At 52.2% G+C, this 110,484-nt stretch overlaps 5 protein-coding genes across 18 annotated transcripts; 2 read left to right on the forward strand and 3 right to left on the reverse strand.

Moving 5' to 3' along the window:
• Window positions 1–10,914: 10,914 nt before the first annotated feature.
• On the reverse strand, window positions 10,915–68,583 carry CAPN15 (calpain 15). Of its 7 annotated transcripts, none has more exons than XM_033074086.1 (16): window positions 68,494–68,583; window positions 62,558–62,946; window positions 62,304–62,466; window positions 59,670–59,710; window positions 52,152–52,471; window positions 24,378–25,872; window positions 20,868–21,076; window positions 19,822–20,005; window positions 16,926–17,149; window positions 15,905–16,030; window positions 15,139–15,291; window positions 14,813–14,974; window positions 13,945–14,171; window positions 13,595–13,755; window positions 13,148–13,326; window positions 10,915–12,795 (listed from the first exon to the last, which is right to left on the reverse strand). In XM_033074086.1, exons 5-16 carry the CDS (start codon window positions 52,325–52,327, stop codon window positions 12,618–12,620), a joined length of 3,474 nt encoding a protein of 1,157 aa, XP_032929977.1. In that variant the 5' UTR covers window positions 52,328–52,471; window positions 59,670–59,710; window positions 62,304–62,466; window positions 62,558–62,946; window positions 68,494–68,583; the 3' UTR covers window positions 10,915–12,617. The 7 variants fall into 7 exon arrangements, with proteins under 7 accessions (XP_032929977.1, XP_032929976.1, XP_032929978.1 ...); XM_033074085.1 differs by having other exon boundaries at window positions 62,304–62,469; XM_033074088.2 differs by having other exon boundaries at window positions 12,669–12,795; window positions 13,141–13,326; window positions 62,304–62,469.
• Window positions 68,584–69,048: 465 nt separating this feature from the next.
• EEF2KMT (eukaryotic elongation factor 2 lysine methyltransferase) lies at window positions 69,049–82,317 on the forward strand. 3 transcript variants are annotated; one of them, XM_033073932.2, is made up of 8 exons: window positions 69,050–69,493; window positions 77,209–77,271; window positions 77,850–77,930; window positions 78,114–78,215; window positions 78,388–78,521; window positions 79,680–79,987; window positions 80,911–81,060; window positions 81,730–82,317. In XM_033073932.2, exons 1-8 carry the CDS (start codon window positions 69,197–69,199, stop codon window positions 81,828–81,830), a joined length of 1,236 nt encoding a protein of 411 aa, XP_032929823.1. In that variant the 5' UTR covers window positions 69,050–69,196; the 3' UTR covers window positions 81,831–82,317. The 3 variants fall into 3 exon arrangements, with proteins under 3 accessions (XP_032929824.1, XP_032929823.1, XP_032929825.1); XM_033073934.1 differs by lacking the exon at window positions 69,050–69,493 and adding an exon at window positions 77,039–77,122; XM_033073933.2 differs by lacking the exon at window positions 77,850–77,930 and having other exon boundaries at window positions 69,049–69,493.
• On the reverse strand, window positions 71,458–76,148 carry NDUFB6 (NADH:ubiquinone oxidoreductase subunit B6). 2 transcript variants are annotated; one of them, XM_033073936.2, is made up of 5 exons: window positions 75,885–76,148; window positions 75,717–75,809; window positions 74,586–74,630; window positions 73,397–73,500; window positions 71,458–71,684 (listed from the first exon to the last, which is right to left on the reverse strand). In XM_033073936.2, exons 1-4 carry the CDS (start codon window positions 76,062–76,064, stop codon window positions 73,432–73,434), a joined length of 387 nt encoding a protein of 128 aa, XP_032929827.1. In that variant the 5' UTR covers window positions 76,065–76,148; the 3' UTR covers window positions 71,458–71,684; window positions 73,397–73,431. The 2 variants fall into 2 exon arrangements, with proteins under 2 accessions (XP_032929827.1, XP_032929826.1); XM_033073935.1 differs by lacking the exon at window positions 71,458–71,684 and having other exon boundaries at window positions 73,347–73,500; window positions 75,885–76,147.
• On the reverse strand, window positions 82,244–93,948 carry ALG1 (ALG1 chitobiosyldiphosphodolichol beta-mannosyltransferase). 5 transcript variants are annotated; one of them, XM_042779774.1, is made up of 15 exons: window positions 93,753–93,948; window positions 93,578–93,655; window positions 93,378–93,447; window positions 92,340–92,443; window positions 91,727–91,875; window positions 91,146–91,235; window positions 90,432–90,542; window positions 89,470–89,585; window positions 88,449–88,487; window positions 87,820–87,879; window positions 86,971–87,081; window positions 85,942–86,056; window positions 84,195–84,270; window positions 83,678–83,868; window positions 82,244–82,568 (listed from the first exon to the last, which is right to left on the reverse strand). In XM_042779774.1, the coding sequence occupies exons 1-14, from the start codon at window positions 93,930–93,932 to the stop codon at window positions 83,734–83,736; spliced, it is 1,434 nt and encodes a 477-aa protein (XP_042635708.1). In that variant the 5' UTR covers window positions 93,933–93,948; the 3' UTR covers window positions 82,244–82,568; window positions 83,678–83,733. The 5 variants fall into 5 exon arrangements, with proteins under 5 accessions (XP_042635708.1, XP_042635710.1, XP_042635709.1 ...); XM_042779776.1 differs by lacking the exon at window positions 93,753–93,948 and adding an exon at window positions 93,731–93,738; XM_042779775.1 differs by lacking the exon at window positions 93,378–93,447 and having other exon boundaries at window positions 93,731–93,948.
• Window positions 93,949–99,395: 5,447 nt separating this feature from the next.
• NAGPA (N-acetylglucosamine-1-phosphodiester alpha-N-acetylglucosaminidase) lies at window positions 99,396–109,506 on the forward strand. Its single transcript, XM_033074313.1, has 11 exons — window positions 99,396–99,550; window positions 99,780–100,265; window positions 102,505–102,644; window positions 103,219–103,327; window positions 103,547–103,675; window positions 104,464–104,672; window positions 105,355–105,402; window positions 105,725–105,853; window positions 107,216–107,347; window positions 107,503–107,557; window positions 108,091–109,506. The coding sequence occupies exons 1-11, from the start codon at window positions 99,396–99,398 to the stop codon at window positions 108,341–108,343; spliced, it is 1,845 nt and encodes a 614-aa protein (XP_032930204.1). The 3' UTR covers window positions 108,344–109,506.
• The last annotated feature ends 978 nt before the right edge of the window (window positions 109,507–110,484 follow it).

Below are 110,484 nucleotides of genomic sequence, written 5' to 3' on the forward strand. Positions count from 1 at the left end.
CGTGCTCAGGAAGTCTAAGGAGGCTCCTTAGGGAGTCTAAGGAGGCACATTCATGCCCTTCATAGACACATGAATTCCTCTGCAGGCTGTGACTGAGGGGTGCCACCACAAGCACCCCCTCACTACTCCAACGAGCTCATACTCAACAGGATCCACCAGGAGAAGCCACCCCGAGATGTCACTTAGAGGCAGTGGCTTGGGGACTTCACAGAGAACCTCCACTGGCATGGCACTGACCTGAGTTACCTTGAAACCAAAAGGAGGCCAATGGAGTGAGGATGTGAATCACAGAACCACACAAAGGTTTGGGTTGGAAAGGATCTATAAAGCCCATCCAGTTCCACCCCTCCCCACACCTTCTACTAGACCAGGCTCCTTCAAGCCCTCTCCAACCTGGTCTTGAACACTTCCAGGAATGGGGCAGCCACAAGTTCTCTGGGCAACCTGTGCCAGGGCTTCCCCACCCTCATTGTAAAACACTTATTTACATCCTACCTAAATCCCCCTCTTTCAGTTTAAAACCATCACCCTTCATCCTATCACAACAGGCCCTGCTGAAAGGCCCATCTCTGTACCATGAGTGTTATAGGATGTTTTCTGAGATGTGCTTGTTTTTAACATCTGCACACAGCTGTTTGCAAAGCCCTCATGGGGAATTCTGCATTCCAGTCAACCATGAACATCTCCAGCCAAACACAAACACACTCAGACTGCCAGAGTCTTCCTGCACAAGGTGAGTTCATCCCTTCTCCCTGCCCATATCCTGGCTCTGACAGGTCACCTCTGGCACCTGCCTTTCCCCCGGGGAGGTCCCTTGGTGTCCCCATCCTCCCCTCCTGCCCCAAGCCTTGCTGCTGCTCCAGGTAACTGCACCCACGGCCATCCCTTCAGCCTCCACCTCGGCTCCCTCAGCCTCTTCAGCAGGAGGTAGCTGGTTAATCTGCTTCCCGGGGCTCAAAAATGATGAAATCAATTAAACATTCATGGAATTGGGGTTCCCATCTCATCCCCAGTCCCGCATGTGGTGCTGTGGCTCTGCTGTGGCCCTGCTGCGGCCGGGCTCAGTGGCAGCAGCTGCCCAGCTCTGCCCTCTCAAAGAGTTAACGCCGAGCAGCACCATTAATATTCTCACTGATAACCCCAAATACCAGCCCTGCACGGCTGTCGCTTTCATTAGCGCCGGGAAAATGAGCCCTTCAAAATAGGACAGGCGGCTGGGGGGGCGTGGGGAGGAGGGCTCTGGGACCAAACATGCGATTTTCCGTGCGATTGACGGATATTAGACCTCCTTGCAGTGACGTCAGGGGTCGCTCGGGTGATGGCGAAGGATTCCCCAGCCCCCCTCGGCCCCGAGCCCCCAGCCCAGGGCGGGCGGGTGCCCCCGCCCCGCACCGGGTGCCGCGCTGCCCGTGGCCCCGAGCGCCGCGTTCGGGAGGTGTGCGGGCGGCTGTCACATCGCATCAGCTCCCAGCCCCGGCGCGGTGACTCGGTTAAGGTCCTTTGCCGCAGAACCGGTTAAAGAGTCAGCGATTCACTCAACCGGCTGGGCAGTGCCAGGGGTGGCCGGGCACTGCCGGGCACGGGCACCTCCCAGGGACGGGCAGGGCGGGGAGATGGGGTTTGAGGGTTTTTCCTTCTCAGATGAGGAAGGGGAGCGAGGACCCTGCTCTGTGTGTGGGAAAGTTAATCTTCCATGTAACCTGTCCAGGAGGTGCAGAACCCGCAGCACCTCAGATCTCCTAAATTTTGCTTTACCGCGTGTATTCCCGGCAAAGCTGAGCCCTAGGGACATTGGGAAAGCACGGCTCAGCCAGGGCCAGATTCATTCCACTCTCCATCGCAGCCTCCTAGGGGATCCCGAGGAAGCTGCCAGAGCATTAATTGGTTTCTCCAGTTGTTCCATCTCCCGGTGTTTGGTTGCAGTTGTCCAGCTCTTCTGGGATGCTGCTGCGGCAAGGGAGAGGGATCAGATGAGATGGGGAAACTGAGGCAGGGGCCAGGTGCTGAGTACACGTGCTGTCAAAGACATGATGGATGGGGCTCAGGACTGGGGCTGTGGTGCTCTTGGCACCAGAGGAGCCGCAGAAGGAGCTGCTGCAGCGACAGGAAGCACAGCCTGTGTCTGGGCAGAGGCTGCTGTGGTATCCCCTCAAAGAATCTTGGAACGGTTTGGAAGGGACCTCAAAGCTCATCTCATTCCACCCCCTGCCACAGGCAGGGACACCTTCCACTTGATCAAGTTGCTCCAAGCCCTGTCCAAGCTGGCCTTGAACAGTACAGGGATCAGAGAACCAGGTACAGTCACAGCTTCATCCTTTTTTTCCTAAATGAGGACACTGAAGCAATTTATGTTAAAGCCAGGCATTAACTGGGAAACGAAGATCCACTTTGACCCATGCCCAGGGAGGCTGATGACCAAGACAAACTTGTCTCTCACCCAGAGAAACATCTCTGAGGATACCAGGAACCAGCCATGATTCAAGGTTTCTGGTCTACACAGTCCTGGAGGACACAGCCTGGGTGTTTGTCCAGGGACTGTAGCAGAGCTCCATCCCATTTTTATGGACCTTGTGGTCCAGGCACAGAGCTGCCCCCCTGCCAGCCCCAGCCTGCTCCTGCTGGGTGTCCTGGAGGAGGGTCCCTGTTTGGTGCCCTGCCCATGCCAGGGCGACAGCACATCCCTCGGCCAGTGGTGCTCCCCCTGCACGACCTCAGCTGCATCCCCACAGAGCCCCAGCACACGTGGGATTTGGAAGGGCCTCTGGAGATATTCAATCCCCAACTCACAGCCTGTCCCCTCCCTGACCTTTGGAGTATCCCACAGAGCTTGTCTTCTAATCTGCCCAAGCAATGGCTGTTCCTCGAGGTCTCCTGGCATCCAGTCATGGGATCTTGCACAGGACAACCCCAGCAGCATCCTGTGAAGAGGGGCAGAGGTGTCCTCACCTGGCCACAGCGCAGCTGGGGGTCACTAGTGGAGAAGAGGAACTAACACCAAAGTCAACAGCAAGGTGACACAACTGAGAGGAAAGGGGCTGCCTCTCTCTCCTCACCTCTGCCGCTTTTAAACGGCTGTCCCTGGTGCCGGGAAGAACCAACCCTGCGGCCGAGGAAGCCAAATCCCAGCGTGTCACACACGTGGGGCCGCCGGGGAGGCGGTGCCGGGCTCAGCCCCCGCCGCGGAGCAGGCGGCAGCCTGTGTGACAAGCCAGACCAGCATGGTGGATGGCAGTAATTATCCTGCCGCCCACAGCTGAAGGGGAGCATATGGTAAGGAAAAGGAAACTAACTTGTATTTTTCCGCACCCCCCGGGCTCAGCCTTTCTGGGGCTGTCACAGTCGATTTGTGCTGCCTGAGCTGTTTCGCCCCGGCCGCCTCTGCATGCGGCAGCTCCCTCGCAGGCAGCGGCGGGGCTGGTGCTCGGCGCTCCCCGCTCCAGCATCCCCTGGTGCCGGGCTGGACAGACACGGTCCCGCTCCTGTCCTCGCTGGGACACGGCCAGAGGGGCGCTGGGGCGGCGGTGGGAGCTGGGTGTGCCAGAGCTGCCGCGATGGATGCGTTTGGAGCACCGTGGGATGCAGAAGCCCTGAGGAACCCTGGACAGACCCGGACACCCACCCTGGCAGGGGCTGGCTTTGGGGAGGTCTCTGCAGCAGCCCTGGGTTATCCATCAGCTCTGAGCTGTCTCTGCTTTCCAACCACTCCAAGCTTTCCTAAAGGTGGGTTATTCCCCACTGGAGCTCCCAGGCAGCTCCTAAAAGCCACCACAAGTCCTATACAGAGCCCTCCCTGAGCCACTGCATGTGCCATGGGTTCTGGAATGATTTGGGTTGGAAAGGACCTCAAAGATCAGCTTGTTCCACCCCCTGCCAAGAGTAGGGACACCTTCCACTGGCCCAGGCTACTCCAAGCCCTGTCCAACCTGACATGGGACACTTCTAGGGACCCAGGGGCAGCCACAGCTTCTCTGGGCACCCTGTGCCAGGGCTTCACCACCCCCGTAGGGATGAATTTTTCTCTACTAATTTTTTCTCTATTTAATAATCCAACCCTGTTCTCAGAGCCTCTCCATTGCACTGACACTCTGGGTTGATGTGGCCTCTCAGGTGGCCCCAAGGTGGCCAGGATCTGGCCGAGAGGGAAAGCTTCTGCCTCACTCCAAAGCTCTCTCGCAGTCAGTCCTCTGTCCAAATCCCCTAGCCAAAAGTAAATCAGGATGTGGTAGAGGCAGCAGGCAGCTGTCCCTGTTGGAAGCATGGGGGTTTCCATGCCAGTTCACGGCCAGTGGAGATTTCTCAGGTATGGGAGGAAGTGGGATATCTTCATGGCACCAGCAGGCGTTGGGGTGGGTGAATCCTGCTGAGAATCCTGCTGATATTGGCCTTGTTGTGACAAGGAGGGTCCAACGCTGGAGCTGAACTCCTTCAGATTTCATGATTCCCTTCATGTTGTGGTACCGGGCTGTGTAGGAATCACCTGGGCACCCTTGCCAGCATCACCACAGACTGGTTCATCTGCCAGCTGGGCATGGACTCACCACTGGAAAGAAAACTTCCATTTTTCATTGAGAAAGGGGAAGCAGAAGTTTCCAGTTCCTTTCTAGATCTGCTGCTGCCTAGGGGCTCCTGGAAGATGCTGGATGTTTCTATGCAGTGGGATATAAAACTGGTTTTCTCACTATTGCTGATGTCTCGCTGCTACAGGGCAGCATTTTGGCAGTGTGGTTTGGGTACAGAATCTCTGAAAACAGAGCTGAGTCTTGTGGGAGGTGTGGAGCATGGTCAGGCTGGTTTGAGACATCAGCTCAGAACACTTCAGGTTAAAACACCAAATCTGGTCATCCAGGCACCCTGCTTTGCACAAAGAGGGAGGATTTTGCAGGGTTCTGCTTGACACAGGTGTCTGCTGGTCACAGGATGGGGGAAGTTATTTCTCTAGAAATAAACTCAATGATCAGGAGACCTCAACCTCACAAACCCCTCAGCAAACACCAGTAGAAAGAGAGGACATGAGGAGAAGAGACCTGCACCCATGTACCCTGAAGCTGTCCTTCCCACAGCCAGGGTCACCGTCCTGGGCTCTTGGCAGCCGTACAACAGGGACAGCAGGGCTGGGGACAGCAGGGCTGGGGCAGCAGCCACCGATGGAGCTCCTTCCCCTGCTCCAGGAGGTGCCCAGCTCCACCCAGCTCCATCCTGTTCCAACTGGCTGCAGTGCCTGGATGCCAGAGGAGGGTGGCACGGGCAGAGGCTGCTGGTTTTCAGCACAGGGCCCGGGAAGCCGCTGACCTCGGGGCACGGCGCGGGGCCCATCTGTCGCACCAGCCTCTGGCCCAGGGACAGCTTGCACGCCATGGTCCAGAGCATTGCTCAGCGCCGGGGCTGCGTCCCTCGGGCACAGCCAGCTCTGGGTGCTCCCTCCACAGCCGCTGCCCCCAGCCCCTCCAGCAGCGCTGCCCCCCCTGTCTGACCAATATCCCAGGGATACAGATGGAGAAGTAACAGGGAGCTGTGCAGCCTTTTGGCTCATCAGTAACCTGGAGTGGAGAGATTATGATGTGCACAGAGAATAGGAACTTCAGTTAGTTTCTCTTTGATGGCAGAAGGAGGATGGGGGCTCTTGAGGGGGTGAGGGGCGTCCTGAAACTCAGAGCTGAATTCCCAGGCTGGAGGAGCTGAAGGATGTGGCCGTGGTACAAGGAATCCGTTCCATTTCTGTGTTCCCTCCTCATGCTGGATCCCTTGGATTTGCCTGTAGGACACCAAAAGCATAATCTCCCACCCTTAGACTCCCCACCTACCCCAAGAGCCCTTCCCGCCCCCTCCTTTTTTGGGGGGGAAATTTTGTTTGAGGGGGAAAAAAATACCAAACCCGAGCTTAACTGCTCCAGCCAGGGCTGAGTGAACGGGAGCAGTGGGGTGGGCTCAGAAGACCCCCGGGAAGCTGCGGCTCGGTGCCTCCTCCCCCTGCGGGTCCCTGACCTCCCGTTTGCCTGTCAAGAGCGAGCTCCGCCACCGAAACACCCCCTGTCAAATTAGTGAGTCAGAAGACGTAAGAGAGACCACCGCTGCTAATTTGTACATTAACTGGTTCTGACAGAAATATTTCACAAGTGAAAAAACAGAAAATGTGCCTCAAGACAATGTGCAACTTCCGTACCAGCAAACTTCTGCTTAACTGTGCGGTGCCCAAGGAGGGGGGACCCCCCGGCCCGCCGCGCCCCGCCGGGAGCCCCGGCATGGCTTTAGCCCCGGGAGATGCTCCTGGAAGGCTGGATCAGGCCCTGAGCCGTGGGAGAAGGGCAGGCGGCCGCAGATTCCCCAAAATGGTGATTGAGGGGGAACGGGGACGGGGGGGGAGGAGGGAGGGGATCCTGGCACCGCTCCCCGTCGGGAAAAGGAATGACAGGGTGGAAGGGGCTGGGTGAGAGCCCCTCCTCACCCCACGATAGAGAGGTACTGCCCCTCCACAGCACCCCTCTGCCACCCACCCTGCTTCCAGCAGCTGCCAAGATCAGCGCCTGCTGCTTTTTGCCCGCAGCCCAGAATACGACCCGCTGGGGCTGTCCCCATTGTCACCGTGTGGGACAAGCCGTGGGTCACGATCTATGGGCACTCTGCCGGGAAAATCCACGGGTGCAGGCAGCTGCCAGCTGTGCCCACTCCAGCCCCACAGCAGGACCCTCCCCGGGACCCACGGGAACTCCCTGAGCCACCGCAGCACCGCCAGCTCCTCGTCACCACAGGCGGCCATGGCCGAAGCTGCTGGCCGAGCCCGTCTGCCGAGACCCCGGGCAGTAGAACCCATGGAGGGGAAGCAGGAGCGAGGTGGCTGTCTGGGCTACCTTGTGGCTCCTCACGGTGGCCTCACGCCCTGCTCGGGCTCCCCCGCGCGGGGCTGGCACCGGTGCGTGTCGGGGCGCGGGTGGGAGCAGGTCCTCGGGCCAGCAGCACCGAGCACATGATCTGTTGTGGCAGGTTCCCTGCAGCCTGGAGCCAGCCCCGAGCGAGCGCTGGTGATGGCTTTAATTGCTTTCAGATTCGATAGCCCAGTCCGTGACAGCCCGGCCGGGCGGCCCCAGCTGTGCCGGCCCGGACCCTGCGCGGCCCCGCGCCCGCTGCTCTCGGATGGAACCTGCGAGGAGCAGGAGGAGGAAGTGGAGGAGAGGAGCCGTCCTGGGATGGGATCTTCCTCTTCATCCCGGCAAAGTCTTCTCCTTCCTCATGTCTGTCTGGGTGACCCCCTGAGCCTCGTCCCTGGGGAAACTCGGCCAAGGGACAGCGTGGACGCCGTGGCAGCCCTGCTGTGAGGCCCCCCAGCCATGTGCCACCGTGATCCCCCAGGTGAGCACCCCAGAGCAGCTCCACCCCTGCCCTCTGCAGCTCTGCTGTACCCCCATTCGGAAGTGGGGGGATGTTGAAGGGCTCTGCTCACCCATCAGAGCTGGGGGTGTGGGAGATGGAGGGTCCATGATGCCACTGAGGCACAAGCTGGTCTTCTCTGGTGGCTGCTTGTGCCCTCCCAACTTGAACGGCCGTGTCGGGGGACTGGGCACTGCTCTCCATGTAGCTAGGCCTGACCCAGATCTCGGAGGCTTTCTCCCTCATCTGAAGGAGGAAGAAACTGACCCCAAGCATCAGGTCCTCATCCCACTGGGTGGTGGCTGGGGGATGCTGGGGGTCTCCGGGATGGGAGGATAAAGGGCCACTTACCACCTACAGCGGCACGCATGGGCTGGCCCTGACCCACTGGTGCCTGTATCATCCTCCTCCTCCTCTTTCCCGCTGTTGCCGTGGTCCGAGGTCCCTCCCCCCGCTCCAGCCCAGCCCGGGTGGGTGCAGGCAGCTGCAGGATCAGCGATGTTTCTCTGCCTGACACTGGAACGTGCCAGGGGAGCAGGATGAGCACCCTGGCACTCAGAGCTCACCCGGTGGGGACGCACGCACGGCCCTTCAGCAAGGCTGAGGGTCCCTCCCTGGCACACGGTGGCAGTGATGGCCGTGCCCTGTGTCCCTCCTGAGTGCGGCCAGCCGGGAGCTCTGGCCCGGGGCAGCGGCACCCGCTCCCTGCGGGTGTGCCGGGGTGGGGATTGGGCTGCTGCAAGGAACCCCGGCCCTGTGCCTGCCGCCTGGCGCCGGTGAAGGTGGAGGCTCCTCCGTGGCTCGCCAGCTCCTGGCAGAGCACGGGACCCAGCGGAGGATGAGGAGGGGGCCTCTCGCATCCCGATCCATTATTGCGGGCAGCGCCGGCGGGCGCCCGGGGCAGGGGCTGCATTATTGACGAAGGGGAAGGCAGGCCGGGGCGCAGGCAGGGACCCTCCTGCAGGGCTCAGCCCCGGGCAAAGCACTTCGCCTGCGCCGCAGAGCCGCAGAGCTGCCAGGCCTGGCCCGGGGCAGCGGCCGCAGCCGCCGCAGCCACCCACCGCAGCCTGCTCTTGCAGCCGCTGAGCGTCCCCTGCGCCCGGGCCGGCGCCGGGCTCAGGGCACCCACCGGCACCCCGGGGAGGGGACAGGTTGACAGAGGTGGGCCACAACACCCTCGCGATGCTCACGCTGGCACCGGCGCTGCAGCTCTGCCCCCCTCAACCCATTGCAGCTCTGGTGCTGCTCTTTTTAAAGCTTCCCTCTGTCTCCAGGCGGAGATTTGTGGCGTAAAATGCACAATATGTTCTATCTGCCCTGTGGGAACCATAAAATATTCACCAGCAGCTCCCATTATAGTCAGAGTGAATCACAGAGAGCGCTCGAGCCCTCGCTCCCTGACATGCCCCCTCCGCGAGCAGCCGCGGGGTCCCGGCGGTGCCAGGGCCTGACGAGCGGCCAGAGCCCGGCTGGATACCTCAGCAAGGACCCACATCCCCACCTCTGCCCCCGGGAGATATTCCCCTCAGCAGGTCAAGGGGTGGTGACCGTGCCGATGAGACTGCCTCAGAGAATCCCGGGGTGGTTTGGGTTGGAAGGGACATTAAAGCCCATCCCGTTCCAACCCCTGCCATTGGCAGGGACACCTCCTACTATCCCAGGCTGCTTCAAGCCCTGTCCAGCCTGGCCTTGGACACTTCCAGGGATTCAGGGGCAGCCACAGCTTCTCTGGACATCCTGTTCCAGCTCCTCATCACCCTTCGCCTTCATCTGCCCGAGCATCATCGTGTGTGCCCGGGGTGGAGCAGCACCAGCCCTGCGGATGGAGGGGACCAGTGGGACAGCAGCAGCAGTGGAGTGGCTCTGGCAGCCTGCCCTGCTCACACTGTCCCACCAGATGAGCTGATGTGTGGACACCCCTGGGTGACTTGTCCTGTCATTTTTGCAGCCACAGCTCCTTGGGTGAGGTGTCTCAGCAGTGCCAGGGCAGTGGTACAGCCCCTGGCTGCTCCCTGCCTCCCCTGTCTCAGCTGCGCCTCTGCTCTTCACAAGGCTCGGTACCACAGCGCTTCTCCTTCATATCCCCTCCGTAGTGTCCTGTTGTCCATCCTTCCCTTGACCCTCTGCTACCTCTGCCCATCCCCATCTCCTCCTTCAGACCTCGGGCATAAGACTGACAGCCAAGGGATGACAAATTTCCTGATGAAGCAATACCCTCCTCCAGAGCTGATGTGTCAAGCACAATTTTATCTTTTGCTACACAATTATTCGTAATTATAAAGCAGTTAACGCTGCCTCACAGCCCTTGGGAATCGGGCACAATTAGGGTTTGATTTCACCTCCACCCCTTCCATGGCTACACCGCAGCCCGGTCCATGATGTTGGGGGTATTCTGAGGACTCCCAAAGCGTTCAGGCAGAATCATTGCCCTCCACTGCCACACACGTGCCTTCTCCTGGGAGATGGTGTCCCCTCCACCAGCAGCCCACCCGAGCGTCCCCGGCTGCACCGGGCACTGCCGTGCCAAGCTGCTGGCATGGCAGGATTTGCTCCCAGTGCGTTGGCAGGCACGGGGCTCACCAGGACGTGGGAAGGCAGGACACGATCACCCACCTGGGCTGGTCATCACGGCAAGAGCCAGCACCAGGTCACCGCGCTGAGATGTCCCGGCGTGTCCCTGGCACAGACCGGGGCGGGGGACCCGGGGTGGCCCCACAACCCCCCCGGGATCGCCAGGATGCAGCAGCGAGGGGCGGCACGGCCGCGAGGGTTAAAACCGGTTCCTCTCCCTGAACAGACTGAGGGAGAGGAGGGAGCGTGCCAGCGCCCTCCCCGCCAAAATTAACTCTCCATCTGTTTCTCCCTGGCTGAGGCTGATGGCTTGTGACAGGGCCTCCTGAATGCAAAGATGTTTCGCCCGGAAAAATCTATTACAAGTTGCTGTAAGAAAGACCGAAATCCTCTCCTTCTGTCTCTCCCTACTGGTCTCAAGGTGCCCACCCCGGGCGAGAGTGGGCTGGCAGCCGGCCGCCTCCACTCAGCCGGAAAGTTCTCCCCGCGCCAGGCGGCCCCGCCGCCGGACAAAGGCACGGCGGGGAGCAGGGGTGCTGCCCTGGCTGCTGCGGGGAGGGAGCTGCTCCTGCAGCCCCAGCCTGGGCACGGTGCCGGCCATGCAGCGGGCACGGCCATGGCGCTGCCCGGCATTGAAAGGGTGGGGAAACTGAGGCAGGAGCGGGAGAGCAGCCAGGCGGACGGTGGGTGCCCTCTCCCGGCCACGGCACAGCCCTGCTCGGCCCTGCGAGAGAACAACGCTCATTCTGTGGGAATTTCCCGATTGTGCTTTTGCTTTGCTTTCTTTCCGCCCCGTTCTGCGCTCTCGCACCCCGAAGTGCAGCTAAACAACAACTTCGAATTGCCTTTTCTCTAGCGCTCAGCTCTCCCCCCAGCACCGACTGTCACTGCTCCACGGAAGTGCCTTCAAGACACATTGCTTTGACCCCCAAACCAGCTCACCCCTCCTTTTTCGTCTCTTCCACAGCAAAACCAGACAACTTCAGTATAAAACAAAACTTTATTTGGTCCGTCAGAACCTGAGTTTGAAAACCACCCATGGATAATTCGTATCATACAGGGATTACTGATCTGATTTACAATTGATAAAATATCCTATGATTCTGAAGAGCTGGACAGTATTTACAGGGTTAAAAATATTCACAGCTCAGAAAGACAGAAAGAGAGAGGAGAAAAAAAGTGAAGGACAAATCATCCCAAGGAGGAAGGAGCTGGAAAGAGAGGAAACAGATCAACAAACAGAAATACAGACAGAGCTTGGCTCAGCAGCCCCGGCTGGGGGGGGTTGGGAGGGTGCTATGGCAAGCCCACACCCCCACCATCCCCAATCCCCAGGGGACACAGAGGGACAGGTCAGGCAGAGCCCCCTGCACCCCCTGCCCAGCCCAGCTGCTGGTGCAGGGTTGGAGTGCAGGATTTGGGGTGCAAAACCCCACAGCACAGTCCCTGCAAGAACAGGGTCCAGCACTGCCCATCGCCCCGCCTCAGCTGTAAGTCCATACAGCTCAGGAAGGAGACAGTACACAGGGGGACCCCCAAAACACACACACACACACACACACACACACGCACACACACGCGTCAAGTCAGAGAGCCACAATGCCCTGAAAACGTGGGGTGTAGCTCCCTCCAGGATCAGTCCCCATCTTGGGGCCAGCAGCACTTGCCTTGTGCTCACTGCCTCCCACAGCCCTCGGGCTCTGGAGGGGTCTCTCTACTTCCCCCCCAAAACCACCCTCTCCCCACCACCTGGACTCGTGCTAACTCCAGGGATCTGCTTCCTGACCCCAGGTCTGTACCTGCTGCCCACCCTCCCTCCATGGGGCACGGGGGTGGGGCCACAGGGCAGTACCGGGGGCTGACCCCAGCTCGGGCCATGGCTTCTCTGCAGGCACTGCTCCCACCTTTGCATAGTAACACTTGTGTGACAGGGAGAGGGGCCCCGGCACCACAGCCCCCGCCAGCCCCGAGGTCTCGCTCCCCACCCTGAGCTGAGGAGGAGGTGGTGAAATCTCTGAGTTTCACCTCACTTACAGCAAAACCCCCTCAGCAGCAGCTTTCTGCAAAAAACCCTCTTCCCCCCAGCACCAGCACCCAGGATGGGTGGAGGGTCCCTGGCAAGGGTGGCACCACGGCAGCGTGACCCTGGCATCCCCCAGCCCAGTCTCAGCACCATGCTGGTCCTGGCAGCAGACAAAGAGGGCAACAAGACAGTGGGAAGGGCCCGGGGACAGACGGAAGGTCACACAGACGGACAGACATCAGAGGTATATTCTTCTTTTTGCAGCGCCAGTGCCCTGGTGCCACAGGAAGGGGCAGAGTCCTGAGCGTGGTGCCTGGGAAGGGTCTTGACAGCAACCTCTAGCCACTCCCTCAGTCCCTGGGGTGGGCAGAGGGCACCGGGTCCAGCGCAGGTACGGGGCAGGTGGGATCCTGAGATGGCCCCGTGCCCCCAGCTGCTCCTTGTAAAGTGCGTGGGGGGCAGCGGTGCCAGGGCGGGGGGCAGTGGGCAGGGCTGGTGCTGGCCCTGAGAACTCGCCCCGACCCTGCAGCGTGGGGCAAAGTGCTGGGGGTGCCACTCTGGCTCTGACCCACAGCTCAGCGCTGGTGGCTCGAGGGGGCACCCCGGGCCAGCGGCTCGGTGACAGGAACGGGGTGGTGGGGTGGGGAGGGGGAGCTCTTTGTCATAGGGGCCGGGGGCCGTGCAGCCCAGCCACCTCGGGCGTGAGTAGAGGGTTGTGGGTGCCCTTTGTCAGCATCCAGTCATTGAGGAAGGCCTGGGTGGCTTTGCGGTGCGCCAGGCGGTGCGTGATGGAGAAACCAGCGTTACCCTCCAGCTGGGACAGGATCACCAACACCTGCCTGTGGAGAGCCATGGGTTCAGGGCAGCAGCCTCCGACATAGCAATCCCACCTCTGCCCCGGCAATCCCACCTCCGTCCTGGCAATCCCACCTCCGTCCCGGCAATCCCACCTCTGTCCTGGCAATTCCACCTCTGCCTTGGCAATCCCACCTCTGTCCCGGCAAGCCCACCTCTGCCCCGGCAATCCCACCTCTGCCTTGGCAATCCCACCTCTGCCCCGGCAATCCCACCTCTGCCCCGGCGACGCCACCACCCTGTCCACGTCTCCCTGCCAGGCCTGGCTCTGCCTTTTTCCCAGTCTCCTGCCAGCCCCATCGCAGCCCCTGTGACCCACCCCTGCCTACCCCGGACCTGTGCAGGGGGGGGACGCTGTCCTGTGTCTTGAGGCTGCCACGTGTGGACACCACGTTGAAGCTGTCGGTGCAGTCACACTGCACGTGCAGGTAGGACTTGGGGTGCCGGTTCTCCACCACCACGATGAGCCCTGCCCAGCCATGGGTCAAGTAGTAGCAGGTCATCCCCTCACGGCCCTGGGACAGACAACAAGAAAGGGGATGAAGCCTCTGGGCACCCCGAATCAAAATCCCTGCACTGGTATCTTCCACTCTAGCCAAGGGCTGCCCATCTGCTGGGGTGCCACATGCTGCTCCAGGGAATAAAGGGGGTGGGCATCCAGTGGGGCAGCCAGAGCTGGCACAGCCCTGCCCAACCCCTGCCCAAGGACCCCACAGGTCCAGGCTCCCTGGCAGCATCATCCCCCTCCCCACTGCAGCCTCCTCTCCCTGTGCCCCCACCCACCTCATGGCGCTCGCCCTTGTTCTCGGTCAGCAGGATGATGGCATCTGCCAGCGTGGTGGGCTGTGCATCCACCTGCTCCACCATCACCAGGCGGGAGCTGTAGATGGCCAGGATGTAGCTGGAACAATCCGTGGCTGGTCGGCTGCTGGTGGGACTGGAAGCTGCAGAGACAACCGAGGAAGGGGGATCAGGGAACTGTCACCAGGCCCACAATCCCCAGGAGCATGGTGTTCTTGGGTTGATGCATGTGTAACATGCAACAGGAAACCTCCACACTCAAGAAGGTCTCCATGATGAGGACCAAGAGCTCTGGCACTTCTCCCTCCCCCAGGGCCCCTCCATCCTCTCACCCTGGGCAGCAGGGCCGGCCAGGGCAGTGTTCCAGTGGTTGAAGGCACAGCACACCACGGCGTACTCGCCCGGCTCCAGCATCACATCACAGTTGACGAACTTCTTGACAGCTCGTTTGCTGTGGGCCATCAGCCGGCCCAGGCTCAGCTTGTTGCCACTGGTGAAGGTGGCCCGGAAAACCATGATGCACAGGTCCAGCAAGTGGCTGTCCACCATGTCTGACCTCCTGTGTCAGGAAAGAAGGTTCACACGTCACTCAGGACACAGGCAGCAGATCCAGGGAAGAGCTATCCCACTGCCCTAAATATCCAGCCCCAGGAACCAGCCCTGCATTCAGGAGTTGGGTTCCAGCTAAACATGAGCAGTTCCCAAGATTTGGAGAGATGGTGTTGGGGGTCCATCCTGATCTCTGTGATCCTGGGGGATGCCGTGTGGTGAGGTGTCAATGTGTCTAGTTATCTTCTGGGCCCACAGAACTGTGGCATCATTAATGTTGGGAAAGTCCTCTAGGATCAAGTCCAACCATTAACCCAGCACTGCCAAGGTCACCACTAATCCATGTCCCCAAGTGCTGTATCTGTAAGGCTTTTAAATCCTTCCAGGGAGGGTGACTCCATCACTGCCCTGGGCAGCATGTCCCAGGGCCTCACCACCCTTTCAGTGAAGAATTTTTCCCCAATATCCCATCTAAACCTCTCTTGGTGCAACTTGAGGCCATTTACCCTTGTCCTGTTTGAAAGCAGAGCCTGACCCCCACCTGACTGCACCCTCTTGTCAGGGAGCTGTGAAGAGCTCCAGGGCAGAGGGCCCCTGAGCCTCTTTTTCTGCAGGCTGAACCCCCCAGTTTCACTGCCCTGCCCAGCTCACCTGCTGCCCTCCTGGAAGAGGGCAAATTCCAGAGCTGCGCGCTCCAACACCGTCAGCGATGTCACCGTCACTGGCCCGTTGGCCTTGTTGGGGAACATGCCCTGCACACGCACCTCGTGCCAGTCTGAATGGAGCTTGCAGATATCCACGGAGTCAAAATACCTGTGGGGAAGGCAGGTTTAGTCTCAATGGGCACCCTGCATGCTGCAGGTCACCCACATTCCCTAGAGATGACTGCTCTTGCTTGCCCCATCATGACCCCATGTCCCATTTTCCATCCCTGCCCTGTTCCCTGCCCCACAGCTCTGCCTCTGGCAGTGCCATACTTGATGAAGTCGCTGTACTCCATCCAGAAGACGCCCTCGCTGCTGCCATGGGGCATCAGCTCGTGGCGCAGGGGGAGTGGCCAGTGCGGCCAATCATCGGACCAGCTGCCGTTCCAGGAGAAGCGGCCCCAGGGATTCCGGAGCCGCAGTAACCTGGGGGAAGGGGAAAAGTGTCAGAGACCCAGGAGGGAGGTAAGACCCAGCTTGCCCCCCACAAAGGACACCCCATCACTCCTGCCTTCCAAATCCCTCCCAGCATCCCAGAACTAATGTGTCAACCACATGGTGGCCCTGTCCTGTAGCTCTGGACCTGCTGCTGCTCCCTCTGCCCTTCCCTGCCCAAAGGGGCTCAGCCAGGTGCTGTGGGGAAGGAGCTCAGTGGGGAAGAGGCTGCTGAGAGTGACATAGTTGAAAATACAGCTTCCTACAGCGACCCACCTGTCAGGGTGGCACCCATTTCTATTCCCCCCTCCATTCAAAGGTGAGCAATATGCTCTGAGCACCTCACTGAAGTGAGTGCTCAACTCAGTCCTCTGTGTCTTGTGAGACCAGGTGAAACACTCTACCACTGGACATGGCGCCAGCACCAGGTAAGGACATGTTTATATGACAACGACACTTATGTGACACCCTAGGATGCTGGCCATGAGGATGGGACACCAAAGACTCCCCACGGTCCTGTTCACCATGCCCTCAGTTGTACGTCCCCAGGTTTCCTGCTGGCAGGAGCAGTGCAGTGCTATGGCAGGCTCCAGCCTAAACTCACCTGTAGCCCTGGACATCCCTCACATCCAGGATGGAGTAGGCGTGCCGGGGCCGGAGCCCCATGCTCTCGTAGGCCACATCATCCACCTTCATGTTGCCTCCGCCACAGGACGCACCCATGAGGAACCTGCACAGGGACAGCAAACCCTCAGGGTCCTGCCAGGCCTGGCGTGGGGGGAAGCTCATCCCCATCACTCCAGGCATGGGACAGCTTCCTTCCAGGAGGCTCCTGGATGTTCCCTCTCTGCAACAACACTGTTGGGAACAACAACACGCCCAAGGCAGTGCCCAGCCCCGCTGGTCAGAGCTCACTCCCCTTGCCCACGTGCACGCTGAGCCCAGGCTCCAAGGAGAGCTGCTTTGCACTGAAGAGCTTTGCCCCAGATCTCCTCCAATTTCTGCCAGACCCCAGCACCCTGCCCACTTCTGCTGGCTGGCAGAAAGCCACTAAGAAAGGCAGGTGGTCCATCAGCTAGACAAGCTGGCAGGGGTGAGGACACTATTTGGGGCAGGAGGTCTGCACCAGTCACATTTAGGGGGACCATGTGCTGGAAGCTATCCATCCATGTGGTCCCACACCCCAGCCTTCAGCCAACCCAGCTGCCCTCCTGCCCAAGTGATAAGCAGGAGGTCTCTGCTTTGGCTGTGCCCCCACTAGACCAGCGCTAGCCAGGCGTCATTAGCAAAGATGTCACATACAGGTGGGAAACATGGGAAGGATCAAGCACTCACACAACAAAAAAGCCCAAAGCAAAGCAAGCTCAGTGCCACTTCCTAACTCCTGCAAGATGGCCGTGACATGCAGGGGAAGTTCACCAGGCTCTTAATTTCATATGAGAATTACTCACAGGAGAAATAATTTCTTAGAGCTTTGAGTGGGAGTTCCACCAATGCTCCAGATGAGTGGCAAGGGTGGTGGATTCTGCCCCAGCTAGTGCAGTAACCCCTTTCCTGAGTCTCTAAAGACAAGAACGTTCCCCCTCACCCCCCTCTCCAGTGTCCCTGCTTCTGCCTCATCTTACCCAGCCTCCTTAGAACTCAGCATTTTGGCCCAGATGAGGTCAGTGTCAATAGGCTCCTCGCGAGGGTTAGTGGAGCTGACCTGCAGCATCAGGCTCTCGCAGGGGGCCCCTGTGAGTGTGGCCAGGCCTTCGATGGCACGCCCGGCCTGGAGGGCAAAGTACGAACCGTGCAGCTTGGCCAGTGCCTTCTCAATGAGGGCCACCCACAGCTGCTTCCTCTGGGCCTGCAGAGACAGGGAGGGACAGGTCACCACCCTTGGGTAGGAGGTGGGAAAGCCCCTCACAGCCATCCCCACCAGCCCTCCTGCGCTCCAGAGGCAGGAGCAGCAAGGCCATGCCAGGAGCTCATCCCCTTGGCCATGGGTGACCTGCTCCTTGCTCAGTGTTTTGTTTGCAGAGTTCAATTCCTCTTGGGAAGAAGTCCTAGAATAAACACCCAAGAGGCCTGGATGCTGACAGAGCTCCACCCTGGGGTGCCCAGCAATCAGGTTGGGAGGGTGGGTGCCCATCCTGAGCCCCTTCTGTACACTTCAATGTGAACTCAGAACCATTTAATAATGCAAGAGGATACCAAGCTCCCAGAGCCCAAGGAGTATTTGGACAAGGCTCTCAGGCACAAGGTGGGATTGTTGGGGTATCATGTGCAGGACTAGGAATTGGACTCATGATCCTTCTGGGTCCCTTCCCACTCAAGGAATTGTAGGGTTCTGTGATGTGGAGCACATCTGGAACAGCTGCCTTTAACTCACACACCTCTGCAAACCCAAACCAACAGCCCTTTGGCAGAGCACAGCCATGAAACTGATTGGATTCCACCCAGAGATCACAGACACTGCTCCAAGGACAAGCTCCAAAAACCTGAGCTGGCAAAGTCCTCTATTTCAGCACAGGGAGTAACTACAAGGCCTAATTACAAGATGCGAGTTTTTTCCCAGCAAATGGGGTTTGGTATCCGGTGCTTGGAGAGCAGCAGGGAAAATCACTGGTACATTGTGCCTGTGTGACTCACAGGTGGCAGCCAAGAGCTGGCAGAGGAAAGGAGGGCAGTGAAGATTTCTTTCTGATGGATAAAGAGAGCTTAAAAATGCTTTTTGCTGGTTTTTGGGTCCCTCACTCAACAAAATCCATGTTGTTTATTTGTGCCTGAACCACAGCCAGGGAGCTCAGATAAGAGCCTGATTTCCTTTTATTTTTAAAACTCCAATTTTCCTTTTTTATCCCCCACATCCAACTCCCACAGCTGAACACTCAGCAGAAAAATCTAATCATGATTCAGATACCCCTGCAAACAGAGGCAAGTCCAGCCCATGTGAAAACCTCCAATCTTAAAAAAAACCCAAAAGCAGACTTGAAATTAATGAAAGATGGAAGGAAAAGGTAAAAAACCAAGACAGGTAAATCTTATACTGAAATAAAGAAATGCATCTGTATCCTCTGCCTACTGAGAGGTAGAATGTAGAGATTAATTCCTTCTTGTTTCCTTCTCTGAAGTTTGAGTCCTGTCCTGACATGGCTGCGTGTCAAAACCCAAAGGACTGGATTTGGAGAACGAAATCCAAACCAGCAGTCCCAGTCCCTGTCTCCTCATAAGAGTGGTACTGTTTTCTTTGGCAGATTTTGCCTCCTGAGTTTCAATAGAGACGTTCTCAGTCTCCTTCATGGACATGATCTCAGCAAGAGCTCCTGGGCCTGGCAGGCAGGGCAGGGCAGGGCAGGGCAGAGTGATGTCCTGGAGGGGCGGAGGGAGTTCACTGGAGCCGAGCAGCTGCCACCTCAGCGTGCTCAGAGCAACTGGGCACTGGCTTGGAACAGGTTGCTCCATGTGCTATCCCCTCCTTCTCCACAGTCCCTCCCTGGCACAGCCAAGCTGCCAGACCTCCCCTCAGAGGAAAGAAACCACTTTCCCTCAGTCCCTCACAGTGCAAAACACAGGTTAAAATGTTTTCCTTTTATATGAAGAGTAAAGGTGGTTTTCCCTGCAAGTGAAGTGGCTGTGGTGCAAGGAGGAGTGAGGGAAAAGCAACTGTAAATGAAACTTCTTCAATGCAGCCTGGGAAATGCCAAAAGAGTTCTAAATAGATGGATATTATAGCCTCAAAGAGTTCAGCTGTCTTGACACAGCAAAGCTGAGCTGCAAACAAGGTGCAACCAGTGCTGGATCTTCCATTTGTGTCACAGCATCCCCCGGCAGCTCCAGGCTTGGGGAAGGCGGGAAGTACCTGCTGGGAAAGGACCTGGGAGTGTTTGGCAGCAGCTGAACATGAGTCAGATGTGCCCAGGTGGGCAAGAAGGTCAATGGCACCTCGCATGACAGGAAGGACACTGAGAGGTTGGAGCATGTCCAGGGAAGGGAACAGAGCTGGGGAAGGGGTTGGAGCACCGGGAGAGGCTGAGGGAGCTGGGAAAGGGGCTCAGCCTAGAGAGAAGGAGGCTCAGGGGAAACCTTCTGGTTCTGCACAACTCCCTGACAGAAGGGGGCAGCCACGGGGTTTCAGACTCTGCTCCAAGGGAACAAAGGACAGGGAACAAGAGGAAACAGCCTCAAGTTGCACTAGGGGAGGTTTAGATTGGATATCAGGACAATTCCGTAATGAAAGGTGGTCAGGCATTGGAATGGGCTGTCCAGGGTACTGGTAGAGTCACCATCCCTGAAGTTCAAAAAACAAGTCAAAAACAAGTGGTGCTTTGTGGAATGGTTTAGTGGGCAGGGGGTATTTCATCAGTGATTTGACTTGATGGTCTTTGGGGTCTGACCTTACTCTATGACTCTAAATGCAGCACAAAGCAGAGGCCTCACACCCAGCAGTGCCTCTTTCCACTGTGTCTCCTGGGAGAGCCTGGGATGAACCTCCCTGAGCCCTGGAGCACTGCCCACCCCGTCCCCCCTGGCACTGACCTGGGAGAAGAGTAGGTAGCCACACTCATCGCAGGGCAGCATGTCATCCACCAGCACTGTGGTCCACGTGCCATCCTTGCACAGCCGCACCTGGTAGGCGCCCTCGGGGCACAGCGTCCTGGTGATCATCACCCTCTCCACCAGCTCAGGCCGCTCAGCAAGCACGGCCAGGGCGCTCAGGAACCTGCCGGGCAGGCGGGGCGGCCTCAGCGGGGCACGGACGGGCAGCGCCAGCTGCTCAGCCACGCAGCGCTGGGAGGGGGTGAGGCACAGCATGGGGGCTCAAATGGGTTGGAGGATTGTTGGGATATGAAAGTTCGACAAGAAGGTCTCACAGATGTGAATGTATAGCAGAAAGATATTTGAATGTAAAATCTGAAGGAGGAATAGAAATTATAGCAAGTTTTGATATAGAAGAAAGGAATTGTTGAGCCAGTCTTACTGGATAACTAGAAGGCAAAGGGTAAAATGAGTTGAAAGGAGTTTTTATGCCTCAGAGCAAAGGATAAATCCACCTCAAATAAAACGTGTTTTTACTAAGCAAAAAGATTTTCACAAGCAAACAAAAATGCCATGTTGCAAATAGGAAAAAAGGCCTCAAAAATTTCCACTACAAGAAAACTGAAAGAAAAACCTTCTAGCTTAAACCACAACATACTAACTTTTCGTAACTGAAAATAGTAACATAAATTATGATAATGTTAGTAGTCGTGATAGGCTATAGGTAATAGTAAAAGTATTGATTGGTTGTCATGTTTTAAGATGCTCTGCAATGAAAAGTATACAATACATTGTAACCAGAACCAGAATTGGCATCAGATGAGCCTATAGCAAACGCTGACCGCTGTGGGCTTGGCTCTTGTCACCCACGACCCGTGAATTGCTGTGTCATCTAGATACAATAAACAGCATTTAAAAAAGCCACCTGGAGCCCCGCATCCCTGGTTTCGGTTCTTACAGAGTAGGGCTGAGGGGGCCGAGCTGGAGAAAGAGGAGGGAAACAAGGAAGGGGTGGGAAGGTGTGAGCCCGGCTCACTCGCCCTCACCAGCAGTTGCCCAGCAGTCCCTGCAGGATGTCCGAGGGCCGGGGGGTGCGGAACACCGACCACTTCACTGAGCGCTCCTTGAAGATGCTGCAGTTGATCTCGTGGGGCCGCAGCCACTGCTTCACCCGCTGCTGCACGCTGTCACCTTCGGGGAACCCCACGGACCTGGGCCCTGGGGGGAAACTGTCGTCTACAAAATTGACTTTGTTCTGTGAGGGCAAAAGGCAAGGAGAGCATCAGTTGGGGCCACTTGGGACTGGGGTCCCAAGAGAGTCCCACTGCTCCCCTGAGTGACAGCAGAGCCCCCAGCCCTCTGCCTGGCCCAGGCAGTCCCCATGCAGCCCTGCAGGGGGGCAGGACCAGGCTGGTGTCTGCTGGCAGGGATACTTCTCGTGCTTCCAGTCCAGCATTCAGCCTCGCCTCAGGCTCACCTCTCCAGCCCCAAGCTCCAGGCTGTGACTCCAATCTGCCTTTTTCTGTTTCATAGGAGCCTCCCCGGGCAGGAACTGTCTCACACTTTGTGCTGGTGCTAAAAGCTGGGCTGTGGGGGGCCTTGGCTGCCTCCAGAAGCAGCAAAGCCTGCAAACAGCAAGGCTGCGAGGAGCCACCTGGCACACAACGCACCTCGTCCCTGGCCCGGAGGGGACACGCTGGGCTTGGCAGCCCTGCCACCCCCAGGTACATCCACGGGAGATGGGAGGGGCAGCTTTTGCAATTGCATTCAGCCAGACCACAACCAGGCAAATAATTCCAGAGTGAGGGTATCCCACGTCCCAGCCCTCCTGCAATACCTGCTGCATAATAAATAAATAGGATGGGTGGAAGGGCAGGTCAGGTAATCCCACAAGCATTAATCATGTGGATGGAAGCACAGAATTTCACCAAGTGGAGAAGGGTGGCTTTTTCAGTCTAACACAGGGTGAAATGAGAACAGGTGTTTCTTTGTTATTGTTAATTAAATTAAATTAAATTAAATTCTTTCCGCAAAAGCTGGCTCTGATTTAAATTAGCTTCATGCACACCGAGCTAGTAGTTGACCTCCTCTTCTGTGGCAATCCTACCTGAATGCTTCCTTTGTGGTGCCTCAATTAGCACCTCCACCTCCTCTTTTGCAAAGAGGGTGTTTTTCAGCTAATAGCTGTCCTGCTCTCTCAGGGGATCATCTGCAGTGAAGCTGAAAAGCAGCCACCGTTCCAGCATTCCTCACATCCTGGCTGGAACCTGTATGCGACCCATCCCTGCACATGGATCTCTGGGCTCAGGAACTTGCTATGCAGAGTCATGAGGACACGAGGGAGGGGATCCTCCCCCTCTGCCCTTGTGAGACTCCAGTTTTGTCCATCTCTGAAGGACTCAGCACAAGAAAGACCGGGATCTGTTACAACAGGTCCAGAGGAGGCTGTGGAGATGTTCCATGGGCAGGATCCCCTCTGCTCTGGAGCCAGGATGGGAGAGCTGGGGGTGTTCACCTGGAGAAGGCTCCATGGAGACCTCAGAAACCCTTCCAGTGCTTAAAGGGGGCTTACAAATAAGAGGGAAAGCAATTTTTCACATGGACAAACAGTGATAAGACAAGGGGAAAGTTTTAAACTAAAAAGGGAGAAATTTAGGATGGATACTGGGGGAAAATTCTTCCCTGTGAGGGTGGGGAGGTCCTGGCACAGGCTGCCCAGGGAAGTTGTGGCTGCCCCATCTGTGGAAGTGTCCAGGGCCAGGCCTGGTCAGGCCAGGACTTGGAGTAACCTGGTCTGGTGGAAGGTGAGGTGGGTTGGCAGGGTTGGAACGAGATGAGCTTTAAGGTTCCCTCCGACCCAAATTCTGATTCCATTATTCCAGTGGAAGAGGTCAGCTCTGCACTGCTCCCCAAGAGAAGAGAAAGGGTAAAGCTAAAACAGTGACCAAACACTGAGAAGAGTTGGAAAAGGCATCCCTGGAATAGCAGAGGAAGGAAAATCCACAGCAGGAGCTCAAGCAGAAATCCTGGCAGGGAGCAGCAAGAGGGGCTGCTCCACATGACATGGGGCAGGGGGACAATAGACAGAGGAGAACTTGGCCAGCCTGACTCCTCCAGGGGTAGGCTGAACAGCCTGGGAAAGGCTCAGGTAGCAGGGAGCTTGGAGGCTGCCTCACACACCAAGCCTGAGCAGGAGCACTGGGAGGGATACCGAGAACAGAGGAGCACAAGGACAGGAGCAGCATCATCCCTCCACTGCTGCCAGGCCTAACCTCGGACCCGAACAGCGCCAGAGCACAGCTGAGGTTTGGGTGCAGGGGGATTTTTGGGATGTGGCCCACATTGATCTAACAGCCCATTACTGGTGGGTTAAGGAGCACAACAGGCTCAGCCAAGGCTCTGAACAAGCACTGCAGGACGGGGCAAGGCAGGCTCCCCTTCCTGGCAGTGCCACACTGCTAATTCAGCCTGGCCATCATCGTGATTCATCCTTCAGGCCTGATTCCTGATGTAACAGATGTTCCCTGCCTACAAAAGAGGCTATTCACTTGCTTAAAGGACGGGGATAAGCAGAATCTGGGTCTCTGCTATAAAGACACCCACGCCTTGTTAGGAAGGACACGCAGCAATTTTAAAAAACCACAATCCCAAACAAGATCATTCTCGAGCTTCCCCTCCAAGCCAAACACCTCTGTTCCCTGGACTGTGCAGTGGAGGCACAGGAATGGACACAATCCTCAGACCAGGCAGGAAAAGCCTTGTCTGTATGTCAAAATGGGACTGCAACTCCCTTTCCATCTGGTCCAGAAGAGCTGGAGGCTTCCCCCAGAAGAAGGCCAGAGAAGGCAGCATTCACAGAAGCTTTCAATGCCATACAGGGAAAAAATGAGGCCATCGGAGTGGTGTTTGAAGCTGAAGCCAAACTGACTGGATCAGATACCTCACAGTAAGAAGGTGATTGCTAGCACAGATTCCTGAAACCTTCAACTAGAGCCAGGCTGCAGCTACAGCTCAGCTGTAGCCCAGAACAGGGGGAGCCATTTTGCTGCACCTCTGCATTTGCAACACCTAGCCCAAGAATGCCAAGGCCCAGTCTGTGGTTCTGAAACACCTGCACTTGCTGGCAGCAGCAGCAGTTCCTCTGCCTGCACTCTCATCCTGAGCTTCTGCATGTTGCATCCCCAATATCCTGCATCCACAGACAGCAGCACCACCAGCAACCAGGACACACTCCCCACCTTTCCCACCACCAGACACTGGAAGGAGATGGACTGACCACCTAAGGATGTCCCCTTCATCTCAGAAGTTCTCTTTCTCTATTCAAAATACCACTGGGTTTCATAGTTAACAGGTTTAACACTAGGTTTTATACTTCCTCACCCTTGCACCAGGAGTGGGCTGTATGGGCTGTCTTAGACCATTCTGCACCAAAGATGACATTTCAGTGCTAACAACCAGCATTCCAGCTGTGGCAAGGGAAGATCTCTGGAACCCAAGGCATGGAAGGTGCTGCCCCAGACCTATGGGGGAGGCAGACAGAGAAGCCAGGAACTCACCTCCCGGCAGAAGGTCACGATGTTTTCCCACAGGGCTTTGGCCTCGCCCTCATCTGTTTGCCTCCTCTTCTCCACGTGCATGCTCTCCCTCCTCTTGAGGGGCTTGAGGCCCTTGTGCTGGGCCACGTACTGCTGGGGGGTGTGGCAGGCAGCGCAGTGCTTGGCCTTCACCTCATTCAGCAGGGTGCAGGCGGGACAGGCCCACTGGCCTGGCCTGTCCTGCCCGCTGGGCAGCGGGGCAGGGAAGAGCCGAGCGACTTTGCGCGCGGATGGGGCCTTGGCGCCGCAGGAGCAGCTGGCCCTGTCGCAGGCGCCGCAGTCGGGGCAGCGCGGGGCTGCCTCGCCCGGAGCCCCGTGCTCCTGGAAGCCGTGCAGCTTGGAGGAGCCGCACACCTTGCACTTCTGGGCCTGTGTGGGATTCTTGAGGGTGCACTTGGAACACGACCAGGTAGTGAAGTCGGGGCTGGAGGGGCTGCACGGGGTGAACCTCACAGAGTCCCCCACCAGGTTGATGGTGTCGCTGCCTTTTTGGGTGTTGCAAACCTCGCACTTGCTGGCCCCGGCGGAGTTGAGCAGGGAGCAGGAGCTGCACTTCCAGTGGGATGGACTGACCTCCATCTCCTCCTCCAGCACGCTCAGCCGCTTGTTGGACAGCAGGTCTGGGAAGCGTGTGGCAGGGGCAGCCCTGGCCTGGCCTTGGGGAGAGCCCTTCTGCCCCACGGCGCCCGTAGCTGTGGGCTGGGAGCCTTCAGAGCCCGGAATCTGCAGCTGTGGGGGCACTTCCCGCCGGCTTCGGGGCACAGGGTTGTTCTGGAGCCCCGGGGAGAAGGAGCTGAAGGCTGGTATCTTCTGGGGCTCTTGTTCCATTGCTACCAGACCCGGGGTGGCCACAGCATCACCATCAGAGATATCTGCGGACACTGAAGGCTGCGGGGTGGAGGGAGCCATGTGGAATCCGGCTGGAGTGATGACTTCAGGGACAACCAGCGCCTCTGGTGGGATCTTGGGCAGGGAGAGCTTGCGTGGGCCACCACAGGCAGAGCAGGAGTTGGCCACGGGTGTGTTGTGCAGGGTGCAGCGCTGGCAAGCCCAGCCGCTCTCCAGCTCTGCTTCATCGGGGCTCTTCCCCTCTGAGTCCTCACTGCTGCTTTCTGCCTTGGCAGCCTCCTCCTTAGACGTGCCCTTGGGCTCCACCAGCACGGCAGGCTTGGGCAAGATGCCGTTGATGACGGGCAAAGGGGAGCCACTGGGTCCCGGCTCCGGGGTGAAGCCACACACCTCACAGGTTTCCTTGCCCAGAAAGTTCCTGAAGGTGCAGCGGGCACAGGCCCATTTCTGTTCCTCCACACTGAGCCGCAGGATGTGGTTGAGGTCGGGCTTCTGGCGAGGGGCCTCGCAGATGGAGCACTGCCGCTGGCCCACAGGGTTCAGGAAGGTGCAGCGCGTGCAGGACCACTCGCGGACAGCAGCCATGGAGCCGGGAGAGTGGGAGTGGCTGCAAGAAAGAAGACACAGTGCGAGGCTGAGGCCAAGGCTACCCAATATGTAGTGATACCATGCATTTCCTGGGCTGCCATGGTCAGGACCTTGCTTCTATGAAGTGAACAACATCAAACCAGTCACTGCTCTACAGGCACTTGCTCTTCTGGCACTGACAAATTCTCCAAGTGCATGGCAACGCATTGGCTTCCATCCAAAATGCTCCAGGAAGTGCAAAAGAAACAGCCCAGCACCCACTGATCCCATCCTCACAGTGGTTGTGCCCTGGTGAACAAACACACCATCTCTGTGCCCAACCCTGGCAACTCCTGTGTGTCTGCAGGTCGTTTGAAACTCTTCGGAGGAGTGACACCCTGCTCTGCCTCCTTGCTGCTCCAGAATCAGTTCTTTCCTCCTCTACTCCACCTCACCTTCCTGTTCCTGTCTCCCTCCTCTCCTTTCAGCTCCACACCACTTATCCACACTGGGATAGCTGTGTTATCCCACACCAGACACCACCAAGCCAAGGAAGGCAGGTTTTGGTGTGCAGAGGTGCTTCTACCTGCCTGTCGGTTTTGGAGCCAGAAGCCTGGCCCAGCCAGCCTGGGAGCAGCAGCTCCATGGTGCACCAGAGCCAGGAGAGCTCACCAGCAGCTTCCAAGCTCAGCAAAGAGGCACCATGTCCCATTTCCAGCTGCCTCCCCACTTATCTGTGAAGTAGAGAGGCTATAATGCCCTTCTGGCTGCACCAGCCCTTGGCACCAACCTCCAGTGTTGCCTGGGAATGCCTGAAACCCTGACGGGGGAGTGGGTCCAACACGCAACAGAACAACCTCGTCCCAGGGCAGGAGTCACAATGACGTTTTCTAGGCAGGTTCAGTTTTCAGAATTGCAGCTCCATGGACCATGGCAATTCCTGGGTTGCAGGGAGCAGTCTTCCCCCCACGCAGCCCTCCCGGTGCTTTCAGGATGTCATGTGTGCACTCACACTGAGAACAAACCCAGCCCTGCACGGTGCCCTTTGTCCCCTGCTTGGGGTCACTTCCTGCAGCTTGGAGCAAAGGTGGGGCTAAAGCTGTTTTCTCCTCCTTCACAGAAGGACAAACCAGCTCTCCCTCAGTTAAACACGAGCCTGGAGCCCTCCCTTCACACACTCCTGCCCCCAGATAAGATGGCCAAGTCTTAAACCCAACCCTGAACCCCAGCTCCAGGTCAGCTGTGCCTCTCACCAGCAGAGCCGGCTCCTCACATGCCCTTCCACCCTGCTCTGCTTGCATGAAACCACAGACAGGGTCAGCTATGCAGAAGAAGCCTCCAAGTCCATCCCATGCCCTCAGCTCTTCCCAGGAACAGCAAAGTCAGACCTCCAGAGACCAAGAGCAGCCTAAGTGATGGGAGCTGCACCTCAGTGGGCTCACCACTGGCTCCCTCTCCAGCGTCCCTTCAAGAGCCAAGTTCAACTACCACACTGGTTGGAACAAAGGGAAGGAGGGTGTTCAATCCCATAAAGAGCAGGCACAGACAGCTCCGAGATGCCGGTGCAGCCCGTGGAAGGAACTGAGTCCTGGCTGGCCTCCAGAATCCCAAGCAGCAGCACCTGTACACGCAGTTTCCCAGGGCTCTGAGCACACTGCAATGCAGCAGTGAGGTCTGGAGGGGCAGAGGATGCAGGCAGAACCCCTCTGGGGAGGTGGGAAGTGACCCTCCCTTTGGCTGGTACATGAGAAACTCTCCTGGGAACACTCCAGCAGCAGCAGCAATCCAACCACATTCACACACCATGCTCCACAGCCACTTGAAGAGCAGCTCCACCTCAGAGAGATCAGATATAACCTTCAACTCCCTTCTTAAATCAAATGTTTCTCTAAATAAAGCCTGAAATCAAGAAATCCATTTCATTGCAAGAGAGAGCTTGAAAATTCATTCTGGTTCATATACGGTGCCTGCATCGTTTGAACTGTGCAAGGTGTTTATTTACTGGAGTTATTCCCAGCTAAGAGAAATATAAACATTGATTTTTCTGCCTCAAGTCCTACAGCTGGGAGCCACTATACATCCCTCTCCCTTGTGGCAGCATCATGTCCACAACATCTGAAAGGGAGATCATTCCTTAAGCAGAGGAGGGGAAGGAGCTGCTGCCCGGCTCTGGCAGCAAATGGGGCCATGAAGGGCACCGTGATCCTGTCACATCCATTTGTCTTACTGGGTGAGGTTCATCAAACCACAGGCATCAGCAAAAGGCAAGGGAAGGCTGTCAGCAACCTGTGCCATCCACCTCCATCCTCCTGCAGCGTTCCATGCTGTTACCCAGTGTACAAGTGCAGGAGATCATTGGCTCCAAAAAATCCACCCCAAAACATGGATGCTGCAGTGCTTTCTGTGGATTGGGACATACAGCCACCAGTCTTCTTCCTGCACATCCCTCACACACCCATGGTCCCACCCAGCAGGCAAAGGCTTCTAGCAATGCCACCACGGGACCATGGAAGGAACCACCCTGTCCCTTCCCATAGAGAGAAGAAAATCCAAGATAACCTACAAGACAGAAGTACCACATGAGGGGACACTGGGGTGAGCTGCATCACCAGACCTGCTTGATGTGGCATCAGCAACAAGCTGCAGGCTCAGGGAAGGCAGCACCATTTCACTTGGCTGGGCAGGAGATCCACGCTCCAGAGAGCTGGAAGGGAGGTGGAAGCCAGGATACTAAAGTGTCCTGGAATGGCTCTGGGGAGCTCTGACATTCTCATCCTCCTAGTCCCATCTTCTCACCACATGCAACAGGAGTCAGCCCCTAAAACTGTCCAACTGCTGCTGGCATTTCTACGTCCTTGACTTTCTTGGGAAAATAAAAAAGCCTTCCAGAAGGGCCATCAGTTCTTCCCTCAAAGGTTCTGCAGTGGCTGGGCCATCAGTGTGACAAGCTTTGGCTGGAGACTTCCCTGCCTTCTGTTGCACATCGTGGTTCCCAGCAGGCACACGAAAGTGAGTGGGAGACACAGAGAACAGCAGAGTACAGTAATTTCACCATTATAAGCCACACCTGATTATAAGCCACACGTTACAATACAGAGTGTGATAAAAGGTATCTATTTAATCACCATCTGTTGAGGGTGGGGGTAGTGATCCTTATCTCCGTGGGAGATACTCTGCTAATGGGCCATCCATTGAAACCAGGCAGGGCATTGTTCTTTATCTTCTCACACCCCATCCTTCCTTCAACAAGTCATTTTCTGCTAATGGCCCATTGAGTCCCACTGTGGGACTGATAAAATTACTGCATCACATTGGAAGTTGCTCCAGCCAGGGGGAAGAGCCCAACATTTCTTACCAAAATAAAAACAGAGGTTTTGGGACACTAAGGGAGCCCCTTTCTCCACTGGACTCCAGAGGAAAACCGGATTTCTCCACATCACCACTGGACCTTTAGAGGGAAACTGCACCTTCAACAGGACAACTGCTTCAACTGAGCCACATCTGTCACTGCAGGAGGATGCAGCCACCATTCAATGGGACTGCTGCCAACACCCTGCTTGACGGGGTGTCAGGTTGTACTCTGACTTTGTCGGGGTTTGGAGTTTGTTTCTTTGTAGTACTGTATATCTATTTATTTATTTCCCTAGTAAAGAACTGTTATTCCCATTCCCATATCTTTGCCTGAGAGCCCCTTGATTTCAAAACTATAATAATTTGGTGGGAGGGGGTTTACATTCTCCATTTCAAAGAGAAGTTCCTGCCTTTCTCAGCAGACACCTGTCCTCCAAACTAAAACAGCAACTTTTCATTCTTTGTCCGTATATAAGCCGCACCTGATTATAAGCCGCACTTTGGGTTCGGACCTAAATTTTAGTCAAAATGGTGCGGCTTATAATCGTGAAATTACTGTATATGGGACACAAACCTTCAGCTGTGCCCCACAATTCTGGGTTCCCAACCACCAATCCCCCAGCCTTGGCGACTGGCAGGACATCAGCCTGCAGCCTGCTTTCCCTAGAACTGACAGACAGTTCCAGTCCCTGCCTGGAACACAATTAAATTCAGGGTTCAAAGAACACAGCAGGCACCAGGCTGGAACCTGCCTTTACATGGTCCAACCCATACCAGAACGTGGTGGGTTGTGGCAGCAGCCTCTGCCTCACAGCAACAACCTCCTCCCAAAACTGAACCAGCTGAAGGAGAAATCCATCCTCAGCGTGTCCAAGCTCCACACTTCTCCTTAAAAAGCCTGGTTGGCTCCTTTCCCAGCAGGCAGCAAGGCTGTGTGAGGAAATAGGGTTATCTCCAGCACCTATTCACCAGGCCCATCTGCTCCATGTTAACACAGTCACTCTCCAGCCCCAGCAAACACAACTGAGATAAACATTGCCTGCCACCTTCCTGTGGGAGAGGAGCTCCTCCAAAACCAGTGACCTGGCAGCACCCACCCACGGGAGGGCTTTCCTGGGGGACACTTCACAGGGAGTACAGTGACGCAGGGCTCCGCTCCGCAGCCTGGCACCAGGGAGCTGCCTCTTCTGGGGTACACACAACAAGGGCAGCTTGGGGTGCAAGGAAAGGGTAACAGGCTACAACTCCATACCTCCAGCAGCATGGATGGGGCTGGATCCACATGGCTGTGCTTCCCACCACAGCAGCTCTCCCCAACCAAGGCAGGAGATACCAGCTGGCAGGAGGCACCACCACATTGGCAGGAGTGCCCCTACCCTTGGCAATCACAGCAGTGTAATTATCATGCTTAAAAAATAATATAGAAAGTACTCAACCAAGCAGGCAGCTTTCAGCACACTGATCAGGTCCCAGGGAATCTCACTGCTCCAGGGATTATGAAGGTTCCAGCTGGTCACCTTCCAAAACCACTTCAGGACAGTGATATCCCCGCCCCAGGCTCTCCTGAGCGAGGAGTTTGCTAAGCCCTATGGGTCCAGCTGCTGCAGAGCCCTGGCTCCTACACAGCTACCAAACTATCCAGGGATAGCCATCACCTTTGGGCACCATCTGGGACCCAAGACTTCTCTGAAGCAGAACAATAAAACAAGAAGGAACAAGGCAAGGTAGGAAATCGGGAAGTGCCCAAAAACCTGCAGTTTGTGTCTTTCCTGCTGGCAGGTAGCTGGTGGTGTACCAGGGCTGTGTGATGTGCAGCTGAGCTCCAGGGCAGGAGATGGCACCCAGCCCTGGGTAGAAGCACCCTGGACTGCCAGAGAACGGCTCGAGGTGACCTGGGCACCGGAGTGAGAGATGCCAGGGCTCTGCTGCAGAGCCCAGGCTGGCAACAGGATTAGACGAGCTTGTGTCAATCACACACAGCAACACAATCAGGCTGTTTCTCTAAATAAAACTCCTCCAGAGCAGCTAAAGTCTTAAAAAACTTACAGCTTCATTTCTCTCCCGCAGTAAATAAACAAATAAATAAAAATCAATTGTTCTAGTCAGCAACACAAACCCCGAGCTCTCTGACACACAATGCATCCCAGCAAAATCCTCACTGACAAAACCAAGAAAAAGCACTCGAATTTTGCGGAAGAAAATAAAAATTACCAAAAAAACCCTAAACAAATCCTGCCTCAATGTCTGTGAGCTGTGAATCCCTTCCCCTCAACCCCATGCTTTCTATTTAATATTTCCCATTTAATTTTCTTTCAGTAGCACTGCAGACCCTGACCTAAGAGAGGACTGCTGAACCTTCTCCCACACGGACCTACCACATCTCCAGAGCCAGCAGGAGCAGAAGGCACCTGTGCCCACCAGTAAGGGGTGCAGGAGGTCAGGAACCACTCAGAATCCCTGTGGCAGTGCACTGTTAGGAGCACACATGGGTTGGGATCATGAAGCCCGTGCGAGGAGATGCTGTTGGCTGAGCTGACTCACTCTTGCAGAGCCAGGCAAGGGCTGGGAGGCTGGACCTGGAAGGTTGCAGCAGATGTACTGGCAGAGCAACACAGAAACACGGGGAGCTGGGACTTTCCACTTGGTACAAGTTTCTATAGGAGCATCAGTGGAGACAAACAGTCTCTGATTCAGGTTTCTGAACCCCCGAGGCTATAAAGGAAAGTGTCACCAGCTCCTTGCTGGCACCATCCAAACAGGGCAGGTTGCATAAGTACTTCCAAATCCTGCCTCCAATGTGAAACAAGAAAATAAAACAGATTTTAATACCAGTGACCTTCACCCCATCCTTCCAGGACTCTTCCAACTCAGGATATTCTGTCTTCTGGACAAAAATAAAGCACCAGAAGGTACTTGTCTCTTTGCCCTTTTCTCCCAGATTTGCTGAGCAAGGGCAGAGACAGCAAAAAGACCCTCCCTTAACTCAGCCCTGCTTTCCTGGAGCATTTTATCAAAGTATCCACGTCAGGCAGTGCCAGGCGGTCCCACTGCAACAGCACAAACATTCCCAAAAACTAGAGGCTGTACCTCTCCAGGTGTGTGCAAAAGCTGCACCCCACTTCCACAAGAGCAAGCATGGAGGGTCCCAGAGTAACTCAGATCAGAAGAGACCTCAGAGTGGTCTCCAGCCCAAACTCCTGCTTCAAGCTGAATCTCTTCAATGGATTGCAGCAGGTTTAGACAGACTGGTCTTGAAAACCTCCAAGGATGGAGACTTCACAATCTCTCTGAGCAGCAACCTCAACTAACTGATTGTCCTTGGGCAGAAATGCTTCTCCTTACATCCAGTCTGATACTCTCCTGTTTCATCCTGTTTTTATTGTTTCTTGCCCTCCCAGCATGTGCTGCTGTGAAGAGCCTGGTCCTGACCTCTGGATGATGTGTCTGTAGGTATGGGTAGAGCTCCTTCAGTGTTTTCTCTCCAGCTGTGACTAATCATGGAATCATGGAATAGATTGAGTTGGAAGGGACCTTAAAGATCATCCCATTCCAACCCCTGCCATGGGCAGGTTGCTGCAGGGAACAATTCCTTCCCAATATCCCATCAATCCCTGCCCTCCAGCAGTGGAAATCATTCCTCCTTATCCTGTCCCTCCATCCCTTGTCCCAACTCCCACCCCAGCTCTCCTGGAGCCCCTTTAGGCCCTGGCAGGGGCTCTGAGGTGTCCCTGGAGCCTTCTCTTCTCCAGGTGAGCACCCCCAGCTCTCCCAGCCTGGCTCCAGAGCAGAGGGGCTCCAGCTCTAAGTAATCAACTCAGTGGGCTCCTCTGGACTCACTCCAGCATCTTTCTTGTGTTGAACTCCTGACTCAGCCCAGCTCTCTCACCCTTTCTTTGCATGACTCACACTCACACTCCAGCACTCTGACCACCTTAGAGCTCCAACACCAAAAACAGCTCCAAAAAGGTCCCCACTTTCTTCTTGCAACCTCTGACACCAGGCACCCCCTTCATCCAGGACCAGAGTCGGGGCCTGGCTCTGAGCTCCTTTTGTTCCTTCAGGTGGTGGAAGGGAACCACAACAACTACAACTACAAAAATTCCTCCTTTATTTGAAGGATTTGAGGAAATAAAGATTTCTTAATCCTGAAATATTAATTCTTGAGCACTCTAGAGCTTTATCATATATTTATATCTGCTCTCACTCTGTTCTCACTGAGTTCCCAGAAACACAGCTTAAATTGGGGATGGAAAATCAGCCAAGGGACCAGTGTGATTCCCTTACAGACAAACTCTTCTGTGGCCAGGACATCCCTTCTTTCTGGAGTTCCCTCCTCCTCACCCTGTATCAGCGCTCCTGACCATTCACTGGAGCAGGACAATCACATTTATACAGAAAATGGCATTTTCTACTGGTGATAACCTGAAATGAATTGAAACAGGACAACTGGATTTGTCCCTGTTCAATAAAGAATTGTGGCAGGCAAAAATCCCTCATCAAAGCAAAATGGAGGGGGGAAAAGGTCTAATTTTGCAGCAGGAAACCATGCAAGGGTGAGCACTTGATGGTGAATGGAGCCATAAAAGACCCAGCAACATCACACAACCCTCCCTAGAGGTGCCAAGAGGCTCAGACGGACACAAGGAGTTTCCCAAGCTGACGACGCACTCCAGTTCCAGGGAATTTCTTGGTCACATTGCACCAAATCTCCAGACAGTTTTTACACAGTTTCTATTTAGTTTCTTCTTTTCCCACACTGGACACAGCTCCAGCAGCTCAAATGTGCTCCAACAGCCAGGGAGAGAAGAGGCAGGGAGTTTTAATGAGAAGTTCCCAGGGGAAACCTGAACTCTGCTAATGAGGTCTGAGAGAAAAAAAACACTGGCCCATCTGTACAGAGTGCACTCAGCACAGGAATTTTCTGGTAGCCAACAAAGCCACAGAACACACTCTCAAACTACAGCTGTCCCTGCACTTTACTCTCTTGTCACCTCCCCAAAACCAGGGATTGCCTGTCAGATGTGAGGGTGAGAGGGGACATCTTGCTGTGGGACAGGCAAGAAAGGACTTCATAGAATGTCCTGAAATGGAAGGGACTCACAAGGATCACAAATCCAACTCCTGGCCCTGCCCAGGACACTCCAACACCTGTGCATCCCTGAGAGCACCAGGCAATTTCAAGGCAATGCTCTGTAAATACAAGTGCTTGCAAGGGGTGCAAGTGAGACAGAGAACACACTCCTCTGTCCTCCTCCAGCCATGAGGAGACACCAAGGAATGTGTTCAGAGTGTGCTGGGACACAGGAGGAGGGCAGAAGCACAGCTGGGACAGGAGCATCCTGAAAGCTCCTGTGACACACACCAAAGTCTGGCTTTGATGAAGAAGGGAAGCTGAGGAGACTGCAAGCCACGACAGAGTTCTTCTCTTCATGGCTGAAATCCCTGGGTTTTGTTCAGGAAAAGGGAGGGAAGGGGCAGAGTATTTGGAGGGATCTGCCCACCTGAAGTTACTGGAGTTGCAGCAGGAATGTCAAGTGACATGTGGAAGGAGCGTGCCTCACGCTGCCTTCTCTCTGAGCCTCAGGGACACAGAGGGAGCGTTACACTAAAGTGATGGACAGGAGACAAGAGACTTTCATCATTCTTCATCAAAGCAGAATCAGAATCTGGAAGGCTTGTCTTGTGAGAAAAACAGGCTGGGCATGAGTAACCTTAATTGCTGCAGTGTTGTAAGAAATGAGCTCTCAGAAGAAAACCAGTTTGGCTGGCAGAGCACAGGCACGCTGGGACAAGACCATTCCCAAAGGCTCCTTGGCTAATGGGCAGCTTTCCCATATGCCTGCCAGGGCAACAATTACAATCCCTGGGGATACAAAAGGAGGAGGCAGACTGAGTATTCCAAGGAAGTCAGCAAAGTCCAAGTTCTAGCTTTGCTCCAAAGTTTTTCACAAGCTTTTGATGAGGTCTCTCACCCTAAAGCAACACCTCCTGCACCTGTCCAAGGCTGTTGAGATGCAGGGCCTGGATGAGATGGCCAATGGCAATGTGACTTCTTCAAAACCAGCATGGAGCCACTCAGTAGCACAGGATCATCATGGGGCAGGCTTTGAAACAGCAAGGCTGGCAGGAGAACTGCCCAGGAAGGTCCTTCTGGAGCCCCAGACCTGGAGACAGCCACCAGCACAGCCTCAGCTCCTCCCAAGCTGCACTATTTCTCACTAAGATCAATTCCAGCCTGTTGTTATAATTAATAACCTCATCTTGCCTCCCTGCATGCAAGCAGGGGAAAATTCTGCAGTTGCAATCACACTTCACTTCAAAGAAACCAATTTAGCACAGCGCTACTGCTGCCATCATTCCTCTTACTCAATGACTTTATTTACCTTTTTTTGTACCTAATTTCCCCAGTCCTTTGTGTGTCTGGGGAAATTAAAAGCAAAAAATACCAAGCTCCATTTGCACCCAAATACTACAGCAGGGGGAGGAAATTTGTGTCCTTAACCCAGGCCAGTACCATACTATGGCCATTAACACATTGATTTGACTTGAGGAGGTGATGAACTGAACAGCCTTGCTTTGACTACACAACACTGACTTTGACCAAAATCTAATGGATATTTGAACCCTCTCAAGAGCAAATACAGAAAATAGGTACAGCAGCTTATAAGAGTTTGTCACAGTGGCATGAAATTGGTGTAACTTGGGTGTAGAAAGCACAGAGGACCTTTGGTTCTGCCAAAAGATCAGCGAGTGCTTCAGCGTGCCTGCAACTCCTCAAAAAAGCTGCTTTTTCAGGGGAAAAAACCCATAGTCCTCCAGCAAATGCAACATAAGAATTCAAGAATTTTATCTCTTTTCATTGATAAAAGGTCCAAATCCTAGAAAACTGATAGCCCCAAGTTCTGTTGGATACTTGTAGCTTCGGCTTCTTGCACACTTTGAACAAGAAAACAATTTGAGAAATGTAGTTTTGTTTTTTAGAAAGCCTGGTAAAAATTGGACCAGCTACCCTGTATGGGTTTTGTAACTACACTCCATCTGTGGTGTGAGCAGAAAGTTTCCCATGTAAAATAAACTTGTCCAGCAAAATTTGTGACCACCTAAAACAGAGGAAGCACTGAATATGTGAGCAGGTCACATCACATAGGGATGGAAACACAGATCTCCAAGCCTCCTCTGGTGTTAGGACAACGTAAGATGTGCAGAAATCAGGGAATATTCAGAACAGCAGGGAGAGGATTTATGACCATTGCACCAGATCTGGGTCTAGCAAGATGCTGGGGAAAAACAGCTGGGAAGATGATGTTCTTTAATACTACTGCTACACTAATTCATTTCAAATCATGGCAGGTTTTAATTTAAAAATGCAACAGAATCTTGAGTAGGAAAAGTGGGAGGGATGACCAAAAGAGTTCAAAATGGAAGGATTTCAGATGAAAAGCAGGAGGGATTGGAGAGAGGACATCTCTTTGGGTGTCTCATGTCTGGAGAGCAAGGCATGGCACAGGTTTGAGGAGTTGCAGGTGATGCTCTGTGAGCAGTTCCACAGCCCCACCTCACTCACAGCCAGCACCACCAGCTCAGCTCCAAAACACCACCCTGTACCTTCAGAGAATACATTAAATCCCTTCTTCCCAGCATGAGGAGGAAATTCAAAGCCACTCGTTGCCTTTGAGGCCTGTACAGCTGGGGGTTGCTTGCCCCTCCTGCAGCCCCAGGGGGCTGGGGGGTGCTGGAGCTATCCTGGCACAGGCACAGCCACAGGAAGGAGCTGGGAGGGCTCCAAGCCCCTCTCTCCTTTTGTCCCACCAGTTCCCAGCCCTAGGTCAGGCAGGCTGCTATTTGCTTCAGAAACAACCATCCTTTCCCCTAAATTCTCCCTGATAAAATAAATTAAAGCATAGCTCCAAGGTGCAATTAAGACAAAAATCAACAGTAATAAGAGCTTGGTACCATTTGGGATGGAAGGAGAGAGAAAGACTCATGTTTCCATGAGGTGTGAGACTAAGGAGAGTGGGGCTGCAGCCTGGCACGTGGAAGCAGAGTCCCCAGCCTCCTTTTCCTCCTCTCCTAGGGCTTTAACTTGGCCACCATCCCAGCTCCTGGCAGAGCTGCCGCTGGGAACTCTTCCTGCAAATGAGGAAAGCTCTCAAGCCAAGCTCTGCAGTTGCACTGTCCCATGCCAGAGCAGCCAGTGCCCTTCCCATGGCTGTCAGTGCCACTGGGGCACCTCAGGCAGGACCATCCTGGAGAGCTGGAAGGCAGCAGGGCACTGTGCTCCATGGCCAGCAGCTGTCAGGCTCCTCAGCATGATTAACAGGCCTTGATGAAGAGCTAAGCCAGTCCTGGACCTCAGGAAAGCAGCTCATGCTTAATATCTCAGCCAACAAGCTTTGCACTGATCTGCAGAGAGAAAGAAAGACTGCCAGGGGCCAGAGGAAGAGAGAGGAGCGCTCTGGAAGCTCTTGGCGTGCCTGGAGTTCAGTGTGTGCCTGCTCAGGGCACAGTAATGAAGCCACTGCACCTACACTACAAAGGTCACCCAGCAGCGAGGGACAGGTGAGGATGGAGGCTCCCCACAGCCACTGCCACCACCAGCACACCCTGCCAGCTCCCCACCTGCCTGAGCACAGCCCCAGCTCCTTTGGTGTGACAGGTCAGAAGGCAAACCTGAATGTCCCCTCTCCTACATCAGGAACCCTGTCCAAAGCTGCACAAAGCAGAGTCCCAGTTGAACTGGGCACTGCAGTTTGTACACACACACTCCACCGAGTCCTTGGCTCCACACACAATTTCCAAGTGCACTCACACTCCCTGCCAGCTGCTGCAAAAGACACACCAAGGCCTGGTGCAGCAGCTGAGCTGGAGCCAGGCCCTGCTGCTGTACTGACCTGGGCTGGAGAGCGACCACCACAGACTGCAGCACACCCCACCAGCCTCACAGATGGCTCCTGCCCTTCCTGCTCCTGGAGCAGCAGCACCTTCTCCAGCTCTGTTCCCTTTCCCAGGTCATGTCAGGTCAGGCAGCTGAATACAAGAGCACACAAAATTCGTTGCTGCATCAGGGTAGCTTTGGGGAGCCTGTTGCCAGCTGCAGCAGGCTCTGCTCTCCTTGCAGGCTTGTGGGGAGGAAGAGCAAGGAGGGGGAGAAGCTGCCTCAGGTGCTGTTGAGACTCAGGGCAAACAAACCAGCATCTCCCCCACGCAGCAGGAGGAAGAAGGAATTTATTGTGACAAATGGTGAAAGCCTGCAGCAGGGTTGGCCCTTCCTGTCAAAGCTGGTGAACCACACCAGGAGAGGGGAGGGCCTGGCAGTCAAGTGAGATATGCATCACTCCCGGGGCGGGGGGGGGAATCCATCAGCAACTCAGGAGCACCAGGCTGCAAGAGATCCCTGCCTGCCCACCTGGGATGCTGGAGAGCACTGTGTGAGCCAGCCAGCCACCACTGCTCATCCCCCACTCTCAGGGTTGCTAGCTGCCATCTCTCAGTGTCCCCTGCTCTACTGGGTCATGCCTTGGCCCTTCAGCCTCAAAAAGGGGTTGAAGGTTTGGGCAGAAGTGAGCAGATAGGACACGGGGTGAGGGAGCATCCAGCAATGCAGCACAAGTGGGATGTTCATAGCTCCATCTCGAGCTCATAAGTGACTTTCTTGTTAACTGTGGAGAGTTCACCAGTCCAGAAGGACAGGAAGCAAAATTCTTAACTTTTAAGGAAGCTGAAATAAGGAGAATCTGGGATGCCAGTTGTCTGAATTAGCCAGGAGAGAACAGGGAGAAGCCCCTCCTGAAGCAAAGGAATTCTAAGGTCCATTTGGTCTCTAGTGAATATAGAGAGATGGCTGTGTCCTCCTCAGCTTGCAACACCTGCCTGGCTGCCACATTCCCTTTTCCCACAAAGTATCTGGTGGGGGTCCAGACAGACCTGGGACTGCAACCTAAGAAACACCATCAGCACCCAAAAAAGAATACAGCTTCACACCTGTACAGACTTCTCTCTGTGTACCTGTGCAGCTCTCTGCCGGCATCAAATATTTTTTGTTTTGGATTCTCCTTCCATGGAGACCAGACAGCAACCAACGCACTGACAGACCACTAAGTCTAAGACAAATTCAGAAATGAAATGTGAATCTCTCAAGTCCTGGCACTGTACCTTCACCATCCTTACTGTAGAGCAGAATGATTTCCCAACCTTTGGGTCAATCCAGAGCTGCTCTTTCCATGCTGCAAGCGCCCCATGTGGGAGCACACACTTCCCTGCATCCCAGAATAGAAAGCAGCTGGAGTCGCATCTGAACACTGCAATGAGAAGATGAAAGACTTCCAGACATTCCTCTTTTTCCACTGAGCCCTTTATGGGCTCCTCTCCTCGCTCTCACTTCACATACAGCTCCCTTCAGCTGCTGATTTGCCACATGCCCCTGGAGGCTCTTCATCTTTAAATTTATTCTATTTAAAACAGGGGCATATGGTTTATTACAGCTATTAAAGGGTGTGTGTATGCGTGTGGGGGGATTCTGATCCTGAGATTCAGAAGGCTCCCAGAACCTCTGAGCACCCAGGCAGCACTGCCTGGCCCCAGAGGAGCAGAGCCAGCTCTGCCTGAAAACATCACCTGAGGGTTGTGATCAAGTTTCCAGCTCACCTACATCACACCAGGTCCTCCAGTGCTAGTGAGGAGATTTATATCAGCTCAGGAGATAGTCAGGACTGCTGTGTCCTTTCTAGGACAGCTACCATCCCCTGAACAGGATGAAGGCCAAATCTTCAGAACAAGACCAGTGCCAGGATCTAACCAGGAGCTTAGGGGGCGTCTATCACCCCAGCACCACTAACAAAAAAGGTCTGGGCATGAGCTGGGTTAGCACAGCTGAATAAAGATCCCACAACACAGGAGCCCAGCTTCTTATGGGAGAGAAAAGGATCCCAAGGGAAACCTGCTGATGTGTCCCTCACCCAGTATCAGGAGGAGCTCACAGATCTGAACATAGGGATCCTTGGAATAAGTTCTGATCAACTCTCTCCAGGTTCCATTTGAAAGAGAGCTCAAGAGTAGCACAAGCTACAAGCTGCTCTTGGAAGGAAGCACAGGGATGCAGGATGTAGACAGAGAGGACTTTCAGCTGAGAATGTGGGAAGGAAGGGAAATACTGATGGGGCTGATATCCACAGTTGTTTCACAATACAGCCTTACCTGCTCTCAGCAGGGAGGGGAGGAGGCAAGGAAAGGAGCAAGAAGCTCAATTCATTAAGCTTCTCTCTCACCTGAGGAGCTGGGACAGTTTCAGCAAGGAGGGTGGACTCGTGGGACCCAAAGGACACTTGTTCCATCCATTTAGCTCCCCACACATGAGGTTATGTTTGAACAGCCACTGTCAAAAGCAACCCTGAGGAAAGCAGGTTGGATGAAGAGGAAACCTCTACTTGTTTTTTACATTTCTCTGTCCTTTAAGCCAATTAAGAATTTCTTTTTAAGTGAGGGTCTGTAGTCTGCCTCAAAGAGCCTGTGGCTCCCAGAGAACGGTGAGGTGGCCATCTGGAGCTGACACTGCAGGGATTTGTGCATCTCTAAAAAAAAAAAAAGAAACCCTGCTCCAAAGCCCCAGATCTCTCTGTTTTCCTGACACACTTCTGCAGCAGGTGCCTCTCCCCTTTGCATCTCGATTTTCTCACTGATACATCACACAAAAGCAAGTGGTGTTGACATCAGGCAGAGTTTCTCCTTGTATATTTCAACACTGGCCCAGTGTTTGAAGAATCCAGCGTGGGAAATGCCTTTGAAGCTTTGGCCAAGAAGAGGCCAAGAAGGTGGCATGGTCTGCACTTTATCCTGGTCTCGTATTCACAGAACCACAGAATGGGTTGGAAGAGACCTCAAAGTCCATCTCATTCCATGGGACACTTTCCACTATCCCAAGTTGCTCCAAGCCTCATCCAACCTGGTCTTGGACACTTCCAGGGATGGGGCACTCACAGCTTCTCAGGGCAACCTAGGCCAGGGGTTCACCATCCTCCCAGGGAAGAATTCCTTCCTGACATCAGGATGATCAAGCTCAAACGTGATGGAAGCGGGCTACAAACACAGGCAGAACACACCCAAGGACACAGAACTTGCAGCTGGAAAACGTTTGCTGGGACAAACAGCTCCTGGTGTGGGACTGTGCAGACAGATCCTTGCATGGACTAAATGGCCAAATTTTTTCTTTCACACACCACTCAGAGCTATTTTCCATCACACCTCCTATGAAGGACACACACAGTCTGCATCAGGTAACAGAAGCATCTGCATGTGCAGGGTAGCTTGGAGGGACATTTGCTGAGATAAAGACAACCTCGTATTGTCTTCAAGAACAGCAAACAACTTTAGGGTCACACACCTGAACAAGAGCATTTGGAACTTATGCTGGTACCCCTCCTATTCCATGTTTCAGGCTGTTTCACACCACTTCCCACCACACCTGATGGCTGAACTGAAGGCTGGAGTGGGAGAATAATTTTCCTGTTTCCCAGGACTAGAGAGATGTGGGACTAAGGCCATGGGACAACATCTGGAAAGAGCCAGGAAAACCTGATGGGACTGTAAACTCAGGACACACCCACAACCCCTTACTGCCACTGCAACTTCGCTCACATGGAGAGGCTGCAAGAGGAGATTTACTGGTGGCTGCCAAGCCAAATTGCTGCTCAGCTGAAGATTTATGCTGCAATTTGTAGTGCTGTTAAAATAGAATTGGAAGAGTGGTGGGGGAAGAGAAAGAGCGAATGAAAGAGAGGGGAGGGGAAATGGATCAGGAGCAACACCATGGCTCCAAAGCTATTTGCTCCATCTCTCACATCTCCATTGAACCAATCACTCTGCACTTCCAGCTGCTGTGCTCCAGCCTTCAGACCCTGCAACGCCAATGCCTGGGCTCACTCTGCAGCGGGACACACGCAGGGTACAGTTAATAGAAATCCGTCCATCTCCCGGCTGAACTGTCAGGCTAAATAAATACAGCTGGCAGAAAATGGCACAAAAGGGACAGGGTAGCTGCAGGCTGGTAGCTGCTCATGTGACTTCCACACTGCAGCCACCAAGGACAGGAACAGGGACACCCCCATCCAAAACATCACCCACTGCCTTCCCATTCTGGCACTGGTTAAACACCATTCTTACCTGCTGAGGTCAGAGGTGAGCTAAATTATCCCCTGCACCTCCAGGAACTTGCCAGCTCTGCACATTGGAACTGGAGGAAAAAGGCTGTCAAGTCATGGACCAATATTCCTGCATGTGCAAAGAGCCATGGGCTTCCCCTGCCAAGGCTCCCATTACCCCCTCCCCTGAGAAGCCAAGGAAAGGTCAGGGTGCCCTGCAGCTGCAAAGGAATCCTGGCTCTGCTCTGCACAACTGCGTGGACACACAATCTCCAAAAAAATAGAAAGCAAAACCTCTTTAGTGAACTTCAACAGAGCAGCTTTCCTTTGACATCAGGGAAACTCCCCATGCCCTGAGCCAGCCCTCTGTCCTGTACTGCCAAAACCATGGAGGAATTTCAGAATTACATCCAAGGAGACTTGGGCCTTTCAGCCCCTGGGCATCCCTGAAGAAAAAGCCAGGCCAGGCTCATTCCTCATTTCAGAAACCACCCTAGGGCTGGGGGTTTCAGTTGACTGAGAGCTCAGACTCCCCCAGGCACTGGGGAGCTCTCTAGCCCTGCCACTGAATACCTCCCTGAGGTGCCCAGCCAGCAGCTGACTGCAGTTCCTTCTTGTAAGTGAGATGGAAGAGGATGGGATCCTGTGCACAGGCTGAGTCCCACCAACAGTAATGGATCTGTTTGTGTGTGTGCTCCTGACTCCTCTTTCTCATGTGCTTGAACTTTAGAGGGGACAATTAGCCACAGTTCCCTAGAGGCTCAATGGGATAAAACACACTGACTTTCCTGTGGTTTGGCTGGGAATGCTTCATCATGCACAGCCTACTCGGCATTTCATTTCCTGGCACTGGTAGTTTCTAGGACAGTCCTGGACCAACAACCAGTGCCAGTGTACAGGTAAAATAGCTCTGGGTGTGCAGAGTGGACCCTGGCCTGTATCCTCTGGCACAGCATCCTGTGTAGACAGTGACAGAGGTTCCCTCAGCATAAAACCCTTCCACGCACCTCCTGCTCCATCAGCACCAAGCCTACAGTGCCTCGAGGCTATCCCAGGCAGTTGCCAGTCACAGATCATCCTCCAGGATCCCATCAGCAAACACCAGGCTCCAGGAGGACACAAGAGCACTACAGCACACCAGAAGCCCACCACAGTCCCAATGCCCCATCAAACACAGGTTCCACACAGGAATCCACACTTGGCCTCAGATTCAGTTTGGCATCACTGTGCCCTTTCAAAATGGGGGCTGTTTGGTTTCTCCAAGCCTCTTGGAGACAGAGAGGAAGATTTGGTGGGATATATGGAAGGGCCAGGAATAGAGCACAACAATGCTGTGCTGGGGCAGACTGAGCCACATGATCATCCAGCACCCCAAGCTGCTCCTTCTGCTCATACCCCAAGCTCTAGAGCTATTACCACCTTAACTGAGCCAGCAACACATCTGGCTGACTCCTGGAGCAGGCAGAGAGGCTGAAATTACCAGAGAAGCCCCTACAAGCTGTACTGCACCTGGAGCCTCCAGGCTGGGTAATTCAGACTATAAGCACTTCTTACTGCCTTGTAAAAGATGACACACACTTTACTTAGTGTTTTCACAGCTGGAATTGAGAGGATGCTCCTGGCTTGAACATGTGCCATTAACTCTCCTGAATCCATGTTCCAGAAGGAAGCATCCTGCCAGCACAGCAACCCCAGAAAGGCCAGGCTGGGGCTGCTCCAACTGCTCAGTGTCCCTTCCCTGCAGCACAACACTCAGTTTTTTTACCAAGGAGAGCAGCTCCTGCTGTAGTTTAAAGCTCCTGAACCTCCTTAAGTCACACACACGCTCACCAGACAGCCCTGGGTAAGCTCAGCACATGTACGCCTCAAGGACACCTTGAAGGACATCACTGCTGACCTGCACAGGACAGAGGCAGGAAGAAGCACATGTGCCCTGGAGACTGAAATACTGCACCAGACACAGGGCCCTGTCAGCTGCTGTGCCCTCCCCAGCACACTGCACCAACAGCAGTCCCCAACAGCAAACAGGGGTGCAGTGCCCACACCAGGGTGCCCAGCAGACACATTTACTGTAGGAAAAACATAACCCAGGGAAAACTGGTCACGGAGTGAAGCTTTGCTGGAGATTCTCTAGGGCACGTGTGAAGTGCTCAATGCCAGTCACTGCACATGCCACAGGGGCTGTTGGGCAAGACAGCAGCAATGTCACTGGTCAGTCCATTCTGTGCATGAGCTACAGCCTGAAGCTCCTGCAGAACTAAAGTCTTCTACATTCCAGAAGCACCAAGTGTTTCCATGTTTATCCCTCCCCACAGACAGACACAGCAGCTGTGGGTAAGGCAGCAGGAGAAGCCTCAGCTCCTGGGCAGGGAAGGTACAGCTGGTGGCATGAGTCTGTTGGAATGTTCCAGTGCTGCATGGGGCAAGTCCCAGCCAACACCAGGGCTCTGAATGAAAGGTGTCCTCTCCTTGGTGTCCCAAGGAAGCAGGGGAAAAAGATACAGGTGTATATACACACACATCTATCCATCTACCTACCTATAGTTTTCCAAGGCAGGGAGATTAAAATCAGATTTTAAGGAAGACAAAAGATCTTGCCTTCTCCCCACTCCACAGCCGGAGAATGCTGCTGAAGGCAAAGGAGTCCTCTCCCACCAAAAGCTGGCATGACCCAGCTTCTCAAAATCCCTTGTGCTGTAGCCAAACTGCATGCTCCAAACACCAGAGCCCAGCTCTGTGTAACCACAAGCCCCAGTGTGTGATGCACAGGGAGCACTGGGGGCAGCAGGGCTGGAACCTGAGCATTTGCAGAGCCAGCTGAGCTCTGCACAGCTCTGGGCAAGGCAGGCGAGGCCCCTCCAGCTCCCTGCAAGCTGTTGACTTGGCAGCCTCCAAGCAGCCCCAGCTCTCCTGCTGCCGGTCCTGCCACCATCCAGAAGGGCTCCAGGCTGCCTTCACACTTCACTTCCAATTCCTTCTGGTTTGGATGTCCTGCTGCAGTCTCAGAAATGCCATCTGTAACACAGGAGTAGCTTCCTTCTCCTCGGATCAATTCTTTACAGACCCACACGGTGACCCACAGCACCTGCCCCTCACACGGACTCAGTGATGCCTGGGGCTGCTGTGAGCTGCACTGCCTGCCAAGGGGTGCTGGATGAGATGCTGGTGCCCTGCCAGACAGAGTGGGAATGCTGGCAGGGTGAGAAGCACAGGAAGGTACCCAAGTCAAAGAAAAGCCCAGGGCAGTTTGTTTGAAGAGAGTGGTTGAAAAGGCACAGGCACTTGGGTGGGTTGTGGGTCCCCAGGCAGGAATACAGAGATGCAGCACAGCTTGGCAAATGAAACAGCACCCAAGCAGGGCTCACCTTTCCTCTCTGTGCCCTTCTGTTGACAGCAGACCCATGCTGAGGGCTGTTCCATCCCAGAGAACAAAGGCCTGCAGAGGGTTCATTGAGCACAGCCTCCATCCACAGCACCAGGCTCCGGCCGCGCTGTGATCCAGGCAGCCTTTCAGGGACATGGGGGGAAGAGGTTGCAGGGAGCTGGGTGCAGCTCTGAGCACCCCCTCATTGTTTCTGACTCATGTTAGTCACACTCCAGCCCAGAGCCACCAGTGTAAAACTGGATTAAGTTACTGGTTGGAGAAATCCAGCACGTGCCCTTCACAGCAACCAGTACCTGGTAATGTGAGAGGGAAGCAATGGGCTCTGGAATGATGCCAGGGAATGCTGGGCAAAGAGAGGGAAGGGAGCTCCCTGCCCACCCAGGGAGCAGGAGGATATTCCTGCCTTCACCCCTCCTCTCACAAGCCCACAACACATGAGGTCACTGCAGGCCCATCTCCCTCCAGGACAGATGCTGTAGTTTCCATCCTGGTCCCAATAGAAGAAATAACCCTCCAAACATACACCTTCCTACATTTCCTCCTTCCTTGCAGCAGCTCAGCCAGGTTCCTGAGCTTCCCACTCTCATCACATCCATTCACCAGCTCCTGCCAGAGGACTGAGACCATTTCACAAGTCCAGGCTACATGTGTGACACCTCTCAGGGGGACAAGTGATTTGCCATGAGACACTAGACCATGTTTCTCCCTATGCAGCCAAAGAAGCAATGCAGAAGGGTTACTCTGAGGGAAAAAAAAAAAAAAAAACAACCCTGCTCTGGCTCCTCTTACTGCTACCTGCTCTTAAAAATTTTTAAAAAACACAAAAAAGTCACAAGCTACCAATTCCTCCCCAGCCCAAACACACCTGGAAAAATACCAAGTACCAAAGGGCTTTCCCAGGCCCTCAACCACATATTCCCACAGCATCACTTACAAGAGACCAGCTTCCTTCACAGCAAAACTGCATCTGCAGGACCTCTTCCCAAAAGAGATAAAGACTGGATCTATGCATAGCCAAAGCTGGATGCCAAAATCCTTCATGCAATGCAGTATTTGAAGTAAAACTCCCCAACACCTGCACTTCGAGAAGGACCTGAACCCATGGTCCTGCAGACAGGAGCATCCCCAAACCAGGTAAAGGTATTGGTTTTTCCCTTCTCCAGGTTGACACTGTCAAAGGAACAGCTCTGCTGTGCTCTCTATGCTGTGACAGCAATATCCAGGCAAGAAGGCCAGGCATTTCTGCTCAGATTTGGCCAAGCCTGCTGTGTAAGATGAGGACATGCTCCAGCTGCCTCTGCCCTGGATTTGACCTCCTTTGAGGCAGGATGACTCTTGTGGGACATGGAAATGAGGAAGGTTGGAGGGCACACAGGGAGCAAAGGGAGGGTTTGTTTGGGGATCTATTGAGAACTCCAGTCTCCACTGCTCTGTACCACCCTCCAGTTATCCATGGCTCCAGAGCTATAAATAGCCCTAATTTAAACAACTAATAGGCTTTGTGACCTCTGGAGCAGGCAGCATGGAAAGGGATGGGCCGAGCTGGGAGCCTCAGGCAGATGAAACAGCATTCCATGCTGCCAGCTCCTTGGCACTGCAACAGCTCCTTGAGCAAGACACTGCTCCAGATACCACAAGCTCTGCTGAGAACTGGTGAGCAAATAGTTACAAGCCAGAATTCCCATCAAACAAGTATCCACAACAACCTGCAGCATCTTTACTCCACCAAATCCCAGCTGAACTGCACAGCAACTTCCAAAGGGAGCACAACCTGCACAGGGATGCATCCACCTCGCTGCAGCACCTGGGAGCCCAGGTTTCAGTCCCTCTGTGATGAGCAGGCATGTCCTGAATACAAGAGCTGATGGTAGTGCCCTCGTGGTTTGGATGAGTGGCTCCTTTTTCCTTCCTCATCCCTCTGTGGATACACAGAGCACGTGCTGGTGATCCCCATCTGTTCCACAGCCACATTGTCCTTTGCATGGAGGCTTAGGAAGGGAGACGGACCAGCTGCACCCCAGGGACCCTTTCCAACCCCAACCAGTCAGTGATTCTTGAAAGGTGCAAAATAAACTCTGAGCACACCCAAATCCATGCAGGTTGCTGATAAAACCCAGGGATCTGTGCCTGGCCACCCCAGGGTTGTTGGGGTACCTGTACTGCTGAGGCTGCCAGATCTCCCAAGGCTGATGCCCAACCTGAAATCTCATGACAGAAAAAAGAAGCAGGCAATTACCAGGTGATTCCCTGCAGTCACCTGATGCTTTACCAGGAGCTTTTTTCCCCAGGAATCTCATTTCTCTGGGCCCTGGTTTCCTCAACAAGAACCACACAGAATCATTTAGGTGGGAAAAGCCCTCTAAGTACATAGAGTCCAACCATTCCCCCAGCACTGCCAAGACCACCAGTGATCCATGTCCCCAAGTGCCACATCCACATGCTTTCTGAACATTTCCAGTGATGGTGACTCCACCACTGCCCTGGGCAGCCTGTTCCAATGTCTGACCAACTTTTATGCGAAGAATTTTTTCCCCAGCATCCAACCTGAACCTCCCCTGGCACAACTTGAGGCTGTTTCCCTCTTGTCCTTGTCCCTTGTTCCCTGGGAGTAGAGCCTGACCTTCACCCAGCTGCACCCTCCATCAGGGAGTTGTGCAGAGCCAGAAGATGCCCCCTGAGCCTCCTTTTCTCCAGACTAAACACTGTCCTGGTGTCCTCCAGACAATTCTGCTTGTGATGCACTTAGAACTGAAGTGCCACAGGAGAGGGGGAAGGAGCCACATTCCTGCTCCACACAGCTTCCTCCACACTTCCATATGCCAGAGTTCAGTTATTAAAATCTCCACCAGCCTCAAAACAACTCAGAGCCTGCAGAAGAGACCTCTGTGATGCTGCCTAACAGTTCTGACCAGCTGCTGTTCATGTATTTAAGCCAAGGGCTCACAAGCACCCAGGACAGTCAGGCTTGCCCAGAGATTTTCCCCAGAAGTAAGTGGTACTTCTGGGGAGCAAGGGGTGGAACAACAAGTGCCCTCCCACCACCTGCCAACAACACAAGCAAGTCCCCTCACTTCCCTCTAAAAATAGGGAGATTTACATATTTTAATGCAATTTTTTATTTTTAGCACATCATAATAATAAAATTAAAGAATAATAAAAGAGTGTGTTACTCCCTCCACAGTCATTGAGACCTAGGAGTTATTTCATTCTGCAAAGGCTTTTATAGAAAAAAAAAAATCCTTTGCACAGTGCTGCAAAAAAAGCAGCAGAAAAGCCCAGAAAATGAATATCCTCTGGAAGAGGAAGGCATTCAGAGAGCTTCAGCCAAAGCAAGTAGTGGGCAGAGACACTTAGGTCATCTGCACAGACCTTGCAACCCTTTCCCCAAAGGCCTCTCCTAAGAGTGAAATCCAGAAGTTCTTGGGACTCAACAGGACCCTATTCATGAGTGCTGGGATTGAGGAATAGGTGAACAGGAACATTGCTTTAAATCTCATCAGGAAACAGTTCACAGCCCAAATTCCCTCCTAACCCCTTACAGAGCTGAAGAATTCACCCTGGAGAGGTGCCACCACTCCCTTCCAGCAGCAGCAGGAGTGATCCCACCACTCCCAAACCATTCGACAGCGGCAGCCACAACCATGGAGCCATGTTCTGCTGCCAGCACCAAGCCTGTGGCACTGTCCCTTCCTGCTCCCACCTCCAGGAAGGGTTTGGCCCATCAGGAAGTTTGGCCACGATGGATGCCCAGGCTCAGCTGAACGCTCCCACCCAACAACAGACCAGGTAAAGCACCTTCAAGCTTGAGCACGACAGAGCCCCAAGGGAACTTGTAGCTGAGTCAGAATTTGTCTGGCTGCACACAGCTACCAGGAGTGAATTTAAACCCAACATCTTTGCCCTAAGCAGAGGTTTCTGCAATCAGATCCCTCCAACATGAACCTAATACCTGGTACCTCCAGTCTTTCAGTAGCTGTGTCCTCCTGGCACACTGGAAAGGGACAGGTTCCTGTTTCAATGCTGACACTCAGAAAGAGACTGCACAGCCTGTCTACTCCCTCTTGTCTCCCGGTCTTCAGCAGACAGGGACTTCCACACCATCAGCCTCACTCAGGCAACAGAAGACAGTGAAGCCTCCTCCCAGGTTCTAAAATCTTGAAAGCCAACCAGCACTGATTTCTCCCCTTACTCCCATCCCACCATGAGGGATGACTCCCCCAGCCCATAAAGTACAGACCAAGGTCACTCGTTAAGCATTTGTGTCCTTGTTTTTCTGCCAAGGCAGGTTTGTATTCATCCCTGAGACAGCCCAGAGCAGCTTGGCTCTGTGCTGCTCCAGCCAAAGCATTATCAGCTTTGAAGGCAGCTGCAGGCAGGGACAGACAATCAGCAGGAAAAGCAAAATCTATCCCACAACTCCTGCCCAGCCTCAAATTGACTCCCTAGTACTCCACTTCCTTCCTACACTACATGACTCCAGGGATGAGGACATGCACAGGCAGGACACCTACCCTGACTTGTTCTATTGACTTACTTAATTTTTCTGGAAACCAATCATCCGCTGCTCCTTGGCCCTGCTGCTCCCTGGGAGTGGCCCTTTGATGCCTGGCAGCCTGGCTGATCTCAGCAGGTCTTTTGAACCCACTTCCATAATCAGTGCCTGGAGCGAGTTCTTCCCACGCAACTCACTGCTCAGTGAATCACAGCCAGTGATTTTCCTGTCTCCAGGAACCACGCAGCACTGAGCTGGGATGAGTTCTGTCCTCCCTTGAGCAGGGGAAATAAGGAATTATCACAAAAGCCACCCCTGTCCCCACAGGACACCGACGTTATCTGCGCCAAGACCAGAAGTTCCTGTTCTTGCCCCAACATCCGCTCCACCACCAAGGCTGGTTCTTCAGGAAATCTATTTCCACACGTCAAGATATCACTTAGTTCCTCAAACTACAGACTCGGAGTCATGAGCAGCCTCAGCTGCCACACACGAGACTGCAGAGACATGGCATTTTTTAGTGCCCAGGGCCAGGAGTACATTGGAAGTTCTTAAATTTCAGTTCTGGCAGTGCACAGCCATACCAGGGAGTTCATCTGTGAGCTGAGACACCTTCCCAACTCCTCAAGGCAACAGAGGAAAAACCAGCAGTCCAGAAGGGATAACCCTGCAGGAAGAACTCAGCTCTAAACCAGAGGGGACAAATCCACACAGCACAGATCACCCACCAGAGCTGTTGACCAGCCACACAGGTTAGCACACAGCAACAGAACTTGGAAACTACACGAAGTAATTTTTTTAAAGGTACTAGAGTCTATGCTAGAGAGTAAGACAACAACTTATTGGTTTCACACTGTTCCCAGCTCAACAAGAAGACCCAAGCCAGAGCCAGAAAGGAGCAAAGTCTGACATTGCTGGGAGGTTCTGGAGTCATGCATCAGAGCCCAGGAAGCACATCCCAGCCTTGCAGCAGCAGGAAAGCAGGAAAATGAGGACTGCATCACTGATACTGCACCAACATCACAGTAAACACCTCCAGGGGAAAGCCAGGACAAGTCAGGGACACTCAGAGCAAGCAGCTATTCCTAAATGACCAGAAGCTCCAAACAGACTCGAGCAGGTATGGACACCCATCCAGGCTGGAGTCCACACAAAGCAGGCATTAGGCAAAGGCTCAAACATTATCAGCACAAAACACGGCAGCCTCTGTAGCCAAGCCCCCAGGCAGAGGGGTTTGGGATGCTTTTTGATAAATCTCTCAACCTGTCAGAGACTGAATGCAGGACACCAGCCCCCCAAAAACAAGAGAAACACCTCACTGCAAGTGGCTGATGTGGAAGGGGCAGAGGCAACAGCTCAGAGACACATCTGAGGTGCTGATTTCATTGAGGTGGGATAGGAATTGAGGGCTGGAAACACTCATCTGTTTTTAAGAGTAATTCTGTTTTGGTGTACTTCATTCCTGTGGATCTGTTATTCAAAAGTATTTCACTGTTTTAGCATGAAAACAGCTCCTCTGGCTCTTCCAAGTACAGAAACTCCTGCAACTTATTGCCACCCAACCCGGAGACACAATCTTCCACCTGTGACGCTACAATGCGGTTGGGAGGCCAGAAAGAAAAGGAGCCACAAGAACATGGCAAACAAGGAACTGAGATCCCATTCCCAGGCAGCCACCTTGACAAATTAGGTGAGTGAGGAAGAGTTAGGATGAGTCCTGCAGTCCATTCTGCAGGAGACATCAGCCACCCTGTGTAAAGCCAGGGTTTGGCATCACTCAAATTGGTGGAAATTTGGCTCTGGCTTCCCAAGGAACTAAACAGGGCCTCTGAATGAAGAGACCTAACACTCAGCAGGATGAAAGCAACTGGTGTCCAAAAGGCAGCGCTGGGTTGAAGCTGAGAGGTGAGCAGGTGAGCGAGTGAGCAGGTGAGCAGGCTCCTTCCCCTCCTCCTTACCTTCGCAGCCGGTGCTGTAAGGGCTGGTGCTGCCGCGTTATAAGGGCACTTTCCCACACGGGGCCACCAGGACTGCTCCTATACCAGCCCACGGCCGGGTGCCCCGGGTAGGGCGAGCTACTGAAGCCATGGTCCGACTCCGTCTCTGCGGCCAGCGATGAGGCAGAGCTCCCCATGGTTCCCCCCTGCCCAGGCCACGCTGAGATTGAGCCTAGGTTAGGTCCAAGCCAGTGGCATGGGCAGCTTGGGTGGAACGGGCGAGGCGCTGCGGCATGGGCTGCTGCAAAGATCCCAGCACACTGGACAAAGGAAGGTCGGTTCTGATCAGAGTTGGGAAAAAAAAAACAACAAACAAACACAGAGAAAGGGAAAAAAAAAAAAAAAAGGAAAGAAAAAGAGAGAAAGATAAGGAACCATTTCAGCAACAACCCTGCAGTTTTAAAGCCTACCAATGCATGCTGTGCTCAGGGTCCCCATCCCAGAGCTCACTGGGATGGGAAGGGCTGTGTCACTGAAGAGATGGGGAGCACGGGGTAGAAGAGGTTGCCCCTAAGGTAAGCACCAGGAGCTCCTAGGCACAGCGAAGCACCGACTGATGGAGGGAAGCACAGCAGAGCCCAGCACAAAGCCCTTCACACATGGGAAAGAAGCAGAAAATGGGACAAGCCAGGCCCACCTGGAGCCCAAGCAGCAGCCCTGAGGACCACACACATCAGGTTCTCTGACTGGCACACCAGTTTCAGGTACTCAGCTATGAGGACTGAATGGCTTATGTGCTTACATATAAAATAAAATATCCTTTTTTCCTGTTTCCCAGTAACACCCCAGTAGGACTGGAACTGGACAAACTGGGCATCTGCACAAGTATTTTCTGAGACTACTTACTTTCAGCTCAAGGCAAGTTTTAGACAATCCTGAGCACGCCCCTACCCACAGAAGCAGGTCTGGGGCTTTGCTCCTCCTTTTCTCCCTCTCTCTTTCCTACTTTTCAGAATTTATTCTTCAAGCACCCTCACAATTAAATTCCAGAAACACTTCATGTCCTCTGTATTAAAAGAAGTTTAAACACACACACATCTCTCCTTCAAGTGAAAAGGCAGGACAATCTGAAGGCACGTCAGAAGCAATGGATCAAGGTAACATTTAACAGAGCAAGAAAGAAGAAACAAGGAAGATGGAAAAATTAGCACAGCTGAGCTTATTCAATTACCCACCAGGATTTAAGGAGATGAATGAACCACGGAAAGACCTTTGCGAAGAAACTACTTTTGCCATAAAAGGGCTGAGGAGTCCTAAAATACAGCTTTTCAATACCAGGATTGATCTAAGGGATCAAGAAAGGCCTTGATAGATAATAGACTCTCAACAGCAGCAGCTCAAGAAGCAGGTGCAATTTTGCTACAAGCTCAATACCAGAATGCGCCTGCATTAGGTCATTAACTGGAGAATGTTAACTGCTCTGTCACAGTCTCTGTAGCCTGCAAAGCCTGGATGAACCAAAGAAATCTGAAAAAAGCCCAAGAACACAGTTTTCCCTGCTTCCTCCTTGTTTTAATTGGGCTGCCTCGCTGCTGTACATCAGCCCCACATCCCCACTACCCAAGAGCAAGGTTTCCCTTTTTTCAAGCAGTTTCAAGCAGTTAATTTGTAACAAATCTGATTTTCTGACTAAATTAAAGGAACAGGATGTGAGGGGATGAGCACTTCCCAGTATCATCAACTCAGTCTATCTGGAGCTAAGTCATGCCGCACCTGTGGTATCTCTGGCTCTTTCCTACGTGCTCCAGCAGCAAAGGGCACAGGGGATGCAGCTTTGACACCTACTGGAAGAACAAACTGTCTCTTACCTCAGAACTCAGGTTCTGTCATGATAAAGTAGATAAGCAAAGGCAAGTTGGGCAGAACAGCCCCTCATTGCAGGCTGAGCCAAACAGAGGAAGGATGCCCAGGCATCAGTAGCCTTTTTCCCCCTTGAGCTGGGTTAAACCGCCATATAAAGCAATTCCACAGCCTGGTTCAAGACCAATTCCTCAAGCTGGTACAGCAGAACCCTTTGCTTCCTCCTGCTGCCCATGGAAAGGTCAGTTTTGGCTCATCCCCAGATGAGCATGCCTGCTGCCCACATCGCTGCCGCTCCCAACGTGGCGCTGCTCCCCCAGCCCGTCTCCTCCGCCACCTCCACACCAGGGAGCCACAACAGGCAGCTCCACGCTGGGAGAGGAAAGGCTGGAAGCCCTGCTTTAATACCTGCAGTAAAACCCCACGGTGGGTGGAGTTGGGAGAGGAAGGGAGCTATAAATAGGTGGAGGATAACCTAGCTAAGTCGGAGTGATCTCCGAGACTGTCTGGTCTAACTGGGCTGCTTGGCTGTGAGCGCTGCATGAAATCGGATTTCTCCAGGCAAAGCAGTAAATCCTTCTCCTCAGGGTCACCCTCATGCCAGGTGAGAGGAGCCAATGAATTCTATTGAAGGGGGAGCGTAGACCAAAGGTGGGGAGAGGGAGAACCAGTTTGAGAACAGGAGCGGGCAGCAGCGTTACAGCCCAATGCAAAGTGCGGACGTGCTCACCATGCTGAGCCCCAAAACGCCTTTGGCCAACAATAGGCAAATGAGGAGCCTCCAAGAAGTCAAGGTGAGAATGGAAACTGCACCCCAACAAGGGAAGGGGTAAATTAAAGAAGAAGAAAGCCTCTCTGGAAGCACTCAGCCTTATTTTTGAGGAATTTCTGCCACTGGGCAGGGAGATGTCCCAGGAGATGACCTGCAGGCACCTGGTTGAACAGGGGAGTTCACTTTAGTCACTAAAAGGGAGCACTACTTCCACCTACCTAATCTGGAGAGGAAGCAACAATGTGAACAGACTGAAGTGTCTTGAGAAGGGTGGATCTCACTCATGAAAATTAACAGTTAAGCACGTTAGCAAAATGCTGAGCTTGGATTTTGGTTTTGTGCCCCTCACAGCTGCAATAATTACCAGGTTTGAACTGATGATGTGCAACTGCTCCCAAAATATCATTTCCAAAATAAAACCAGGTTTGATCTCACCCTTCCCAAGCTACTCACAGCCACCTACCCTGATCTGTGGTACGTGATGCAGACCCTTCCTCAAATTCTCCACCAGACCCTGGGCAGGAGGCATGCACAGAGTGTGTAGGACAGCAAAGCTGTCCCATGGAGCTCCTCCTGCTGCCAGGACAGCAAAGCAGCTGCCTGAATGCTTCCATATAACCTTACTCCTCCACGTCAGTGAGCAGTGCTGACCCTTTGGGACCCAGCTCTCATGTCACAGGAAGGGTGGGGATCTACCCAACCCCCTTTCCTTCCCTCCAGTTTCAAAGTAGGTTTTGGCTCTGAAGAAGCAAAAAAAAAGGGGAAAAAAAAAAAAAAGAGAACTAGCCCACGTGTTTCAATGCATCTAGGAAGTTGCAGGATCAACTTCTCCTAAAATCAGCCCCAAGCTCTTCCCTTTGGCACACAGAAGGAAGGACAGAGGTCCCTGGAGCTGCTGCAGCCACTGAAGAAACCAGTGAGGCAGACTGACCCCAGCTGGTCCCACGTGCAGCAGCTCCTCTTTGTGCTGGATACCCCCACACTCATTTTCCTAGTAATTTACTGATCCATGTGGCACAAAACAGCTTTGCTCCTGCTTGAATTTTCCAGCCCCTCTTGGCTTTCAGTTCTGGAAACTCAGGGACAAGACTTTGCCACTTCATTAATTCCTCTACTCCTCCTCCAGCCTATAAATCAAGTCAATTCTGAGCTAAACCCTTGCTCCAGGGAAGATCCAGAAATGAAAATACCATCAGACATACTGAACTCCAGACAGCTCTGGTCTGAGGTGGGGGCCAGCAGCTGGCCCAGGAGAAGGCTCACCATGTACCTGAGAGAAATACATCCCTCAAAGTTGTGCCCAGATGAAGCTGCAAGAGACTTTCTTCTAAGATTGGAGCTGAAGTACCAGCACTTCTTCTCTTTCTGCTGTGTGAGCTCCTCTGGAGGCTGACTAAGATCCACAGGATGTCCTGAGTTAGAAGGGACCCATAAGGATCATGAGTCCAACTCCTGGCCCTGCACCAGGACTCCTCAACTATCCCACCCCATGCCTGAGAGCATTGTCCAAAAACCTCTGGAGCTCTGGCAGCCTCAGGGCCATGACCATTCCCTGGGGAGTCAGATGTGCTGGGACCTGAAACCACCATGACCAGCAAAGGAGGAGCTCTCTGCCTTCAGTCCCATGTAAGCTCTGCTGGCAGGGAGAAAGCCGGGCTCCTGAAGAGCTCTCATTGTCCAGTGTCCACACACAGCCCTGGAGGAGCAGCCTCCTCTCTGGAGACTGCAGAATGTGACTCACACCCTTAAACACCAAGGAGCTAAGGGGCAGCTGTAGGAGCTGGGGTTGTGTGAGGGCATCGAGCTGGAGGAGGTCACTTCAGACATCCTGAAAGAATGAGCAACCCTTGGCCCCCCACCAATCCTGCCTTTATGCACAGATCTCCTCAGAAGGAGGCACATGTTCAGGGAGGCCAGGATAAGCAGGGAATGGTGTGCAGGGCTGGGAAGGTGCATAGCACCTGGCACGTGCCAGCTTAATGTTATAAAGTCCCAGAGCAGGTTGGGATAGCTAAGAATGAAGAGGGGAGTGTCTGATGGTGTTATGCTAGCCAAGAAAGGGAAAGGAGCTCAAGCATTTGTGTGATCTAGCCAACCCCCAGCTCCAGGCAGGGTGGCAGGACCCGAGGATGTGCAAAACCAGGCACCAAGAGTATGGCTGGAACTCACCAGGCTGAGATGACCCTGAGAAAATAATCCCAGGAGAGGAAGAGAAAAATCCTCTCTTTTTCCACAAGGCAGCAGGGGAAAAGCAGGCAAGCAACAAGACATCCACCTCAGGCAGACACTGCACTGAAATCCAAGCTGCAAACACCGACCCAACAAGAGCTCCACTGCTCAAGTGCAGCAAGAGCAAGCGACCTGGAACACTCTGTGCTGAGCACACAGAATGTCCCGAGCAGGTGTCCTGCACACAGCTGGGGACAAGACAAAGTTTTGCTGCTCTTTCTGCCTGCCCTCACCTGCTAAACCAGCCCAAGTGCTGCAGTCTTGGCAGGAAATGAAGGTGTCAGCAAGTTCCAATTTCTTGCAAAGCTTCTAGCAGGGAGGGCTGGGAAGGCACCTCCAAGGACAGACTGAGGCAGGGCTATAACTGGAGGGATGGGACAGTGGTTGGCACATTCAGCTGGGATGGCGGAAGCTTTTCCAGCCCTCATGCTCCACCACAGAGCTCCTGGGGTTCTATGACTCAGAAAGCTCTGCCTTACCTGCCAGGGCCAAGAAGTCTTCAGGTGTGCAAGGCACAAGGATGACAGGAAGTGTGCAAGCACTGCACATGGGAGGACAGAAAAAGGAGTGAAGGGTGAAACTCACCCACCCAAATGTTTGTTGTGGGGCAGAGGGCTGAGAGCCAGATATTCTGGTCTTGCAGGAAACTGAGGGGACAGGAAGCTTTAAGTGAGCTGTTTTCCAGGTCTTGGTGAGAAACAGACCAGTACACCACTTGCAGAGATAGCACTAGCTGAAGTGAACTGTCTGGAAGCAAATTTCCAGATGGGCTATTAACGAGGTAACAAGATAATGGAACCTGGAGTCCTAGACCAGTACAGAACAGGATCTCATGCTCCATGCTACGAAGTCTAGAACAGCAGCACATGTCTCTGGCCACCAGCATGCAATGACAAGCTTGAGGGTCTTTACCTTCTTTCAGCCGCCTTGAAACTAGTTCTGGCTCAACTTTAGTCCAGAAGAAACTCATACACAGCAGCTGAATTGGGCTAAGCTGCATTTAATGCCCAGCACTGACTTTGTAAACATGTAGGCAGAGGAAGAGATGGCTGAAGCCTGAAGTGAAAAATAGATAGGAAAAGTAGATGCATTGCAGAGCCAGCTTAGCCTCAGAACAACTACCATCAAAGTCTGAACAAAGTTTCCTCTTCTCCCTTGCACTGGACACTGGAAACCAGTGACAGATAATCCAGGGAGCTACTGGAAATCTATCCTGGTCACTTTGAAAGAGGGGATTACACAGATCTGAAAGGGCAACCAGCATCTTAATCACAAGCTGGAGGGAGAAAAAGAGGAGAAGTAGGAAGGTCTTTTTCAAAATAAGGGTTAACTTCAAAGCTCATCTTCACTGACAACTGCAAAGCAGCATCTGAAGGAGCATGAAAATGGCAACAAGGGCACTGCTGCAGAAGGGCCTGAGTAAACACACATTTAAGAAAACCCACACAACGAAATCCCTGCCATCCCAGTGCTCTATTAAGTTAATTAACACTGCTCCAGTGAAGTGCAATGAGCCTGTGTATCTCGCAGTTCCTGGCCAATTGTGGAAGACTCTGGAGTGTCACCACGGCGTGGGTGGGCTGGCAGGGTCCTCTGAGCACCAGCATCAAGGAAATGCCACAGAGGGACTCACAGGGGAAGGAGCGAAACAACACAAGCCACAGCATCCAATTCTGAGAAGCTTTACCAGCAGATCTCATTTCCAGATCTTTTCCTCTCTGTGTCTATAATCCTTGCAGCAGAGTTCTGTCATCCTACTCAGCTCACAGGCTGCCCCAGCTACAAAAGATGTCAGGCTGAAAAATCACCCTGACAGACTGCCTGCTGAGACCAGTTGCATTATAAAAACAGGAAGCTCTTGCCTGCCTGCTCCCAATATGCTATGGATTTAATGGGAAGGAGCATACGCAGGGATGCTTTGCAAGAAGAGCACACACATGGGACTCTTGCCAGGAAAAATGCATCTTGAGTAACACATGTGCTCTTAGTTTCCTCTTTTTTCAGAAAGGTTTAACTACACTCCGAGCAACCCAGCAGCAATAAACCACTTTTTTCCCCTCTTTCTCACTTATAGCAGAGTGTTGCTTGGTAAACAGCAGATCTTCCTGTCTGAGGCTGTGCCAGCCTGTGCTGAACAGAACTGTTGTTATTGCACATTCACAGCTAGAGATAAACATGAATAAGAGCCATGAGTAAGAGCCAGGCACTGGCTCTTCAATACACTGCTTTATCAGGTTCACCTTGATTCAAATGTTTCTGACATCGCTCCCTCCTGAAGGGGCAAGATGGCACAAGTAGCAAGGACAAACATTTAAAAAAATAGACAGAAATGACAGTAGGACAAAAAGCACTCTTCTGTATTCGCTAACATTCACAAATTGTGCAGCTCACAGCTCCACCTGCACTTGAAACACTCAAAAGCACAAAAAGGAAACAAATGGGCCCAGCCAAACCAAGCTGCTCAAATGGGAAAACGAAACAGCCTTCAGCACATTTCTCAGGACAAATCTCCATCCAGAGCCACAACTGCTATAGGACATAAAGGTTACAGAGAACCAGGGAAGGAAAAAAATGTGCAAGTCATCATCTCATCTGCAAGCTGACACTCTGCAATGACACAGGCACAACAAACCAACTCGGGAAAAGTGGACACTGGAAGTGTGAGGAGGGTTTCTAACCTTTCCAAGAGCAGATCTCTGGACCAGCTGCTCCAGAAGCACTGGGGAAGAAAGCACAGTGTGAGTTCCAACAATTGGTTCCAGGACAAGTTCATGACCTGCATGAGATAACTGCCCATCTTCAGCAGCACGGAACTGGACTTGATGACCCATGAAGCTCCTTCCTCCCAATCACTCAGCAACCCAAATTCACAGAGGCCCAGACACAGCACAAACACGAGGTCATTCCCAAAAGGACAGCAGGGATTGTATCTTCAGATCATGCTAAGCTGACAGATAAGCAGAGAAAGGGCTGGCCGCTGCAGAAGGGAGGGGAAGAGAATTGCAGCAAGAAACAGTCTCACAGCCAGTGAAAACTCAGGGCACAGACTTGGAAAGCAAAGTCTGAGAGACAGGAGGTGGTGATGTTCCCTGAGCACACTGTCCTCAGACACTCCAGTCACAGCTTTCATTCTAACACAGATTAGACAGACAGTAAATATATCATTTGCCCAAGACACATCCAGTTGCATCCCTTCCTAGAGACAGCTCCAGTCCTCATTGCAGTGCCCTGCCCAAGCCACACAGGCAGCAGCACCTGGCTGTCTCCTGCCATTTTAATGCAATTTGGCTTTCCTAGCTTTCATCAGGCACCACGTCCCAATTTCCAACCAACTGGCCCAGATTTAAGCCAGCACATCTCAGGCAAGCTCAGAGATGGGAGAAGCCTGTCAGACAATGGTGCCATTTGGCATTTTCATCACAAAAAACCGAGAGATAAAACATAAGAATTGCTGAGAGCTGCACAAGAGGCTCCCGCCTTCTCCGGGAGCATAGGAAACCGGGAAACAGGGAGGTGGGACAGACTCAGGGGGCAGACAGGAAGTTCCTTTTCTAGAATCACACAATGGTTTGGAATGGAGGGAACCTTAAAGCCCATCTCCTACCACCCCCGACACCTTCCACAAAACCAAGCTGCTCCAAGTTACATCCAACCTGGCCTTGAACACATCCAGGGATTGGGCAGCCACAGCTTCTCTGAGCAACAGGGAAGCACAGCTCACCACAATCATTTAATACAAAAGCACTGCATTACTGTTTACCTCTCTCCACCTCCAGATGACACCTGAAAAACACATCAATCCTTCTGCACACTGATGTGGCAGCCATGCCATTGCTTCTGTTAGGAGATTATACTGTATTGAAATTGTAGGTGTGGAATAACACTTGGTACAAGGAAGTGATGCAAACAAAACAGTGCCTGACACCACCACAACCCTCCCCTCTCCTCACCAGAGTAGTTCTACTAGCTCACTGTCTCCATCACAAGCAGCTCCTGTTCAGCTACACCAGTACAGCTGGAATTGTAGGATGTGCTCAATTACACACACCTTAAGCAATATTTTCTGGTAACAGAACACAATGAACAAACACAATGGTCATATGAGGAAAAGGCTATACTCTGAGAGGGCTGAAACACAACACAGCTGGTTTGAGTAATGGTGGAGCGAAGCCAGCCAGCTACACAAGGTACCTCCAGCACAGGGAGGGAGCTGAGCTTTAACCAAGGGCTGCTGGCTGCATCCTGAACCAAAAGTGCAGATGGAGAGGAGATCATGTTACCATGTGCCTTGCAAGACACATCCAGCTGCCTGAGCTTTGTGTGGTGCTGCAGACCCCCAGGCTTCCCTCCAGCAGGCTCTGCTTGCTAAGACATAGCAAGGTCAGGCAACAGGAACAAGGGCAGTAGCTTTTGGAAGACATTCCAAGGCTGCATCAAAGCAGATCCAAGAGCAGGAATGCCACCTCATCCTTCTCACCCATGAGAACAAGCTGTGGTGGAGATCTGACCAACACCTGCCTGGTGACAGTCACCACTCAAACTCCAGAGTGCTCATGGCCCAGCTTCACTGACCAAAGCTATGAGAGGTTCCTGCAGACCTTCTGCTGTGGCTGGACACCAACAACACAAACACATCCAGCCAGACCAGATGGGCCAACACACAGCAAGCACTAGTGTTCATCTGATTAATCCAAAGCGCCAACCTGGATGAGGCCACGTCAGCCTGGATCATTTGAATCCAAGGACAGCACCATCACAAGCTGCAAACATATCCTGATGGTCCAAGCTCAGCCTGGCCTCCCACCACCTTGTCCTGCCTCCAGAGCACAGGCCCTGAACGTCCAGGCTGAGAGCAGCCCAGCCACATAAGGCACAACACAGTCACCCCTCTATCCCAGGGGGCTGCGAACTGCCACAGCTCTGTGGTTACTGCAGGCAAAGGTATACAGAGTTTCTTCATTTATTGCCCTGCCTTTGCACTGCCTCAAACACACCCTGGAACAGTCACGCAGTTTCCACTGCTTAAGATTGCGAGGTGCTGGAAGACCCTACAATTTCTCTTCCTCTCTCACAGTTTCTTCTTCACTGTGAGAAAACCAGAAAACTGGTATCCCCACCCATTTAAGTACGTAGCCTTCACACAGACAGCATGGAAACATGCAAAGAAGGAATTCAAACAAGGAAGGAAGACAAGAAAGAGAGGCACAAGAGACACAAAGCAGGGTAACTGTGCTCACAAACCAGAAGAGAGAAGTCTCCTTCCTTCCAGCCCCTCCCACCCCAGCGCCAGCTGAGTCAGGAAAGTCTCTCACCCAACACAATTCCTGCTCAGCGGGTCCAGTGCCAGCCAGTGGAGGTCAGCCTGGTGTCCCTGGTCCCGAGTGGCCGCTGCTGGCACCCACTGAGTGGAGCATGCTAGAAGGTCCCTGCACTGAGCACTGGGAGCACACCAAGCCTGGAAGGAGCGGTCCCAAGCTGCTGGACAGAGAGCGAAAAAAGGCACATAAGAATAAATGACTGCTGAGACTCCAGGCCCATCAGCATAGCACCAGCAGAGACAACCAACCTCACATTTTTGGTCCCTCAATCAGCATCCCCTTGAACTCCAGCACACAGAGGGCTCTGTACTTCCCACGACATCCAGCTGGAGCTTGGTCCCTCCTGGAGATAGCTTTTGGGTCAGCTCAGACTCTTCACTCGTGCTCTCAGAACCTTTGGCTGTGACTTTATAGTTCTGTGCCCACCACTGGCTCTAGTCCCTGCCAGTAGCCACTGCGCAGCATCCTGGTGTGAGCTGTCATCAGAGCAGGAAATGGCACACCTCAGGAGCACAGCAGGATGGAGCACAGCAGGATTGTGTGAGGAGGACTCTGGACAGCTCTTGACAATTAGCAACAGGGCAGGATCTCCCAAAGGGCGGACGGGAACGCAGCGATGTCTGGCGGGGCACACTGCCTGAATGTTCAAATACAGAAACAGATATTAATTACTCTGCATAGCCAGGACATCATTAGCAGTTACATCTCCTGGAGATTCTGAAGTACAAGCTCCTCTGATTATGCCAAACATACCCATCCCACCCCCAGAAGCCATGATGTTTGAGTTGTTGCCCCAGCAAACCTCCCTCCTCTGAGATATTTGCCCTTTCTCCTTCATACTCTCTGCTCTCAAAACAACCCGTTTTAATGAAATTCCTGCTTTGGGAAAGTGCTGCCTCCTTTGGGACAGGATTTTAGCAGATGGAGGCAACAAGAACCCTTGTCCATAAGTGTCTGGTTCTCCAGCACACTCTTACCTCCTCTATTTTAGGCTGGGGAGGGAGGACAAAAATAAGGATTCAGCTGGCACCATGTGATCAGTGAGCCTCTTTAGCAGCATGGCAGAGCAAGAGACCCCATTCTGCCCCCTCATCTGGCTCACAATCTCCACAGCCACACCATCAGATGCAGTGTGATACCTCTGGGGTAGGTGATGGTGAACTCACAAAGAGGTTTTCTCTTCCAGCCCTCCCCACTACTGATAATTCCAGGCAGTGGGAAAAAGACACCCTGTGGTGAACAGGTGCTGCTAACAGAACCAGAGCAGCAGAGGGAGGGTGTACAGAATGGGCAAGGGACACCAAGGGAGCCAGTAATGAGTAAACAAGGGACTGATTCAGGAACCCTTCAGGTTCAAAAATACCATCCTAATTCTTTTAGCCCAAGGGCAGCTACACTGCAGACAGCACCTCCAAGGCTCTCACTGAGCTGCTCCCACACCGGAAAGGAGGGAGATTCAGGAGCATGAATGAGGGAGTGAGACCAACACCAGCAGACAGAGCACCCCCCAAGTGCCACATCACATCATTATCCTTGCACATACTATGGGACAGGAAGGGAAAGCAACCAGCACCTCAGCACAGACCTACTGGGCTGGGCTGGAATTCCACAGACTTCCTGAGCTCTGCTTGCTGGCCAGAGTCTGCAGGATGCAGACTGACAAGGGCCAAGCTGGAGAGCAAGACCTTGATCACATCAGTGCTGTAGACTCTGTGGATTGTGGATGGCCAAAGGAGAGGACAGAGTTCAGCACACAAGGGCCCTGGTGCTGTGCTCCCACTTCCACAGACCAGCACAAACACAGGGGATTTGCTAACAGCAAAGCTGTCCATGAGTAACTTTCTCAACAAACATTTTTGTTACAGGAGCAGAAGGAAGCAAGTTGGGAAGCTGCCTGTGATATCCTCAGTAAACTGAAATCACCTGGGCTTGGAATGGGAACAAGATGCTGAAGGGGAAACTCTGGCGCAGATGCCTGGAAAGGCTGACCTGGAACAGAGATCTGGCAGAGTAAAAGGAATGAAATAAGAATTTATTGAAAGGATACACCTTGGGCAGTGCAAGAGCCTGGCCAGGACTACACCCAAGTCAAGTCCAAGATGGATTCAGGTCACGAGTTTTACACTTTTATAAGTTTTGGTTCATCTACATCTTGGGGTCAATTGTCCAACCACAGCCCTAGGTTATGAAGTCTCAGCCCCCTGGCTTGCCCCTTTCTTTTGACTTAGCTTCTGCTTGTTGCGTACTGGTTATCCTTGATTCTCTAGCCAGGAAGGAGTAGTTGTTTGTAACTACCCTGTGAAGAGAACTTACTAACACCTTACATGAAGTTTCAGAGTTACACATTAAGCAGCAGAGAATCTGAGAAATATAAAAGCTAAAACCCAAGGCACCACTGCCACTGGAAGCATCACATTAGAAATGTAGCTGGGCAGCATCACTGGAGGAGACAACAGCTTTTTCTATTTCACCAAATTGAGAATGCACCAATAACCCTGAGGTTTGGTAAGGGCTGCTCACACCAGGGCTGGGGCAGGACACCAGCTCAGTGCCCTGACACAGTGTCATTGTCACTGTCCCTGATGCTGAGCCTACTCAAGCCCACAGTATTTCCTGCAAAAGGGGCTGCACTGCAGGAACAGAAAAGCTTTCTTTTTTTATGAACACTCATTAGAGTTTACACCATTGGCAAAGTGTGGAGGCATGCATTTGTGGAGGAACAGAGATATGGTTCCAATACTGGTTTTAATGTGCAAGCCTAAAGACTCGGCTTCAGTTTTTAGAAATCAAACTTGATCATCTCAAGCTGGTAAAAATAGCCCCATGTTCCCTTGAGTTATTTTCTTTTCAAATAGGCAGGGTACAGCACAATAGGAAATATCAGCAGTTATGTATTCAATCTCCAGAAACCCAACGGGCCAATTCCAGCAACCCACGGCAGCTTTCCAATCCTCCCTGATCTATTTGCTGGAGTTAGTCTGAAAAGCAGGCTGCCCCCGAGCCATTCAGCAAACTCCACGTCCTGCTAATTACATCAATATAAATGTATTATCTTGGCTGTCAAACACGGGCTGCCTGAACAGGACAAGGCTCTGCCATGGAAATGCAGGAAAACAATTGCTCTTTCTGCTGGTGACACATTTCTCTGGATCCTATTTCCTTGCCAGGGCTCCCCCTTCTCCTTTCTGCCCAGGCACCAGGGCACCAGCGTTGTTTTCTTCCAGAGCAAGAGGAAATGGCATACAAAAACCCTCCTCATCTTTTAAGTAACTGAACACTAATTAATTTTGGGAACACCACCGGCATTTCCTATAAGCCAACCTGAGAGCTGCCAGCACATGGGGAAGGGAGCTGTGAGGGTAAGAGTTAAATGCTTCTTGTGAGCAGGCAGCAGCTCTTCTGCCTCTCTGGCTTCCTCAGCTGCCATTGCTAAATGCAAGGCAAGTGTCAACACTCCAAACAGCAAATGTGACAGAAATTCGGAGCAGCCTGCTCCTCCCTGCCCAGCTCGGTGACTGTGGTCTGGAGAGGAGAGAGCCTCTCAGGAGCAACCTGCAAGGCTGAGGCAAACACAGGCAGATGCAGAGGCTTCCAGAGAGCAGGGAGACAGCTCCAGAGAGTGGGATTATGACAGAAAATGAGGAGGAAGCCACTGACTCACCTGTCCCACCCGCGTAAGCAGCTTTCCCACTGAAGGCTGCACAAGTATGACCTTGCTCAGAGCCCTGAGTTCCAGCAAATCGGGGGCTCACAAGGCTCCCCCCAGCTCTGGGCATGGGGAGAAAGCCATGGTGGCAGGACACAGGGCTGACACGCGCTTTCTAAATCTGCATCCACTGACTGCAGGCAGCCACAGTCTCCCACTCCAGCTTCCCTCTGCTTCCTAAAATGGAGAAATGCCACAGGGTTTGGTCCTTCCCAGACCCCCCTGCTCACAGGAAGGGTCAGAACAAAGCCAGAAAAAACCAAGCCTGGATTCAGATGAAGCAGGAAGATGGGAAGAAAATAGCACCTAGGAGCAGATGATGTTTCCACCAGCGGGGATCAACATGGCCATGGACACATGGCATAGGCTGAGCCTCTCCTAGATCTCACATCAACCACGGCAAACTTGGAAAGCTCCCACAAAACCTCCAGGACAGAGGAGAGCAGTGTGTTTTCCACGAATTAAAGTCAACTGCACTCAGCTGGCTGAGGGAACACCAGGGTCGTGGCCACTTCCCTCTGCAAAGCCAGCAGAATTCCAAGCAAAGATAAAGGGTGCCCAGAGCAAATAGAAGGAGGGAGCAAGCCAGGAGAGTGAGGGGTAATTAGTGCATCTGCTGAGGGTATCCAGGCTCCTCTATGGGGTCACCCAGCCCTTCTGCCACCATGAGACAGCTCTGAGTCTGGGCACAATGCCCAACTGCTCTACGTGCAACTTTAGCACTTTTGGGTTGTTTTCCAAGATTTATTCCCATTCAGGAGACACCATGCCTGGCCCATGCCTCCTGTTCCCTTATGCACCAAGTCATCAGCTTGGAGTAGGCTGCTCTCCCTCCTGCTAAAGCAAACCCAGCCAGTCACTTCGAACCTTCAGATGGCTCTCCAGCCATCCAACCCACGCCAGGGAAGGAAGCAATGGTGGGCTCTGCCTTCTGCCTTCAACTGTTAAAGCCTTGAACACAAGCAGAAGCTGATGCAACTTGAAACAAGTTCATATCCCCAGATACATAAAGTCAGGGTAATTTGAATCATGCCTTGGACAGGTTATGCTCAGGCAGAGCTCAGCCCTGCTCTGGGGTACTCAGGAGCATGACCCAGACTGTTCATCAGGATATCAAAAACTGGCCAGACAAAAACCACCAGCAGACTCTCAGAATCACAGGCAACCAGTGTGTCACCGCAGCTCTGCTCCAGTTTAGGGAAGAGCACAGCCCTGAAGCACAAGTCCCAGGTGACAATGTGCAAAGCATAGCAAGATCTCTACACTCAGAGCCACAGTCTGGGATATGCACCCCTCACCTCCACCTTGGTTCCCTCCAAACACATCTCCCAGTCTCCATCAGCTCTTGACGAACCCACAGCAGTGCAGCACTGTCCTGCACCAGAGCCCCAGGCCACGTGCACTGAGCAATCCCCAGATAACCTTCTGTCCGACCATGAGAAGCCAGCCAGGCGCATCCCGGGCCTGCAGGCCGAGCTTCAGCGAGATTCCCAGCTGAAAAAACTCTTGGAGGAAACAGTATGACATTTCAAACACAATATTCACATTATTCCATCTCCTCTATCAGGCCCACGGATGATCAACCTTGAACTGTTGTTGCCTGGTGCTTGGGGGGATGTACTCCAGAAGCAGGGAAAGGAGAGAACTCAGTAAATGAAATGGAGAGGCTGGCAGAGCTTTTTCCATCCTCTAAGACTCCTACATCCAAGACCTGGAGGCTGAGATACTTCAACTGCAGCTGAGCTGACATGCAGCAAAATCCACGGGTCTTGATGAGACAGTGGGACCCAACAGCCTTAGGATGTTCAAGACTCAGCTGATTCTAAAGGGCAAACTCACAGAGGCTTGAGAAACTCCGCAATAAAAACCTGCTCAGCCCCAGCACGGGTGTCTAAGCTGGAGGTGAGAGCGAAGACCTGAAGGACCGGCAGCCCGGGGTGCTGGGGGCTCTGCCGTGCTCCGGAGCCGGCATTCGGCGGTGCCCCGAGCGGGGCTCCCCTGGTCGCGGGAGGAACTGCGAGCTGCGATCTCCCGCACCGGGCGCGGGGCGAAGGCAGGTCAGGCATTGCAGCCTAACGCGGGCAATCACGGAGCCTCCCCGTGCCCCCAACTGCTGCACGACCCTCAAGCCCGTTAAAACCCCTCCGGCTGTGCGGCCGGGCTGCGTCGCGAGCGGGGCCCCCGCAGTCGCCGGGTCGCTGAAAAGCCCCGGTCAAGGCACCCTGGCCGCCGCACAGCCCCGGCACCGCCCGCCCTCCCCGGGCCGCCCCGGCCTGCAGCCTCCGCTCGGGCTCACGGGCAACAGGTGGTGCGGGGCGGCCCGGGGGCGGCCGGGCCCAGCCGGCGCCTCGGCCCGGGAGAGCCCCAGGCGACCCCCGGCGCGGGCGGGAGCCGCGGTCCGCGGGGCTGCGGCGAGAGGCCCCGGGCGGGCGACCCGTCCGTCCCCGTTCCCTCCCCCGCGCCCCCGTCGCCGCTCACCTGGGGGTGGAGGCGCCGCGCTGCCGTTCTGTGCCCCTGGCCCCGCGCCTTCCCCCAGGCGGAGCAGCTCGCACCCGCACCGGCCGCCCCGCCGGCCCTTCCTCCCGCCCGCCCGAGCCCCGCGCCCGCTCTACGCCGCCGCCGTGGCGCAGCGCCCCGTCCCGGCCGCGGGCGTGCGGCGCGGAGACAGCGCAGGGACCGTCGTGAATAGCGCGGCGGGACTACGAGCCCCGAGGGGCGCCGCGCGCAGGAAGCGGAAAGCGGAGGCCGAGCAGGGCACCGAGAGCGGCGGTTGGGGGCCCGGCAGTGCGCCAGGCAGCGACGGTGGTTCGGGACCGAGGGACCAGCGAGCTCCGAGCGCGCGGAGGGCGGGGGCCGGAGCGGCCGGTGAGGGGCGGGAGGCGCTGTGCGGCGGGCGAGGACTACAACTCCCAGCGTGCCTTGCGACCCGTGGAAGAGCGCCGCCCCCCGGCCAGGGGTCGCGACGTAGGCGGCGCTGCGCTCGGGGGCGGCGGGACCGGGCCGGGGTGAGGGTCCCGGAGGGTACTGCGGGGTCTTGTTGTGTTCCGGGGTTCCCGTGGCTCCGTTCGTCCGGAGCCGCGGTTTGGGAAAGGCGGGTGCGTGGCTCCGAGCCCTCACGCGGAGGCTCCGTGCGCCCCTGAGCGTCCCTGCCCGCTCCCCTGGCAGGCGCCGCCGTGAGGGGATGGAGGATCTGGGCGTTCCCTCTGAGGATCGGAGCCCGCGGCTGAGCCAACCTGGGCAGAAGCCGCTGGTAATTACAGCTCTTAATGACCTGGCGGCACATGAAGCGAAGGTGGAGCCGGCAGGGATGTGCTCGGCGCTGCGGGCGATGTGCAGCCGTGGTTCGGCGTGGGACGGGCAGCGGCAGCTGGAGCCTGCACCCCCAGCCGGCCTCGGAGCTGAGAGCCACAGCCCGGCCCAGCCTAAGGCCAGACTCGCCGGGTTAAAAGGCACCTTCAAACCCTCCCAGCCCACGGAGGTGAGAGCTGGGAGCAGTTCGTGCAGCACCTGCTGCACTCGCCATGCCGTGCCCAGAGCCACGAGTAAAAATGGGGAGGGGGTCCCAGATGGGACCCAGCCCATCTGGTCCAGCACACCCTGATGGGAAGTCAGTAGTCGTCGTTGCAGCAAAAGCAGCATCATTTAAACCACTAATCTTGGAGGGGGATTACTAGCTGCTAAGTGAAACATGACAATTGCTAAATAGGGGAAATGTTCTCTTTAGGCTGTTAGACCCTCCCCAAAGGGCATCCCAGGCTTTCTCTGTAGGCAGTTGAGGAGTGCTGAAATGGCAAATATTCATGAGACCTTCTGTAGGACAATGCAGGGATCAAAAGCCGATGAAGAACTTGGGCTTCCCTTCATCTGTCTCTAAGATGTGACTGCCAGTTGTATCAACACATTTATGTGCAGACAGATCTTTTCTAGAGGTTGCAGACACAGCTCTGCCAGTGCTCTTTGGGGTGGGCCAGGGGAGGAGCAGTCCCATGCTGCCCTTGCTCACAGATGGGATTCCTGGACTGGGGAAATGGAGGGCTGGGTGGTCCAGCAGTGCCTGAGGAAAGCATAGAGCAGGTATCCCCAAAATCACAGGATCATGGAATATCCCAGGGTGGAAGGGACCCACAAGGATCATCAAGTCCAACCACTGGCCCTGTACAGGACATTCCCCAGGAATCCTGCCATGACCAGTAGGGCAGAACCTCTCAGGACCCACTGGGGAAAGGGAGAATTTGGGCTTAAAAGAATCCACTGGCTCCACCATGGTGGGCATTTCCAGTAAGATCTGTCACTAGCTATGGAGCATTAGCTGGACTGGGAGCTTGGGCACTTGGCAACATTCAGTAGCTGCACCCTGGTGTCACATGAGGTACCCTCAGGTGTCCAGGTCCTGGCCCCACAGCTCAGGCTTTTTTTTACCATACAAACCTTGCTTTCCTCCAGCTGGAAAGGTTCTCCCCCCCCCACCACCACTTCCCAAATGTGACAGAGGAGAGCGTCAGCCAGCTCTCCCCACACCATGGACTTGCACAACTGACATCCAGCCAGCCCTGGGTCAATGTGTGTCAGCCCAGACACAGCTCCAGATCTCTCTGAGAGCTCCCCTGGCACTGATCCTGAGCTGCTGTGCCCTGAGATACCCTGGAGGATGGGCGGTGGCCTGGAGCAGATCCAGCTGGCCAAGCACAGGGGTACACACCCAGGGCTGGCAGGGACTGGAGGATGCACAAGGAGAATTCCCGTTGTGTTCTGGCAGTGCTGGAACCAACAGCTCCTGCCTGAGGCACATCAGGTGAGAGAGAGAAAGGGCTGCATGTTCCACATCCCAGGATCTTACAGCCCTCGTTTCCCAGGACACCAAGATTCCCTCCACTCTCATCTCCACACTGGCAAGTGGCTCTTTCCTGGTACCTGCCCTCAACACTCCCAGCTGCAGCCTGAGCAACGGGGAGGGCCTGACAGCTGTCAAAGGACACGACAGAAAGTCACACAATCCATCATTGATTTGGGAGATCTTCCTTGAGCTGTTGCAGTGGAAGACTTTTTGCAGCAAGGCAGGTGTAAGGAAATGCAACCCTTGACTAAATATATAATGTACATATATTGTGTAAGGGTGGGGAGGCCGTGGCACAGGGTGCCCAGACAACCTGTGGCTGCCCCTCCCTTGGAAATCTCCAACACCAGGTTGGACAGGGCTTGGAGCAAACTGGCATAGTGGGAGGTGTCCCTGCCCATGGCAGGGGTGGAACAGGATGAATGTTAAAATTCCTTCAATCCAAACCATTCCATGACTCTGTGATTATCTATGTGTGCATCTATCACTGATCAGTGATATGTTTTTAGCTGGTAGGGATCAAAGTTATGCAGAAGATGTAGTCCTGTGTGTAGTATCTGTGTGTGCAACACTGAGGGCATTTGAGGGAACAATATGGTACAAACCCAGAAGAGTTTTGCTTTTGTTGTCAAGAGCATGCATCACGTTTTTGGTACAAGGAAAATTGGACTCAATGACTTTGAAAGGTCCAGGAATGCTCCAGGGAAGATGCAAATTGTATTTGTGGAGGCATATGGTGGTTGCAGAGGTCCAGCAGCTGTCAGCAGTGTACTGGTCTGGCTCGTGGTTCCTCCTGCTCGCCCTGCACCACGTGCTGTCACCTGCAGTGGGACAGCTGAGGGGATGGAGATGAATGGTCCTGCTGCAGCTGTGCCAGGACATGTTCAGTGGGCTCTGCTGTCTTTTTTGGTTGTGACACTCAAACCTCTCCCTGCTTGAGGGAAACTTATCCATTCTTTCTGCTCAGGGAGTATTATCTGTTCCAAAACACCCAGGTGATCCCAGGGCCCCACACCTGTCCCTGGGACTGAGACTGTGGCCTAGAATGGCCTCTGGCCCCCACATCATGGGGACATGGAGGACTGGGGTGTCTCTTGGCGTGCTGGAGCTGTGGGAATGTTCGTGGCACTCGGGGATACTAGGAATTCCCTGTAGTTCTGGGGAATTCTCACTAGAAGAGGGCTGTCAGCATTTCCTTAGGGGAATTTGAGAGTCCTGGGAATATCAGGGCTTTCTTGGGGGAATTTGGGAGCTCTGGGAGTATCAGGCATCCCCCTGGGTGTGTGGTGTCCCTAGATGTCACAGTCCCCAGTTCCTCACAAGTACTGCCCAAGTGCATGGGGACCTCGGAGATTTGGGGTACCCCAGCTGTCACCAGTGGGGTGGAAGTGTCAGGGGACCCCAGGGAGGGGAGGCCTCCCCAGGTCACTGGCCACAGGGATGGGCTCATTGGGGCTCACTACTCCCTTGGGGCAGGGGTAGTGACAGGGACCCCCAGGGCCTTGGGAAGGACTCATGCCCCTGCAGGCCCTCAACACCCAGTCTCACCCTTGACTCTGCCAAGAGACCCTGCTCACTCTCCACCCCTCCAGATGACCCAGAGGATCCTACTGCCCCACCACTTCACTCCCCACTTGCTGTCCCACCCTGAGCCACTGTTTACCCAAGGAAAGAAAGGGACATTGGTGTGGCAAGGGCCTGGGCATGGAGTCCACGGCCTCCCTGATCTCCTTTGACTGCTGGACACTTTCCCCCGTGTTTGCTATGGCCCTGATGGTTCAAGTCCCTAGCAGAGCCATTCTGAGGGGTCTGGCTGTCCCCAAATACTGTCCCCTGCTCCTCAGACACATGGGCTGGGCTGGGCCCTCACAGCTCCATGAGGGGTTTCTGTCACAGCTCCCCAGGTTACCCTTTGAATTGCTGGTTTAACCATTCCTATCCCCAAGGTAACTACTAAAATAATTCAAATCATAAAATATGTCGAGTTGGAAGGGATCCACAGGGATCACTACCTCCTCTGGCTCCTTGCTCTTTAAGAGACCAGTCTCTCCAGTACTAAGTGCCCCAGGTATGTGGGGGCTGGAAGGCTCCTCCTCAGAAAGGGCTGAAGGCAAAGAAAGAGTGGTAAAAATGATTTTTGGCAGCAGTGCCTCTTCTGCCACCCTCCCTAGGCAGAGAGCTGGGATGACATCAGTGAAGCTATGGGAGTCTGTCAGAATGGGTTGTAGAAAGGATTTGGAGAGTGGGAGAGGTGAACCAAGTGTGTGTGAGGAGCTCAGCGTGACTCTGCTCCTGGGAGCAGCCTGCTCCAAAATCCCTGGGATCCAGAGTGTCTTCCTCATCACCCCAAGGCCCACACTGTCCTGCTGCTAGGTATCATTGAAAGGTAAGGGGGTTGGAGATCCCCAGGATCCAGCTATGATGAATTCACATATGAGAAGCACCTGGAATGACATGGACTAAAGAGACAGAAAATGACAGAGAAGCTGAGACAATGCAGAAGTAAAGACTCTTTTATGGAAGAGGCAAAGCAGGTGCAGCTCTCACCATGTCCTCCCAAGGAGGAAATCAGCTGCTGGCCATCAGTGGTGCTTGTGGTGCTCATCTCTCAGGGGTGGCATGATCTCTCCAGTCTCTAAAATCCTGTCCCCCTGTGGGATGAGAGCATGGTGAGCATTCCCTGTGGCACCCAGACTCCCCCTGCACAGCCCAGTCCTTCAGGGAACCTGTAAGAGTCCCCACTTCCAGGCAAGAATCTCACAACTCACTCAGAACACTCTCATTCCCTCAACATTCCCAGACCACTGGAATATAACATCACAGCAAAATTACCTTGACTTTGTACTTGCTTTACCCCTTGTTTTCCTTACAGAACAGCAGCCACACATTTTGAGCCTGTTTTGTTTCAAAAATTACTTATAGCACTGCATAATACCCTCCAGTAGTGATCAGTGAGTCCAAACCCACAGCCCAGAGCCCATGGAGAGCCATAGAATCCCTCAAAAATCAGCCTGCTGCCCCAGCACCATTTGTTCCAGCTCCAGGCACAGTCTTGGCCTGCTGAGCTGACCTAACTCAACTGAAAAATTAGGCTGAAGACAGAGGCCAACAGCTTGACCTTCGTGTTGCTTTGTGGAGTTTAGGACAGAATATTTCATGATTTTATTTTAGAGCATGAATAGGAGGTGCCAAAAATGGGCAGCACTCAGAAGGGGCAGAGCTGATCTATAGGAATATTTGTCCTCTGACTTGCTACACCAATCAGTAACAGCTCAGAGCAGCCTGAAAACAGAAAAGACCAAACATTGTGACACTCTCTGCTTCATTAAACTTGTCCCAAGCTGAGGTGACACAACTCTTTAGGGACACCTGAGTGTGGGAGACCTTCAGGGACAACTAGGACCAAGCCAGGACCAACATTCTCAGTTCTAACAATGAGGAGACGCAGAGCCTGTGTGATTCCATGTGTTAATGATCACTGGGGCTTTGGACACCCATTCCCAAAGGGAATGTTTGTATTTTCCACCCAGGATGGGCAGCATCAGCCATGTTCTGACAGCCAGGCACTACAGAGCAAAGTGCCCAAACCCACAATCCCTGTGCTGCCCACAGGACCCAGCACATCCCTTGGGAAAGCTGTCACTAGACATTTCTCAGGTGCTGCACAAACCTCCCTGGAAACCCCTTCCCATCTGTGTGACACAGTGGAAGATAAGACAAGTTTTAAGAGACTTACTGGGAATATCCGTGGGTTTGTCATAACCACACCATGAGGTGATTTCTGGAAGCAGGGGGAGAAGAGAGGGAAGGGTAAAGAGAACAGTGTTACTTGGAGGAAGCAGAAAGGATTTTCAAAATTGGTACCACAACCCTTCCAGAACACAAACTGTACTAAGCAAAAGTCTTGTTGAACTTTCCACTGCTTAGAGAAATATGTGAAGCTACAACAGTCAGGTCTGCCAGGGAGGGCAGGGCTGGCCCTTTTCCCTGCCCACACCAACAGCTGCCCTGGTTATTCCGAGGAATTATATTCCCTTCTGTTTGTACAGGGCAGGAACAATTCAGACACAATTTTTCTGCTCACATCACAGGAAAAGCTGGGTATTGCCATAAATAATGGAATAGTTTTGGTTGGAAGGGACCTTAAACGTTCCACCTCCTGCCATGGGCAGGGACACCTTCCCTTATCCCAGGGTGCTCTAAGCCCTGTCCAGCCTGGCCTTGGACACTGCCAGGGATCCAGGGGCAGCCACAGCTTCTCTGGGCACCCTGTGCCAGGGCTCCCCACCCTCCCAGGGAACAATTCCTTCCCAATATCCCATCCATCCCTGCCCTCTGGCAGTGGGAAGCCATTCCCTGCGTCTGTCCCTCCATCCCTTGTCCCCAGTCCCTCTCCAGCTCTTCTGGAGCCCCTTTAGGCCCTGGAAGGGGCTCTGAGGTGTTCCTGGAGCCTTCTCCTCTCCAGGTGAGCACCCCCACTCTGGCTCCAGAGCAGAGGGGCTCCAGCCCTCGGGGCATCTCCATGGCCTCCCCTGGACTCTCTCCAGCAGCTCCACATCCCACTGCTGTTGGAGGCCCCAGATCTGGAGGCAGCTCTGCAAGTGGGGTCTCACAAGGGTGATTCCTTGTGATGAAGTATTACACAAAATTTATGAGTAAGTGCTACCCCAGCAAGGAAACACAGGTGGCGAACAGGCCACGGGGAACAACCTTGATCTGCAACCGGGTATAAGCAGCACATTCCCACACCCGCTGTGGGATCACTCCTCGCATCATCCCCCCCGGGCCTGGGCTTTTCTCAGCGTTTCCTCGTCCCTTCCCGAGCATTCCCTTTAACCCCCCCAACCCCCCCGGGCCCCGCACGCACCCAGACGTGGTACTTCAGGTAGTAGGTGACGGCCCAGGCGGGGAGCAGCACCCGCAGCATGACGAAGCGGCCGCCCTGGTAGAACTTGTGCACCTGCGGGCACAGTGACAGTCAGGCCGGGGCAGCGGCCCAGCAAAGGCCGCAGGGTGCCCGCGTCCCGCCGCTCACCTGCTGCCGCCAGGAATCCCCGGGCTGCAGGAAGCGCTCCCAGAAGGCGGCCACGGGCCCGAGCTTCTGCGGCGGCAGGACGGGCTCTCGCGGGCTCAGCTCCTGGTCCCGCAGCCAGCGGCGCCGCAGGGCGCGGAGCTGCTGCACCCGCAGCTTCTCATCCTCCACAGGGCCGCTCATGGCGCCTGAGCCCGCCCGGCCCCGCTCGCTCCGGTCCGGCTCGGCCCCGCTCGGGCGCCGTGTCCTTCGCCGTGGCGCGGTAGTGACGTTCGGGGCGCGCAGTTGTGACGCAGGGCCGCCGAGGGGATGGCCGGGCTGTGGTCGCTCTGCCGTGAGGCAGGCTCAGGGAACCGGGAATGTCTGGGGAATAAACAGCTCAGGGGTGGCTCAGCTGTGGCCTCTTCCAGTGCCTGCAGGGAACTGGCGGGAAGGATGGGGCAATCTATTTGCAACAGCATGGAGGGACAGGACACAGGGAATGGCTTCCCCCTGCCAGAGGGCAGGGATGGATGGGATATTGGGAAGGAATTGTTCCCTGGGAGGGTGGGCAGGCCCTGGCACAGGGTGCCCAGAGAAGCTGTGGCTGCCCCTGGATCCCTGGCAGTGTCCAAGGCCAGGCTGGATGGGTTTGGAGCACCCTGGGACAGTGGAAGGTGTCCCTGCCCATATCAGGGGTGGGATGGGATGGTCTCTAATGACCCTCCCCAGCCAAACCATTCCATGATCCCACTGATTCCATTATTCCAATATTCTGTGTTTCTATGTTTCCAGTGATTCCGTGATTCCATAATTACAATGTTTCCATGATTCTTATGATCCCAACGATTCATTGATCCAGTGATCCCATGTTTCCCCGATTCCAGTGTTCCATGATCTCGATGCTTCCCTGATCCCAATGATTCCCTGCTCCCGGTGTTTCCCAGTGTTCCCCGATCCCGATATTTGTTTTCCCGCTCCCAACTGAACCATCGCTGCCCGGCTCGGTCCCAGCCCGCCGTGTCCCGGGGCTCGCAGGTTCAACCCCCGCTGCGGCGTTCCCCGGTTCGCGCCCTTATCGGGCGGTGCCGCTCCGCCCTCTGGGCGGCTCCTCCTTCGGGCGCTGCGCCAGGCGACGCCGGGGACTCGCGGCCTGTCTGGCCGTGCGCTGCGGGGCCATGGCCGAGCCGCGGCCGGGGCTGGCGCTGCGCTTTCAGCGCCGGTTCCTGGCGGCGCGGCCGCTCCGCTCGCTGCCCTGGCCGGTACGGGGGGCCCGGACGGGGGGGAGGCGGCCCCATGGCGTTGTTTATTTATTTATTTATTTATTTATCTATCTGTCCTGTTTTAGGAACTCGAACAAAGCCTGAGGACCGCGCCGGACTCCGCGCTGCTGGCGGATATTCTGCACAAGGTGAGGACAGCTCAGAGTGACCCCCGCGCTCCCTGCGGGCGGTGTCCCAAAGCCGCCGGAATGGCTCAGAAACACGGACAACTGCAGATTTCCTTCTCTGCCTGGTATTTGGCTGTTCTTAGATCAAAATTGAGACCCGCGTGCCACAGCACTGATGTGGTGAATGGCACAGTCAGCGCAGCCGCTCCTGGATGTTCGGGGATACAGGGAATGGTGGTGCCTAAACTGTCCCTGTGGTGGACATCACAAATCAGGCAGCAAGCCAAAATGGAGTAAAGGAAGAGAAGAGCAAAATAAGGAGGAGAGTAAATTGGATTTTATTTCCACTCCACTTTCTTCTTTACTCTATTGAAAAGTAAGGTTTTTGTTGCCACAAAAAGTAAGAAATTTGTGCCACAAGTCTGTAAACTCACAAACCTGGCAGAAATAATCCCATTTCAATTTCTGGCTTAGCATCTCTTGTACAGACTAAATTCCAATGCATTTCATGGTACCCAGAGCCAATTAAGGGCCCTTTTCTGGTCCTCAGTGCCTTTCCTAAACCTTGCCCTGGGTTTCCATGGCTGTTCTCATTGTAGACAATTCTTCATCCTCTGTGTGTGAAATATCCCCCTTCGGCCAAGTACAGGAGGTGCTTCCTGACTGAGCTCATCAAAAAGGTACCTCTTGCTTTTCAGCTTATTTTTCATTCGTTTTTCTCTTTTTTTTCCCCCCTTGAAAATACCTGATGTAATAACCAACCACAACATTCAGTGTAAATACACTGTACTAAAATGGGGCTTAGAGTGTTTTCTGTTTCATGACAATGTGATGCTCAGAGCTGCCTTGTTTTCTCCCCACAGCTTGAATCCACAGCAGCTGAACCCCTGGATGAACTTTATGAGGCACTGGCAGATGTTCTAAAAGAAGAAGAATCTACTCATTGTTACAAAAACTACTTACTGGTAAGAACTGACACTACACTGTTCTAAACTACATTTACTCACCCAAAACTAAGCAATAATTTAAAAACACCCACCCTGAAGCATGGAGTGCTCCCTGCCTATTTTCAGGTGCTCTGTTGATTGTAAACTCTAAATGCACAGCCTGTGCTGATCCATTTTGCCTTCCCTGCAGCCCACGGGGGACTGTGTGAGCCTGTCCGAGAGCACCGCGCTGATCTCCGGGGGCACCACGGGGCTCGTCACATGGGAGGCTGCTCTGCTGCTGGCCCAGTGGGCACTGCAGAACCCTGGGGTGTTCAGGGACAGGTATGACAGCAGCAGGGCTGCAGGAATGAGGAGAGGTCTTCATTCCTGCAGGATCACAGAATGGTTTGGCTGGGAAGGAACATCATTCCATGGGCAGGGACACCTTCCACTATCCCAGGATGCTCCAAACCCCATCCAGCCTGGCCTTGGACACTTCTCTGGGCACCCTGTGCCAAGGCCTCCCCACCCTGCCAGGGAACAATTCCTGCCAAATATCCCATCCCTCCCTGCCCTCTGGCAGTGGGAAGCCATTCCCTGTGTCCTGTCCCTCCATCCCTTGTTCCAAGTCCCTCTCCAGCTCTTCTGGAGCCCCTCTAGGTCCTGGAAGGGGCTCTGAGGTGTCCCTGGAGCCTTCTTCAGGTGAACACCCCCAGCTCTCCCAGCCTGGCTGCAGAGCAGAGGGGCTCCAGTCCTCTAATACTGTGAGCTACAGAACTGCAATTTAATGTCAGAAATATTTAATAACAGACTATACACCTAAAATAACTGAAATTACACCCTTTTGCTGCTGCATAATTGATGCTCTTGTCTGTTCTGCCAAACTTTAACCCAGGAGAGGACCTGTCAAGACATGGTTTAGGATCAAACCCTTGCACTGTGAAGTTTGACCTGCTCTGTGAGGTCAGCTGTTCAGTTTTCAGTAATTTAACTAACGACCATGAATCCATTATGGGATTCACCAATGATTGTCTATGTTAGATGATTAGTGGGCAGCTCTGATCACATAATTTCTACCTTATTTATAAGCAGTCAAGATAAGCAAGGACTTTTGAGGAAAGAGAATTTAATAATAGTTAAGCTCACAGGGGAAGGAACTGTGCTGCTCAGTGTCTGTTTCTCTCCATTGACTAAAAACTGGAGAGCCAGCTCAGGTGGAAACAACTGATGGCTAAAGCCAGATGGGAATGTCTCTTACTCCCTGTGGTGGGAATGCTTTGTGCCTTACAGAAATCAGCATTTCAGCTAATTAATTTTATGCTGGCAATTCCTCCCTCAGTTATCCCCAACTCTTCATTTGCTTGGGGCAAAGGTTAGATTGTGGGTGGTTCACTTAAAAACTGTTCTAATTATCTGGAACTGATTTTACCTTTAATTATATTTAGAATGTTTTGATTTCCAACTCAATCCTGATGGTACTTTTTACTCTGTTACCCTCAGGACAGTCCTGGAATTAGGGAGTGGGAGTGGTTTCACTGGAATTGCCATCTGCAAGACCTGCCAACCCAGGACATTCATATTTAGTGACTGCCATCCCCGTGTTCTCAGACAGCTGGGAGAAAACATCCAGCTAAACGGCTTCATCCCAGAGCCTGATGTGCCCTGGAGCATCCAAACAGAGTCCCAAGGACAGGAGGTGGAAGGAGAGAACTGCCAAAACACAAAAGTGATTGTTGCTGAGCTTGACTGGGGCTCAGTGACAGAAAAACAGCTGCTGGGTCTCAGAGCTGATGTTGTCATTGCAGCAGGTACCACACCCACTCGGGGAGCATGGATGGCCTGTGCTCAGCAACTCTGGCAGCCTCTTGAGGAGTAACAGTAACAAAAACCAACTGCAGACCGTTTTTTGGACTTGTCTGTGTTTAAATTCAGAGGGAGTTTTATAAAAAATACAGTCATGGAAAATCTAGTGCCAGTAGGACAATAGTGGTGATACCTAGTGAGAGCAGAGTGTCAGCTGTGGGTCTTACACCCTGATTTGGAGTTTTGCAAAGAAAAACCTGAGAATCCAGGTGCAAAGATGGCATCCAAGGTATCACAGGATGCAGTGAATGGGAATTCTATAAAATGAAGTCACTGCACGGTACCTAATGCCAATGGCACTGCTCAGTGCCCAACCAGCCCCAGCTAGGCTCTGAAGGCAAGAACTGAGAGGCATTGACATCTCTCATTGACATTGGCTGTTACTTATTGCAGCAGGATGTGCCCTTCTCACACTGCAGCATGAGTAACTGCACTGCTACACACACCTGGACATCTCTGTGTAGGAAACAACTCCCTCTGAACATCAGCATTCCACTCCCCTTGGTGTTCACTGACCTCTCACCACCATTTCTGCTCTCCAGGGAATGACTTCAAGTTCTGCAAGTCCTTGGCATCAGCCTCTAAAGCACTCATTTCTAACAAGGCAGGTTTGTTTTGCCAAGGGCAGTGGGAATCAAGCATCAACAGTCAGTGGTTCTACCGCCTCCCTTAGGATGGGCTTAAATAAAATATCTGACAATCCATTTACAAAAAGGAGCACTGATTTCTAGTGATGAGGGCATAGCCCATAAAATATCAATATTCTCCTGCACTGTGAAGATTGTATTTCTGCTTTGCTGTTTTTATTCTGGTTTGCTCAATTCTTAATAAATACTGTATGTTTCTTTTTTCTTTTTTTCTTTTGTAGATGTGGTGTATGATCCTGAGATAATTTTAGCCCTCATTGGGATGCTACAGAAACTCTCCACCTGCAGAGCAGACCGGAGAGCTCCTGAGGTGTTCATTGCCTCCACAATCCGGAATCCAGACACGTATCTGCTGTTCCAGGCTGAGCTGGGTGGGTGCCTTTCCATCCAGTGTTCAGTAGTTTTGCCTTTTTGCCTCTTTCCCCATTACTTGTTCAGTGCTAGAGAGGAGCAGGAGCAGTGTCCAAGAGCAGGCTCTTATCCTAGAGCTGGATTTAAGAGTAGTAGCTTTTGCACATGGATTTCATCAGGAGCTTGGAACTCACCTTTAGGTACACCCTGGCTATCACAGCTCACATCTGTGAGGAATGATTTGTAAGTCTGACACCAATAATAAAGTTAAAAAAGGTTTAAGCTTAAAGGAGGGAGCCATCAGTGCTGCACTGTCACAGTGATAGCACCTAAGATGCAGCCTAAACCCTTTATCTTATCTTACCTGTTCTTTGAGGGTTAAAACCCCCTACTAGAGATTAAATAAAAGAGGGATTTGGGGATTTTTCTTCATATACACTTCTAAAGCCTGTCTTTTGGAGTCTCTGCTGTTCAGCTGCTGCTCGCCCAACTGGACCTGATGATCCTTGCAGGTTCCTTCAACTCAGAACATTCTGTGAAATTCTGGTTAATTCACAAAGTGACATTGTGTGTTCAGCAGAGGCATAAATGGGATTTAAAAAAAACACTTGCCTTACAAAACTTGTCACACAACTTTTGCTCTTAATTTTATTAAGCATAAATATGATTGCCAGTGTTTCTCTTCACAGATAAAGCTGGGATCAGGTGGCAGATGATTCCAGCCCACAGCAGCTGTAATTTTCTCTATGATGTGCAGCCAGATGTAACTATTCTACAGCTATTTATATAGGCTTGGCAAACAGAACTGAATTTTGAGACCAACAGAAGTTGTCTCAGCCTTGTAACAAGCTTATCCTGAATCCTGGAAACAGGAGGTTCTGAGGATACAAGTGTCCACTATCTGAGGATACACATGGACAGCTGGAGTCCTTCCTTCCTGTAATTCCCAGCATGGATCCAAGCCTGCTGCTGCCCCTGGGAAGTGACTGAACCTCAAGCAATGGAAACCAAAAAGCTCCAATCCCACATCACTTGGATTCTGTAGAATTCAAGTGGGGTTTTTTTCCCAACTGTGTTGTGATTTTTAAGTACTGGGGGCAACCTGCAGGATCACAGGATGAGGATTTCACACAGACAAGAGAGCAGAACAACGTTTCAGAGTAATCTATGGGTTCTGATACTAAAACCAGCTGTAATTGTCTATTCTGGTCTTTTATGTCTGTATGTACTTGCAATTTGGGTTAGCTTAAACCCCCCCAATAAAACAGTGACCAATACCTGTAGGTGTGTCCCAGGGTGCTTCTGCTGTAAACCAGGTGCATCTTTACTCTGCAGTGATGACAAGTCAGAATTGATGTCCATTTCTCTCACATGAGGACTGCCACTTCCACGGTGGCTGCTTGGAATGAAAAAGGAATCACTCTGCATAGCAGTGCTCCAGGTATCCTGCAAAGAGCAAGGACTAAGCACCTCTGCTCTCAAACTTTCCATCATCCATTGATCATTCTCCTGTCGGGCAGCATTTGTCCTGAAGAAGAAAAATCAAAGTCCTGCTCATTATTCTCTTTTTCCTTCCTTTTCTCTATTAAAACCTACTTGAAATGAAAAAAACTTCAACCTCCTCCTTCTGTAGCAAAGGAGAGAAAACTGATGATACCTAACTTGCAACCTGAAGAATCTTATTCTTCAAGCTAAAGGAGACCATGACTGCTGAGAGCAAGCAGAAATAACCCCAGCCCAGGTTTTGGTTCCCTGTCCCCAGAAAGAAAGAACTTGAAGGTGTTAAATCCAGAGTAAACACAAACTGGCAACCAACACAGGAGCTCCCTATCTCCCCTTACACACAGGAGCTGTGAGAAGCACTAAACACAGTCCAAACCAATCACATTTACCAATAACTGATACCTATTTTATCATCAAAAAAGTGATTTAAAAAATCTTGTAAGCATTAGGCTTGCATGTGAACACTGACCTTAATAAAAAGCTGAAGTCTGTACCTGAGTAAGCACTCACAAAGCAAGTGCCTTTGGACTAAGTTATACATAGTTTGTTCATATATTTTGTGTTTATTTTTCCCTTTTCTGTTCATCTCTTCAAGAAGAGATTAATTTTATGTTCTTTCCCAAGGTAAATGGGCACATTCATTTCAGAGCACGAAGGAGACCACTCACTGCAAGCTCTGCTTTGCTCTAAGTGCCCAGTAAAGCTGTCACACACCAGTACTGTGCTTCCTCTCTTGCACACACTGTCAAAAGGAAAAACAACTTGGAAACAAAATGGTTCTGTCCCAATAAAACCACTCAGGAGGATTTCAGTGCTTGGGCAATTAACTGGCCATTGAACTGACCAGCTGAAACGAAACAAATGAAATGAAAACTATCTGCCATATACCAAAAACACCCAAATCACCCCCTAAAGTGCTGACTGTACAGGAGGTAAAGCTGGTAATAGTTTCTATCTGTATTCGAGGATCTTCAGCAAAAAAAGGACCTTCAAGCAGCCAGGTATTCATACAACAAACACCTTCAGCACCTCTTACCCAGGAAGCTGAAACTGTAAAGGAAGAGAGTGAGAGCCCCATTCCAAGACAAAGGACTTAGAAACTGTAAATGCAAACAATATAAAGTGTTTATTCACTGTGTGCCAAATCTCTGTAGCTGCAGGAATGTGTTTGACACCCTCCTTTCCCCCAGTCATTCCTTGTTCCCCAGCAAGGGAAGGACAATCTGGTCCCAGCTCTGGTCCCAGCGCAGTTGCCGGAACGCTCGCAGGTTCTCTCGGAAGCGGTGAAGTTTCCCTTCCAGGGTAGGGAAATCCCAGAAAAGCATCTGTAATTTAAAAAGCAAAACCACAGAAAAATAACTATCATGTTCCATTCCAGGCTCATTCCACCCTCCCCAGTGTTAACCCTCAACTACAGCTGCAGTTCTGGGGTCTGGCCCCACAAACAGAGAACAAGGACAATATTTGAAATGCTTTTGCCAGCTTCAGGTTCACATTTAAACAGAAGCGAGGCAAACAATGCTCACCAGGCCAGGCAGTACCTTGTGAGAATGCAAAAAACACGGGTGATGCTCTGATTTGAAAAGGCTGCCCACACAGTGGCACCTCTGCGGTTATTTCTGAGGGGAAAGAAATCAGTGAGAGCCATTACCTTCAGTTGCTCTGCAAGTTCCTGTGAGTCCCTGAATATCAGACCATTCTCATTGTGTTTCACCAGTTCATGTAAACTGTGAAAAAAAGTCACAGAAGGAAAACTGAGGCAAAAAGCAGTGAGTGGGACATTTACAATGTTGCACAGTGCCATCCAAAGGGCCTAAAACAGGATATCTGTATCATGGCCCCAGATGTCACAAGCTCCACAGCTGACATAATGGAATTAAACAGGCAGTTTTAAACAGTTAAAGACTTCTCCTTTCTATGTCACAATAAAATGGCCACAACTATACCAAGGGGCCCTCATTCTGTCTTTGTGCCTCTCATCTGGACATCCATTAAAAACCAGGGCAATGATCTACTTTAAAACTAAGTATTTTTTCCACAAGGAAAATCTGTCCATGATCCATCATGAAATCTTCACAGAGAATTTGTCTTTTTTTATAAAGCTACTGTTTTCCCAAAGGACCATAAATTTCCAAGAATGTCCATGCATACACTCAGCCTTTCACTGAACAGATGTGTCTATGCAGAAGAAAGCTTTTCTTTTAATTACAGTAATTTCACGATTATAAGCCGCACCATTTTGACTAAAATTTAGGTCCGAACCCAAAGTGCGGCTTATAATCAGGTGCGGCTTATATACGGACAAAGAATGAAAAGTTGCTGTTTTAGTTTGGAGGACAGGTGTCTGCTGAGAAAGGCAGGAACTTCTCTTTGAAATGGAGAATGTAAACCCCCTCCCTCCAAATTATTATAATTTTGAAACCAAGGGGCTCTCAGGCAAAGATATGGGAATGGGAATAACAGTTCTTTACTAGAGAAATTACAATAGAAATACAGTACTACAAAGAAACAAACTCCAAACCCCGACAAAGTCAGAGTACAACCTGACACCCCGTCAGGCAGGGTGTTGGCAGCAGTCCCATTCCATGGTGGCTGCATCCTCCTGCAGTGACAGATGTGGCTCAGTTGGAGCAGTGCTCCTGTACAAGGTGCAGTTTCCCTCCAGAGGTCCAGTGGTGATGTGGAGAAATCCGGTTTTCCTCTGGAGTCCAGTGGAGAAAGGGGCTCCCTTAGTGTCCCAAAACCTCTGTTTTTATTTTGGTAAGAAATGTTGGGCTCTTCCCCCTGGCTGGAGCAACTTCCAGTGTGATGCAGTAACTTTATCAGTCCCACAGTGGGACTCAATGGGCCATTAGCAGAAAATGACTGGCTGGAGGAAGGATGGGTTGTGAAAAGATAAAGAACAATGCCCTGCCTGGTTTCAATGGATGGCCCATTAGCAGAGTATCTCCCACGGAGATAAGGATCACTGCCCCCACCCTCAACAGATGGTGATAGAACAGATACCTTTTATCACACCCTGTATTGTAACGTGCGGCTTATAATCAGGTGCGGCTTATATATGGACAAAGAATGAAAAGTTGCTGGCACCCGGAGGTGCGGCTTATACTCAGTGTGGCTTATAATCGTGAAATTACTGTAAATATATTGAAACAATATGGAATACAGGGTTTTTTTAAGGCAAGTGCTTGCATTAAATGCTCTCAGTTTGTAGAAACTAGTATTAACTTTTAAACTTAAAACAACTTTGATTTGTATCTTTTTGAATTTTAAAAACTATCTATTTTAAAAAATAATACAGGAATCTCACTGAATTCCCGCAGTAGCTGCTGAACTCTGGCTTTGTAAGAATATTGTTTTATGTGATCCCCTTGAGCTGTAACAAAATAAGATCTTACCATTCAAAATGTATTGCACACACAGGTAAACAGCAGCCAAACATATCCACCACCTTCATGGGCAAATCCAAACCACTGGAGGATTTATGGAGACACACCCCCAGGTCTGCTGAGCCTGAAAAACCAACACAGCACTGTCTGAACTCTCTGAAAGCAACTCCTCTGTTCTCCTGCAAAGCTTTATTTCCCTGCTCCTTTGGATGGTGCAAGTGAAACCTTTAACTACTACAGACATAACTTCAAGCAATCAGGGAAAAAAATGAAGCACAAGTGTGTTTTGGGACTCAAATTAGTTATGTTTTAGAAAAGTAATAAGTGAGTGCATGTTAAATTAAAAGGGATTTTTAAGGTTTATGTATATTAAAACAGCCCTTCAGCCTCTCAATCTGCTAAAAATGGGTAAGCAAATGAAAATCCCATCAGAATCCAATCAGGATCCACCACATGGCTCACAGGTGACCTCTCCCAGTTGAAGTCAGCTCAAACAGAGGAATTACAGTGTGATTTTACAGACTCTATGTTAATTATTTGAAAAGGACCAATAAACAGTGTTTTAACAGCCACATAAATTGCCAGGCTCTAACCCTGCAGAATGAAGATCACAATTAATATGTATTTTATAACTCTATTATTCCAACTTTATGCTGTTGCAATGAAGATGCTAAGGGAATAACATTCCAATGACAGGTTAATTTAGAATTTCAGCTACTTTTGCTTTCTCAGCCAACAACTTTTTCATTTCATTTACTGGAGTGACCCTGAAAGTAAACTAGAACATGCACAGGCAAAAAGAGTGCAAAGAACAGGCTGAAACAGCAACACAGCTACTTCTTGGGAAAACAGGGAAAAGCCAGCCAGAAGAATTCACAGCTTTGCTGGAATGAGTCAAATCCATTAATATCCTGTCACTAACCAGCAACATTCCTGACTATATTCTCCCTGCTTCTGTGCAGTCTGCATCAGCCCCCAGCAACTGTGCTGGGTTGTGTCCCACACATCCTCAAGCCTTTTCCATAGGGCACTATTTACCAAGCAGGAGAGGGTAATCCTCAGCTTCCAGCCATGGTGTACAGATCTGGATATGCTTCAAGTCCAGTTTTTGGATCAGTCCATTGTAGTAATCCTTCAGAGGTCCTTTACCTGTTTAAAACAGAAACATAATGTTTCATCAAGATGACTGAAAGCAGTGTGGTCTGTGAAATACAAGCTCCTGTTGGATCAGCTGCACAAACAGGATACAACATTTGTGGTACCATAAAAAGACATGAAAAATCTAAGTTCCCTTGAAAGCAATGTGCACCTGGACTTCTCTTACTGAGTATTTCAATGCATTTTCCACCAGTGTAGAATCATGGAGTTTTTAAGATTGGAAAAGCCCTTTCAGATCAACTGTTCCCCAGCACTGCCAGGGCCAACACTGACCCACGCCCCAAGTGCCACATCCACATGGCTTTAAATTCCCCCAGGGATGGGGATTCCACCATTGCCCTGGGCAGCTGTGCCAGTGCCTGACCACCCTTTTTATGAAGGAATTCTCCCAATATCCAAACCTCCAAAATCTAAATAACCTCCAATATCTAAACCTCCCCTGGCACTGTTTGAGGTTGCTTCCTCTGACATTGCTTTTGCAGCATCATCTCAACACTGACCTTAGACTGTTTTTCATACAGAGCTGGAGCAGACAGGGAGGCCCTTTAAAGATGTGCCATAACTGGTGGATGGTGCAGCAACTCAGCCATAAACCACTGTCCTTATAACCAGACACAAAGACAACAGTCCCTCCTCTCTCCCACCGGCAACAGAAGAGTCAGCACAGAACAAAAGTGACAACTAAACCTTCTGTTGGCACCAGCAGAATTGTAACACAAACATTCTTACCTGTTATCACACACACTAAAGCTGGAAGCTTGGCTCCCTCCTTGATAAACCTCTCATAATCTGGAAAGATAAAACACTGGTCAGAGCTGAAAAATCTGAGTGCTTGGTTGAAGAGTGGTGACAGTGCATTCATTATTGAGCTTCCCACTACAAGCAATTTCCTTACAAGCATGTATTAGTAACACAGCAGTAAATTCAGCAATGTTAACATTTATAAACTTCCACAGAAATAAATCCTACTGTTTATGCATAAAGCATTTCCTCAATTGCTCCCCACTCAGCTGCTTCAATAGATCAATTTAGAATTGCAGCTGCAAAGTCCACAAGATAAGACAAACTATTCCCTCCCTTCCCATTAGCAGATACCTGTGGAGAGTAGGTGTAATAGCTCGGAAAATAAAACTGCACTTTAGGAGCCAGTTAGAGATTTAATTCTTCCTAACAACTCCTCTAATTGAATTCAGATGTTGCACTGCTGTATTTCAATTACTAATGTGAAATTAGCGCTAATTAATCAAATACAAATGCATTTGCTCCTCTATACAGAAACATTGTTCTTTAGCAAAACCCTTCCTAAATATCCAGAAGAGACCTCTTTGAAAAAGTGAGATTAATTCCTTCTTACCAACCTTCTAAAGCTCTTAGAAGGACTGAGAAGTCTTCATCCTCTGAAAGAGAAGGCTTTATTAGTGACATCCATATTTCTACCATTTAAAATTTTTGTCTTTAAATAACAATTGAGATTTTCCTCACCTTCACCTACACAATTTAAATACAGACCATGTACTCCAAGGTTAAGTACACAGTCTGTACTTACAGATTACTATTTACTAAAATGTGCTATTAAAAATCCCCTTGTTTATTTTCATAAATAAAAGTCCATAACCATGCACAGAGTTTATTTATTTCCCTTGTTGGCAACATGACAGACAAACCAGCAACAAATACTGGACATCTTTGAAGCTATCAAGTTAAATTTTTCTAGTTTCTAAAACTGAGAATTAAGTGTAAAAACTGCCCTGATTATTCAAAGAAAAAGACAATCCTGCCCATGGTCACTGGCAATGGATTTATTTGCAGTCTGTGTTCCCTTCCTCATACAGAGGGGAAAAATGTACATAATTATGTAATAAACATCATGAGAAATCATGGAATCACAAATTGGTTTGGGTTGGATGGGACCTTAAAGCTCATCTCATACCAGTCCTCTGCCATGGGCAGAGACACCTTCAGGGTGCTCAGTAAGGAGTAAATATTTGAGTTTCTTAATCTGTTTTACGCCACCATGCAAGACACTATATCTAGAATGAAAGCAAAAAAGTAGGAAACTTCTTTTAATAATTCTTAAAGTTGAGCTCTATAATTAAAATATAACTTCTAAAAAAATCATTCATTTGTAGCTTTATGTAAGTTACACAACATTTAGTTTCATCATGCACACTTTGTCTTCAAAGTCTCCCAAAAAACCAAAGGACAAACTACAGTAATTTCACGGCTATAAGGCGCACCCTTTTGACCAAAATTTTCCCCCGAACCCGGAAGTGCGCCCTATAGTCTGGTGCGCCTTATGGTCGTGAAATTACTGTAACTTCAGGTGTGAGAAAGTACAAACAGCCCTATTTGATATGAAAAATAAAACTGATAGCCAACCTGTCCAGCTGGTGCTGCTGACGAGGAGGGCTGGCCGGCCCCTGGCCTTCAGCACATCCCCACTTTTGCCATCCCTCTCCGTGAAGGCTGATCTGTCAGCACTGGCATTGACAGCTCTGCACTATGGAAACACAACTTCCTGAGCATGAGCTACACACACAGCCAGCAACAACAGGGAACACTCTGCTTAACTGGCACGAATTTCCACACATTTGGCTTCAGATTTGCTGCTCAACTTGTCTAGAAACAGAATCATTACATTACAGAAATACCAGGACAGGGCAGGCCATTTTTCCCTCTTGCCTGCTGCTGTAAGCACAATTCCATTTTCCAACCAAATGTTCTCCTTCACAAGTTGAGCAGATACAGCCTCCTTTTCCACATCTATCTCACACTTAGCACAGCATGGAAACCAACAGCACATTTATTCAACTAAATAACCTACACAGAATCTATACATTCTGAGCTGGGCATTTCTAAAAAATCCCCACCATGCACTGTGGATTTCACTTCTTCTTCAAGCCTTAGTTTAGTGAAGTTAACTCCCTGGTACATCTGCTACAAGTGATATCCTGCACGGCCAGAGGGGAGTTTCTAACACTTGGACCAAGATCCTGAAAGCTTTCCACAGTAATTAAGGAAGGGATACTTGAAGGAAGCATCCAACCACTGCAGTGTGGGTCAGTGGGAAGCAGACACCTGCAGAGTTCCACCCTAGACAGCACAGATTGCCTCAATGCTTATGCCAAATTCTTTAAAAACAAAACACTTCTACTACTCGTGTGACCACAGCTCAATCATTTCACTTCTTCTGGCCTCCCCTAGTGATAATTAGGGCAACTCAATGCTCCCTGTGCCTACTGGGGGTCAGAATACCCCACACAAGTATTTCTGGTAACTTAAGTGCCACAACCCCATGTCCCTTGGTTAAGGGCTGTAGGGCCAGCTACACTTGCACATACCGTGGTTTGAAAGGCTCATAGTCCTTGGCAAGTTTCATGTACAAGTTGTGTTGGAGGTCGAATGGTGTTTCCTTAAAATAAGATGCTGGTTTGTCATACAATGTTACAGCCCTGGGAGGAAATAAATATGCAGCTTAAATAAAATACAGACGTAGCAACATGCACACACTACAGTGGCAGGCTGCACCAATGTAATCAGAAAGAAATCACCTACATCAATACAGCAAAGTAATTAATTTTTGACTCTTACAACTTTCTGTATTCCTGAAGTTTGCTGGAACCCACCAATGCAGACACAAGTAACAAAGAACCCCTTTCTTGTGTGCTTATTCTAGGAGTGAAATGCACCTGTCAAAACTGCAGACATCACTGTCCTGATTTTCAAACTTACTCCCTAACTGCCCCTGAGCAACTCTGATCTTGAAGCCCTCAAGACAAGCTGGCAGGCCAGAGGAATTTTTCAAATCCCAGTGATACCTGTCCCATTCCAGCACACTGCCACCTCAGTCAATGGGGCTTAGCAGGATAATGAAGATTCCTGAATACCCACACTGCATCGGCCCATCACAAAACTGAGCTGACGTGTCTCAGTGCTGATGGATGAGCTCAGGAGAGCTGCTTTTGTAAGATCCCTCTGAATCCTGAATCCTCAGGGATCTGTTCTTTCATTTACTTAGCACACACACACTAGATTTTCTGAGGCACATGACTTACTTTATCTTGAAATTCACCCAGAGATCTTTTCTCATGGCATCAGTGACACACAGGTTATAGTCAGACAAGCGCCCAAAAAGCTTTTCATACCTGACAAAAATGAAATGTCAGTCAGAAACCACAGGCAGGCAATTGCAGCAACTGTCCCCAGTGTTCATGCTTGATGAAAGCCAAACAAAACCCAAAGAAACCCAACTGCCCGAAAACTGAGATTTGATTGCCAATTTTTGATGGACTCCTATTCCCCAAATCCTTTAACTACACATAACCAGCATACATTCAGCAAGGAGCTGTTCAAAGAAAAGCTGGAGTATAAAGCAGCATTAGAGAATAAAACCCCAGGACATACCAAGAAATTCCAGTAACAAGATCAACATTTGCATATGTACGGAAAAGCAACCTGCCTACTTCCTGCAACTCTCCCCCCACTTGTTCCACAAAGCAGCTGCAGAACAGAAACCAGTTTTACACAGCAAGGTCCAGAAACCCCTCCCCATGCCAATGATATTCTCCCCACTGGTCTCCATTCTGAATTCCACCACAGCATGTCATTTACACAGAGCAGAAATGACTGCACAAACCATTTTGCAACCAGGACCAGTGGGTGGCTCCTCCCGTGACTCAGGCTCATGATGGTGTATCCATAGTTGTGCCAATCAATGATGAGTTTGCTCCCCCACCACAGCCCTGCCACCCAGGCAACAGCTATACTGGGTAAGCCTGGGGGATTCTGCTCAAAAACAAAACCAAAATAGCATGAGACTGTGACCAAGTGACAAACACAAAGCAAAAAAAAATCAAATTGAAATTGCATCACCTTAAGGGAGCTTCATGAACAGAGACTGCTTGTATTCACCTACAAACACTGGCTGGTACTTCAAATTTCCCCTTGGATCAAGACCAAATTCCCCTTTAATAAACACACCAACATTTCCAGTAAGATTTATTCTTTACTACTACCCATGGTAATGAAGTTTCAAAGCACAACTAAACTAAACTAAAGGAAAGAGAAAACTTGACTTGTTAACAGACAAACCAAATTCTAGAGCCAAAAAATACCTGGATACAGGTTTACACTACTGATGAGGCCAGTTCAGCTCTGAAATAATTAGAACAATGTCTGAGATGGCTAAAAACACCCCGTAATGTAGCACTATTTATTTTTACTGAAATTAATCCCAACACAAAACATACCTGAAGAAGAATATAGGATGGCTGATCTATCCTCAGCAATGTATACAGTAACTGCACTGACTGCACCAGCACCTTCAGGACATACTGGAAAAGCTTTGGACCCACTGCAAAGTGACAGAAAACAGGTAAGAATATTAGAGCTCTTCCCACAGAAATGTGAACATCAGAACCAGCCAGCTCTGCAGAGATGGGTCAAAATAACATGAAAATGGACAGCAGTTTAATAACTTTACCAACGACCAGGGTAAGTGATCGAGTGCAACCTCAGCAAGTTTGGAGGTGGCACCAAGTCGGGTAAGAGTGTCAACCTGCTCGAGGGTAGGAAGGCTCTGCAGAGGGATCTGCACGGGCTGGATCACTCCAAGGTAGACACTGCGGGGCTGAGGGAGCAGGGAAAGGGGCTCAGCCTGGAGAGAAGGAGGCTCAGGGGGAACCTTCTGGCTCTGCACAACTCCCTGACAGGAGGGGACAGCCAGGGGGGCAGGACTCTGCTCCCAGGGAACAGGGACAGGACAAGGGGAAAGTTGTGCCAGGGGAAGTTCAGACTGGATATTGCGAAAACTCCTTCATGGGAAGGGTGGTCAGGCACTGGCACAGCTACCCAGGGCAGTGGTGGAATCCCCATCTCTGTAGGGATATAAAAGTGGACGTGGCACCTGGGACATGGTTCAGTGGTGGCCTTGGCAGTGATGGGGGAATGGAACATTGAACTCAACGTTCTTTCAGGGCTTTACCAACCTCTGTGATTTTATTCTATGATCACTATAAAGCTATATAAACATCTTGTGATCCCTACAAATTCTCTTTCTGCATTTTGTACAGAAAGAAATCCTACACTCATTGAATGGTTTGGGTTGGCAAGGACCTCAAGGCTCAAGTCATTCCACCCCCTGCCACGGGCAGGGACACCTTCCACTATCCCAAGTTGCTCCAAGCCCCGTCCAGCCTGGGCTTGGTCACCTCCAGGGACGGGGCGGCCACAGCTTCTCTGGGCAACAGGGATAAACACAAGGTGGGGGAAGAAGAGGTAGAATGTACATAATTTCCACATTTCACTCTGCACGTGAACAGCACCAATGTACGGGCAGGTGTTTAGGTCCAGTGGCTCCTGTTAAACAGAGAAAGGGAAACAAGAGTGCGGAGCTGTGCGTGCGGCGGGGCTGGACCCGCACACGCTGCAGGTTCCTCATCCCATGAATGCCCCGCTCCCTCCGCGGCCCGGCCCGGCCCGCACGCACCTCGCAGCCTGCGCAGCTCCGCCACGGGCACCAGCCGGATGTTCTCGCTGTGCAGCACGTCCTGGTGCGGCCGGGTCTCTGCGGGGGGAGAGCCCGGTCAGCGGCACGGCCGCCCCGCCCGGCCCCGCGGCGCCCCGGCCGCCCCTCACTCACGGAGGTAGCCCAGCAGAGCGACCTCGTGCCCGTGCCGGGCCAGCGACAACGCGTGGTACTGCATCCGCGGGCTGCGACCCACGTCCCCCAGCACGGCCACGCACACCCGGCCCTTGCCGCCCCCCCGCCGCCGCCACAGCAGCAAAACCAGCAGAGCCATCACCGCCGCCCACAGCAGCGGCCACATCCACAGGCCCGCCATATTGGAGCGCACAAAGGTGGGAAAGACGGGAAAGGCGGGCGGGCGGGCGCCCCCTGGCGGCGCGGAGGTGCCGCGCTCTGAGGGCGCCCCGGGCGGGCGGCGAGACCGGGGCGATTAGCGAGGGAATGGGTCATTACAGCGACACTGCACACTCGTTCGCAGTGTGGGGTTTCCTGATGAATTTTAGAGTATCTCGAAGTCGGGGTGATTTCAGTGCAGCCTATTACCATCCAATGTGTGTGCATTTCTTTAGTCCCAATTCAGCTAAATTCTAACGAGATCTTCTCTGGATCTGAGTTAATACTGTACATATTTCTGTGTAACCCCTCAGTTTGTTGCCTCAATCCCTGATCCTACTAGGTACTAAATCCCTTCAACATCTGCATCCCATTGGTTTCTCATACATGTACCTAATAAACAATTTCCATCTATTTTCAGCTTGCTGATCCCTGTTTTCTGGTGGAAATACAGAACAAACAAAAGCCTGCTGACAGAAACATTTGCCATGTTTTCTTGGCACCATGGAAGTGACTGAACACCATACTGAAAAAATAATTTAGTTCTGCAAAAGTTTTAAAACTAAGTCAGTTGTAATGACTTAGTTGCACAAAAGTTTAGAGCTAAGTCAGTTGCACTTGCCAAGAATCCAATAGTCACACAGTGCAGAGAACAAACTGTATTTCTTCACTACAAACAGGGATAAAAACACAAATGAGAGATGTTGGTGACCAGGGACAGGACCAGGGAACGGCTGGAGCTGTGTCAGGGGAGGTTTAGGTTAAATTTTAGGATAAGGTTCTTCCCTCAGAGGGTGCTGGGCACTGCCCAAGCTCCCCAGGGAATGGGCACAGCCCTGGGGCTGCCAGAGCTTCAGGAGTGTTTGGACAGCGCTGCCAGGGATGCTCAGGGTGGGATGGTTGGGGTGTCTGTGCAGGAACAGGAGTGGGACTGGATGATCCCTGTGGGGCTCTTCCCAACCAGGAAATTTCACAGCTCCATGATTCTCTCTGCAGACCCCTGTGCCCCCCAGAATGGTATCCTGCTATTCCAGTTGTGTTTCTCTGCCCCCTAGGACAAGGCCAGATGTCAGATGTTGCATTTCCAGTGTAACGCTCCATATTGCCAAACAGCAAGTAGGTGGTAACAATGAAACCGTTGCTCCCTTTTAAAACATAAAACTAATTAGGACTGTGGGCAGACTGGTTCCACAACAAAACAAAGCCTGGAATGTTTGCTCAAAGATTCTGCTACAAATGCATATTTTTATACTGATAAAGCGTACAATCATAGAATCTCCTGAGTGGGAAGGGACCCACAGTCCAACTCCAGGCCCTGCACAGACATCCCAACAATCCCACCCTGTGCATTCCTGGCAGCGCTATTCAAACATTCCTGGAGCTCCAGCAGCCTCGGGATCTTGCCCGTTCCCTGGGGAGCCGAGGTTTCCACAAAAAAACCCCACTATCCCACATTCCTGACCTACTGTTACACATACAGCCCTGCCATGGCTGACACACATCCATTCTGAGAGGAATGTTGGATTTATCTTTACAAACAAGCTGTTGGTCTGCTGGTAGATAAGACTAGCACTGAGAGATAAAAGAAACAATGGGATGGATTCCACTGATTGATGAATGGAAAAAGGTATTTGCCCTTACAAACAAACTGTAGGTTTGCTGATAAATGAAATTGGATATTGAAGGATGTAAGAAGCAATGGGGGGAAATTGTGAATTCTGTAAGAATTAAAAATGAAAAGGGAGGGTTACACATTAAAGGGGAATCTCAGGTATCAGGTGTTTGGGAAGCCTGTACCTCTCAAGTACCTCAGAGAGGGAAACGTGGCCAGGAAAATAGGATAAAAATGAGGCTGCATCCTCCAAAATTGGAGAGATCCCAGGGGAAATGCCCCATGGCCTCTCCCTTTATTTGAATAAAGTTACAGGTCTCCTCTGTCTCCTTTTTGGACATAAACTGGTATTTGTGGATTAATTTTCCTGACAATTCCAACCTGAACGAGGTCTGATCTTTTGGGAATCCCTTGTGTCAGTCCCTCCTATCTCACCTGACAGCTCCTTGCTGCATATAATTTTAATGCAAAATGCAAATTACTTTTCTGTTTATTTCCTTGAATAAAGTGCAAATATGCTGGCTGCAATGGCATGAGGGACTGATGGATTCTTGCAGGCTATCAGGCATAACACCCCAACTCCATACAGCTGTATTTTCTGGTAGGTTATCAAAGTACTTAAAATTACAAGTGTATCAGCTTTATGGATGCAGTGACTTTTAGTTTATGAAGGTAGAGTGCAATAGATGGGTTGCAAATAAAGTCCTTTTGACCTATGTAATGTTCACAACACTTAGCTGGAGAAAGATAAATAAGGTGCAGTCATCACTTCTGGCTGAGGCTCTGAAAACAGGGATGTACTTGAGAGAAACACATTTTCAGAGACTACTGATGTCTGCCCATAAAATTTTTCATATTAATTGAATTGCAGGTCTGTTTTGCAGAAGGCTTTTCCTGTCTCTTCTTCCTGACCATTACAGAAAGTTTGGAAATGCTCTTTGCATTTACCCTAGAAATAGTCTATTTAAGCTCCATCCCAGTCCTCCTGCGCTTGATGGACTGCTGTGAGTGCAATAAACAGAAACAGAGCAGCCAAAATCCCTCTCACAAATGGAACTTCACTCGTCCCAGAAGTCTCCAACTCAAATATCTCAAGCAAATCTCATGACAACCTGTTGCTACCCTGGTTACTCTTACTGCCACATTATATATGTAGTTCAAACCTTTTAAAACACACTTTTTTTTTGTATTTGCACTGAAAAAATAACATGGAATATCCCAGTGACAAGTATTTGCACCAATCACACAGGGGTACAGGCTGACAGTGCTTACAAACTCAAAGGACTCAGAACACTAGTGCTGTGAGGGATAAATGAGGGATAAATTATGACCATTTTTAACAGCAAGACAATTTGCTTCTTGTGTTTGTTCTCTTTTTGCTCAATTTCCAAAGCACAACCCCTGCCACAGTGGAGATGTGAGGAGCTGGCTGCAGAATAACCTCAGTTTGGAAGGTATTCCAGGTGGCCTGAAATGCCCCTGCAGGTGGCCCAGCACTGCGCCCATGGCCTGGTCTGGTGCTGCTGGGATGCCCTCAAGATGAAAACCCTGTGGTGTTTGAAAGGAGGACTGGCCCTAATGTTCCTCTAATGATCCCCATGCTTTAAAATATGAAATTATTGTTATTGTTTAGAACCTGCAGTGGCATGAACTGTACACCTGCTTTACATCAATGTCAGCTGTTTCTCACAAACTTCTTACTAAGCCCACGCAGGTACAGGTTTAGGTTATAGAAATATATTTTTTATTTCTTTCCAGGGCATAGAAGAGGAAGAAGGGAGATAATCAGGATAAGTAAAGCCAGAATATATGGCTGATAATCACAGAGAAATTCAAATTAATAATTATTAGACAAGGTTTTTTCACAACATAAAATTTTCTAATTGCAGGAAAAGGATAAAATACTTCCTAATTGTGTTCATGCCAAAATTTTCAGAGCTAGGCTGAACTGCAGGCTCAAGAGAGAAGAATATCTGCCTTATATTCTAATATATAATTGGAATTACTATTAGCTCTAGACATTGGCATGCTCATTCCTCTCATGATATTCACTGTGATAACAGAAAAAAACACCCACTGGCTCACCTCCACCGAGTGGATAAAACAGCGATATTCTGACTTAGAACCTGACTTAGACTAAGACTTTGGTTGGGGTTGGGGTTGTGTCTTCATACCAAAGCTCAGCTGCTGAGATTCATTCAGTCCACTGTGGTCACAAGGTGTTTTCCCAGCTCCTGCACACACATGTACTTTAGACCCTGCATTTTGGGGACATGAATATGGTTGGGACACTCCTGGAATGGAGACAGGTTATCTTTAACAGCAGGTACTTATCTCAATTAGTGGGGAAATCATGTGTCACTGCAAAACAAACACTGGAATTCTGGCAATGCCACTCTTTCCTCTGAGCAATTCTGGAAAAACAAGTCCCTTGTTATTCAACTTATGCTGAATATTAATGAGGTGGAAAGAGCTGCTTTAGAGAGGAAAGTAAACTGAAAAGTACAGTAATTTCACGACCATAAGGCGCACCGGACTATAAGGCACACCCCCCGGGAGTTGGTAAATTTTGCAACTTTGTAGATCAGATAAGGCGCACCGGACTATAAGGCGCACTTCCGGGTTTAGGGAAAAATTTTAGTCATAAGGGTGCGCCTTATAGTCGTGAAATTACTGTAAATGCACTGTATGGAAAGGAGAGACTATTCCATTCTCAAATACTGCTTTGTTTCTCATTTCAGTTTGGGAGAGGTTTCTGTTCCCTGTCAATCTCCAAAGGCGACTTTTGGCCTGTGGATTCTACACTGCATGTTGTGATTCCAGACTCTCTTGTAAGCTGTGGAAAAGACCGAGTGAGTTTGGGAGCTGAGTGGAAGCCTCTCAGTGGAACCGTTAGTACAATGATCCCTGTAAAAAGGTGAAGCTGTTTGAGCAGAAGACCAAACACATTCACAAACCTGAGTGAGCTTCCAGAGAACTCTTACTCATGCTTTATGTAGAGCTGAGTTTAGACCATGAAAACCACTTTTAGGCCACCCTGGAGTTTCACTGGACAGCTTGTTTCTGGCTGGAAACACAAGCAGAACACCTGCAGTTCTCCATGGCTGAATAAAACTGGAGGCATGATAACCCATTAGCTAAGATCTTTTAATGCACTGGCTTGTCCTAAGGGAGTTTTCTGGTTAATTTGTGACATAAAACTAAATTTTTCCACCTGCAAGACACCTGAGACAGCAGCACATTTATTAACCTGAACCAGATGTGCTTATCCTGGGAAAGCTGAGGCATAATCCACTGGCGATGGGAACACTGCGTTCTCCTCCGGCGATACAGCCTCAAGTTTGTGTTTCCACAGCCCCTCCCCGAGGGCACAGGGGTGATGCCTGTCCTTGTACCACCTCATTTATGGAATCAAGGCCTGAAGAGAGCTGGAAAGGGACTTTGACTACATGACAGGACAAGGGGGAATGGCTGCCCACTGCCAGAGGGCAGGGATGGATGGGATATTGGGAAGGAATTGTTCCTTGGGAGGGTGGGGAGCCCTGGCACAGGGTGCCCAGAGAAGCTGTGGCTGCCCCTGGATCCCTGGAAATGTCCAAGGCCAGGTTGGACAGGGCTTGGAGCAGCCTGGGACAGTGGGAGGTGTCCCTGCTCATGGCAGGGGGTGGCACTGGATGGGGCTTTAAGCTCCCTTCCAATCCAAACAATTCCATGATTCTGTGATTAAATTATTTTGATTCAGCAGCTCAGGGCCCGCGTCCCTGAGGGAGCTGTCCCGGCCCCGCCAGCCGCCAGAGGGCGCTGCCGCCGCCCGCGCGCCCAGCGCCCGCCAAGATGGCGGCGTGCGGGGCGGCGGGCTGGGGTCCCGGCCGGGCACGGGTCGGGGCTGGCCCGGCCCCAGGACGGGGATCGGGGCGAGCGGAGGTCGGGACGGTCCTGGCGGCCGCGTTGGCGGTGCTTGGCTCGCTGCAGGTGGCCCGCGGCGCCGGGTGAGTGTCTGGGCACCGCCTGTGCCCCACTCCGGGGGCTCCCGGTGTCCTGATGTCGGGCTTGTGGAGCGGGTGCCAAGCGGAGCAGCCGCCCTCGAACCTCGGTGGGTCGCACCGGGACGCGGGAGACGCGGGCCTGGGGTGTCAGCGAGGCCGTGCCCACCCCGAGCTGCGCCCTCTCAACACCCCGCGTTTGCGGCCTTGGGGCAACCGGGTGTTGTCGTTGCAGGAGCCCCCCCAGCGAGCCTCTGCTGCGGCCCTACCCGCCCTGGCAGCACGGCCCTCGGCACGGCCACAGGCACGTCAGGGACTGCCAGCCCCTCAAGTACGGAAACCTCACGCACGAAGCGTGGCCCGGCGACAACAGCACGGCCGGCCCGGTGGCTGTCACCAGAACGTTTGTCTCGTACATCCACCCGGAGGGCAGCGACCGCAAGGCGATCTATGGCCACTTCACCTTCGTGAGGAACCCCCTGAGGACCTTCTCCGTGCTGGAGCCGGGCGGTGCCGGCGGCTGCCTGGCTCAACGCAGAGTCCCCGTGGAGGAGACTGCAAAGCTCAGGAAGTGTCTGGTGGCCCAGAACGGCGGGTACTTTGACATGAAAACTGGAGAGTGCCTTGGGAATGTTGTGAGCGATGGAGAGCTGGTGAGAAACTCTGGAGGCCTACAAAACGCTCAGTTTGGCATCCGGAAAGATGGCACCATGGTGTTCGGGTAAGAGCTGTGGGTATTTAGAGAATGCTGTCTAGCCTGAAGACTATCAGGCATTACTGGGCAGGAAGCTCATCCCTGCACTGCCTCCTTGGCCTCCCCACTTAGAGCAGAAGTTCACTCGGAATGCTGAAGCTAGGGGACGTTCTTGCTGTACCTTGTGGAGCTATGTCTGTGGCCCTTGGCTTGTGTCCTAGGATGAAGAGAAGCTCAGAAACTTATGATCTCCAGCTGCTTATGTTCCAGTGTCTCCTCTCCCAGCTTGCAGTAGGACACTGGGCAGGGTGGAAGGGGAGAGGGCTCTGTTCACCACACAGGACATGCAGAGTGCAGTGTGTGTGCTCTGGCTGCAGTTCAGAAAGGCTGGGCTTTGGAAGGGACCTCATGAGATGCCTCATCCAGCACCCTGCTCAGCACAGGTTGGATGGAGTGGGCTGCTCAGGGCCAATCTGGTTGGATTTTGTGCATCTCCAGAGATGGAGACTCCACATCCTCTCTGGGCAAACCTGTGATTGACCATATTAACACGTTTTTGGGAACATTTTAAGGGCGATGATTCCACCACTCCCCAGGGCAGCTGTGCCAGTACCCTTTCCGTGAAGAAATTTTCCCAATATCCAGTCTAAACCTCCCCTGGCACAGCTCAAGGCTGTTTCCTCTCAATCTATTCCTATTCCCTGGGAGCAGAGCCCTGCCTCCTCCTGTCAGGGAGTTGTGCAGAACCAGAAGGTTCCCCCTGAGCCTCCTTCTCTCCAGGCTGAGCCCCTTTCCCAGCTCCCTCAGCCTCTCCTGGTGCTCCAGCCCCTTCCCCAGCTCTGTTCCCTTCTGTGAACATGCTCCAGCTCCTCAGTGTCTTTCTTGTGAAAGGCCCAGGACTGCCCCCAGGACTGGAGGTGCCTCAGCAGTGCCCAGTACAGGGTATCCAGGGTCACTACCCTGGTCCTGCTGGCCACACTGTGGCAGGTCCAGGCCAGGTGTCATTGGTCTTGATTTATGTGAGAGAGGGGCTGGGAGGTCGGTGACACCTCCCTTCAGCGAGGGGGCTTCTGCAGAGTGGACCAACAGCGATCTCAGGGTCACTGTTGAGTCCTTAACCTCAGTTCTGCCCTGCTGCTCCCCAGCTCTGTCAGGATGTCCCTGTTAAATTGAGCTGTCGTGGTGTTTGGTGGCTTTGTGCCTTCCAAACCATGATCAGAAAATTGGTTTGGGTGTAAATAATTTTGCCTCTTAGGACGGTGGGGAAACTCGCTCACAACTTCACCCTGCATCAGGACCAGGAGGACACAGCCCGGGGCACAGTTACCCCACCCTGCAAAGATGCTGCTGCTCCCTGGGCTGACAGAGAGTGAATCCAGGCTTTAAAACTGTCAGTCTCTGCCCAAACTGTTCTGTAGTTTGATCTATTATCAGCCATGTTCATGTTGTCTTCTTGTTCCTTTCCCATGGGAAAAAGGAATTAATTTTGCATGTTTTCCATTCAGGTATTTGCAATTACACTTTTCTACAAAGCATAAAGCTTTGATTGCCTGCAGTCACAGATACCAGACAAGTAAAAGTTGAGCATCCAGCTCCCACAAGATGTTGAAAAAGTCACCTTTAAACCCAGAGCCTCTGGCAGAGCACGGCTGTCCAGCTCTAGCCCCTGCTGTCGTTGTCTCAGTTGCAAACATGCCCCAGCACCAGGCTCTGATGAGGCAGGTGTTCTCTTCACATTCGTTCAGGAGAGAGCAGCGTCCTTCCTGTGGTGACACATAGCACCCAGATGGAAGGAGCAGGCAGTATCCAGTGCAGCTGCAAGCTGCTGTAGCTCCAAATGCTCTCCAAAGCTGTTTGGTGTCACAATTTTGGAGAATAGAAGCTGACAGGCAGCAAGATGTTACAGCTGCTTCCACAGATCCCTGAGTATTTGGCGGTGGCTCTGTCCTTGTGTTCTGCCAGATGCTTGCTGCCCTTGTTACCCTGGCTCAGAAGCACAGGCCACATTGCTGCCATTGCTGGCCACATTGTTTCAGGCACAGTGGCTTGGGACCATCATTAGCTGTGGGTTTGTGCAGGAGAGCAGAGAGCAGGGGCTGCTCTGGCGGCTGATGTTTCATACTGCTTGGCCCCTGGTTTTGGATGTAGCTGTCCTTCGTTCTACCTTCTTCTGTTTTCTCCCTGCTTCAGGAGCCTGCTGGTAGCAGGAGAGGCTTTACCACGACATGCTGTGGCTGTGGGTAACCCTCCTGCCCTCTGTTCCTAGTTACCTGTCTGAGGAGGATGTCCTGAATCAATCCAACCCTTTTGTGCAGCTTGTGAGTGGGGTGGTTTGGCTGCTGAGGAATGGAGAGGTGTACATCAACCAGAGCCGGGTGGCCGAGTGTGGTGACACTCAAACCACAGGTAAATACTGTGGGGCCTGGCTTCAGCCTGGCCATGGATTGTCCTTCCCTTGGGGCTTCTGGGAGAAGGGCACGTAAGAAGTCCAGCTTTCATAGAATCATGGAATAAGTTGGGTTGGAAGAACCATAAAGACCATCTTAATCCACACCCCTGCCGTGAGCAGGGACACCTTCCACTATCTCAGGGTGCTCCAAGCCCTGTCCAGCCTGGCCTTGGACACTTCCAGGGATCCAGCGGCAGCCACAGCTTCTCTGGGCACCCTGTGCCAGGGCCTCCTCACCCTCACAGCCAAGAATTCCTACCTTGTCTAACCTGTCCAGAGAAACACAAAGCAGCTGCCTCTTACGGGAGTTTAAAGCCAAGGGATTGAGAATCCCCTGTTTTGTCCCTGTGCCAGACAAGAACTTAATCAAGTGCACTTTTGTAGGGCTTGGATGAGCAAGAGGAGCCTTGGCTGCTCCTCACTGTGTTTCAGTTCAGATGAGACCCTTACTGGGAGCTCTTTTGCAGACAGATGTGTCTTAAGAGCCCATTTTGTCCCCCAGCTGAGTGTAAATTGTTCCCTGTCCTGCAGGAACCTTCGACAAGTTCATCAACGTGATCTCAGCCAGGACTGCAGTGGGACATGACCGTCAGGGCCAGCTGATCTTGGTTCATGTGGATGGACAGACAGAATCCAGAGGGTAAGGGCTTAAGTTCCTGGGACTGGAGGGATACTGCTGCTGTCTCGAACAGGTTTTAAGGCAGAGACTTGCAGAGCTCAGAAGAGCCAGGAAAGGCTCACACAGCCCTCCTCCTCGTGCCTGGGATCAGAGATATTCCCCTTCCACCACAGAGAGAAACAAGCTCCTGACCTAACAGCTCCACTGAAGGCAAATCAGCAAACAACCTCTGCTTTGCAGGGTCAGCCTGTGGGAAATGGCAGAATTCCTGAAGCAGCAGGGAGTCATCAATGCTATCAACCTGGATGGTGGAGGCTCTGCCACGCTGGTGCTGAACGGGACCCTGGCCAACTACCCCTCTGAGCACTGGTAAGTGCTGCTGCCTGGTGCCCAGGGCTCCTGTCAGTGTGCAGAGCCCAGCCCCATGCCCTGGCCTGGCTGGGAGGGCACAGCAAAGGCAGGTGGCAGGATCTGTGGGAGAGACCAGCTCTAGAATTTAAAGAGATTGAGTGGCTCCATGTTTTTTCCCCTTAGTCATCCAGGATTAAGGCTGAGCTGGTTCCATACAGGCAGCAAAGCTGTGGCTGTGACTGAGTGGCTGATGTGGGAATTGGATAAGGCAGCAGCTCTCAGTCTGGGAGATTCAGAACTGCACATCCATGGGAATTAGCAGAGATCTGTCAGCAGCTTATTATTATGGAAACACTTACTATTATAGAAACACTGACTGGGAGACCCTGCCCTGCCTCATTGGAGGGAATCTAAAGAATATTTTGTTTTATATACAACTTTTTAGTCATGTAAACATGAAGGGATTTAACATTGCTATAACTACAGTGATGTAATTTATATCAAAGCTAATAACATTCAAGAAAATGTGTGCAGAATGAGGGAAGCAGGGACTGCTTTAAGAGAGACTATGTTACTTCTGTAATTTCATGTTTAAAATGATACTTATCAGATGGGATTTATAATTCAGTTAAAACATTGACTCCCATGTAGTTTTATGTTTCTATTTTCCCAGAATTAATGTTCATGTTTGGCAGTGTGGATCAGGAGGAAATCTCTGGGTTACAGGACGGGTGTTGGGCTGGGCTGGGCTGGGCTGGGCTGGGCAGTGCTGGCTCAGCTCGTGCTGTCCCCTCTGCTGTCCCCAGCCCCTTTGACAGCATGTGGCGCTGTCCCCGGAGCATCTCCACCGTGGTGTGTGTGCACGAGCCGGCCTGTGACCCTCCTGACTGCAGTGGCCACGGGCTCTGCGTGGCCGGGCACTGCCACTGCGACAGCCACTTCTGGGCAGGTCCTGCCTGTGACACCCTGGACTGCGGCCCTGCCAACTGCAGCCTGCACGGCGTGTGCAGTGCCTGTGAGTCCCTGGGGCGGCACCGAGGGGCGTGCGGGGGAGGTGCATCCCTGGGGAATGGCCCTGGGAAACAGGGTGTGCCTGCCTGCCAGACACCGGCTGGCTGGGTGGGGCTGCTTCCCCTCTGCTCCGGAGACTGAGGCACAGATGGTCAGAACACGTTGCCTTCAGGAGCCAGCAGCAGGACTGAGCTGGGGCTTGGGGCTGGAAACTTCAAGCTCTGTGCCTCAGTTTCCCTTTCTGCCCCAGGGTTGTGCTCTGGGTTTTTTGTGAGGCTGCTGATGGGCAGGATGTGTATTATGCTATGTGAAAACAGCTGCTTCTGTCCCCTCCTCTTATTGTTCCTTCTTTACTTGCCTCTCCTACTTGATAATTTTTACAAGTGTGCAGGTGCTACTCTCATTCAAGGGTGCCCCAGTGCAGTGGCTGGGCAGAGCTTGGTGGCTGCAGGTGTTGCCAGTAGCTGACCCAGAGCAGATCCCAGGGAATGCCACCAGCAGGAATTGCATTTGGGAAGGGGGGCTGTGTGTCAACTCACCCTTTTTGTGAGCGCAGGGTTCCTCTTCTGGAGGTTTGCTGGCAGCGTCTGAGGGCACCTCAAGAGGCAGAGGCTCCTAATTTTGAGTCCTTGCTGCTTGCAAATGTTCTTTTGTTGCCAGTAACACTGTTCCATGTGTTTGTATAGCTGGATGCCTGTGTGACCCCGGCTGGACTGGCAGCAACTGCACTGAAGGTAAACGCTGGCTGCTGCTGTCCTGCCTCTTCACAGCCAGGGAGAGGGGAGTGGGAACCACTGTCCAACAGCTGCCTGCCTGAGGGGGAGAAGGGAAAGGTCACCCTGTGGGCTGTGCTGCTCTTTTTTGGCAGTGTGAGTTTAATTGCAGCTGGAGTATCTGCAACTGGCTTGGTGTGAGACACTCAAGCCCTTGCTCCTTGTTCAGGGCACACACTGAGCTAACTGCTGAGCATCCCTCCACACCCTGAGCTGTGCTGTGTGCTGGGATTGCTCATCTCTGCTGCCAGGGTCCGGGTGACATCTCTGCTTGTCTCTGCAGCCTGTGCTCCTGGTTCCTATGGGGAATCCTGCAGCCAGAAATGCCAGTGCCAGCATGGCAGCTCCTGTGACCCTGTGCATGGAGCCTGCTCCTGCCCTGCCGGCTTCTATGGCACCAGCTGTGAGCATGGTAAGGGCTCTGTGAGCAGGGTAAGAGCTCTGTGAGCAGGGTAAGAGCTCTGTGAGCAGAGTAAGGGCTCTGTGAGCAGGGTAAGGGCTCTGTGAGCAGGGTAAGAGCTCTGTGAGCAGAGTAAGGGCTCTGTGAGCAGGGTAAGGGCTCTGTGAGCATGGTAAGGGCTCTGTGAGCAGAGTAAGGGCTCTGTGAGCATGGTAAGGGCTCTGTGAGCAGAGTAAGGGCTCTGTGAGCAGGGTAAGAGCTCTGTGAGCAGGGTAAGGGCTCTGTGAGCAGGGTAAGAGCTCTGTGAGCATGGTAAGGGCTCTGTGAGCATGGTAAGGGCTCTGTGAGCATGGTAAGGGCTCTGTGAGCAGGGTAAGGGCTCTGTGAGCATGGTAAGGGCTCTGTGAGCAGGGTAAGGGCCCTGTGAGCAGGGTAAGGGCTCTGTGAGCAGGGTAAGGGCTGCTCTCGGTGACCTCAAGAGCTGGGGACAGCATTTTGTCACCTGTGAGCCACCTCTTGTAGGCAAAGGAAGGGGCAGTTCTACCAGGGGAGCTCAAGCCTGAACATCACCAGCTGGCTCCCAGCTCTTCTGGGCCTGCCTGTCCTACCCAAATGGGCTAAAAAGGAGAGGAAGGAACAGAAGGAGGAGTTTGCTTCATCAACAGAAAATTGTGGATTCCTGTTTTGTCTCAGCCCCAAAGAACTGCATTCTTTTCCCAGAGCCCCTGATTGAACATAAAACATCCTCTGCTCCAGGGTGTTGCACCAGGCCCTGCTGTAGCCCAGGCTTCAGGTGATGCTGGTCAGTGCCTGTGGAATTCTCCAGAGGGCTGCCCTGACACACCACCCTCACACTCCTTGTAAGGAGCTGGCCTGTCCTGCCTCCTGTAACCACTCCAAGCCCCCCCTGTATCTGAGTGAATGAGTTAATTACAGTTGAGTGTGAGCTTCCTGGGTTCCTGATTCTGTCAGTGATGCTCTGTTTCAGCCTGGATATCTCAGCCAGTCCCATCCCAGAGATGTTGCCCAGAGAAGCTGTGGCTGGCCTGTCCCTGGAAGTGTCCAAGGCCAGGTTGGATGGGGCTTGGAGCAATCTGAGATAGTGGAAGGTGTCCCTGCCCATAGCAGGGAGTTGGAACAAGATGAGCTTTAAAGTCCCTTCCAACTCAAACCATTCCATGATTCTGTGATCCCAGTTTTACACAAACACCTCTCTGAGGCACACCAAAGAACACCCAGCATGGTACACCCAGCATGGTGCTCCCAGGCTGCTGCAGGCTCAGCTGAGCTGAGGGAGCTGCAGCCACAGCCTGGGTGGTCTTAGAGCAGGTGGAGCTTTGGCAGTGACCAATCCCTTTGTGATCCCATCCCCAGAGTGTCCCCTGGGCTGGTTTGGGCCGAGCTGCCGGAGCCGCTGTGCATGTGACCACTTGTGTCCCTGTGACCCTGAGACTGGCAGCTGCAACATCACCCACCACCAGGCACTACAGGACCACCTACACACAGGTACCCAACTGCAGCGGGGTGGAGTTTTGAAAAAAGCTGGAGGAGCAGCTTTAGTGCATATTGGTGTTTACTGAGGCACCAGCTCTGCTTAACCTTGTTCTTTTTTAGTGGAATTTTACACCCTGCACCACCTTTCTTCCCTCTTTGTTTTCCAGCTGGACAGTGTTTGGCTTCCCAGAAAAAGAGCAAAGAAAAATTTTCCCTGTCAGAGTAAGTGTGTGGTGCTCACTGTACATCTTAGAGGCTGTCACAGAGCATGGGGGGTGTTCAGTCTGCAGAAGAGGAGGCTCAGGAGTGACCTCACTCTCCACAACTCCCCAACAGGAGGGGACAGCCAGGGGGATCTGCTCCCAGGGAACAGGGACAGGACAAGGGGAAACGGCCTCAGGTTGTGCCAGGAGAGGTTTAGTTTGGATGTTGAGGAAATTCCTTCACAGAAAGTGTGGTCAGGCAGTAGCCCAGGGTGCCCAGGGAGGTGGTAGACTCCCCATCCCTGGAGGGATTTAGAAGCTGTGTGGATGTGGCAGCTGGGACATGGTTCAGTGGTGGCCTTGACAGGACTGGGTTAATGGCTGGACTCGATGATCTTGGAGGGCCTTTCCAGCCTGAAGGATCCCCTGGTTCTGTCCTGTCTGGGAGTAGCCCACAAGCTTGGGAACACAGAGAAGGGAGGACAATCTTCTGCACACTGGGCACACGTGCCTCAGGTGAGCTGTTGGTGATGTGATTTGTGTGTCCCACAGAAGCTCGTGGCTGTCCCTGAGCTGTGCCTTGGCCCTGCTGCTCGTGCTGAGTGCCCTGGGGAACGTGGGGCTGGTGCTGCGGGGGCGGCAGCAGCAGCGGGACCAGGACTATTGCTACCACCCCCTGAGGGACATCAACGGCGACACCCCCCACTGCCCCACCTCTGCTGCCTGGGACCAGGAGGAGATCCAGCAGCTTGAGGACACTCAGGAGCCTGAGGACACTCAGGAGCCAAACCAAGAGTTCCTTTAGAATGATGGATGGGATGAGGTATTTCACCCTGCATTGCCCCTCAGCACCAACTGGGAACCTCCAACCGCTGCCTGAGGAGCCTCAGCCCAAGAACTGTCCTGTTGAGGCTGTAATTTCCTTTCCTCTGCTGCCCCAGCACCCAGGACTACAGCATTAGGGGATGCAGGACATCCCTTGGGTGAAGGAATTCCACAGCTGCAGCAGGAAAGGAGACAGGCAGGAGTTCCTTCCAAAGCTTGTGGGAAACAGGTGAGGGATGTAATTTACAGGCACCTCAGAAAGATCCCTGCTCACCTGAGCAGTGCTTTTTAAGATGCAAGTTAAACTGCCTCTAGTACAAAGCTGAGCTTAAGGATATTACAGTCAATGTCTGCCCCTCCTTGCTAAGCTCAGATTTTAATCAGAAAAGTGACAAAAAGTTTGTTCGAAACTGTTGAAGCAGGTGCAGCACCCAGTGCCAGCAGAGCCCTCCTCTCCTCTCCACGGTGGTGGCTCAGGAGTGACACACAGGGTTGTGACAGCCCCGGGCAGGGCTGGAGTGTTTTCTGGCCAATCCTCAGGCCAGAGCAGCCCCAGAGGGTGATGAGTGCTGTGTTTCAGGGCAGCTCCTGCAGCACACCACCATAAAAAGCCCTGTCAGCTCCCAGCCTCCATTTGTGCATCTCCCCAACTCCCAGGAGTCAAAGGCTCTGCCCTGCTCCTGAGGGACCCTGGCACTGGCCCAGCGTGGAGCTGTCCCCTTGGGAAGGGCACAGACAGGGACAGCCTGGCATGGCTGGCACAACCCAGACTGGGCTGCCCTGCCCTGCCCCAGCTGGGCACTCCTCAGAGGGACCGGTGAGGTCTCCAGCCCAGCCAGGATCCCGAGCACTGCCTTGGAAATGTGGAACACATCCTCACACAGTTACATTAGAACAGTGTTGGAGTTTGCTTCCCATGAGGGAAACTTGGCCTTGGATGAGCCCCTTGGATGCTGCAGAGGGGTGAGAGCCTGTCTGAGCCCCACATGTCTTTATGCACTCACTCCCTTTTTACCTCTCCAAGTAAAGGATGTGTAATTTCTGTGCCAGTATTGGCATCAAATCAGCCTGTAACCAAGAGACTCTATTTTTCTATGATTTACAGAAGATTATTTGAAACTTGAATAAAGTCTATTAGTGCTACCTGTCTGAAACTCAAAATTCCTGATGTGCAGCTGCAGAAGGAGCTGATCTTTCCCAGTTAACCTCAGCCACCCAGTGGAATCCAGGGGCTCTTTATTTTTAATAGCACCCACACTGCAGGATGTACTGTTCAGCCCATTTCTGTGCTGGGAAACTAAACAAAAAATACTGGTTCTGTAGAAAAAAGTCCAAACATTTTAGTTAAAAAGCAAGAAAGAGTGAATACAAGCCTTACCTCTGCTTCTGGGGGCAAAGAGAGCAGCACACAGGCTTGAATTTTCATTGCCCTGCAATTTCAACAGTTGAATCAAACAATTCCACATTTTCTCAGAGATGTTTTATTTCCCACATAGCCAAAAGTACAGCTCTACCAGGACCCACAGACACCATCATTGGAGGATATCTGTTATTTCTGTGCCCTGCAGTGGGCTGTTACAGGAGGTTTGAGGGTTTTGGCTGAGAAAAAAAAAGAAGATTTCAGTGTGTAAAACCACAGCCAGCTGTAAAGGAGAGAAAGTAAGTGGTGCTAAAAAACTTAATTAATGCCCATTTAACTTCTGTGTAACTGAAAGCTTGGAAGTGGGTATTGGTGTCACTAAAAGCCAGCAAATGTGACTTGACTCCAATTTCACTCTCCAGAGAGAAATAATCAGATGTAAGGAGCATCACAAACATGTTGGAGGATTATTAAAGTTATTTGCATGCAGGCATCTTTGACACCTGCTATCAGGTAAGTCTCTAATAGCTGTTCCTTGCATTCATTACTCACTGTACAAACACCTGGGATATTAAAGCAGTGTGAGCTCATAAAATGACTTTTGAAATGAGGGATTCCCTGCCTGGAGCAGGGCTGGCCTCAGCCCCAGCAGCTTCCCAGTCCAGCATGGAGAGCTGGCCTCACCACTTCCTACTGGGAAGTGCCAGGGGATTATGGCATTGTCCAAATCTTTTGCCAATAAACCAAACTGGGATTACAAG

Source organism: Catharus ustulatus, chromosome 16 (assembly GCF_009819885.2).
Source record: "Catharus ustulatus isolate bCatUst1 chromosome 16, bCatUst1.pri.v2, whole genome shotgun sequence".
Lineage (NCBI taxonomy): Eukaryota > Metazoa > Chordata > Aves > Passeriformes > Turdidae > Catharus > Catharus ustulatus.

Excerpts from the sequence above, each read along its gene's own strand:
- CAPN15 (XM_033074086.1), bottom strand. The coding sequence starts at position 52,327 with ATGGGGAGCTCTGCCTCATCGCTGGCCGCAGAGACGGAGTCGGACCAT. Across the intron at positions 25,873-52,151 it reads TTACAGCACCGGCTGCGAAG|CCACTCCCACTCTCCCGGCT; the intron begins GTAAGGAGGAGG and ends TCTTTCTTGCAG. Across the intron at positions 14,172-14,812 it reads CTCTTCCAGGAGGGCAGCAG|GAGGTCAGACATGGTGGACA; the intron begins GTGAGCTGGGCA and ends TTCCTGACACAG.
- EEF2KMT (XM_033073932.2), top strand. The coding sequence starts at position 69,197 with ATGGAGGATCTGGGCGTTCCCTCTGAGGATCGGAGCCCGCGGCTGAGC. Across the intron at positions 69,494-77,208 it reads AACCCTCCCAGCCCACGGAG|GAACTCGAACAAAGCCTGAG; the intron begins GTGAGAGCTGGG and ends GTCCTGTTTTAG. Across the intron at positions 81,061-81,729 it reads GCTGTTCCAGGCTGAGCTGG|ATAAAGCTGGGATCAGGTGG; the intron begins GTGGGTGCCTTT and ends TTCTCTTCACAG.
- NDUFB6 (XM_033073936.2), bottom strand. The coding sequence starts at position 76,064 with ATGAGCGGCCCTGTGGAGGATGAGAAGCTGCGGGTGCAGCAGCTCCGC. Across the intron at positions 75,810-75,884 it reads GGGATTCCTGGCGGCAGCAG|GTGCACAAGTTCTACCAGGG; the intron begins GTGAGCGGCGGG and ends CTGTGCCCGCAG. Across the intron at positions 73,501-74,585 it reads CAAACCCACGGATATTCCCA|GGGGACAGGATTTTAGAGAC; the intron begins GTAAGTCTCTTA and ends CTCATCCCACAG.
- ALG1 (XM_042779774.1), bottom strand. The coding sequence starts at position 93,932 with ATGGCGGGCCTGTGGATGTGGCCGCTGCTGTGGGCGGCGGTGATGGCT. Across the intron at positions 88,488-89,469 it reads CAGCAGCACCAGCTGGACAG|AGGATGAAGACTTCTCAGTC; the intron begins GTTGGCTATCAG and ends CTTCTCTTTCAG. Across the intron at positions 83,869-84,194 it reads AACTTGCAGAGCAACTGAAG|ATGCTTTTCTGGGATTTCCC; the intron begins GTAATGGCTCTC and ends TTTAAATTACAG.
- NAGPA (XM_033074313.1), top strand. The coding sequence starts at position 99,396 with ATGGCGGCGTGCGGGGCGGCGGGCTGGGGTCCCGGCCGGGCACGGGTC. Across the intron at positions 102,645-103,218 it reads TGGTGACACTCAAACCACAG|GAACCTTCGACAAGTTCATC; the intron begins GTAAATACTGTG and ends CCTGTCCTGCAG. Across the intron at positions 104,673-105,354 it reads GCACGGCGTGTGCAGTGCCT|CTGGATGCCTGTGTGACCCC; the intron begins GTGAGTCCCTGG and ends GTGTTTGTATAG.